Below are 144,179 nucleotides of genomic sequence, written 5' to 3'. Positions count from 1 at the left end.
TCAATTATCAAACAAATTATAAAACCAAATTTTATTATGATTAAAACTTAAAAGTTAAAACTATGAATTCACTCTTGTTAAATAATATGATGTTTATATGTGATCATTAGAATTATTATGTAGAATGATGTTTTAAAACTATGTCACCATATAGGTGTCCATAAATTTGTGGTAGGCTAAAGTTTTTGTTAAAATATTTTCAAAACTTAATTTAATATTTTCAAAATTTTAGTTGCAGACAACGACTTAATACATCATTTGCAAATGAAATAACTCTTCAAAAACAACAACTTATTTTCAAAAATTGTTTTTCATAATTATAATAATTATCGATATGTTAGATACATAAAAAATTATAAACGTGTCGTAATTTAAAATTACCGATAATTATAACAACTAATTAAAATTACCGATATTTATAACAACTAATTAAAATTACAAACGTATTTTAAAAAAATGATCGTCGCATTCAATTTTTTGCTTGCTTATATTACTTTGTGATACTAACTTTATTTTTTATATTGCATGATGATTTTTAATTTTTATTAGAGATGATGTTGCGAAGAATGTTGGTTGCAGGATGTATTTAATTTTTATTGGAGATGCAGTTTGCATTTTTCTAATGGTTTTTCTAATTTGGGTTTTTTATGTACAATGTAATGATGTTATATTGTTATTGTGTATCATTGTAGTGGACTGTTGCATATGACATACATTTGATAATTAATTTTATAGTTTTATTTACGTTTGTCATTTTTATTTTTTTAAGAAAAATTTAATTTTAGTTTATATAGAGATTTATATTTTGTATTTAAGCTTCACGAGCTCGAAAACGAGCTCGAGCCCGAGTCCGAGCCCACTTAACGAGCCAACGAGCTTGAAAACGAGCTCGTTTAACGAGCCAAACTCGAGCCATAATACGAGCTTGCTTAACGAGCCAGTTAAACGAGCCAACGAGCTTGTAAACGAGCTCGTTTAACGAGCCAAACTCGAGCCAGGCTCGTTTCATATGATAAATGAGCCGAGCCCGAGCCCGAGCTTACAAATTCAATAAACGAGCCGAGCCGAGCTTTATTACAAAAGCTCGGCTGGAGCTCGAGCTGAGCCCGAGCCTCCACATATACCAAACGAGCCGAGCCCGAGCCTGATACTGTTCGGCTCGGCTCGGCTCGTTTACATCCCTAATCATAAACATATCATAAAAATTCTTCATGTATGTATGCACTTAAAATATGTCCGTAATATATATTTAATTAAATTTTTATAATAAATATACTTTTACTTAAAATAGACTTCATGCATAAAATTAATTAAATATATATTCCGGACTTAGTTTGTTTTCATGGGTTGGTCCAAACTGCTGATCACTCACTCTAAGCTCATTAAACTTAAATAAAAGCCCAATAGAAATAAATTCTTAATTAAGTGTCATTAATCATAATTGGGCCTAAATAAAACATTTATGCCCATTAACTTAATCTAAGCCCAAAAATCATGTTTTATCCCAAATAACTTAATTAAACTTAATTGAGCCTAAATAAAAATATTAAGCCAACTAACTTAATTAAATCCAATAAAACTCTAGACTGGCCCGAAAATTCTCATGGGCTCCCAAGCCCATAAAAATCATTGGGATAACTTAAATAAATTATTTAAGGTCCAAATAAAATTATTTGGAGGCCCAAATAATTTTCTAACTAATTATTAAAGCCCAAAAACCAATTAAACTCTTAATTAATTAAAAATTAAAATACCCAAGCCCGGCCCACCTAGCCCGGACCCGGACCCTACTGACCTGACCCATGACACCCCAGACCCGACCCGGACCACCCAAACCCAACCCAGCCCCAAAACCCAGCTCGAAACCAACCCGAGCCCTCCCCCCTTCCTTCTCCTCACGGCCTGCGCGTGCAGCAGCATCTCAGCCCTTTAAGGGCTTTAGCTGTCCAGCTCCGACTACTATCAGCCGGAGCCCTGCTGACACAACCTTCCTCAAGGTCTTGGGCTTCTAACCAAGTTGGAACCAGCCCTTAACTCGATTCCTACAGCACGTACAAGCCATTTTCCCGGAACTGCTCAATCTGCTCTCTATATATGGCAGCCCCTATACTCTTGCCTTTTCCAACCAACGCCAGCCACCAATGGCTGGAGCACCAGGACCAAGACCTCTCCAGGATCCAGGAGCATCTCCTAACCCAGCCCTGGCCCGAACCAACCATGCATGGCTCGGCCATGGCTCCTCTTTCCCATGCAAAAATTCTGCTCTCATCTAGCTGCTGAAACAGCTTAGTTCTAGCCTTTGTCCAGCCACTCCAGGATTGAAACAACCTTTAAAACTGACCCTAATGGACCCTAACTCACCTCTGGTTTGAACCCGACCCTCTGGACCGAACCATGCAAGTCAAAAATCCCGAAATAATAATTTAGAGGATTTTTAAAATTTAATAAAGTCATTAAAATGACTAATTTTGGCTAAAAATCAACCCTTAAATAAATATATAATTAAATACAAAAATTTTATTGACAAAATATCTTAAAATATTATTTTTAAGGCTCATAAAATCTCATAAAATATTTTTGGCTCAAAATTTGATATCTCGTCCGTCCACGGTCCCGTCTACACGATCAAATAACTTATTTACTCAAAAATCTAAAAATACAATAATTGCGGGTTAAATGCAAAAATAAATTTAAATCATGCATATAATTCACATAATAACACATAAATGTCATTTAACCCAAATATAAATTTTAAATAATTATTTTCCCTAATTATGCATGCGAATTTACGTATAAAACTTTTTGGGTGTTACAATTCTCCCCCCCTTAAATTGAATTTCGTCCTCGAAATTCGACTGATCAAACTCTAATAACGGAGTCCTTCAAAATCCAATTTACTAAATCCACTATTACATATCTAGTTTCCAAGTTTCAGTATCCTAAACGTCATGCTTCTGATGCGCACTCTGATAAACAAAATATTTTATCCTTCCCAGGTGTCGTCTTTATCTCCATCAAACCTACATTTATAAACTTCCGCTGCTGAAACACCTCGTAAAGAGAATCATTACAATTTACTTACATTTCGCTGTAAACAAAATCTGACATTTTATACAAATCTTAGTACTATAATGAAAGTACACCCACATACTTACCTCAACTTATACGTAATACTCATATATTAACTCTACTATTCATCTTCCTAAACACAACAATCGCACTATGCCAAAATTTGACTGATTTCATATGCTTATACACCCTACTTATCAATCCTTCAACATTCGTGAGCCGAACTTTTGTTCCCAAATTTACTTATTAAAGCATAGGATTGCATTATAAACTCCAATAAAAACACCTATTAGTCGAACATCTGTCATTCGTCGTAATTTTCTTCGACTTATCCATTTACCACTACACTTCCAACTATTGAACACTTGAAAGTCTTAAATATCGAGTTCTATAAATCCATGAAACCCAAAAAGTGAATTTAGTATCAAACGTCATGTACAACATAAATTCTTCTAACGTCAGGAATATGCTTAAAATATATGAATTCTAATTCTGTGGTTGGTTTAGGCTTAAGGCACTTAGATTCTCCTATTGGAGGAGTTAAAGTCCCCGAACAGTATTTAGATGTCATTGTCTCTAAATAGCGTAATCATATAACATTCAGTAGTTAATTCCATATCATTTCCTAGTTGCCTCTACTTATAGTCCATGGAACCTAAACTCCTCAAAATCAAAATACTAAGTCAATTACCTAATAAACTGAATAATCCACTCACAAGTAATACATGTTGGTCCCATGTACAGTCAAAACACAACTAGTACCTTTTTGCTCATGCATCACAAAAATATTGGTGGAGACACTCCTATAACATGACCCCATAATTCAAATTTATACAACCCAAGGGTATTGAAAGAACATCAATACAAATACTTATATACCATTAATCCCAACGTAAAACGAAAGTATCGAGATAACAGTTATAATATCAAGTCATTACGATGACTTGTGATTATTCCAAGTGCTTCAAATACCCATATGTGTGTAGGACCAACAACCCAAATTCTCAAACGACTCAACTCTTAACAAAAGAACTCACTCCAAAAATATATATATATATATTATCAACTCTTAAGACATATCTAAAGCTTATATTATATTTGACATCGAAACCAAAATTTATAACAATTGTGCTATGCCACACCTGACCAATTACACAAGCCTATAAGAATTTACACCTTCATCATTCGGTCATCACAACATCTAAAAGTCAGGCTGACAAGTTCCCAAATCTATTTATTTAAACGTAGTGACTTGAACGTCAAACCCAATACAGTTTACTTGATAACACCAACCATGCGAACCCTTAAGTCTTCTCAAAGATTATCCAATTTTTTTATCAGACTAACTCCATGATTATTCTTATTCTCAAAGATTCAAGAACCTAATACAAAACATACTTATCAACAATTTATACCTCATATAATTAAGAGTACAAACTTAATACCACAACCCTTCACTATAACCTTATGGTATAAGTGTCATCTCCAAGAAAATCATGACTTCTTCGTCAATGAAAAACCTTAATAGTTAAATGAAGGACAACATGATATTTGTGAACCCAACTAGCCTAATTTGACACATGCGGACTTAATTCCCAAAAATATATACTAACCTCTAAAAAATAACATTTAAAATTCACCAAAGAAGAAATGATGCAACCCTCGATTAATCATCCTTGCGAGGAATCCTACTCTCGCCTCAAGCAATAATTGTATTGCTATCACATAAACTTAATACCTCTTATCAGAATTTACCTTTGTTGTTCTATTTTTCGCTATACCTTCATAAAACTTTCCTAGATAGGCCCGCTACCTCTCACCATCATAAACCCAATAATTTACCAATGAAATCATTCTAACTAAAAATCAATAAGTTACTACAAAATTCAAGTGACAACCTATATATCATAAATATCAAACTTAGTTTCCACAAAATAAAACCTAATTCCCAAATTCGAAATTCCTTGTGGTCAACCTGTCGTATAAAATGTCTTGGGGCATACGGCATCACATGACATTCTTCACGTAAATCGCAATGCATAACTAAGTATTTTAAAACTTTGCTAACATGAAATCTTAAATCATTACATATGCTCCTTATAGATCATAAGAAAAATAATTTAAAACTTACAGACCGGTAATAGGATTTCTGAGCTTTACGTGGCAGATAGACCCCTCCAAGGACCGTGCTCTGATACCAATTGTAACGCCCCACTGTATCAAGATGTGTCTTTTCAGCGTGCTTATGTCCTCACTCACACGCACCCTGAAAAACTTCCCAGGGGGTCAACCATCCTATAATTGCCCCAAGTCAAGCACGCTTAACTTTGGAGTTCTTATGTGATGAGCTTCCGAAAAGAAGATGCACCTTCTTGATATGAATAGTACATATGAAATCTTTTAAGCCCTTTTCAACCATATAGTCCCATACCTACACAGTCTCAGAATCCCTCTCATTCCGGCACGGGATCGGTTCATTCATGTCTCCCTTCGCCTAGAAGACTATCAGGAGCCGCTCATTGTCTGTGCAACCTCTTGGCACCGGCGATCACTCCCTGCCTCTTCAGCCCCGGGCATCACAGTGGTACTCTCATTGACAGACTATCGAGTATAGAGCTGAGCGGCTCTATAATCAGATATAACAAGGTATAGGCTCAACGTGTATGTGCACATGATATATGAATATATAAAATGGTAAAACATACACCATGCCACATAATAATGCCAAATAAATGCAACATATAAACATGTATACTCGCTGGCAATCTCAGTCAATCTGTATGTACCTAACACCGAAGTCTGAACTAAGCTGGAAAAAGACAACCCCTAGCTGTCCTAGGTCAACTCCCGACCCGACCTGGTCTCAAGCCCGACCCGACCCGACCTGGCCTCTTGGTCCGACCCCGAGCTCTTCCTTCCCGAGCTATTCCTTCCCGAATTCCCGAGCTCCCGAGCTACTCTTTTTCGGGTAAAGATATGAAGTGAGATCGAAGTGATGTGAAAAATAACTAAATCCCCAGCTCCTATTTATAGACAAATATTTGGGGTGATCGGGATTCTTGAGCTGACGTCGAGACGTCCGAGCTCCTATAAGCATGCCACGTATCAGATGCTTGAGCTGAGTCACTACCATTATTGACATCTCATTCTTAGGTGCCAACTGTCATTCATGCAAGCGTCCACACACCTGCCTGCCTGTCCTGGAGGGTTCGGGCTTCCCTATTAGCAGTTCGGGATTCCCTAGCAGCAGGTCGGGATTCCCTAGCAGCAGGTCGGGATTCCTTAATAGCAGTTCGGGATTCCCTAGCAGCTTTTCAAACTTCCTTAGTAACGAAATTCCCTAACAGGCTAACAGCAGAATTCCCTAGCCGTAGAATCCCTAGCAAGAGAATTTCCTAGCTAAAGAATCCCTAGCTATATAATCCCTAGCAGCAGATTCCCTAGCTGCTCATGTTTTAATCCCTAGCAGCAGATTCTCTAGCTGCTCATGTTTCCCTAGCTGCTCATGTTTCCCTAGCTGCTCAACAGTTCAACAGTTTAGACTGGACCCTTAATCATGATTATCATATTATTATCTTAAAATGGAATCTGGGTTACTACAGTTTCATTGGTAATGGACATAGGATGTCTGAAGCATACAGGTGGTAACACATAGGATGTGTTCATAGAACTACTCTCGTAGGACTTTTGTAAGGCCCGGGATTAATTAATATTAATCCGAATTTATTTAATTTTAATCCGAGTATATTTAATTTGGGAATATTTAGAGTTTTGATTTAAATTCTAATATTCTTAAATTATTTAGGATTGAAATTGAATTAAAATAAGGGCCGAGGACCGAATTGCAAATAGTGAAGATTTGAGGGACTAAAGTGCAATTATGCTTGAAAGTTATCAGATTTGTTTTGTTGATTCAGCATGTACACGTGCATGATATTGAGAATTCAGAAGTTTTTGAAGCAGAGCCCGTCTTTCTTCCTCTTTTCTTTAGAAAGTTTGATTTTCGAATTGCCATAACTTTTGTTCCGGTTGTCCGATTTCGATTTTGAAAAGTGTTCTGGAATCCTTACGACAAGGGCTTCGATCTCGTGTAAGTTTTATGATTTTTTATATGGATTTCAAAATCAGTATAGGGCATAGATCAGTTTTTTTTTGATGTTATGATCTTGTTTTTCGTTCCTATGCGATTCTATATCAAAATCGGATTGATGAGCTTATGTTTCTTATGTTGAAGCATGATTCCAGCATGTATATCTCTTCTTATGTCTGCTGGTATGGTGAATTGAATGATATGTAGCTGGTTTGTTGAGTTTTATGCACGGTTGAAAGATATTGAAGTTAGAAATGGTTTCGGGATTACGTCGGTTAACGATTTTGAATCGTTATGTCATTTAATCAAGTTTTGGAACTGTTTTGATAGCCGATATTGAAGCTGAAGTTGTTATTGAGATGTTGTAAATGTTATAGAATTTTATTCTTCAATTTCAGTTGATTTTGAAGGCTAAACGACACAAGACGCCGACTTAAACCGACGAAGAAAGAGTTGAGGTTTAAAATGAGTTTGATCGATGATCTTATGTTGTTTTCGACTCGATTTTGATATGATGGATTGAAATGAAGTTGATATATGTATTTTGGTTGTATCTTTCAGATTTGAAGAGTTCAGAATCAAAATAAACGAAGGTATAATGACGACATCGGGAAGTAGGGACTTTGAAACTCAAGAACGACTAATCTTGAGTTGGCCCGCAAAAACCACATACTTGTTTATGTTTTTGATTTGATTGTGATGTTGTCGATCCATCACAGGTAGTAGATCTTTATATTCGAGTTGATATGATGCTATATTGAATTGATTCTATGCCAAGGTTGCTGTTAACCTTATTTGCGAGTCGGTTACAAACTCGTTAGATGGATATCCATATAAAGATCAGTTATGAATCTTGATGGCTTTGAAGTTATGTGAATCAATTCGTTTTTAAAGCGTTTACGTACTCTATTTGTTGAGTCGAGTTTAAATAGAGTCAAGATTATTTATTTAACGCTTTCTATATGTTGGTTATACTGAGAATGTTTTCTCACCGGAGTTTATCCGGTTGTTGTCTTGTTTTGTATGTGTGCATGACAACAGAAGGGGCAGGAGCTAGTCATCGACGTCATTGACAGCTGGGAGAGAGTCTAGCACGTGAGGACTCGGGTTGTAGATGATGTATTGAACTTTAGAAGCACTAAACCTTAGTTCTGTTGGTTTTGGAATACATGTATGAAACTTGATGTAGTTTATGTTGTTTATCGATCTTTAGCGACTTGTTCGATGTAATGAAATGCATGTATAAATGCTTATGACTTTGTTTATGAATATATGCATGTTTTGGACTTGATATATCATGTTTTGGATCGAATTTGGTGATTGGAAGTGATAGTGCTCGAGTTTGACAGCAAAATGTGAACTGCAGATTTTTTGGAAATTGAAGCCTGCTCGATCCGCAGAAGTTGACGGATCGAGCGAGCCCTGTATTTTGAAAAACAGAGAATTTAGTTTTTGGCTCGCTCGATCCGCAGAAGATGACGGATCGAGCGAGGCCAAATTATTTCCTGACCGAGAGTTGAGCAATTGTGCTCGCTCGATCGGGTGTTTTTCACCGATCGAGCGTGACATTGAATTTTAAAAAAAAAATATTTTACTGGGCTCTTGGTTTATTTAATTGATGTTTAATGAATGTTAATTGTACATTCATTGCCCTAAGATGAGATTAGCAACCCGAGGTCCCCACAACAGGTGGTATCAGAGCCATAAGTTTCTTGGACTGAGATTAGATGAGCAGGGTAGATCGAGTCTTCTATTCTGATTTATTTATTGCTTTTATAATTGTATGGTATATGATCGATTGAGTACAGATATTAAATTGTCACATGATGCTGTGAAAATTTGCGAAGAATATGCTATACAATGGTTTGAATTACATGCTATCTGGTTATTTGATTGAAGTACTAGCATGTATTATGAGGATGAATCGAAACTCGATCTTTTATGAAGGCAATGTGGACTGTAACAGACTTGTTGTAATTGAGATTGAACTGTACACTAATCTGTTTGATTATCAGATATGCCTCCCCGACCAACACCGAGGGTTAGACAGACATTGGCTATGAATTAGCCTGAACAGACAAATGCTGCACAGGTCCCAGTGACAGTGTCTGAACATGGACAGGGTAGTACGTCTACTGATGAGTTTAGTGATGCGAATCCGATGGAGAAACTTCTGAAACGATTCCAGTCATTCCAACCACCGAAGTTGCAAGGAACTGAGAATGCTATAGAGTGCGAGAACTGGCTGGAAGATATTGAGCAGTTATTTGAGTCTATTGATTATTCAGATGATCGTCGTGTGAGACTGATTATTCATCAACTGCATGGCCTTGCCAAAAGTTGGTGGATAGCGACGAAGAAAGCATTGGAGAACCAAGGTACTGTTATTACCTGGTCTGTATTTCGAACTACTTTCTATCAGCGTTTCTTTCCTGTGTCTTATCGCAAGGACAAAGGAGCAGAGTTTGCAAGTCTGCAACAGGGACAGTTAAATATCGAGGAATATGTAGCAAAGTTCACTAGCCTGTTGAAGTTTGCTCCACATATCGCTGTTAGTGATGAAGCTCAAGCCGATCAATTTATCAATGGCTTGAATCCTGATGTATTTACACTTGTGAATTCAAGAAGACCGAAGACCTTTGCCGATGCTCTGAATCGAGCAAAGGGTGCAGAAGCAGGGATACTGAAACAACGAGGAGCACAGTTTGTGCCACAGCCAGTGAGACAGTCTCAAGAACAGCCACAAATTCCACCGCCACCTCGATTTGAAGCTGGAGGTAGCAGTGGTGGAAAGAAGAACTTCTTCAAGGGCAAGAGTAAACAGTTCAAGAGATCTGGTGGTAGTAGCTCTTCGAGTTCAGGTAGTTCTAGACAGTCTAGAGCTGGACAGAAGTCTGATATGTATTGAACCAAGTGTGGTGGTTGCCATACCAATGAACAATGCCGAGGTGTATTTGGAAGCTGCCACATTTGCAACAAGATGGGAAACTTTGCACGAGTGTGTCTACAACGAGGTTCTGAAGGTGCACAGGTTGCGGGATCATCGAGACCGGTAGGTCAATCTACATCTTCTGTTCACTCTTTTCAACCACAGCCTGCAGCAACGAGTAGAGGAGGAGGTCAGACAGTAAATCAACCTCCCAGGCAACAAGCACGAGTGTTTGCATTGACTGAAGAGCAAGCACAAGCGGCACCAAACGATGTGATTGCAGGTAACTGTTTTCTTTCTGGTTATCCTACCTATGTCTTATTCGATACTGGTGCGTCGCATACCTTTATATCTGAACAATTTGTTACGTTGTATTCATTGCCTATTGAGTTATTAGCTACTGTAGTGTCTATATCTTCACCGTTGGGAAAAGGTATAGTATCAGTGAAGTTTGTTAAAAATTGTGTACTACAGTACGAAGGTAATGAAGTTGAGCTTGACTGTATTGTTCTTGGTTTATCTGATTTTGATTGCATAATCGGTATCGATATGCTAACCAAGTACAGAGCAACAGTTGACTGTTTTCAAAAGATTGTGAAGTTCAGACCTGATATGACTGATGAGTGGAAATTATATGGTAAGGGATCACGAGCCAGAATTCCTTTGATATATGTTCTTTCTATGACTGACTTGTTACAGAAAGGGGCAGAAGGATTCCTTATTTATACAGTTGATATACTGAAGACTAGTCCGACATTGACTGATATACCGGTGGTGAGCGAGTTTGTAGATGTATTCCCTGAAGAGATTCCAGGATTGCCACCGTACAGAGAGGTAGACTTCAGTATTGAATTGATGCCAAGTACACAGCCGATATCGAAAGCACCTTACCGTATGGCACCGATTGAACTGAAAGAACTGAAAGACCAACTTGAATATTTTTTGGCCAAAGGCTATATCAGACCGAGTGTTTCCCCTTGGGGTTCTCCGGTATTATTTGTTCGAAAGAAGGACGGATCGTTGAGATTATGTATTGACTACCGGAAATTGAACAAAGCAATGGTAAAGAATCGCTATCATTTACCTCGTATCGATGATTTATTTGATCAATTGCAGGGATCGCCAGTATATTCGAAGATTGATCTACGATCCGGTTATCATCAGTTGAGAGTGAGAGATGAAGACATCCCAAATACTGCATTTAGAACCAGGTATGGACATTATGAGTTTATTGCCATGCCTTTTGGTTTAACAAATGCACCTGCAGTGTTTATGGGACTGATGAATAGGGTATTTCAAAAATATCTAGATGATTTTGTAATCATATTTATCGATGATATTTTGATATACTCTAAGAATCTGTGTGAACATGCTGATCATCTCCGAACTGTATTGAGAATATTAAGAGAAGAGAAATTGTATGCCAAGTTATCCAAATGTGAGTTTTGGTTGCAGCGAGTTGTTTTTCTTGGTCATGTAATTTCAGGAGATGTCATTTCAGTGGATCCGAGTAAGGTTGAAGCTGTGATCAGTTGGCAGAGACCGACATCTGTGCCAGAAATTCGAAGTTTTATGGGCTTGGCAGGTTATTATCGTCGATTCATTTGAGATTTTTCATCTATAGCGAAGCCTATTACACAGCTTACACAGAATAATGCACCATTTATTTGGTCTGAAGCATGTGAAAGAAGTTTCGTCGAACTTAAGAAGAGATTGACTACAGCGCCTGTTCTAATAATCCCTACAGGTACTGGTGATTTTGTTGTTTATTGTGATGCTTCTCACCAGGGTTTGGGATGTATTTTAATGCAGAAAGGACATGTTGTCGCTTATGCTTCTCGACAACTAAAACCACATGAAGTCAGGTATCCGATTCATGATCTTGAATTGGCTGCAATCGTCTTTGCATTGAAAATCTGGAGATATTACTTATATGGCGAGAAGTTTGAAATCTTTTCTGATCACAAAAGTCTGAAGTATCTGTTTTCACAATCTGAGTTGAATATGAGACAACGAAGATGGCTTGATTTGTTGAAGGATTTCGATTGTGAAATCAAATACTATCCGGGAAAATTTAATGCAGCAGCGGATGCCCTAAGTAGAAAGGTATGTGCTTTATCCTTGTCTACGATAGGTGTATCTAATTTGATTGAAGATTGTTGTATTTTGGGATATGTATTTGAGACAGATAGAAGGCCGATGAGAGTTTATGCAATCAGTGCTGAGCCAGAGTTTGTGATTCGTATCAAAGAAGCACAAAAAGCCGATCAGAATGTGCAGAAATCGATTGAAATGATTCGATCAGGACATCAGTCTGAGTACAACGTTAGTGATGATGATATCTTGTATGTGAATGACCGAATAGTTGTTCCCGATATTGCAGACTTAAAACAGAATATTTTGAAAGAAGCCCATTGTAGTCGCTTTAGTGTTCACCCTGGAGGCAGAAAGATGTACAACGACTTGAAGAGTCAGTTCTGGTGGAAACTAATGAAGTCTGAGGTGACGGAATTTGTGTCAAAATGTTTGAATTGCCAACAAGTGAAAGCTGAAAGAAAGAAACCAGGTGGCTTATTACAGAGTTTATCGATTCCTGAATGGAAATGGGACCACATTTCCATGGACTTTGTAACGAACTTGCCACGATCATCTCGAGGATGCGATGCTGTTTGGGTGATCATCGACAAATTGACGAAATCTGCGTGCTTTATTCCTTACCGAATGATTTATCGTCATGATCAAATGGCGGATCTCTATATTCGAGAAGTGGTAAGACTACACGGTGTGCCAAAGTTGATTGTATCTGACAGAGATCCGAGGTTTACTTCGCACTTTTGGCATAGCCTACAGGAAGCTCTAGGTACGCGTTTACATTTGAGTACCGCTTATCATCCTCAAACTGACGATCAATCTGAACGAAATATTCAGACGCTTGAGGATATTCTTAGAGCTGTAGTACTTGATTTTGGTGTTACATGACAAAATTCTATACCACTCGTGGAATTTTCTTATAACAACAGTTATCAGACGAGTATAGAGATGGCACCATTTGAAGCATTATATGGGAAGAAGTGTCGATCGCCTTTGTATTGGGATGATGTTTCTGAGGTACCTGAGTTAGGGCCAGATATGATCAGACAGATGACTGAGAAAGTGAAATTGATACAGCAGAGAATGAGAACAGCGCAGCATAGACAGACGAGATATGCAAATGTGCGACGACGACCGTTATCTTTTGATCAGGGAGATAGAGTGTTTCTGAAGATTTCACCGTTCAGGGGCACAGTTCGATTTGGCAAACGAGGAAAATTATCTCCGATGTATATTGGGCCGTATGAGATTCTCGAGAAGATAGGCAATCTAGCTTATCGACTCGCTCTTCCTATGTCTTTATCTGGGATACATGATGTCTTTCATGTATCGATGTTGAGGAAGTATATATCTGATGCGTCTCATGTGATTCGATCTGATGAAGCTGAGTTGGATGATACTCTTTGCTATTTCGAATGACCTATTCAGATTCTTGATAGGAAGACGAAACAACTCCGAATGAAGACCATTCCATTGGTGAAGATTCAATGGAGTAGACACGGAGTTGAAGAAGCAACTTGGGAAGTCGAAGAAGATATGAAGCAACGATTTCTTTATCTATTCCACTGATGTGAGTTCTTATTCAGTTTTCAGTTATTCTTTATTCTTATGAGCATGCGGACTGCATATCTATACTGTTTATGAATTCGAGGACGAACTCATGTCTTAGTGGGGGAGAAATGTAAGGCCCGGGATTAATTAATATTAATCCGAATTTATTTAATTTTAATACGAGTATATTTAATTTGGGAATATTTAGAATTTTGATTTAAATTCTAATATTCTTAAATTATTTAGGATTGAAATTGAATTAAAATTAGGGACGAGGACCGAATTGCAAATAGTGAAGATTTGAGGGACTAAAGTGCAATTATGCTTGAAAGTTATCAGATTTGTTTTGTTGATTCAGCATGTACACGTGCATGATATTGAGAATTCAGAAGTTTTTGAAGCAGAGCCCGTCTTTCTTCCTCTTTTCTTTAGAAATTTTGATTTTCGAATTGCCATAACTTTTGTTCCGGTTGTCCGATTTCGATTCCGAAAAGTGTTCTGGAATCCTTACGACGAGGGCTTCGATCTCGTGTAAGTTTTATGATGTTTGATATGGATTTCGAAATCAGTATAGGGCAAAGATCAGTTTTTTTTTTATGTTATGATCTTGTTTTTCGTTCCTATGCGATTCTATATCAAAATCGGATTGATGAGCTTATGTTGCTTATGTTGAAGCATGATTCCAGCATGTATATCTCTTCTTATGTCTGCTGGTATGGTGAATTGAATGATATGTAGCTGGTTTGTTGAGTTTTATGCACGGTTGAATGATATTGAAGTTAGAAATGGTTTCGGGATTACGTCGGTTACCGATTTTGAATCGCTATATCGTTTAATCGAGTTTTGAAACTGTTTTGATAGCCGATATTGAAGCTGAAGTTGTTATTGAGATGTTGTAAATGTTATAGAATTTTATTCTCCAATTTCAGTTGAGTTTGAAGGCTAAACGACACAAGACGCCGACTTAAACCGACGAAGAAAGAGTTGAGGTTTGAAATGAGTTTGATCGATGATCTTATGTTGTTTTCGACTCGATTTTGATATGATGGATTGAAATGAAGTTGATATATGTATTTTGGTTGTATCTTTCAGATTTGAAGAGTTCAAAATCAAAATAAACGAAGGTATAATGACGACATCGCGAAATAGGGACTTTGAAACTCAAGAACGACTAATCTTGAGTTGGCCCGCAAAAACCACATACTTGTTTATGTTTTTGATTTGATTGTGATGTTGTCGATCCATCACAGGTAGTGGATCTTTATATTCGAGTTGATATGATGCTATATTGAATTGATTATATGCCAAGGTTGCTGTTAACCTTATTTGCGAGTCGGTTACGAACTCGTTAGATGGATATCCATGTCAAGATCAGTTATGAATCTTGATGGCTTTGAAGTTATGTGAATCAATTCGTTTGTAAAGCGTTTACGTACTCTATTTGTTGAGTTGAGTTTAAATAGAGTCAAGATGATTTATTTAACGCTTTCTATATGTTGGTTATACTGAGAATGTTTTCTCACCGGAGTTTATCCGGCTGTTGTCTTGTTTTGTATGTGTGCATGACAACAGAAGGGGCAGGAGCTAGTCATCGACGTCATTGACAGCTGGGAGATAGTCTAGCACGTGAGGACTCGGGTTGTAGATGATGTATTGAACTTTAGAAGAACTAAACCTTAGTTATGTTGGTTTTGGAATACATGTATGAAACTTGATGTAGTTTATGTCGTTTATCGATCTTTAGCGACTTGTTCGATGTAATGAAATGCATGTATAAATGCTTATGACCTTGTTTATGAGTATATGCATGTTTTGGACTTGATATATCATGTTTTGGATCGAATTTGGTGATTGGAAGTGATAGTGCTCGAGTTTGACAGCAAAATGTGAACTGCAGATTTTCTGGAAATTGAAGCCCGCTCGATCCGCAGAAGTTGACGGATCGAGCGAGCCCTGTATTTTGAAAAACAGAGAATTTAGTTTTTGGCTCGCTTGATCCGCAGAAGATGACGGATCGAGCGAGGCCAAATTATTTCCTGACCGAGAGTTGAGCAATTGTGCTCGCTCGATCGGGTGTTTTTCACCGATCGAGCGAGACATTGAATTTAAAAAAAAAATATTTTACTTGGCTCTTGGTTTATTTAATTGATGTTTAATGAATGTTAATTGTACATTCATTGCCCTAAGATGAGATTAGCAACCCGAGGTCCCCACAACAGGTGGTATCAGAGCCATAAGTTTCTTGGACTGAGATTAGATGAGAGGGGTAGATCGAGTCTTCTATTCTGATTTATTTATTGCTTTTATAATTGTATGGTATATGATCGATTGAGTACAGATATTAAATTGTCACATGATGCTGTGAAAATTTGCGAAGAATATGCTATACAATGGTTTGAATTACATGCTATCTGGTTATTTGATTGAAGTACTAGCATGTATTATGAGGATGAATCGAAACTCGATCTTTTATGAAGGCAATGTGGACTGTAACAGACTTGTTGTAATTGAGATTGAACTGTACACTAATCTGTTTGATTATCAGATATGCCTCCCCGACCAACACCGAGGGTTAGACAGACATTGGCTATGAATTAGCCTGAACAGACAAATGCTGCACAGGTCCCAGTGACAGTGTCTGAACATGGACAGGGTAGTACGTCTACTGATGAGTTTAGTGATGCGAATCCGATGGAGAAACTTCTGAAACGATTCCAGTCATTCCAACCACCGAAGTTGCAAGGAACTGAGAATGCTATAGAGTGCGAGAACTGGCTGGAAGATATTGAGCAGTTATTTGAGTCTATTGATTATTCAGATGATCGTCGTGTGAGACTGATTATTCATCAACTGCATGGCCTTGCCAAAAGTTGGTGGATAGCGACGAAGAAAGCATTGGAGAACCAAGGTACTGTTATTACCTGGTCTGTATTTCGAACTACTTTCTATCAGCGTTTCTTTCCTGTGTCTTATCGCAAGGACAAAGGAGCAGAGTTGCAAGTCTGCAACAGGGACAGTTAAATATCGAGGAATATGTTGCAAAGTTCACTAGCCTGTTGAAGTTTGCTCCACATATCGCTATTAGTGATGAAGCTCAAGCCGATCAATTTATCAATGGTTTGAATCCTGATGTATTTACACTTGTGAATTCAAGAAGACCGAAAACCTTTGCCGATGCTCTGAATCGAGCAAAGGGTGCAGAAGCAGGGATACTGAAACATCGAGGAGCACAGTTTGTGCCACAGCCAGTGAGACAGTCTCAAGAACAGCCACAAATTCCACCGCCACCTCGATTTGAAGCTGGAGGTAGCAGTGGTGGAAAGAAGAACTTCTTCAAGGGCAAGAGTAAACAGTTCAAGAGATCTGGTGGTAGTAGCTCTTCGAGTTCAGGTAGTTCTAGACAGTCTAGAGCTGGACAGAAGTCTGATATGTATTGAACCAAGTGTGGTGGTTGTCATACCAATGAACAATGCCGAGGTGTATTTGGAAGCTGCCACATTTGCAACAAGATGGGAAACTTTGCACGAGTGTGTCTACAACGAGGTTCTGAAGGTGCACAGGGTGCGGGATCATCGAGACCGGTAGGTCAATCTACATCTTCTGTTCACTCTTTTCAACCACAGCCTGCAGCAACGAGTAGAGGAGGAGGTCAGACAGTAAATCAACCTCCCAGGCAACAATCACGAGTGTTTGCATTGACTGAAGAGCAAGCACAAGCGGCACCAAACGATGTGATTGCAGGTAACTGTTTTCTTTCTGGTTATCCTACCTATGTCTTATTCGATACTGGTGCATCGCATACCTTTATATCTGAACAATTTGTTACGTTGTATTCATTGCCTATTGAGTTATTAGCTACTGTAGTGTCTATATCTTCACCGTTGGGAAAAGGTATAGTATCAGTGAAGTTTGTTAAAAATTGTGTACTACAGTACGAAGGTAATGAAGTTGAGCTTGACTGTATTGTTCTTGGTTTATCTGATTTTGATTGCATAATCGGTATCGATATGCTAACCAAGTACAGAGCAACAGTTGACTGTTTTCAAAAGATTGTGAAGTTCAGACCTGATATGACTGATGAGTGGAAATTATATGGTAAGGGATCACGAGCCAGAATTCCTTTGATATATGTTCTTTCTATGACTGACTTGTTACAGAAAGGGGCAGAAGGATTCCTTATTTATGCAGTTGATATACTGAAGACTAGTCCGACATTGACTGATATACCGGTGGTGAGCGAGTTTGTAGATGTATTCCCTGACGAGATTCCAGGATTGCCACCGTACAGAGAGGTAGACTTCAGTATTGAATTGATGCCAAGTACACAGCCGATATCGAAAGCACCTTACCGTATGGCACCGATTGAACTGAAAGAACTGAAAGACCAACTTGAAGATTTTTTGGCCAAAGGCTATATCAGACCGAGTGTTTCCCCTTGGGGTGCTCCGGTATTATTTGTTCGAAAGAAGGACGGATAGTTGAGATTATGTATTGACTACCGGAAATTGAACAAAGCAATGGTAAAGAATCGTTATCATTTACCTCGTATCGATGATTTATTTGATCAATTGCAGGGAACGCCAGTATATTCGAAGATTGATCTACGATCCGGTTATCATCAGTTGAGAGTGAGAGATGAAGACATCCCAAATACTGCATTTAGAACCAGGTATGGACATTATGAGTTTATTGCCATGCCTTTTGGTTTAACAAATGCACCTGCAGTGTTTATGGGACTAATGAATAGGGTATTTCAAAAATATCTAGATGATTTCGTAATCATATTTATCGATGATATTTTGATATACTCTAAGAATCTGTGTGAACATGCTGATCATCTCCGAACTGTATTGAGAATATTAAGAGAAGAGAAATTGTATGCCAAGTTATCCAAATGTGAGTTTTGGTTGCAGCGAGTTGTTTTTCTTGGTCATGTAATTTCAGGAGATGTCATTTCAGTGGATCCGAGTAAGGTTGAAGCTGTGATCAGTTGGCAGAGACCGACATCTGTGCCAGAAATTCGAAGTTTTATGGGCTTGGCAGGTTATTATCGTCGATTCATTTGAGATTTTTCATCTATAGCGAAGCCTATTACACAGCTTACACAGAATAATGCACCATTTATTTGGTCTGAAGCATGTGAAAGAAGTTTCGTCGAACTTAAGAAGAGATTGACTACAGCGCCTGTTCTAATAATCCCTACAGGTACTGGTGATTTTGTTGTTTATTGTGATGCTTCTCACCAGGGTTTGGGATGTATTTTAATGCAGAAAGGACATGTTGTCGCTTATGCTTCTCGACAACTAAAACCACATGAAGTCAGGTATCCGATTCATGATCTTGAATTGGCTGCAATCGTCTTTGCATTGAAAATCTGGAGATATTACTTATATGGCGAGAAGTTTGAAATCTTTTCTGATCACAAAAGTCTGAAGTATCTGTTTTCACAATCTGAGTTGAATATGAGACAACGAAGATGGCTTGATTTGTTGAAGGATTTCGATTGTGAAATCAAATACTATCCGGGAAAATTTAATGCAGCAGCGGATGCCCTAAGTAGAAAGGTATGTGCTTTATCCTTGTCTACGATAGGTGTATCTAATTTGATTGAAGATTGTTGTATTTTGGGATATGTATTTGAGACAGATAGAAGGCCGATGAGAGTTTATGCAATCAGTGCTGAGCCAGAGTTTGTGATTCGTATCAAAGAAGCACAAAAAGCCGATCAGAATGTGCAGAAATCGATTGAAATGATTCGATCAGGACATCAGTCTGAGTACAACGTTAGTGATGATGATATCTTGTATGTGAATGACCGAATAGTTGTTCCCGATATTGCAGACTTAAAACAGAATATTTTGAAAGAAGCCCATTGTAGTCGCTTTAGTGTTCACCCTGGAGGCAGAAAGATGTACAACGACTTGAAGAGTCAGTTCTGGTGGAAACTAATGAAGTCTGAGGTGACGGAATTTGTGTCAAAATGTTTGAATTTCCAACAAGTGAAAGCTGAAAGAAAGAAACCAGGTGGCTTATTACAGAGTTTATCGATTCCTGAATGGAAATGGGACCACATTTCCATGGACTTTGTAACGAACTTGCCACGATCATCTTGAGGATGCGATGCTGTTTGGGTGATCATCGACAAATTGACGAAATCTGCGTGCTTTATTCCTTACCGAATGATTTATCGTCATGATCAAATGGCGGATCTCTATATTCGAGAAGTGGTAAGACTACACGGTGTGCCAAAGTTGATTGTATCTGACAGAGATCCGAGGTTTACTTCGCACTTTTGGCATAGCCTACAGGAAGCTCTAGGTACGCGTTTACATTTGAGTACCGCTTATCATCCTCAAACTGACGATCAATCTGAACGAAATATTCAGACGCTTGAGGATATTCTTAGAGCTGTAGTACTTGATTTTGGTGTTACATGACAAAATTCTATACCACTCGTGGAATTTTCTTATAACAACAGTTATCAGACGAGTATAGAGATTGCACCATTTGAAGCATTATATGGGAAGAAGTGTCGATCGCCTTTGTATTGGGATGATGTTTCTGAGGTACCTGAGTTAGGGCCAGATATGATCAGACAGATGACTGAGAAAGTGAAATTGATACAGCAGAGAATGAGAACAGCGCAGCATAGACAGACGAGATATGCAAATGTGCGACGACGACCGTTATCTTTTGATCAGGGAGATAGAGTGTTTCTGAAGATTTCACCGTTCAGGGGCACAGTTCGATTTGGCAAACGAGGAAAATTATCTCCGATGTATATTGGGCCGTATGAGATTCTCGAGAAGATAGGCAATCTAGCTTATCGACTCGCTCTTCCTATGTCTTTATCTGGGATACATGATGTCTTTCATGTATCGATGTTGAGGAAGTATATATCTGATGCGTCTCATGTGATTCGATCTGATGAAGCTGAGTTGGATGATACTCTTTGCTATTTCGAATGACCTATTCAGATTCTTGATAGGAAGACGAAACAACTCCGAATGAAGACCATTCCATTGGTGAAGATTCAATGGAGTAGACACGGAGTTGAAGAAGAAACTTGGGAAGTCGAAGAAGATATGAAGCAACGATTTCTTTATCTATTCCACTGATGTGAGTTCTTATTCAGTTTTCAGTTATTCTTTATTCTTATGAGCATGCGGACTGCATATCTATACTGTTTATGAATTCGAGGACGAACTCATGTCTTAGTGGGGAAGAAATGTAAGGCCCGGGATTAATTAATATTAATCCGAATTTATTTAATTTTAATACGAGTATATTTAATTTGGGAATATTTAGAATTTTGATTTAAATTCTAATATTCTTAAATTATTTAGGATTGAAATTGAATTAAAATAAGGGACGAGGACCGAATTGCAAATAGTGAAGATTTGAGGGACTAAAGTGCAATTATGCTTGAAAGTTATCAGATTTGTTTTGTTGATTCAGCATGTACACGTGCATGATATTGAGAATTCAGAAGTTTTTGAAGCAGAGCCCGTCTTTCTTCCTCTTTTCTTTAGAAATTTTGATTTTCGAATTGCCATAACTTTTGTTCCGGTTGTCCGATTTCGATTCCGAAAAGTGTTCTGGAATCCTTACGACGAGGGCTTCGATCTCGTGTAAGTTTTATGATGTTTGATATGGATTTCGAAATCAGTATAGGGCAGAGATCAGTTTTTTTTTTATGTTATGATCTTGTTTTTCGTTCCTATGCGATTCTATATCAAAATCGGATTGATGAGCTTATGTTGCTTATGTTGAAGCATGATTCCAGCATGTATATCTCTTCTTATGTCTGCTGGTATGGTGAATTGAATGATATGTAGCTGGTTTGTTGAGTTTTATGCACGGTTGAATGATATTGAAGTTAGAAATGGTTTCGGGATTACGTCGGTTACCGATTTTGAATCGCTATATCGTTTAATCGAGTTTTGAAACTGTTTTGATAGCCGATATTGAAGCTGAAGTTGTTATTGAGATGTTGTAAATGTTATAGAATTTTATTCTCCAATTTCAGTTGAGTTTGAAGGCTAAACGACACAAGACGCCGACTTAAACCGACGAAGAAAGAGTTGAGGTTTGAAATGAGTTTGATCGATGATCTTATGTTGTTTTCGACTCGATTTTGATATGATGGATTGAAATGAAGTTGATATATGTATTTTGGTTGTATCTTTCAGATTTGAAGAGTTCAAAATCAAAATAAACGAAGGTATAATGACGACATCGCGAAATAGGGACTTTGAAACTCAAGAACGACTAATCTTGAGTTGGCCCGCAAAAACCACATACTTGTTTATGTTTTTGATTTGATTGTGATGTTGTCGATCCATCACAGGTAGTGGATCTTTATATTCGAGTTGATATGATGCTATATTGAATTGATTCTATGCCAAGGTTGCTGTTAACCTTATTTGCGAGTCGGTTACGAACTCGTTAGATGGATATCCATGTCAAGATCAGTTATGAATCTTGATGGCTTTGAAGTTATGTGAATCAATTCGTTTGTAAAGCGTTTACGTACTCTATTTTTTGAGCGAGTTTAAATAGAGTCAAGATGATTTATTTAACGCTTTCTATATGTTGGTTATACTGAGAATGTTTTCTCACCGGAGTTTATCCGGCTGTTGTCTTGTTTTGTATGTGTGCATGACAACAGAAGGGGCAGGAGCTAGTCATCGACGTCATTGACAGCTGGGAGAGAGTCTAGCACGTGAGGACTCGGGTTGTAGATGATGTATTGAACTTTAGAAGCACTAAACCTTAGTTATGTTGGTTTTGGAATACATGTATGAAACTTGATGTAGTTTATGTCGTTTATCGATCTTTAGCGACTTGTTCGATGTAATAAAATGCATGTATAAATGCTTATGACCTTGTTTATGAGTATATGCATGTTTTGGACTTGATATATCATGTTTTGGATTGAATTTGGTGATTGGAAGTGATAGTGCTCGAGTTTGACAGCAAAATGTGAACTGCAGATTTTCTGGAAATTGAAGCCCGCTCGATCCGCAGAAGTTGACGGATCGAGTGAGCCCTGTATTTTGCAAAACAGAGAATTTAGTTTTTGGCTCGCTCGATCCGCAGAAGATGATGGATCGAGCGAGGCCAAATTATTTCCTGACCGAGAGTTGAACAATTGTGCTCGCTCGATCGGGTGTTTTTCACCGATCGAGCGAGACATTGAATTTTAAAAAAAAAAAAAAATTTACTTGGCTCTTGATTTATTTAATTGATGTTTAATTGTACATTCATTGCCCTAAGATGAGATTAGCAACCCGAGGTCCCCACAACTTTCCAAGTGGTTATCAGTTTTCGAGTGGATGAAGTCCTGATTATGGTTGTACACCATTAGTTATTATGACCCGAGACAACACTAGGCTCTGTGTACTAATACTGCACTTTGATCAGTTTACTGGCTCAAGGAGAGCACCACAATAGCATGGTTGGGTGTAGCTATGAAATAAATGGGAGTCAGTGGTTGTAGTTGGAGATTCACCGCACATTTATGAAATGTGAATATCCTATGTGATCTAAGGAAATGATAGTGTATTCAGTCTCTGGCCAGAGCATGATATATGTTTTAGGGAAATGATTTCTCTAGTTGCATATGCGATATCACTATGCATTATCCAAGATGATATAATATAGTTATCGAATCATAGGCAATTTTAGATATACCAATGGTTGCCGATTCGATTGTGATATATGAGATGAAGGGACTGTACTGTACGTTAACCATAATCGACTGGTTATTGCAGAAACTATCAGTGATACCTAGTAAATCATTGGGCGGTTTTACTTAACGCTTTTACCATGATTCGATGGGTCAAATAAAAAATGAGTTCTGACATTCTTATGATCAAAGTATTGATGCATTGAATGGAGCTAATAAGGGTAAGCCCATATATAGGAAAATGTCCTAAATTACAAAGAATTATGAACTCACGACTAGTTGTATCTCTGAACCATTGAGGGTCATACAACTGATTTTCCTTTTCAAGTTGAGATAATAAATTCAAAGTGCTGAATTTATGATAAAAAAATTAGGCTGGATCGATAGATAAGCTTATAAATGAGTTTATAAGAGCTTATAGAAATTTTGAGAGCACTGTAAAGGTGACGTGGAGCATACAGATATATATTGATATAAGAATATATATAATTATTGTAAAAAAAAAAAAGAATATATATAATTATTATATGGCCCATGTATATATATATATATGTATATGCGAATGGATATATAAGAATATATATAATTATTATATGGCCCATGGATATATATATATATATATAACACTTGTTATTATTATTGTTATATTCATATCTATATATATATATTGAAGAATGAGAAGATGGAATTAAAAATTGAGTGTCGGCAAGTAGAGCAATAATTGGAGAAGGCTTTTGAAGCTTGCTCTCTGTGATTTTTCAGAAGAAGTTTTGCTCTCAATCATTCCAAGCTTAGGAGTGTCGGCAACCGAGAAATTGAGAAGCTTAAGAATTGTTCTAGCTTGCTCATCAGTTCCTCTCCTTCATTCTAGCTCTCCTCAATCTAGTCTTATTTTTGTTTTCTCAATGCAAAAATTTCTTCTTCTTAAGTGCGATTTAGAAGAGGAACTTGATTCTTCGTAAGGATATATAACAAGAGCTATCAAAATAGTTGAAGTTCAGTGAATACCGAAGGTATAATTTCATAAACTCTTTACTAATGTTTTTTAATTTTCTGCTGCGATTTTTTGAAATGTTGGAGTACAGTAAATTTGTGAGCCCAATGAATTTGTTCATTGAAAGCCTAATTTCATAAACTCATTAATAATGTTAATATTTTGAATATCAAAATAAATTTTTAAACTTCTGCTGTTTTTTTGGACACGAGAGAACAGAGATCGAATAATATTAGCTAGAGAATCCTGTTTATACTTTAGCCCGTCTACCATCAGTTTACAGGCTCCTTTACAGTTTACTCCATGATGTATTTTCGCTCTCATGGGCAATGAAACCTACCATTTTAAAAAAAAAACTCGAAAGAAATTTTCATTCCTAATTCGGATAAGGATCAATATTTTAAAGTTTGAAATTAACTATTCACAACGCGGAATCTCGGTAAATATGAAATAATTGATCTTTATGGAAACAAGATCGATCTATTTCATAATTTATAATATCCATCCCCATAATATTATGCTATATCCTTAATTTAAAATAAAAGATTTTATATGATTTTTTTAGCGATAATACCATGAACGGATATACAACACAATACCCGAGGGATCTAGATATACATTATCACATATTTATCAAAAGTAGGATTCTATTTAATCTATATTCGTTATTTATTCGAATCCATAATTTCCAAAAGTTTAAAAGATTTAAATCTTGAAAAGATATGCGACTTATTTTATTTTATTTTAAAAGAAAGATATACAACTTACTATATTTAAGGTAATTTGGAAATTTGAGGACACGTAACCCCTTGACGAATAGGAAATTTGAATCTTCAAAAGATAGATTGGAATGGGAGTCTAAATATATGAAACAAAATTGTGTATAAATAGGAGCCCAATACCATTGGTTTTGAACCATAATAAAATAAAATTTTGGAGAATGGGCAGATGAGAGATTGAATCCTTCGTTCCAAAAAGGTGAGTTTTATTTATTTAAAATTTAGACTAATTAATGATGCTGAAAATTTTAAGTTTTGCTGTTGATTACTGTGACAATTTTTTGAATAATTTATAATGGATCCTGGTCTATAGCGATCAACTTAGCGTTTTTATTTATATGTCATATTCCTTTAATTTTTTTTATTTAGGTCTAAGGGGTGGGGTTTATATGTGTATATTATGTATTTAATTTTGATATTCTAGGCATATATTGTTAGGCAGTTAATAGATAATGCATGATGTTTATATGAATATCGATCAAAGATGAGAGGTGCAAATAAAAATTCTTAGATATTATATTTTTTGAAAAACTTTTGGTTCGAATATCATGTCATATTAGTAGCTTGAAACTCGTATCCAATTACTCATTTTTTTATTTTTATTTTTATTTTTTGTTTTGTTTTCAATTTGAAAGATTTGAATTGCTGCATCATCATCTTTTGATTACTTGATTACTTGATTGCTCTATTATTGGAGTAATTAATCTTGACTTGAGATCAGTTATAAAATTGAAGTCTTGTCGTTAATATTAGAAACTATAACTGATGATATGTATATCTAAACTCATTTTCTCGACGAACTTACTATTATAGTATACTTGAATTAAAATCTATATTAGTAATAGCATAAAATGTTTCGTAGTCGTGTGACAATAAACACGAGTTTTACTGATTTGACACTGGATTATCAGGAAGAACTATCAGTCTATGATCCAACACATTCAATTCAATTCAATTCAATTCAAATCATCTTTCAAAGTATCAAAACTTGATAAAGTTCATCTCCCAATATAGTTCCAAAATTCTTTTTCCGGATTTTATTAGGGGTGAGAAAAAATATCGAATTTTCGGTATACATAGGTTATTGTATTAAAAAAATATCGAATTTTCGGTACGGTATCGTTACGGTAACGATATGAAATTTGAAAATTTCGGTATATACAAGTATACCGATATATCGAAATATTATATAAAAATTTAAAAAGATATAATATTTTTAAACAATAAATTTATAAATTATAAAAAATATAAAGTTTTTTTTTCGGTATAAAACGGTATATACCGATACCGTACCGAAATTTCGGTATACCGTAAAATTTCGGTATAATCGGTATGCTAGTTATATGTATCGAAATGTTCGGTACGGTATCGATATAAAAATTTTATACCGTAATTTTCGGTACGATATACGGTATGTATTTTTTGGTACGGTATGATACAATATGCCACCCCGAGTTGAGATTGTATGCATTGTCAAGATCTTTCTTATCCTATGTACCCCTAGAGGTGCAAACGAACCGAATATGTTCGTAAGCTTTATGAGTCCGCTCGATAAATATTTGATTCGTATTCGAGCTTATCGAACTCGAGCCGAATTCGAACATGTTCGAATTTTTTTTCGAGCCGAGCTCGGACCGAAATTACTTTGTTCGATAGTTCGCGAATAGTTCGCGAACTTTAATATTTAATTAATAATTAATATAATAAATATATATACATTTCGAACTTTTTCGAATTTTTCGAGCTTTTCGAACCATAATATCCGAATAGTTCACGAATAGGTTCGAATATTTCGAACCGAACTCGAACTCGAACTTCATTTCGAGCCGAGCTCGAGCCAAAATATTTGAAATTATCGAACTTCGAATCGAGCTCGAACTCGAATATACTCTTATTGATCCGAATTCGAGCCTTAAAATTTTATCATTATTCGGCTCGATTCGGTTCGTTTGCACCCCTATGTACCCCCTTATATATATATAGATATATACATATATATATATATATACAAAAAAAATTTATTATATTTTTGTTTTTGAGTATGGGTGATCAACTAACTGTACGTTATCTCTTACATATATATTTTTTTTTATGTTGCACTTTGGTACAATTATGGCCCGTGCATCCATCATGGCTAGGGGTGCAAACGAAATGAACATGTTCGTGAACTTTACGAGTCCACTCGATAAATATTTGATTTATATTCGAGCTTATCAAACTCGAGCAGAATTCGAACATGTTCGAACTTATTTTCGAGCCGAACTCGAGCCGAAATTACTATGTTCGATAGTTCGCGAATAGTTTGCGAACCTTAATATTTAATTAATATAATATAATTATATAATAAATATATATATTTCGAGTTTTTCAAACCATAATATTCGAATAGTTCATGAATAGGTTCGAATATTTTGAACCGAACTCGAACTCGAACTTCATTCGAGCCGAGCTCGAGCCCAATTATTTGAAATTATCGAACTTCGAATCGAGCTCGAACTCGAATATACTCTTATCGAGCCGAATTCGAGCCTTAAAATTTTATCATTATTCGGCTCGATTCGGTTCGTTTGCACCCCTAATCATGGCAAACAATAGATGCACCGCTTTTAAGGAGGTGTTCAAGTTGGAGTAGATGAACTCTTGGTTATAGGTCAGGAGTTCGATTTCCCTGTCAACACCTTCTTGGACTAGCATGTCACACATGATTTGCCTAGTGTGGTTTATCTGACTGGCGTAGTTTACATGCTATTACGTTAATCCGATGTTTACCTAGAACGCATCGAAAAGTAGCGGCTGCGGGTTCCCACGTTACAAAAAAAAAATAGATGCACAAGACCATTATCATATTAGCCTTTTTTGGTACGTGTATATACTAATATTACTTAAAGCACCAAATTAATTTTTTTTAAAGATGGTTTAAAAAACACAAGAAAATTTAAAGCCAACAAAAATGTAACGGAATTACAAATATTATTTAGGCCAATATACTAATTAATATTATTTAAAAAATTCGGTTATATTGCTTAACCAATTTTTAAAAATAAAAGCAAAATGAAAAGCCGAATTAAAATCAAATTGAAGAGACGACTCATGGTCTTCCGGTAGAGTTCAACCGACCGTTTTACTCTAACCATAAATTCATTGGCTCCTGATTTATCAACAATATTCCATTAATTATGCTTATGTGTAGAGATATTGACCATCAGATACATGATTTGGGGTTAGTCTATGCTACACCAGAGTGTTTCTCTCTCTATTTTCAATATCATTAGATTACCTGAGACCATATTACATTTTTATGAAAATTAAAATGTGTATTGAAAATCCAATAGTTGATATTTAACCACATATTGTAAAGAGAAGTAAATAATCCATTATTTGGTAATACAATATGTCTCATTAACTTGGTCTCCTCCTACTTACATCACTTTGGGTTTTTGTTTAGGAATTTAAAGTTTGCTGGACTGGAGCATAATAATATTATATTATCAATGTCAGTGCAGCAGACTTCTCTTACCAAGAAACGATTACCCGAAAACAGCCATGGTTTCCCTTCAAATTTCAAGCGTCGCTCGAGGCCTTGTGCTCTTCGGGACTTCCCCAGAAACTGTGGCCCCTCTAAGCCTTTTGCTGTTCGGGAGTTCCCCAGAAACTGTGGCCCCTCTAAGCCTTTTGCTGTTCGGGAGTTCCCCAGAAACTGTGGCCCCTTGAAGAAGCCTAATACTGGCATCCATTCGCCACTACAAAGCCCTTGTATGCTAGAGACCGATGAAGGAAGTACTCAAGGGTTCAATAATATGGATAATTCAGCCGAGAAAATGGCCGGCGATGATGAGCATAATCTTGAAGCGGTTTGGGAACTTGCCATAGAAAATGTGGCAGGGGTTATTGCTTTTTGCCGTGGTTTGGTTGCTGTTTTGGATGGTGAGTGTTCTACTTCTGGAAATATTACAGATGTTGCTGTTTTTTCAGGGCAACAGCAATTGATGGAGGCAGAAAATTCTGTAGAAGAAGGGGTGGTTTTGGCCTGGGGACAGAATTTAGATGAAAATGTTTCGGAAAAAGGTGGTGCGGATGTGAATTTGATAAGTGTTCGAGGAGAAAATGATACTGGATTAATGAAGAGGGATGATGGGATTTTGAATTTAGATGAAATAGTTTCAGAAAAATGTGGTGGGGATTTGAATTTGGAAAGGGTTCAAGAAAAGGATGATACTGGACTAGGAATGGAGTGGAGGGATCTTGGAGATGATCTTTACGTTTTAGCTCCTCAAGATTTGATATTGTGGCAACCATGTTTCGACAAGGGATCTCGTGATGGAGAGGGTGTTGATGTGGTAGGATCTCAAGAAACCGAAATTATTGTTTTGGAGGAGGAGGAGGAGGATTTTAACGGAGGCAAGAAGGGGAAAAATCTTTTGGATTCTGGTCGATATGAAGTCGAAAAGGAACAAGATGATAATCTTGCATGTGTTGAGTTTAAGGATACATGTAATGATGAGCCTGACAACTATCAACCACCGGAGGATTTAGTCAATTTGTGTATTGTGAAGCATCATACACCGGAGGGATACAAGGTGGAGGAGGCTTTAATGAAGTTTGAGGAGCTTTATGAGACACTGAATAAACAGAGGAAAGAACGAAAAGCAGAGTTGGGCCAAGGCCACATAGGTAAAATATATGCACATATAGAAGCAGCCGAGCGTCTCAAGGCCGATGGAATGTGCATTTCTCTCCAGAAGCCTTTCGGGCATGTACCAGGCATCGAAATTGGCGATACTTTTCGATTCCGGGCTCAACTTGTAGTTGTTGGCCTACACCACCAGATGATAAGTGGAATAGATTACGTGACCATCGGAGATGAAAAGTTTGCTACCTGTGTCGTGGATTCGGGCCGTTATGATAATGAGGCTAAAACAAATGATTCTTTGATATATACGGGTCAAGGTGGGAATCCGAAGTTTGTTGACAAAACTGCTGATCAGAAGCTCGTAAAGGGAAATCTTGCTATGGTGAATAGCATGGAAATGGGATATCCGATAAGAGTTATTCGTAAAAGAATGAGGATGAAATCTCATGTTTTATGCCATTCTAAAGACCCCAAGTATTTATTTGAATATGATGGACTTTACATTGTAACTAAGCATTGGCAAGAAAGGGATCGATATGGTAGTTTGGTGTTCAAATTTGAACTAATTAGAAAGCCGGACGAACCGAGACCTAGTCGACCTTGCCCAACCGTTGCTAAGTTGGGAAAATTGTTACCTCGAAAGGGAATTTGTGTTATGGATGATATATCTCATGGACTGGAGAATCATGCAATTCGGGTTGTGAATGGAATAGATGATCTTAGGCCCCCTCCTTTCACATACATAAACAAGATTATTTATCCAGATTGGTGCAAGCGCGTGGAACCAATTGGTTGCAACTGCATAAATGGTTGTTCGGATTCCCATCAATGTCCATGTGTTGTAAAGAATGGAGGAGATATTCCATTCACTGAAAAGGGTTCAATTGTTAGACCACAACCCATAGTTTATGAGTGTGGCCCGAATTGCAAATGCCCCCCTTCGTGTATGAATAGAGTCAGCCAACATCGCCCTAGAATCCGGCTGGAAATTTTTAAGACCAGAGAAAGAGGGTGGGGAGTAAGAACACGAGAGTACGTGACATCCGGTAGTTTCATATGTGAATATACAGGAGAGTTGCTACTAGAAAAGGAAGCTGAACAAAGAATTGGCCATGACGAATATCTCTTTGATATTGGTGATGGTCACGATGAAGATGGAGAATTCGAATGCGGTGCTGGTTCAAGTAACCACGATGCATTTGCTATTGATGCTTGTAAGTTCGGAAACGTTGGTAGATTTTTTAACCATAGTTGTTCTCCTAACATGTATGCTCAAGATGTTCTTTATGATCACCATGATGCAAAAATGTCACATATAATGTTTTTTGCAACCAGGAACATCCCTGCTCTACACGAGCTTACATATGATTACAATTATAAGATAGATCGAGTATGTGATGCGAATGGAAATATTAAGAAGAAGCATTGTTTTTGTGGTTCACGCAATTGCTGTGGGAGAATGTATTAGGAAAACGATTTTTGGGGCCATATGTTTTGGTTTTCCTTTTGAGAACTTTTGTCTTTAATCTTGTTAATAGTTCTAGTTACTTGGCTAGTTATGTGATCATTTCTAGTTCTTTTACGCAAGAATATGGTATATTCCCATTTTGCCTTTTTTATGGTAGGGATGGGATACCATGTTTGGATCATTGTATGGAGGAAATTTCATGCTACTTTTAACATAATACCCTAATTGCTTGGTATGAAGGATACTAGCTCTCTTTTTAAAAAAAAGAAAAAAGAAAAAAGGAAAAAAAAAAGAGGATACTAGCTCATGTTTTACAAAAGTTATTGTCTTGCACCATTATCTTATCAAATTATATTGATTTTTGCATCTTTATATTATGCAATGCTTCATCATCACGAGTTAAACGATGTTTAAGAGTACATCTAAACGTGGATATTTTTCTACATATATGGGTCCAGTGAAAAAATATTGACGCCATATATATAATGATAAATATCCACAATTGGGTGCATTTTTAGGGCAATGTGCGTTTTCAAGGCTTGAGTGTTCGAGATTTGAAAATAGAGGGAATTTTTTTTTTGTGGAGAGTTTTCAACAATTTCAAAATTTAACAGGAATACTATATATCGATGTTCTACAAAATGGTGGGTGGGCGGTCACCCACCGCCTAGCCGCTTGGGCGGGATCTAGCCGGTTTTTTTATTTTTTTTAGGCTAAATATCTTATTATTTTAGTCTGATTCATCTTAATATTTCTTCAAAAAATTTTTTTTATCGAATTCACATGTCTAAGCGGTGTTTTTTAGTCTAAATATCTAATTATTTTTGTTCATCTTAATTTATCGAATTCAAACATGAAACACATGATATATTTATCGTCTTCATCCACTACAAGTTGATGGACAAATATGTCAATTAATTTTTTTAACAAAGTAAAATAAAAATAAATAAGTTTTATATATGTTACTCTAGGCGGTCGCCTAGGCGAATTTTAAGACGTCTAGGCGGCGATTAGGCGGCTTAGACGACCATTTAATATAATAACTCTCAGAAGCGCGGCCTAGACGTCCATTTAATGTAGAACTGCCGGAAGCTTCAACTAGGGGCCGGTTTTTAGAACACTGCTATATATATATATATAATATATAACATCGCCCACCTTGTTGTCGGCCGCCATCAGCACTGTCGATCAACGTCATCATCACGCCTCCGGCCGCCCCCCTCATCTACGCCAGTTACTGCCACCAACGCACCTCCGGCAGCCACCATCACCATCGCATCGCAGGACACCACCTTCACCAAAGTCGTCACCTGCTACCATCTTCATTCGATCTGCAACTCCGATCAGTCGTTCTCACATCTGGATTGTCTCGCACTGTTGCTGTCGCTACGTTTCACCAATCTGCACCACCCTATCACCTGTGTGATTCTGTAGCTTCGAACCAACGTGAACCACCACAACCAAAAAGGTCTGGACGAGTTCAGACCCTGCGAACCTTCATCGCGAACAACCGCCACCCGTCGACGTTGTTCACCTTTGATTGTGGTCAACGACAATGGTGATGGTGATTGGAGCACACATCTCGAAAATAATAGATCCCCAATTTTCACAAAAACTCCAATTTAATTTAACTTTTTTTACAAAATAAAAAAATTAGTTGGGGGCGCGTTGGTACCACCTCATCTGGGGTACTTACCATTGGCACCATCGTGAGTGTCGATTGACGTGGTGTACATTCAATAGATGAATGTAAGATTAGTCGATACTGACAAAGGAGCTCACAATAATTTCGCTTCTCTCTTTTTTTTTTTTTTCTTTTACATTCGGTGTGGGCTCCACGTGTTGATTCCCATATTTTTTTTTGTTTTTTAATAGTATTATTTGATGAAATGTGTACATGTTTTTTTATCAATGGATTGATTTTGTATTTTTAGGCTCCGCTTGGTTTGTGTGATGTAATAATTGAATGATAGATAATTAGAATGATAAAACAATGAAAGATGTGGATAATTAATGTGAAGTGATGAAATGTGTGTTTTTTAATAGCATTTTAAATTGAAGGATAAATTGTATATATTTCAATGCAAAAACAAAAATACCCTTTTGTATATTAATTTTTTCATCTTATTTTTTTATATATCCAACGTATATATTTTGAAATTTAATTATATAATACTCAATTAATTATTTACATGAATATCAATTCATGTATATTAATAATATAATTGCATAAAAATTTATTAATTTATTAATTTTTAATGTTTTTTCCATAATATATAAATATTAATGTTTTTGCCAAAATATATAAATATTCATAATTGTTTTATTATTATTAATTTAATTATTCATATTATTTTTAGTTCTATTATTTGAAAAAAAAAATGAAAATAACTTAAAATTATGAAAAGTGATTGACGTTACGTCAACCTAGTTGATATTATATTTAATAATGATAATAACTATTATTATTATTTAAGAGGGTATAACAGTAATGTTGCACCTTTATCATTGGAATGACAAGCAATCAAACAGGTGTAAAAGGGTTAAATTAAGGGTGAATTAGTGTTCAGTCCCCAAAACCAAAGTCAAATTAAGAATCAGTCCCTCGTCAGAAAAAAAGTTGTTTGCACTCCCTGGGCCTACTTTATTTTTTTTTGATAAAATTAAGTACAAAACATTGAAAATATGGTATAAATACATGATATTTGAGCACTAATTGTTCAAGATCGAGTACAAAAAATAAGATTTTGAGTATAAAATCTAAACATTTTTATTAATGTGAACTTGCAACATATGTTTGAGTACTCAAAAATCATATATTTATACCAGATCTAACACATTGAGTACTCAAATATCACATATGAGTACTATATTTTAAATGTTTTGCACCGATTTCCATCAAAATAAGATAAATGTGTTATTAATGTCAATATTTTTTAGTACTCGAAAATCATATATTTATACCAGATCTAACACATTTGATACTCAAAATCTCATATATTAGTACCGTATTTCTAATATTTTGTACCAATGGTCATCTAAAAAAACAAATGTGTCATTATAACAATATTTGATTACATATTTGAGTACTCAAAAATCATAAATTAGTACCAATATTTGAAACAGTCGATACTCAATTACCTTGTACTTGTACCGTATTTTTCATGTTATGTACCGAATTTCATCCAAAATAAAACATGTGGGCCCAGGGAGTTTAAACAAAGTTTTTTCTAATAGGGACTGATCACCAAATTTGATTTAGGTTTGGGGACTGAATGCAAAATTACCGTTAAATTAACTTTCATTTTGTGTGTACAATGCGGGCCGCCTGCCGGCTAATGGGATTCTTTACGAGAGTCAAAAATCGTACCAAACATATGACTAGGCTTGATTGTTAATTAATCAGCCTTTTATCAGGCATACCAAACACACCCTTATTATATATTTAATTGCAATTTAAATTTTTTGAATATTTGAATTAAATAACTCTATTAAAATAATTTTATTATTATTATTTAAATTAATAAATTTAAAAGTAAAAAATTAATATTATTATATTATTTTGAAAATAAATGATAATTTAAATATTTTAAAATATATTTAAAATTTATTTATTTAATATAAAATAATTTTAAATTATTGAGTTGAATGTGAGATCCATAAATAATGAATGTTAATGTTAAAAAAATTATGAAAAAAAAAATATGTATTATTAACATCGGGGTTCATAATTTTTGATAATACATGTTACCTTTATTAGGCTTTTCAATTACTGAAACTAAAGTTGAGTGGATAATGAAGATACATAGCTCTTCTCTCTCTCTAATTTTTTTTTTTTAAGTGTGACAGCGGATGATGATAATTTTTTTAAAAAAAGTTGAAATACATTTGAAAAATTTATATATTTTGATACCAAATTTGTAATGTCATTACAACACGTTATAATGTTAAATTGTTTAAAATCTATATATATGAGTGTTTCTATATACTTAATTATTATCGCTAGTTTAGAAAATACACACGGTGTTTTAAAAAAGGAAGTTTTGAGATTTTAGTTCTATAAATTGTTCTATTTTAGATTTTACTCTTGTAAATTGTTAAAGTTTTTTCATTTAGTAACTTAAATTAAATTTGTTTTGTTTTTTTTTTCGCGAAAAACCAAAAACCCATCAAATATTGATTATTTGACATCGATTATCTCTTATGTAACTTATATTATGCAAATAAAGCCCAAGTTTCACACAACAAAATATGAAGAAATAGAGGAAAAAAAACTAGAACACCCAATATTTTAAAATGAGAGTGGAAAAACATTGAAGTATTATCCGGAATATATCCGTAATATTTTAATATTATATGTTTTAAGTTGCATATCTATGTTTTATTAGAAATATAAGTTTCTAGATAGCATTATTATGAAATAATCACATTTTTTAACGAAATCTCAAATATGGAAAAAAATTTCGGGATTTCCTCTTTCTACCCGACGGGATCCCAAATGTTCAGGATCCTAATATTCGGGTCCCAACATGTGTCGGGTACGAGATCGGAAGATAAAAATTTTCTCGATTCTTTTCAGAACGGGAGTTGGGTAGGAGGGTTACGGGACGAGTCCCGACCCTATTCCACCCCTAATGCCAAATAATCAATATTTACTGGATTTAGTGATTTCGGACAAAGAAAGAATGAGAAAATTAAATGAAATGACCCAAAATACTACTGAATTTTTTTATATACTTTAAAATAATAGTACTATATATTTATATATGCCCATACATATATATATATATATATATATACTCAAAATAATTTTTCATAAAATAATATACAATATATAAACATATATCACATGCAATTAAAAATATTAAATACTTAATCATGATAAAATTCCATGCATGAAAATCTCATAACATAATACTTAAATAATATTCTCACATCAATCCATGCATACTTAAAATATCTCATACTCAAGCAAATCCATAAAACATTATTCATGTGTGAAAATTAAAACTGTCTAAACTCAAAACATCAATATCTTAAACAAGCTATGGTCACGGGTACTAGCTGCTTTCATGAATGCTCATACGCTCTTGCCGCCAGTTGGGACAACATCCTCAATAGACTCTTGCTCACCTGCACTATTTAAGTCTAGTGAGCCTAACAACATGAAACCATACACAATCACATATCTTATAAAAATATCATGAATATAATTATACATGCATGATCTTAAAAACATTACATAATGTTGCATCTTAAACATCTCATCGACATATCTCATCATAAACATCATCATCATAAACTTTATTCTTAATATTTAACATGATATGTCATGTCTTAAATTCTTGAAACATGATAGCTTGTATCCTGATGGTGGTCTTAAACATGAACTATTGATAAATCATAAAAACCAACGTACGTGGCGGTGGGGTCTCCACCTCTATGCTGCCACTTCACCAGGGCTTGCCCTGGATCCATAAGTTCATAATCATAAACATAAGTGGAAAGGGCTCTAGGCTCTAGAATCTCATCCTCAATCCCGTTCTTGCCACACTCACTTCAACTTTCGTAAAATATTTTCTTTACATGTCCTTAACATTAAATTAAAATATTTCTTTCATGATGCATGAACTTAAAATTCATCAACTTTTATTTATTCCATGAAAATTGGCCTATAATCGTAACATAACATAGATTCATGAAACAAGAACTTGAAGATCATATTTTTCTTTATCCTTAAAAATTTTGCCCATAAATATAAATTTAATTATTTTCCACAAAAATCATGCATATATAAAAATAATACACACACACATATATATATATTAAATATATTTATGGACTATTTTACTTGTCATGGGCTCGATCGATTTGACTGCTCATTTACTTAAGCTTGTTAAACTAGACTGACCCATAAACACATAACCCGTCCCATTAATACTTAGCACATCACAACTAAGCCCTATTACTCTCTTGGATCACTAGGCCCAATACAACAAATGAATCAACATAAATTTATAATTTAAGCTCATTAAGCAACTAAAACACTCTAGCCCATCAACATAACTTAATAAAATACTTAGGCCCATAAATAAATTACCCGAGCCCAAACTAAACTAACCCGGACCCAAACCAACATGACTTGACCCACCTAACATCTAACCCGACCCGATCGCTTCCCGAACCAAACCAATCCAACCATAGCCCCATCTCACACATAGGATGAGCAGCCCGTATTCTCACATTCGTGTCTCCTGCTCCGGCTACCCTTGGCCAGAGCCCCGCCGTCCAGACCCTCCCAAGGTCTGGGCGGTCCTAACGAACTTATGCATGGACTGAACCACTCCTCACATGGCCCGAACGAATAGCTCTTCCAGAACCCTCCTGCGCGCGACCTGCACTGCCACAGCCCACAAATCCGATCTGTACTGACCTTCATAGCCACTAGAGATCGAACCTCCCTAGCCACTAGACCCCTAGGGACCCTGGCTTGACCCGTGGACCCTTTGGAGCAGCCCCCCATCGACAGCCATGATCAAAACGTGAGAAAAGTTTGAGCTTCAACCATAAAAACGTGAAAACATGCATGAAGTCATAGATTTTCTTGCTCTAAATCACATACATCATGCAAGATCAGACATATCATGTTAAAATCAGAATAATATTACTTAATTTGTGGCCAAGTAGGAATTCGAATGTGCCTTTGCATTAATTACGCTCGAAACTACGTTACCGTCGCGTAGATCTCCTTGCGGGACGAACGGGGCGTCGAATCTTTGAGATTTCTCAAACTTTATGTGAAAGTGTATGTGTATGGAGGCTGTGTAATTTGATGGAGGCGGCTTTGAGAGAAGAACGTGAGGTTAGGGAAGAATGGAATCAAATCTTGACATATATTTGTATGTAGAGAAAACTACAATTTTGGTCCTGTATATTTGTCACTTTGCGATTTTAGTCTTCTATATTTTTATATTTTAGTTTTAGTCTTGCATGTTCTAATTTTTGGCAATTCCAATCTTTTTTATTCGAAAATGCTTACTTGGCACTATACACGTCATCTCCACATCAGCACTGCATTGGTGCCACATCAGCGCCACATCAGAAAAAGGACTAAAATTGCCAAAAAAATAAAGATAGCGGACTAAAACTGAAATCTGAAAACATAGAGGACCAAAATAGCAAAGTGACAAACATACCGGACCAAAAAAATAATTTTTCCTTTGTATGTATATTGGGTTGGGCTTAATAAATAAATAAAAAATGTTTTAAAACTTTTAAGCCCACTAAATAATCAACTTAAAATGTTACAATTTTCGTAATATAAAATTATAGGGTTTTGAAAATACCTTAAAAGTCCATAAAATGGCCTATTCTTGTGAAAAATAGGTTTCTAAATACATAAATATATTAAAACTCTATTTTCTGAAAATAAAATCTTAAAATAATAATTTATGAACCTTTAAAACTTTAAACATAAATTCCATGAAAAACTTCTATCTCGTTCTTCCACAGTCCCGTCTACGTGATCGCAAAATAACCTTTATCAAAGAAATTCATAAATTTCATAATAGCGGGTTAAATGCTATAATAAAATTTTAAACATTCAAATAAATCACATAACAGCACATAAAATTCATTTAACCCCATTTTTTTATTTTTAAATTATTAAATTTCCTAGTTATGCATGCGGGTTTACGTAACGAATTTTCGAGCGTTATAATGCTCTCCCCCTTATACACAATTTCGTCCTCAAAATTGTAGTGAGTGTTGCATAGAATTAATTACTCGAGCAAATCCTAATTAAACATTCCACTTGCTAAAATTTTAAAGACGTAAATTAAGATTTCCCGTGATGCGAGAAGTATCTGGATCTGCCTTCTCTGCCTACATCACATAGACACGCCCTGTGGCTTTCCTTTTCTTAGGACAGTTTACTGAAATATGTCCTGGCACCTTACAATGATAACACTTTTCGGATCCAGTCATACACCGTCCAGAATGGGGTCTCTGGCACGTCGGGCAAAGAGCTAACACCCCGGTGTTAGGGGCGACTGCCCCATGCTGCTGTCTCTGTTGACCTTGTGGCCACTGCTTCTGCTGCCTTGGTGGATTTTGGCCCTTAGCATGCTCAATAAATGGTGTCTTCGCTGGCTGCTGCGAAGACTGATCGCCAGACTGCTGCTGAAGTTGTCTCTTCCTCTGATTGTCCGCCTGCATTTCCTTCCTTCCTTTCTCCGACCGAAAAGCCCTGTTAACCGATGTCTTGTAGGTCGTCACGTCCACCATATACACGTCATGCTTGATATCAGATCTCAGGCCATCAGTGAAGTATCTCAGCTTCTCCTTGTCATCGTTAGCTATCAAAGGTACGAAGTGGCATCCCCGCTCAAACTGCATCACGAACTCTGCAACATACTTGTCCCCCTGACAGAGACTCATGCAATCATGGACCAGTTGACTACGCACGTCCACAGTAAAGTTGTGAGGACCTCGGTTCTAATCATCTAATTGTAAATAAATCGATCAAACAATCACAAATGTCGAGGCAGAAAAAGTAATGATTTTTTTTAAAGATGCCCGGACCCCGTGCACGCCTCTGTGCTCGGGTCCGTGCATTAGTCTGTAGCCGATACTCAACAGCTGCAAGTACACGAACCCCGTGCACACCTCAGTGTCCAGGTCTGTGCTCAAAATGCACCAAAACTCAACTCTCTGCCTCAACAAACATCACACGAACCCTCACACGTAGGTGGCACGAGGTCCGTGCATGTCAACATAAACTAATATTAAAAAATAGAGGGCACATGGACCCATGCACAAATGTGGCACGGGGTCCGTGCATATCAATTTCCAAACATATTCTCGGACAGAAGGCACACGGACCCTAGCACGGATGTGGCACGGGGTCCGTGCCCTGCTACACCAGCAAAATTTAAAGGCATAACAAATCTGATCCAACCTACAAAAAACTCCATAATCAACTCAAAATAACATCCATACATGCATTAATACTTTAATCTAGCCAAATACAATACATAAGGAGTCTAGAGTTGTTCAGACATTCAAAAAGTAGAACATGCATCGGTTCAAACTAGTTCGACAACATAATACATATCAAGTTCGAATACAAGTCGACTTCTAAAACCAAGTCCCCACTTCTATCAATCACAACCCGATCTAGCCATGCTGCCTTTGACTCGATCCTGCCCCACCTGTTTCCAAGCACACATAAAAAACAAGACAACAGCCGGATAAATCCAGTGAGAATAATATTTCCAGTAAAAGAGACATAACATGTAATATAAAAAACATATCATTATTATGATATATCAAAAACATATTCCAAAGATGAAATAGAATGAAATGCATATCTTTAAAATTAGAGATTATCTTAATCGGATAATCGTAGGAGTATTCGGTTCTTCGGTTGGGATCCCAAGGATAAGATATAACAACAACTCACCGACTCACCCGATCAAGATGGATGAGGTATAACTTACTCCTATGGACTTTGGAGCAACTATTAGGAGTATTCAGACTCTGGGATACGTTAACAAACCATGCACTAAATTATAGTCTCCAAATTGTCTAATTCGAAAGAAAATCAAATAATTCGGCTCAAGATGAATGCATATGAAAATCGTAATACATTCAAGAATAATTCAAGTAATTAAAATAAACATGCAAGTATGTGATTTCAGGGAACTCAAAATTCAGTTTGGATTCGAGTATTCGAACCCTTTTTAGTTCGATGTCGACTTTTAACTTATTCTCGATTCAAGGTTCTCCACACCGGCTTCAACTCTAGATAAAATGACAAAAGATTCAATCAAAAACCATATCCAACTCAAAACAAAACTTCGATGTAAAATCATTACCAATCCTCGACCAACTCTTCAACGATTCGAATTCTCACAATTCCAAGTTCCAACCGTCTTCAAAAAGATCTATACGAAGAAATAAAAGAACTCTACATCAATCATTCAACTCAATTCAACAACAACTCAAGCCATTTCCCCAAAACTCCAAAATTCTCAAACCAGCGGCATGACGACTAATAAACGGACACTTAAAATAAAAAAACTCAGTATATCAATCCAATATACCTCATATCTTCAACAAAAAATCAAAATCAACTCGATATCAACAAAATCCCGAACCCCCATTTTCGAATAAATGCTTCAAAAATCATAACAAATCCAAACGTCGCTCTTTTTTCGATCCGATTTGGAATATACGATCTATGCTAGCTCAAGGAAAACATTCCCAAACAAAAACATAATCCATCGACATTATAAAAATGAAATATAACCGACCGAAGAAAAACTTATGGTACAATGAAGCCTTTGATGCCGTGATCGCAAATATATCTTCAAATCAAATTTCTATCGGACGGATCGTGCAAAATCGGAAATCCAAAAGCTCAAAATCACGTTTGGGAGCAAAAATGGAGGATGAGGCGTGGAGGAGAAGGAGAAAAGAAGAAGAAGACATGCCTACTCATCTATATATTTATAAATACAAAGTCAAAATGAGGAAATTACACTTTAGTCCTTGAACTTCACAAAATTTGCAATTCAGTCCCTGCTCAAATTTCAATTCAACCCTCAAACTTCTCATCCCAAAAATTCAATAATAATTTCAAATAAGATAATTTCGGGGCGTTACAATTCTCCCCCTCTAAGAACTGGTTTCGTCCTCGAAATCGCATACGAATTGATCACATAAGATAAGAGATAGAACAAAGACTGCAATAAGAATTCACATAACAGAAATAAATCTGGAAAACACTATCTCATATCGGACTCTGACTCCCAAGTCTCTTATTCTACTCCGTGTTGGCTCCACTGCACTTTCACAACTGAATCGACTTGTTTCTGAGCTGCTTCTCTTTTCGATCAAGAATCTGAATCTGTCGTTCGAAGTAGCTCAACGTCTTGTCAAGTTTGGCTTCGTCTGTCTGAAGAACATAAGAAGGATCTGGGTGATATTTTCGCAACATAGAGACGTGAAATATGTCGTGAATATCAGAAATAGATGGAGGAAGTTCAAGTCTGTAGGAAAGATCGTCTACCTTCTCCAGAATCTCATACGGACCGATGAATCTTGGAGACAACTTCCCTATCTTTCCAAATCTGACTGTGCCTCTGAAAGGAAAATCTTAAGAAATACTCGATCTCCCTGATCAAAGAACAGAGGTCCACGTGTGATAGCTGCTTTTGTATGAAAACTCAACAAGAGGTAAATAATCTTGCCAACTAGTGCCAAAGTCAAGCACTACTGCTCGTATCATATCCTCCAAAGTTTGAATCGTCCTCTCTAACTTTCCGTCGGTCTGAGGGTGATATGTTGTACTCATATGAAAATCGAGTATCAAGTGCCTCTTGAAGACTGTGCCAAAAGTGAGAAGTAAACCGAAGATCTCGTTTTGAAACAATAGATCTCGGCACACCATGCAATCTAAAAAAATCTCTGACATATATCTCGACCATCTGATCGTGTCGATATGTCATCTTGAACGGGATAAACAAGAAGATTTTGTCAATCTGTCAATCACTACCCAGATAGCATCTCAACTTCGGAGTCATCGTGGTAATTTTGTGACGAAATCCATAGAAATGTGATCCCATTTCCATTCAGGAACAGATAGACTGTGCAAGAGACCACCGGGTCGCTTTCTCTCTGTAAGGTCCAAATCCACTAAACTCACTTACGATGATTTTAAAATAATTTTTATGATTTTATGCCATAAATTGTTTAAGTTATGATTTAATGATTATGGTTTCATGATATAATTATTTTATGTTTAACGCTTTCGATTAAGTTAATGGTTTTAGGTCAAGTTTGATTTTGGAATCATGGGACGAGGCTAACCTACAAACGAGATGATAGAGCGTATTTTTACGAACGTTTTAAGTATAATATTGATATGTTTTTGATGCATGAGTCGGGGGATGGTATTTTTATTAGAAGAGTCGGGACGGGTGACTGACTGCATTTTAGAGATGAACACACATTATGTATTGAATGATCATTATCCTATCTATCTACCCGATTCCCCACCCCATTACTTCCCATGTCCCACTGTTCCCTTGACTCTCTCTTCTTCCCTATCCTCTACACGATTCTTTCCCCTTCTCTCCATTCTATCATCTTCTCCTTCTTGTTTCTTTATTGAACCTTCACGGTTCTTCAAGAAAGTCACAAGCCAAAGTTCCAAATCTCGTTCTTGGTGTGGTTAGCTCGTTGCCAAGAATCCGAATCAACTTCGTCTTCATTTCAAGGCAAGTACAAATTTAAAAGATTTTGAAACCCATTCAAGCTATTATGTATTTTGATATGAATTGTTGTGTGTTGAGATATTTATGCATGATTTTCATGAATTTCAAGAGCATGAAGTTATGATTTTACGAGATCGTGAAGCGTAGGTTGTTCTTGTCAAGTACTTGAGTTGATTCAAGAGGTTCATGTTCTTTTAAGATTTTAATGTTTTGAAGTTAGTTAAACCATGTTCAATTACAAGAAAATGAGCTTTGATGATTTATGTAGTTAGGATTTTGATTAAAAGAAGTTTATGTTTGAAGTTTGAAGTGTTGAAATTGTGTTTGGTGGCACCGGATTACCTATACTTGTTATGATTTTGAGGATAAAAATTAGGGTAGTAATCCGAATGATATGAGGCCAATTTTATTTGAAAGCTAGCTTATTTATCTACAACTTTCATGTTTTGAGTTTTGTCAAAATAATTTTGGAAGATTGGTCAAAATCACTCCAAAGTGTGTAGAGTGTTTTGATTTCCCGGCAGTGACACATTTGGGGAGAATGAGCATATCATTTTACTGAAAACTCAAATTGAGGTGCGGTTTTCGGCATTAGAAAGCCAAGATCCAGAGCTACAACTTTTAGGTTTACCACTTTTTCAAATTCTAAATTAAAAATAGAGTTTCGGAGCGAGCAAGATGAACCATTTGCGCAAGTCAGGCGCGCCCGCGCCTAGAAGTTGAGCGGCCGCGCCTTTCACTCGAAATTCATGATTTGTTTATGTTATTTTAGGGTCCTAAATTCATTATTATGATCTTAAAAGGCTTATAAAATATATTTAAGAGTTTCTATGCAAAAAGTTTCAAGTTTTAAGTCAAGAACGACAAGAACGACTTACGTGGATCGATTACGCTATGTGATGCATGTAAATGTCTAAGTTTCATTCATGAAACCTATGTTCAATATGAAAGTATGATTTTTATCATCTATGATATGCATGAAGTAATGGAGTAAAGTTTTATGTTCATTAAATGAAAGTTATGACGGAATTTACGATGAAACAATGATGTTTCATAATGAATGAAATGATATGATGAATGATGTTAAGATGAATCATGATATGATATGTTGATGCATGAAAAGATTTTGATGTCTTATGTGTCTTTGTGGTGGAAAACACGGGATTGGTGCTCCGGTTTGGGCTCCGGAGAGGCCCTTTCCAAACATGGCTCATGAGACAGATAAGTACACGGGACTGGTGCTCCGGGATGAGCTCCGGAGAGGGCCTTTCCAAAGAACGAATGTTATGAGGCTTAGTGCCATATGCTTGTTGATCAACAAGAAAAGGATGAATGTGCCCATTATGACGGTTGCCACATTTTCGCATAATTCGTCACCAAATGATGAGTTTATGTTATGTTATGTTACGTTTAAATGATATTTGAAATCTCACGATTTTTACTGCATATACTTGCTGAGTCTTTAGACTCACTATACTTGAATGGTGCAGGTAATGAGGGTGACATTTATGCATATGTCGACGAGTTTAATGTCGGACATGAAGAAGAGCAAGGAGTCGGACCGGCAGGCGATGCATGAGTGTGTTATGTGTTGAGTGTGATATGCTATGTGTTGGGATCGGTTCAGAGGGTAGAGGGGGGGGGGGGTGAATACACTCTGAAACTTTTCTTCTTTCTTTTCAAAATGATCAAGTGAAGTTTAGTTCACTTAATCTGTTTTCTCAACTTCTAAAACGGTTTGAACAACTTAAATAGTGCGGAAATAGTTCAGAGGTTTTAGTGATGCAAAGTTTAGAACACAATGTATGAGCAATATGTAAGATAAATAGCAGTAAAGACTAAGGCACGATTTTTGGAAGTTCGAAGGCTTAATCCTTCTACGTCTCCCCTTCTTCCACTTAGGAAGGAATTCACTAGAAGACTTTGGTTATTACAACGCCTTGCAATACACCCACTTCAGACTTAGGACTTATCCAATGCCTAATCCGAAACTCATAGATTTACACAGATAAGATTCTCAGTTCTTATCAGACTGGTGGAAGCTTTCAGAGTAGCTTCAAGTCTCTTCAATAATGAGTATAGTTCGGTTGAGCTTCTCAAACTGCAGAGCGGTCGAGAGGCTTGGAAACCCTAGGATGATCCTTGAAGATCAGATATGTAAACTTTAGGCGAGGGTTTATTTGAGCAGCAAGTGAATGATCTTGTAAGTGTGCTCAAGTATTGCTTCAGTATATCAGATGAGGACTTCTGATAGTATTCAAGTGATTGAGTTGATTGAGATTTTTCGTGTTGCTTGTCTTCTTGTCACTTCTTGAGCAATCTTCCCTTTATATAGGTCAATCATCAACGTCTTTATTTTGAACGTTCTGATGCTGCATTGAATGCACATTTAATGCTTCATAAATGCATTGATGATTCTGCATGAAGATCGTACACTTCTTTAAATGCAGACAACTTCCAGGGTCCAAAACTGGTATAAACGGTCGAATGCTTTATCTGTAGCCATTCTGCGTTTTTGCCATTTTAGTGCAACCTGTTGTCTCGATGCAAGAGTCAACAGATCTTCTGATACGCCGGTTCTGCTTTTGATAAAGATTTTGCAATGAACGTCTTGTCACAAGTACTTGTCTTGAGATATCTTGATAAGCAGTTGGCACTCTACCGGTAGATAGATTTATCCTCTACTGGTTTGAATAACCAGTTGATAGGCTTGTGACTGCAACCGGTCGAGAGATAAAGGCGGTTGACAAGCTTCTGGTAGATAACTTGAAGGGTTTAGACGGTTGCGGTAGGAGTTGTAGTAGATTCCTGAAATACAAAATATTGGTAGCACATTCCTATACAATGAGTTATTGTTTGTTATCACCAAAATGTCGGATTCAACAATTTCCCCCTTTTTGGTGATGACAAAACTTAAGTGCTCCAAGAACAATATGAAAGCATTAAAATGAACTTCATTGAGAGAATGAATTTCATTAATTACAATAAGCATTCTTATTACACCTACTGAAGAAAAACAAAATGAGATACAACTGCGATAAGTAAAGAAGAGACAAGTTGTTCATCTTTTGAACCAACTGGCTCCTCCTGACCTATCGCCTTCTCTTCTTCTTCTTCTGTCGGCTTCTTCCTCACGTCTTCTTGCCTCTGCTGCTCTTCGTTGCTCTTCTTCCCCCTTTTTGGCATCACCTTGGTTGAGTCGAAGGATGATCTCGGTGAGTTGAGTGCCAAGGCAGGCTTGCATAGTATCAATTTTTGCATCTAGTTGAGCAAGTAGAGTAACTTGCATAGTGTCCATCCGATCATTCAACTGCCTATGAAGGCGGTTTTCGGATCTGACAACTTGTTCGGAGACGGTAGAGAGCGTTTTGATTTGAGTGCGATGATGGGCAGTGATCTCTTTGGATAGATGAGCAAGGTCTCGAGACACGGTCTCAAAATGCCGAATCATCGTCTGGCGTGAATTGTCAACCGATAAGGATGAGTTTGTGATGTCTTGTGAGAAGGATCGAACTGTTTGCATAAGCTCATGAAGCCTATTTATCAAAGTGTGATCCAGAGCTGCGGCCATGGCTTCAATTAATGAGTCATCAGTCTGAAGCATTTGACTCTGTGGGTCATTCCTTGGTGAAACCGGGCCAGACTCAAGATGATGTGGTGCTGGTGATCTGGCTGGAGAGCTAGCTGATGGACCTTCCAATAGTGGTACAGTTGGAGATGTAGGAGTCTCGACTGCAGCCAAGATGGTTGGTGGAGTAGCAGGATCAGCACTCGGTTCATCCATTAGGAGATCTTCCACAAACTTTTCAGGAGATGGAGACGGTTGAGGTGCTGGGTTAGCTTCAGTCACTGGCTGTTCTGGAGGTGCAAGTGATACAATAGTGCTTGGTATCTCTGTTGGGGGCACTACTGCTTCACTGCTGCAAGGAGCCTCTGTCACAGAGGTGACAGGAATCTCTTTTTCAATCACTTCGAAAAAATCTTGTGAACGACTGGGAGAGGTGTGAACGGTCGTCGCTGGAGATAAGTGAGCAGTCACAGCTGCTTCCGGTTGAATTACTGCTTGGACTGCGGTTGAGGCGGGGTCGACCGATGAAGATGCGCCCACAATCGATCCTAGAGCGGATGACTGAAACAGGTCAGCAGTGATGAGACCGGTCAGAATCCCATCTGAAAGAGTAAGAGCAAAAACGTCTTCTTCACCCTGATCTTGGGTAAGAAAAGTCTTCATCATCACCTGTGCTTCCAGTCCATAAGCCTGTAAACAAGCTGCTGAAGCTGTCGTTTTTACGTTGTTAAGAGCTTGGAAGTGCTGAAGTAGTTGAGTGATTTGACGTAGACTATTCTGTAGTCCAGTCAAAATTACAAAGTCATCGGCGGCGGTAGGACTCTTGGATTTGAAGTTCTTGACACGCTCATTAATCAACAGAGATAACAGGCTTCCTCGAAGCTTCAAGTCGATGAGCTGTCTTCTTCCTAGAGCCTCCACGATGTCTTCAGTGTCAGCAAAAAGAAGCATCTTTTGCTCAATAACATTCAGAGCTTTCCACTTAGGAAATATTTGAGCAAGCGTCAGGTGAGTATGGGAATGATGCCATCTGTCAAAGCGCTGTAGGTGACGCTTGACAGTGCGGAGAAAATGAGAGATGATCAAGTTGAGCTCCATAGTAGCTGCTGGTTGAGCCTTAGGTGAGTAGATCATCACACCTTTCCCTTTGTCCTTAGGATCAGCGAGAGTGACCTTTGGAGTTGATGAGACACCTTCCCTGATTATCACACCCTTGGTAGGACGTGGAGCAGTAGTAGCAGCAGTGGTAGTAGTCTCAACCGTTGGCAGAATTGGTGTTGGAACGGTAGGAGCAAGTCCAAAAAGGGACTTTGACTTCTTGTGCTGCCTCTTCTTCTCGCCTGCAGGCGTGGATGACACGGCTGCTTTGGAGACAGAAGGAGATGACTTGCTGAAGGCTTGAATCAGTGGAACGTTCTCACGTGATTCGTCTTCAGAGTCAGACTCTATGATAAGTTGACGCTTGGCAGATTTCTTGGTATGGGCTGGTTTGGCCGCTACCGGAACTGTTGAAAGCGGTTGAGTGACAGCAACAACACTTGCGGTTGAAGGCAGAGTGTCGACCGCAACCTCTTTCTTGTTCAGAAATTTGAAGATTGTAGACTTGTTGAGCCATTTGGTGGGATGCAGAGGCTCAGTCTTGGAGAAGTCTACTCCAAGGACGCTCAAGATGTGGCAAATTTGCAGAGCAAATCCCTCGGATTGCCCTTTTTCCCTGATCATTTCACATAAGGTAGTGAACAATATGTCTGACCAGTTGATGTTGATTTTGGAGGCGATACAAGCCATGTATTGGAATTTCTCCATCGTCACCTTGTCGTATGATCCAGCCTTGGCAAGAAGATTTTTGGCCACGATGTTGGTCAATAGCCTGAATGGAGCTTTAAGAGATGTCTTCTGAGCCGGCAGTTTGATCGGAGCATCAGTGGTTGAGAACTCCTTCAACCAGTATGAGCAGTTACCATCGGGAAGATCCGCGCATTTTGTCAAACCCCTGGAGGGCAGATCAAATGTGCTGGCGAAGAACTTTTGATTGAAGGAGTAAGACTCTGTCCGGATCAAGCATTTGACAGTCCCATGCTCGATTTGAGCGGTTGCAAAGAACTCCTTCAATACAGGCAGATCGCAGATGGCGCTGCTTCCCAGAAACTTCTTTAGTCCAGAGGCTTCAAGCATGGTGAAGACCTCAGTGATTCCTGCATTGTTTGCCTCAATAACGGAATCAAAGTTGATTGCAAGGCAAGTCTTCTGGATCGACATGATAGCTGTAGATAAGAACTCGAGCAGAGAGTAAGCAAAAGCTTGATAGTAATACGATAGAACTTTTAATGCAATATGAAAGCTTTAGCAACGGTGAAAGGTTGATATACGAGTGTAAAAAAGTATATATAGGAACCTATGAGCCATAGGGTGATGTCATGAAAAGTATTTTTGAAATTCAAAAAGTTTTGAAGAGTATAATCACCGCGCCCAATTAATGTCATTTGGTTCAAAGCACAAAGCTGCTAGTACGGAGCCTGTCAGAGACTAGCTAAAGGCGGATGATATGCCAACATTTATGGCAATGTAACAGCTAAGCTATTAACATCATACTGGCAATCATTCCCCCTAAAAACATGCATACTAACTTAGATCTACTAAGCCAAGAATATTTCGAAAATATGAAAACTTAGCGTCCGGTAAAGGCTTGGTGAATATGTCTGCTGCTTGCTGATCGGTAGAGATGTATTCCAGCCTGATTTCCTTCTTTAAGACATGATCTCGGATAAAGTGATGCCTGACATCAATGTGCTTTGTCCTAGAGTGCATCACTGGATTGTGAGTGATGGCTATGGCACTTGTATTGTCACAGTAGATTGGAGCTTCACTCGACCGGATTCCATAATCATTAAGCTGCTGTTGAATCCAGAGTATTTGAGCACAACAGCTGCCAGCAGCAAGGTATTCTGCTTCAGCGGTCGAGGTAGCAATTGATGTCTGCTTCTTACTTGACCACGAAATTAGTCTATCTCCAAGGAATTGACATGTGCCACTTGTACTTTTGCGATCAATTCTACAACCTGCATAATCTGCATCTGAATAGCCAATAAGATTAAGATTTGAATCTTTGGGATACCAAAGACCCACATTAGTAGTTCCTTTAATATATTTAATTATTCGTTTGGCGGCAACGAAATGAGATTGCTTAGGTGCTGCTTGAAATCTAGCACATAAACAAACTGAATACATGATATCCGGTCGACTGGCAGTCAAATAAAGCAATGAGCCAATAAGGCCTCGATACATTGTTACCTCGACCGGGATTCTCCCTTCATCTTTATCAAGCTTGATTGATGTACTCATGGGGGTAGATACAGTTGAGCACTGTTCCATTCCAAACTTCTTTACCAATTCCTTGGCATACTTGGATTGATTGATAAATATTCCAGTTTCAAGTTGCTTTACTTGCAATCCAAGAAAGAAGTTTAGCTCGCCCATCATGCTCATTTCAAATTTCTCCTGCATCATCTTAGAGAACTTTGAGCACAACTTGGGGTTAGTTGACCCAAATATAATGTCATCAACATAAATTTGTACTAGTAACACATGATTACCTTTTACAAATTTAAACAAGGTCTTATCGACCGTTCCAATTTGGAAATCATGTTCCAGTAAAAATTTTAGTAATGTATCATACCATGCACGCGGTGCTTGTTTTAATCCATATAGGGCTTTGTCAAGTTTATAGATATATTGAGGATGAGTAGGATTGACAAAACCTGGTGGTTGTTCAACGTACACCTCTTCTTGAAGTAGACCATTGAGGAATGCAGACTTGACATCCATTTGATAAACTTTAAAGTCCTTGAAAGCTGCATAGGCAAGAAAGATGCGGATTGCTTCTAGTCTTGCAACTGGCGCGAAGGATTCCTCAAAGTCTATGCCTTCTTCTTGTCTGAATCCTTGGGCAACAAGTCGAGCTTTGTTACGCACAACAGTGCCATGTTCATCGAGCTTGTTACGAAACACCCATCTAGTTCCAATCACATTTTGATTTTCCGGTCGAGGAACTAGATGCCAAACATTGTTGCGGGTGAATTGATTCAACTCTTCTTGCATAGCTTCAATCCAGCTGGCATCTGATAGAGCTTCATCTATCTTCTTGGGCTCTACCTGAGATATGAAAGCTGCATGCAAGAATTCATTAATCATTTGACCACGTGTTTTTCGAGGAGCAGAAGGGTCACCTATGACCAACCCAGGTGGATGATCTTTGTTCCACCTAAAATAATTCCCTAAAGGGTTGTCATCAATTGGTTGATGAATGTCCTCGTTTACTGGATCATTATTGGCAGGAGGATCGTTATCAACTGATGGATCCTCTTCTGGCCTTGTTTGATCACACACGGTAGAGGGAACTGGATCATCCTTCTTTGGAGGATATGGATCACTGTCACTCTCTTCCTGTAGATTTGTGTTTTCCAGTCTATGACTCAGATCATTTATGCTCCCTTGAGTTTGTTATGTACAAAGAGTAGATTCATCAAAAACAACATGAATGGTTTCCTCGACCGTTAGTGATCTTTGATTGAACACTCGATAAGCTCTGCTAACAAGCTGTGTTAACTGCTTCTGCCCAAAGCCTTTGAGAAACATTTGAATCAGCAATCATAGTTCTGGCTGCTTCTTTTAAAGTACGGTTCCTTCTTTCAGCCACCCCATTTTGCTGTGGGGATCTAGCAGCTGACAGCTCATGCTTGATTCCCTGATCATCTAGATAAGTCATAAGAGTGGTGTTTAAAAACTCAGTCTCTCTATCACTCCTGATTCTATCTATCACAGTAGATTGTTCATTTTGCAAGCGTTTAAAAAGCTTAATCAGGTGAGGTGCAGTTTGATCTTTTGAAGAGAGAAAGATGACCCAGGTAAATCGAGAAAAGTCATCTAAAACAACAAGAGCATATCTCATTCCCCCTATGCTTCTTACTGGTATAGGACCAAATAGGTCCATGTGAAGTAAATCTAAACATTTGGAAGAAGACATACACCCTTTATTTTTAAAGGTTGCTCTCACCTGCTTTCCTAGTTGACAAGCAGGACAAACTTTGTCTTTTATAAAATCTCCTTCAGGCAGACCAGAAACCAAATCATGCTTCCTCAAGTTAGAAATGGACTTAAAATTTAGATGATTTAACCGCTTATGCCACAACCAATGTTTATCATGATGAGCAGTAAGACAAGTAGGTGAAGAAATATGTGAGTAAGACCAGTTTATCTTGTAGGTGTTTAGGTCTCTTACACCGGTCATAAGAGTCTCACCTTTGTCATTTTTGATGATGCAAGTGTGTTTGTGAAACTCGACCGAATGATCATTGTCACATAGTTGACTAATACTTATCAAATTATAGCACAGTTTGTCAACAAGCAACACATCTTTAATAATGATGTTACCATGGATAATCTTACCCTTACCCACGGTTTTACCTTTGGAGTTGTCTCCAAAGCTGATCTTTGGTCCTTTGCACAACACCACTTCTGTTAGAAGTTCTGGATTCCCTGTCATGTGCCGTGAGCAACCACTATCTAAGTACCAGGTAGTGTCCTTGATAGAAGTGGTCTTCTCGCCCGTTTGGACTTTTAGTACCTGCAAAAAGTGAAGAACTTTTGGTACCCATATCTAGTAGGGTCCAGGTCTGATTAGCCCTTTCGGGACCCACACCTGAAACACCCTTACAGGTTTGCCCGTGTGTGTGTCCAGAAATCTGTGCGGTCGATAAGCAGTAAATGTGTGTGCTTGTGAGGTTGCTGTGTGCTGCTTGCCTTTTTGATCTTTATCAGTTAGCCTGTACCTCTTTTGAACTGGCCTGCAATTAAAGTACTGGTAAGGCTTCTCCTTTGACCATCTTCTCTTAGAGTAGTTAGACTCATTCCATGGCCTTTTGAAATTAGATTGGTTTCCCTTTCTTCTTTCATTAGGTTTTGGTTTGACCCAAGTTCCTCTTTGATTGGAGATCTGGGGATCCACATATCCCAGCCCTCTATGCTTAGAGCTTCGTTCGTTAGATACTTTCTGATTTTTGTCAAAGCTGCACTCATCATGTTCATATATCGTGCTGGACCTGACAAATCTTATTTTGTTAAGATTGCCTTTGTCCAGGCTTGACTGAATACAAGATTCCATAGACTGTTCATTTGTTCCAAACCCTAGACCGGTTTTGTCATGTGCCGGTCTTTGGATTTCCTGAATCTTGTCAATGGTTACAGAAGATTTATTCCAAGCCTTAATTATTTCAAGTAGTTTTTTGTTCTCAGTCAAGGTTGCTTGGAACACTCTTTTCAAGGTATCATTCTCAGTAGCCAGCAGACTTAGCTTGACCTTAAGACCATCAAGCTCTTTTCGCTGCATGCAGCTTGATTCGCTTGACTTATCTTTTAGGTCAGCTCTTTCTGCCTTTACCTCCTCGAATTCCTTGGATAATGCTTTGTATTCATTAGCCATTTCGTGTAAAGCAGTAACTAGATCACTGTGAGTAAATTCAGGTGAACCAAAGTCAAATACCTCCTCAGCTTCTTCTTCGATGTCAGCCATGAGGCATTCCACCTTTTCATCTTTGCTGTCATCTGAAGAGCTTCCGGTATCGGGGTTGTCAGAGTCAGATTCAGCCCACTTACTTTTGCTTTCGTCTGCTACTAGAACCCTTTGGTCTCTACCTTTTCTAAACGTCCTCTTGTCCTCCTTGCCCCTTCTTCTTTCGAAGACTTGCTTCTGATCATTGCTCTTAGGCTTGGTGCAATCTGCAATGAAATGGCCTGGCTTGCCACAGTTAAAACAAGTGGGACCATCGTCTGTATGGTCCGATTTATGATAATTTTTAAATTTAGAATTGTTTTTACGCATAAATCTACCAAATTTCTTGACAAAGAGTGTCATGACTTCGTTGCTGATTTGCTCAGCTGATCTCTTTGGAGCTTCCTCGACCGGTGGACGCATCACCGTTGAGGTTAAGGCCTTGGTTGGTTGAGAGTTAGAAGGTTCATCTTCTGTCCTCATGTTGAGCTCGAACTCGTAGGCTTTGAGATCTGCAAAGAGATCATGCAGTTCAACCTTGCTTAAGTCTTTTGACTCCCTCATGGCCACTGTCTTGATTTCCCATTCTTTGGGCAAAGCTCTCATAACCTTCACAGCAATTTCACGGTTAGTATAAGTTTTTCCTAAAGCAATAAGGTCACAAATGATACTACTAAACCGTTCATCAAATTCAGCCATGGTTTTCCCTGGCTTCATTTTGGCATTGTCATATTTTTGAATGGCCATGGTGAGCTTGTTTTCCTTGGTCTGGTCATTTCCTTCACATAGCTGAGTGAGCTTCTCCCAAATCTCCTTTGCTGTGGAGCATGACTTGATTTTGCTGAACATGTTCTTGTCCAGTGTTTTGTATAGGATGTCCCGGGCCACATTGTCAAGATTGACCTTCTTTTTGTTCTCAGTAGTCCACTCAGCTCTTGGTTTCTCAATCATTTGTCCTGCACCATCAGTTAGAGCTGGGTTGACCTTCATGATTTTGATGGGACCGTCTGTTATGACATATAGCATGTCATCGTCCTGTGCTGCAAGATGTGCCTGCATGCGAATTTTCCAGTCATCATAATCTTCTTTAGAAAACATAGGAATTTTGTTGAAAGAAGTCATGATTTTAAAACTTTAGATCAGCAGTTGAGAAAGGAACCCGCTCTGATACCACTTGTTGGGATCGGTTCAGAGGGTAGAGGGGGGGGGGGTGAATACACTCTGAAACTTTTCTTCTTTCTTTTCAAAATGATCAAGTGAAGTTTAGTTCACTTAATCTGTTTTCTCAACTTCTAAAATGGTTTGAACAACTTAAATAGTGCGGAAATAGTTCAGAGGTTTTAGTGATGCAAAGTTTAGAACACAATGTATGAGCAATATGTAAGATAAATAGCAGTAAAGACTAAGGCACGATTTTTGGAAGTTCGAAGGCTTAATCCTTCTACGTCTCCCCTTCTTCCACTTAGGAAGGAATTCACTAGAAGACTTTGGTTATTACAACGTCTTGCAATACACCCACTTCAGACTTAGGACTTATCCAATGCCTAATCCGAAACTCCTAGATTTACACAGATAAGATTCTCAGTTCTTATCAGACTGGTGGAAGCTTTCAGAGTAGCTTCAAGTCTCTTCAATAATGAGTATAGTTCGGTTGAGCTTCTCAAACTGCAGAGCGGTCGAGAGGCTTGGAAACCCTAGGATGATCCTTGAAGATCAGATATGTAAACTGTAGGCGAGGGTTTATTTGAGCAGCAAGTGAATGATCTTGTAAGTGTGCTCAAGTATTGCTTCAGTATATCAGATGAGGACTTCTGATAGTATTCAAGTGATTGAGTTGATTGAGATTTTTCGTGTTGCTTGTCTTCTTGTCACTTCTTGAGCAATCTTCCCTTTATATAGGTCAATCATCAACGTCTTTATTTTGAACGTTCTGATGCTGCATTGAATGCACATTTAATGCTTCATAAATGCATTGATGATTCTGCATGAAGATCGTACACTTCTTTAAATGCAGACAACTTCCAGGGTCCAAAACTGGTATAAACGGTCGAATGCTTTATCTGTAGCCATTCTGCGTTTTTGCCATTTTAGTGCAACCTGTTGTCTCGATGCAAGAGTCAACAGATCTTCTGATACGCCGGTTCTGCTTTTGATAAAGATTTTGCAATGAACGTCTTGTCACAAGTACTTGTCTTGAGATATCTTGATAAGCAGTTGGCACTCTACCGGTAGATAGATTTATCCTCTGCTGGTTTGAATAACCAGTTGATAGGCTTGTGACTGCAACCGGTCGAGAGACAAAGGTGGTTGACAAGCTTCCGGTAGATAACTTGAAGGGTTTAGACGGTTGCGGTAGGAGTTGTAGTAGATTCCTGAAATACAAAAGATTGGTAGCACATTCCTATACAATGAGTTGTTGTTTGTTATCACCAAAATGTCGGATTCAACACTATGTCTTGAGCTATTTGCAACTTTATGATGTATTTTAAGGTTGTAATAAATTTTAAGGTTTGGATTTGGTTTGTAAACTATTCTGAAATGTTTTAAGTAAGGTTTGATGTATGCATACATCTTTCAAAAAAAATAAAAATTTCTTTTCCGCGTTATTGTAAGGTTATGTTAGTTTTGTAACATCTTCATCGGTTGAGGGCATTACAGTTTGGTATCAGAGCAGTTCGCTCTGGGTTTTCTTGCAACATTCATGCATACTCGCCACGACTCCAACGCTCATTATTCATGTCTGTAAGTTATGATGTTTATTCGATTATGTGTATGATAATGCGATGAGATATTGTATGCATGTTACATGTTAATGTATATTTACGTATTGAATCGTGACTGAGCGGTGTGGATAATATTGGACTTTAGGACTATGGCATCACGTAGGGGAAATAACACCAACGCCAACGCCAATGCCGCTAACAACAACCATAATGATTGCGGGACAGATAGTGAGAACAATCAAAACAACCAGTTTTTGGCGGGATTAACTGCTCTACTTCAAGAGCAAAGCCGTGCTCAGGGAGCTCAAATCCAACAGTTGCTTCTTGCCCAGACAGCTAATGCCGGAAATAACCATCCTGCGGCTAATCAAAACCCTATCTACAAAAGGTTCTTAGAGTTGGGACCACCTGAGTTCAAAGGAGAGACTGATCCTTTGATTGCGGAACAATGGTTCCAAGCTATGGAGACTGCTTTTGAATTCATGCAGATCACGGATGCGGATAGATTGAGATGTGCTACCTATATGTTCCGTGATGACGCTCGTGTTTGGTGGAATGGAGCCAAAGCAGCGTTGAACCTAACCACCCTTACTTGGAATGGATTCAAGGATGTGTTCTACGGCAAATATTTCACGGTGAGCACCCGAAACAGGTTGGCTAGAGAGTTTTTGGAGATCCGTCAAGGAAACATGTCAATTGCGGAGTATGTAAAGAAGTTTGAAAGGGGAAGATACTTTGTACCGATGATTTCTGGTGATCCTGCTGAAGAGTTGAAACACTTTACAGAAGGGTTGAATGCCTTCATCAGAAAGGATGTTAGACTAAGTGGAGCGAAAAATTACAAAGAAGCGGTAGATCAGGCCATGCTGTCCGAAAAGGACAGAAACGATATTATCAAAGAGTCACAGGCAAAGAGATCTAACTATCAGAGTCGAGACCAACAAGGAAATTCTAACAGAAAGAGGCCGTACCAAGCCCCTCCCCAACACCGACCGTACCAACAACAACAGCCTCGACCTCAAGGGCAGAAACAATTGGCTCTGCCAGCACCAAAACCGGCAAATGCACCAACAGCTTGTCAAAAATGTGGAAAACTTCATTCAGGCCAATGTATGATGGGAACTGGTGTATGTTACTTGTGCAAACAACCAGGACATTTTGCAAAGGAATGTCCCCAACAAAGAGGACCGGCCAAAGGCCGAGTGTTTGCCATGACTCATGAGCAAGTGGACACAAACTCAGCCATCGTCACAGGTATGATTAATGTTTCCAGTATTCCTGCTCATATCTTAATTGATACTGGAGCTACACATTCATTCATATCTGTTGAATTTGTTAATAAATCGGGTTTGGTACCGGATAAGTCAATTTCGGGGTTTAGTATATCTTTGCCTTCAGGGGAAGAATTGAGTAGTGATTTGATTATCAGAGGATGCAGTATACAGATGCAAGGTCATGAGTTGTATGCTGATCTTATTATCCTCAAAATGTCGGACTTTGACGTGATATTTGGTATGGATTGGTTGTCTTGTTACGAGGCTACCATAGACTGTAAACGGAGGACGGTTTCCTTGAAAACTAAGGATGGAGAAACGTTTCTATTCCATGCCACACCGAAAAATAATTCATCTCTTTTAATTTCAGTAGGTAAGGCATGGCAACTGTTGAATAAAGGATGTGGAGGTTTCCTTGCAAGTGTCACTTGCGACCAAGAATTACCTCGACCGAGACTTGAAGACGTCGAGGTAGTGAGAGATTTCCCAGAAGTATTTCCTGATGATATTGCAGGATTACTTCCAGCTAAGGAGGTAGAATTTGGGATTGAATTAATGCCCGGAACCCAACCAGCTTCCAAAGCACCATACAGATTAGCACCGACTGAAATGAAAGAATTGAAGGAGCAACTACAAGAGCTACTCAATAAAGGCTTTATTAGACCGAGTATATCGCCTTGGGGTGCACCGGTATTGTTTGTCAAGAAGAAAGATGGGTCTATGAGACTGTGCATCGATTATAGAGAGCTGAATTGAGTAACAGTGAAGAACAAATATCCACTGCCAAGGATTGATGATTTGTTTGATCAGTTACAAGGGGCAGTAGTATTCTTCAAGATCGATTTGAGATCAGGTTATCACCAATTGAAGGTGAAAGATGAAGATATTCATAAGACGGCTTTCAGGACTCATTATGGCCACTACGAGTTTTTAGTCATGCCATTTGGAGTTACCAATGCACCGGCAGTATTCATGGATCTTATGAACAGAGTGTTTCAGCCTTTCTTAGATCAGTTTATCATAGTATTCATAGATGACATACTGATATACTCTCGTAGTCCAGATGAGCATCGTCAGCATCTAACTACAGTCTTGCAGATTCTGAAAGAAAAACAATTGTTTGCTAAGTTCAGTAAGTGTGAATTTTGGCTGGAACAGATTGCATTTTTGGGTCACATAGTTTCGGCTAAGGGAATAGAGGTTGATCCAGCAAAGATAGAAGCAATTAAAAATTGGGTTACTCCAAAGAATGCTACAGAGATACGGAGTTTCTTGGGATTAGCGGGTTACTATAGGAGATTCATTCAGGATTTCTCCAAGATAGCGCTGCCACTAACGTCATTAACTCGCAAAAGTGTGAAGTTTGAATGGTCTAATCAGTGTGAGAAAAGCTTTTTAGTGTTAAAGAAAAAGTTGATGACAGCACCAGTACTAGCCATACCAGAAGGAACAGGTCGATTCGTAATTTATACAGATGCTTCCAAGAGTGGATTAGGGGCTGTCTTGATGCAAGATGGAAAGGTGATAGCATATGCTTCACGACAGTTGAAGATTCATGAAAAGAATTACCCTACCCATGACCTTGAATTGGCAGCAGTTGTCTTCGCACTCAAACTGTGGAGACATTACCTTTATGGTGAGAAGTGTCAGATTTTCACTGATCATAAGAGTTTGAAGTACTTCTTCACCCAGAAGGAGTTGAACATGAGGCAGAGAAGATGTCTCGAATTGGTGAAAGATTATGACTGTAATATTAGCTACCATCCGGGTAAAGCTAATGTAGTAGCAGATGCTTTGAGTCGTAAATCTGCAATCTTGAACAGAATGACAACTCAACAAGAGTTGATTGCAGATTTTGAACGACTCAGATTGGAAGTAGTTGAGCCGATGGAAGTTTGTGCCCTATCAGCCTTAACAATGGTTCCAAGTTTGCTCGACAAGATTCGAACAGGTCAGGCTTCAGACCAGCAATTATTAACTTGGAAACTTAAAGATGAAGCTAAAGGGGGTGCATTGTATACAGTGAAGGATGGGATCGTGCATCACAAAAGGCGAAAGTGGGTACCAGCAGTAGATTTACTGAGGGAAGATGTGATGACTGAGGCTCACACTGTACCATATTCTATTCATCCAGGGAGTACAAAGATGTTCAAGGATTTACAGATGCTATACTGGTGGCCAGGTATGAAGAAATACATCGTTAAGTTTGTTAGCGAATGTTTGACATGTCAACAGGTCAAAGTTGAACATCAAAGGCCAGCAGGACTTCTGAAACCATTACACATTCCCACTTGGAAATGGGAAGATGTCACCATGGACTTTGTGATTGGACTGCCAATTACACAACGAAGAATGAATTCAATATGGATAATAGTTGATAGGTTGACGAAGTCAGCTCACTTTTTACCAGTTAGAAACAACTTCTCGATGAATCAATATGCAGAGTTGTATATTCAAGAGGTAGTTAGATTGCATGGAGTTCCAGCAAGGATAGTCTCTGACAGGGATCCCAGGTTCACATCAAACTTTTGGAAGAGTCTACATCATGGATTGGGGACAAAGTTAGCCTTCAGTACAGCTTTTCATCCACAAACAGATGGACAATCTGAGCGAGTGATTCAGATACTGGAGGATTTACTTAGGGCTTGCATGATTGACTTCGGAGGAAATTGGGAATCGAAATTGCCTTTAGTGGAGTTCACATATAACAATAGTTATCAAGCTACTATTGGAATGACTCCTTATGAGGCTTTGTATGGGAGAAAGTGTAGGACTCCATTGCATTGGGATGAAGTGGGAGAAAGAGCTGTATTGGGACCAGAAATAGTGCAACAAACAATCGACATGATAGAAAAAGTCAAGGACAGAATGTTGACAGCACAGAGTCGACAGAAAAGCTACGCCGATAAGAGGCGTAGAGACTTGGAGTTTCAGGTAGGTGATCATGTGTTCTTGAAAGTGTCACCTTGGAAAGGAGTTTTGAGATTTGGGAAGAAAGGAAAGCTGAGTCCGAGATATATAGGGCCTTTCGAGATCCTAGACAAGATTGGAGAAAGAGCCTATCGATTAGCATTGCCTCCAAATCTAGAAGGGGTACACGACATCTTCCATGTCTCGATGTTGAGGAAGTATATCTCAAATCCTTCTCATGTCATTCGTCATGAACCAGTTCAGTGGACGCCAGACTTGTCATATGAAGAGGTACCTATCCAAATTTTGGATACACAAGTCCGGAAGTTGAGAAACAAAGAGATCAAGATGGTAAAGGTCTTATGACACAATCAATTAGTGGAAGAGGCTACTTGGGAGACTGAACAAGATATGCGTAGCCGATACCCAGAATTATTTGGTGAGTCGAATTTTGAGGACAAAATTCTTTTAAGGAGGGTAGAGTTGTAAGGTCCAAATCCGCTAAACTCACTTACGATGATTTTAAAATAATTTTTATGATTTTATGCCATAAATTGTTTAAGTTATGATTTAATGATTATGGTTTCATGATATAATTATTTTATGTTTAACGCTTTCGATTAAGTTAATGGTTTCAGGTCAAGTTTGATTTTGGAATCATGGGACGAGGCTAACCTACGAACGAGATGATAGAGCGTATTTTTACGAACGTTTTAAGTATAATATTGATATGTTTTTGATGCATGAGTCGGGGGATGGTATTTTTATCAGAAGAGTCGGGACGGGTGACTGACTGCATTTTAGAGATGAACACACATTATGTATTGAATGATCATTATCCTATCTATCTACCCGATTCCCCACCCCATTACTTCCCATGTCCCCTTGTTCCCTTGACTCTCTCTTCTTCCCTATCCTCTACACGATTCTTTCCCCTTCTCTCCATTCTATCATCTTCTCCTTCTTGTTTCTTTATTGAACCTTCACGGTTCTTCAAGAAAGTCACAAGCCAAAGTTCCAAATCTCGTTCTTGGTGTGGTTAGCTCGTTGCCAAGAATCCGAATCAACTTCGTCTTCATTTCAAGGCAAGTACAAATTTAAAATATTTTGAAACCCATTCAAGATATTATGTATTTTGATATGAATTGTTGTGTGTTGAGATATTTATGCATGATTTTCATGAATTTCAAGAGCATGAAGTTATGATTTTACGAGATCGTGAAGCGTAGGTTGTTCTTGTCAAGTACTTGAGTTGATTCAAGAGGTTCATCTTCTTTTAAGATTTTAATGTTTTGAAGTTAGTTAAACCATTTTCAATTACAAGAAAATGAGCTTTGATGATTTATGTAGTTAAGATTTTGATTAAAAGAAGTTTATGTTTGAAGTTTGAAGTGTTGAAATTGTGTTTGGTGGCACCGGATTACCTATACTTATTATGATTTTGAGGATAACAATTAGGGTAGTAATCCAAATGATATGAGGCCAATTTTATTTGAAAGCTAGCTTATTTATCTACAACTTTCATTTTTTGAGTTTTGTCAAAATAATTCTGGAAGATTGGTCAAAATCACCCCAAAGTGTGTAGAGTGTTTTGATTTCCCGGCAGTGACACATTTGGGGAGAATGAGCATAACTTTTTACTGAAAACTCAAATTGAGGTGCGGTTTTCGGCATTAGAAAGCCAAGATCCAGAATACAACTTTCATGTTTACCACTTTTTCAAATTCTAACTTAAAAATAGAGTTTCGGAGCGAGCAAGATGAACCATTTGCGCAGGTCAGGCGCGCCCGCGCCTAGAAGTTGAGCGGCCGCGCCTTTCACTCGAAATTCATGATTTGTTTATGTTATTTTAGGGTCCTAAATTCATGATTATGATCTTCAAAGGCTTATAAAATATATTTAAGAGTTTCTATGCAAAAAGTTTCAAGTTTTAAGTCAAGAACGACAAGAACGACTTACGTGGATCGATTACGCTATGTGATGCATGTAAATGTCTAAGTTTCATTCATGAAACCTATGTTCAATATGAAAGTATGATTTTTATCATCTATGATATGCATGAAGTAATGAAGTAAAGTTTTATGTTCATTAAATGAAAGTTATGACGGAATTTACGATGAAACAATGATGTTTCATAATGAATGAAATGATATGATGAATGATGTTAAGATGAATCATGATATGATATGTTGATGCATGAAAAGATTTTGATGTCTTATGTGTCTTTGTGGTGGCAAACACGGGATTGGTGCTCCGGTTTGGGCTCCGGAGAGGGCCTTTCCAAACATGGCTCATGAGAGAGATAAGTACACGGGACTGGTGCTCCGGGATGAGCTCTGGAGAGGGCCTTTCCAAAGAACGAATGTTATGAGGCTTAGTGCCATATGCTTGTTGATCAACAAGAAAAGGATGAATGTGCCCATTATGAAGGTTGCCACAATTTCGCATAATTCGTCACCAAATGATGAGTTTATGTTATGTTATGTTACGTTTAAATGATATTTGAAATCTCACGATTTTTACTGCATATACTTGCTGAGTCTTTAGACTCACTATACTTGAATGGTGTAGGTAATGAGGGTGACATTTATGCATATGTCGACGAGTTTAATGTCGGACATGAAGAAGAGCAAGGAGTCGGACCGGCGGGCGATGCATGAGTGTGTTATGTGTTGAGTGTGATATGCTATGTTTTGAGCTATTTGCAACTTTATGATGTATTTTAAGGTTGTAAACAAGTTTTATAAATTTTAAGGTTTGGATTTGGTTTGTAAACTATTCTGAAATGTTTTAAGTAAGGTTTGATGTATGCATACATCTTTCAAAAAAAAAAAAATTTCTTTTCCGCGTTATTGTAAGGTTATGTTAGTTTTGTAACATCTTCATCGGTTGATGGCGTTACACTCTCTGTTTCACCTGTTGACAGTTCAAACATCGGGACACAAACCTTGTAACATCTCTCTTCATCTTCTTCCACCAAAACTTATTTCTCAAATCGTTGTGCATCTTTCGACCACCTGGATGAATACTGAATCAACTGCAATGTTCCTCTCGCAATATTAGCTGTCTCAACTCAGAAACATCGGACACAACAATATGATTATTCTCAAATAAAGCATCATCTCTAACCTAAAATTCAGACTGATGTCCAGATCTGAATTTCTCTATCGAAATCTGAATACTCGGATCAGATTTCTGTTCCTCTTCGATCTTCACAAACAACTCTAGTTTGCCTTGAATAGCAAAAACTTTGATAGATATCCTATCTGCTTCAAACTTTAAACCAGAAGTACAACAATCATCGATCACATGAGAGACACCAACAGTAGATAAAGATAAAGAACAGATCTTTCGACTCAAAACATCAGCAGTTGCATTCAAATTCTCTGGATAATACTTGATTTCACAGTCAAAGTTCTTCAGCAAATCTAACCATCTTCTTTGTCTCATATACAGTTCGGACTGAAGGAATAGATAAAACTGGAGCATTGGTCAACCACTTCTTCAAGTCAACAAAACTGTCCTCACAAGCTTTGGTCCAGAAAAAAGGCACATTCTTTTGAGTTAGCTGAGTAATTGGCTTCACAATAGAGAAGAATCCCTCGATGAATTTGCAATAGTAACCCGCTAAACTCATAAAACTTCGAATCTCAGGCACAGATATCGGTCGAGGTCAATTCATAACCGCTTCAATCTTGCTGGGATTGACAGAAATCCCATCTCTGGAGATAATGTGACCGAGAAAGTCAACTCGATCCAACCAAAACTCGCACTTCGACAGTTTAGCAAACACCTGTTTGGCCCGCAAAATCTACAAAACGGTCCTCAAGTGCTCTGCATGACCAGTACGACTCTTAGAATAGATAAGAATATCATCAATAAAAATAATCACAAACTCATCCAAATAATTTTGAAAGATTCGGTTCATAAGACCTATAAACACTGCTGGAGCAATAGTCAAACCGAACGGCATAACTATAAATTCAAAGTGGCCATACCTCGTTCTGAAGGAAGTCTTAGGAAAATCTTCCTCTCGAACTCTCAGCTCATGATAACCTGATCTCAGATCAATCTTCAAATATACCGATGAACCCTTGGCAATCAAATCTTCGAGTTATTCTATCAATTCTTTCAATTCAAGAGGTGCCATTCGATACGGAGCTTTTGATATAGGTCGAGTACGTAGCATCAATTCAATGCTGAATTCGATTTCACAAATTTGAGGTGTGGGGACCTCGGGTGCTAATCTAAATTCTTAATCACATTCAATATCAATCTGATAAATAAGAAACATGATTACAATAATCAATCTAATCAAGTAAAAATATAATCTGTTTAATAAAAACAAAAATTAAACAAGGGCATTTGGCGACGTGAAACCATACATTCGGCGACGCAAAAAACCCGTCACTGAACAAATTTTTTTTTAATAGTTGCTCGCTCGAGCAAGCCTAAGGTGCACTCGAGCGAGCACCACTTGGGTCTAGGGCCCCCTTGGCTCGCTCGAGCGAGCCCAGGTTGCTCTCGAGCGAGCTGAGTTCTGCCCGACTTCAGAATTTCTGCTCTTTTGCTGTCTTATTCCAAGTACTGATGCATAACATGTATAATTACTCCTAAATGCATGAAAAGGTATTGAACATCATCAAATACAATCTATACATGCATTTCAACATCTTTATACAATTTGAGTGCATTCCAAAGTGTGACAATATAAACACTTCTTATGCTTACCTTCTTCAAAATACAAGTTTGATAACACATTTCTACTTCTTAAACCCGAGTCACCATGTGCTAAATCTCTCAATCTCGAGCTATCCCTGCCAAGTTTGACCAGCTCCTGCCCAATCTGATGCAATGTACACATACAAACAAAGCAACAGTCGGATAACTCCGGTGAGAAATACATGTCAGTATGAACAACATGCATATAAATCATTTAAGAATATTAAATCTATATATGCCATAATAATCTTAAGTCACAAAACATATAGTAACATGTAAATCATATAAGCATAATCAATTCTTAAATTCTTAAAGCATAGCTGTTCATCTATGGCAATATCATACCAAGCATATAAACACATTCATATCTTGAATAACATATAATAACATTCTAGCATTTGTAAACGCATATTCTAAACCATAGAAATCTCTAGGTTAATGCATAAATGAAAGAGTAGGTGCCCGGTGAGCCAACTTGTGGCTAAGTGCTTTGATGACTCTTTGTATAAACAATATTTTGTTTAATATAATTTACACTTTTATTAATGGCAATGACTTTATCTTTCTTCATATTGTTATATTGTGATATACTATTGTTGTTTTGATAAAGACCTTGAATATACTATAGTGTATGTAAGATGTGGTGGTACATGGGTATGTCTATCATGAAACACATCTTATAGTCACTGTATATTCAAAATGGTTCCTAGTCGATTGAGCCGTCCGTTAATAAGGATAAGGATCGCTCGAGATTGAGACTAGCATTTGCGATGCCGAGTACCACTTTTCATTGGTATGGAACATGGAGATGTTCAAAGCATGCAAATGGATATTCATACGATGAATGATCGAACTACCCTATCCGGACTTTCCAAGTGGTTATCACTTATCAAGTGGATAAAGTCCGCGGTTTTGGTTGTACACCATTAGTCCTTACTACTTGAAACATCATTGAGACTCTATATGCTAGTACTGTGCTTTGACTCGTTTACCGACTCTATTGGGGTCATCAGGTGTCGGGATTGGGTATAGTTACGACACATATAGGAGTCGATGCTTTGTTGTCAAGGATTCACCACATACTTGCGAGTGTGGATATCCTATGCAATCTGAGGAGATATTAGTGTGACGAATCTCTGGCCAGAGTACATGATGTGTTTTAAGAAATGGTTTCTTAGTAGCACATGCGATGTCACTATTTGATCTTCAAGATGTATTGCATAGTTATCGAATCTCGAACGACTCTCGATTTACCAATGGTTGTTGATTCGATCGGGATATATGGATGAAGGGACATTACTGTACGCTAACCAAAATCTATTGGTTCTTGCAGGCACTATCAGTGATACCTAGGGAATCATGGGGCGATGTTGCTAGGCGCTCTTACCATGATTCGATGGGCAAGTCAGAAATTGTTGTTCCGAGTCACAAGGAGTTGTGAGCCCATGGCTAGCTGTATCCCTGAACCATTGATGGTCACACAGAGTAATGGATTTTTAATCCCCGTTGAGATAGTTAAATTTAAGGAGTTAAATTTAATGAACAAAGAAGTGGGACTTCTTATTTAAGAGTAGAGGAGTAAGATTTCCTAAAATGACATAGGGATGGGCATTTTTGGAAACCAATGAATTCGGATTCAGAAAAATTTATCTTGACTTTAAAAGATACAGAAATGGTTTCTGTGCACATTGGTGAAATTGATTTATCAATCTGAGTCACGATGAATTTTATATTAATTTCTGAACATGCGGGCTTTGCTTGTCAGGCTTGAACTTATGACTAATGGGCCCTAAGCTGTTAGCAGCCCACATTATAAATAAGTTATTTCAATATAGAAATTACACAACAGAGGTCACAATTTTCGAAAACCCTAGTTGTTTTTCTCTCTAAAGTGGCCGCCCCCTCCCTCTCTGCTCGGGAAAATCCAGCCTGTGAATTTTGAATTTGCAGTCTGGTTTAACGGATCAAATTCGTTAATTCTCTTCATAGAAACTTCTGATAGATTTTTTAGTGCAATCTATCAGAGGGATTAAATTTCCGTTCATGGACCTGATTGAAGAACAGTTCGTCCATCAGTTCCTGGGATATACAACAAGAGCAGAGTAATCTGTTGGTGTCCATAATCTCGATTCAAGATTGGAGGTAAAATTTAATTGTTATTTAATTTTTACACGCACAATTTAATCGTAAAGTTTTGATACCTATTATGGAATCGTTCCATATAAAATTTTTAAACTTCCGCTGTACCGGGTATCAATCCTGATTGATCTGATCACCATTCTCCAACAATAAATGCAATTCATGTTTCAAGGAATAGGCTATCAAGTCTGATAACAATCAAATCTCGGTTCTTGGGATTTCGGGGAATAAAATCTTTAATTAACCACCGACTCTCCCAATCGAGGTGGTGTAAAATATCTTAATTCTCCTAACTTTAGTGCAACTATAGTGAGTCATCTAGCTCTGAAAGCGAATCTACAATCCATGTCACTCAACTATAGTTCTCTAAATGTCATTTCGCAATCTAGGCCAATCAGCCTTCTATGTTTTTCAAGGTAGGGTTCAAGATGAATGCAACATAATCTTGATGCATTAAATCATACAAATACTGATAAACATCTTGAACACACAATTCAATAGTCATTCAAGGAAACAATAATAAGTAAATCACATAAGAGCACTTAAACAAATAAGTATGTGATTTTAGAAAACTCGATATTCAAAACGATCTCGAGTTGTTCTTACCATCTTATTTAATGTTTATTCATACCTTTTCAATCTTAGTGTTGACATATTCAAGCTTGCTAACTTCAAATCTGATGGAGTATCTAATCTTCTATTCATTACACGCTTGCTCATCGACGTTGATAGTTGATCGAATTCTTGATTCAATTTTGATTGTTCAAACGGCTCGAACTCGTCGATTCGACTTCGATAAATTCAATTCCCAACTGAAATGAAGTGTACAATATGCTTAATATTATTCTCAAATCTGATATTCATTGCTACGTTCAATCTATAGCTGAAATCATCTTAAATTGCAAACCGGCGGCGTAACAGTTCGAAGTCGGTCTTTCCAAAAGGTTAAACATCATCTAATAAATCAATTAAACTCATCATCATCACCACTTCAGCAGAAATACACGTTCAACACAGCCCCCAAAAATTCATAATTACAAATAATCTTCAAAAATTCTTAAACATGCTTAAATGACGATCTTTTCTCAATCCGTCTTAGATATGCTATCGTCGTATATACTAAAACATGTTTATACAATCAAATCTTAATTATAACAACATATTAAAATTAAAACATGGTAAAACTTCTTAAAACTTACGTCAAAACGTAGCACTCGGAGCTTTGATCGCAAATATACGATCAATCAAAAATTCTACCGGGCGGATCAAAAGATATGGAAACTTGAAAGGTTAAAAATGGCTTGGAACCCCTTTCTCCCTCTTCTCTCGGGTTGTTTCTGCTATGGACTGAAAAATTCTGATTCATTTCATACCAAGGACACGTTTTTATTGCTACTTGCAAGGAAATTGCACTTTGGCCCCCTGAACTTTGGCATATTTGCAAACTAGTCCTCGAACAAGCGATTTAATTAAATTTCAATCCTAAATAATTTAAGAATAGTAGATTTTAATTCTAAACTCTAAATATTCTCAAATGATATTTTTTCGGATTAAAATTAAATAATTTTGGACCTTATCGCATTTTGGTCCTTGAACTTCTCAATATTTGCAAATTGGTCCTTGCTCGGATTTCATCCTCAAATTAAATTCTTCTTAATATCAAACTCATAATTGAAATTTTAAATCTTTAATATTTTTGGGTCTTACAATTCCTCCCCTCTAAGGAATGATTTCGTCCTCGAAATTGCATTCGATCTTATTACTGAATCTCGTGAGCTGTATAGCTAACTGAAGTAATACTTACTTCAATTCTAGTTCTTTATATATCTGTTCTTATATCTTATCTTATTCTTTTTTCTGATTTCTTCTGCAATCATATCTATTCTCTTTGTTCTGTAATCACTGAGTCAAATTATATCTGAGCTACTATTCCTTGAGATCAAAATCTTTATCGGCTATTCTGCTTAACTCATAATATTATCGGCTTCTGCTTTATCTGATTGAATTCCCATAACATAGTCTAGCTTATGTTCTTCAGCTTATGTGTATGGATCACATTTTGTATATCTGACAATTCTGGATTGAGTAATAATCAATAAGCTAGATTGAATACTCACAAAAATACATGATTAGATCATTCCTTAAATCTCTTTCTGCATTGGATAATGCTCGGAAAAGAAATTTTCTTGCTGATAACTCTATTCAAGTTCCAAAATCTATATCTGTTATTTTTTTGCTAACTCTGTTGATTCTGCTTTGGTCTTGTTCTGTTCGGATAAATCTTCGCATTCTCTATATTTTCTTGAATCATATCTGATCTGATAACTGATACTTCTAAAATTCTATCTCAATATAAAGTCAATTATGCTTTTCTTATCATCTGATAAACAAAACACTGTTTTTATATCTTTCAGATATGTGTCACAGGAATTATAGTAATCAAGTGGTAGAAAGTCAATCAGCGAGTACCGAATCTAGTACTATAGTTCTGAGCATATCCTCGGAAATCTGGATAATCACATCTGATAGTTTAATAATCGGAGGATGATATAATGAAATCTCATACAATCAAAGACTCAAAACATCTGACAAGCAGTGCCACAATCGCGAAAATAAATCTAAAGTCTCTCTCTCGACAATAGATTTCAATAATTTCTGTAATCTTATCATCTTGTTAACTTTTTAACAACTATCTCTTATGTCTATATCATATCTAATCCAACATATTCTTGAATCTATCGAAATCTACTACAATCTAAATCGCAAAATCACGACGGTTTGTGTAATTTCGAACTAAAATCTTTCGGATAGTTGATCTTCTTGTAACTCTTAAGTAACTAAACTGTTACATGAACTACTTGATTTCTTTTTTTCTGCTTCTTTTACTCAACAATTAGTATTGGTAATGTCAATTCTGTCGTATCTGCTTTCATTTTCTTTCACCAATACTGATTCCAAGTAGTTCATACATGTACTTTATACATTTTTCAAACAATTGGATGGATATTACATCTGTTGTAGTATACCTTGTTCAAAATCTAATGTCCCAGTTCTAGAACATATGATATACTCAAATGATTATTCACTGCAAAATTCATCTGTTCTGATCTGCTGTCTTGTCTCATATCTGAATCTAGCATCCTCAATCGACCTATAATTGCTTGATCTTATATCAATGTTGCTTTAATCTTTCTAAACCAATCTGGCTTAGCTGGGATTGCAGCAATTCTGATTATTTGAGTATCTAATTAGAAACTCAAATATAAAAAGTACAGATCTGTAATTAATCGATCAAGCAGTCATATAATTTTCTTCTTTATATTTCCCAATTACTAGCAAGCCATGCAAACAACCTATAAATCTTGCTGATATTTTGAATCTGAGTTTCTATCAGTTACGAGCCAAATACTTCAAGATACACTGAATATACACATCAAATAATCAATGACTCTCAAATTTCAAATCAAAGGAACTCGCTCAAGTAAAGATCATTCAAAATCAAATATTCTGAATGACAGCGAGTGAATCAAATCAGACTATAACAAAGAAATAAGAGTCAATCAAGATCGATCGAGGTCAAATAACAAAAACATCAGAATCGATATCAAGAGATTTAAGAATCATGATTTTTATGATGTAATAACTTCAGCAAAATTGAAGAAAAAGCCAACTGTAACTGATTTTTTTTATCCTCTATTGATATGTGTTTCTCTATTAATTCTCAATTGATAATAGTCGATTATAATCTTATCGACTTAACTTATTGTCATAGAATTAATAACCATTTCGGTACTAGGATACTTCTTTTCAAATGCATATGCTAGCTGTTTTTGGAGTTCTTCAGTTGAAGTAGTGTTCTTATATACAAGTTGTCATAAGACTTTCGTACTAGACACCACTTTATAGAAAACTCCTTTCATTTAGTAAAAAAGTCGGGATATTTTATCTGAATATTTTATGTATAGTCTAACCACTGACATATCTGTCAAGTCTAGGTTAGTTCTATACTAATTCAGTACATCAACTAGAATTCTTCCGACACTCTTCTACATTAATTTTGATATAACCAGTACCGAATAAAATGAATCTTATTTTCTGAAACTCATACCATAAATCTCTACTCATTTTTATTTCTTAATCATGGAACGAATTCAATCAGCTGTTGACTGGTACCCAGTTATTGCATTAATATCTATAATGCATTCTAGCTTAGTACCCCAAATCTTATATTATCAAATTCAATCTTATTTCCTCAAATCTGTAATTTATCTTTTCTATTTCATCTTTCAAATGCTTTCCATCTATGTAAAGGCAAAATCTCAGCAATTACAATTTATAAAGACTCAACAGATAAAGATTGTAGCATAACAAATATGGATCTATGAATGTATGCAAAGAAATCTAAATTACTTCAATTACCTACAGTCTTATTATCTGGTGCAATTTGAGCTAAATAATCTGTAATTGCTTCTTGCCGATGAGATTGTTCTATATTCGAATTTCCTCTTAATCTATTTCAGCTAAGGATGCTATTCTCATCTTTCTTGAAATACTGCCTCTTAAGCTTAAGAAATCTTTGCTGCTGTTTTCATTATCTCTTGCTTCATAGCTATACTGCTATGGAATCTGTAATGAAGATGATGATTATAGTTTTTCTCAGTTACAGAGACGTGAATAAAATTTCATTCTGCCTCATACAACTAGTTCGTGGTTTCTTTATTCTGTCACTGGCTTTAAATCAATTTATTCAAGTTGCTATGCTTCTTTTTGGCAAATTCTGCTTTTCTATCTTCTCTATTACATACATAAAGAAACAATTCTGTTTACTTACCTGCCAAACCATTTCAGTACGCCTTCTCTTCAACAAGTTCTTCTATACAATTCACCAACTTCTTGCTAAGCTATGAAGTTGATATAAAATCAGGCTGGTTCTATGTTCATCTGAATATTCTTCACTTGAACAATTGATCCAGCTTTTCAACTCAACCCTTGTCTAGACATAACGTATTCTGTATCTTTCTGAGTTGGTGATTAATAGCTCTGGAGTTGTTCAACTAACATACTCCTCGGTGCAATCATCATATCTATCGGCTCAAAAACTTACCTAGACACTGTTCTGTTCTGTCTGAGGTTCTCATACTGTCTGCAAAATTTTTCTTACTCTAGAACAGAAGCAATATAAAATGCAGAGATTATAAAATACAATTCAGTATACCATACATATAATCTCATTCTTCTGAATATAACACATGCTTGCTAATTCTTATGCTTTTCAAATAATACATGCTTACAACGAATTCACTTACCCTTATAGATTCAATAAATCATGCATGCATCTCAGCATATAAGCATGTAAGTCTCATATCAGTAGAGCAAGCAGTGTTTAATCAATAAATCATGTCGCATAAAATATTCAATTCAAGTAAAGCATAATCATGCTGTAACGTCCCGTTTTTATCTTAAATGAGTTTATTTGAGTTAATCAGAGATTACAAAGTTCACGAGCCGACTTGATTTTGATCAGGGTCCTTTTTGCAAAAATTGGATTTTTCAGGGACTAAAACGCAAATAATGAATTTAATATATTATCTACTCAACTTTTGAATTTTCTCTTTAATCCTTCTCCTTCCTTAGCCGGCTCCTCCTCCATTGAAACGCCCCATCACCTTTTCAAGCTTCTAGATTTCAGTCCGAGCTCGATCCGTCCGTTAGAAATTATTTCTGAAGGCAGATTATCGATCACTGCAGTGAGAGCTCTGTTATATCGTAAGTTTTTCTACGATCAGATACATTCTAGTTTTTGGATGTTGTTAGAATCGTTCTAGATTCGAGTATGTTGTTCTCTACAGAGTTCTTATCGTCTATTATCTGTCGGTTTTGAATTTGAGCGACGTTCGGAATTGTTATGATTTTTGGAAGCCATTTTTGAAAATTGTGATTTGAGATTTGTTGGGATTGCCTTGTTTTGGTTGTCTTAGAATTTTTATGAGGTTATATCGCTATTGAACTGCTGTCTGCGTTGTCGGTTTGTTCAGTTATAGCCGTTATGCCGTCGGTTTGAGTTTTGGGGATTTCGAACCGTTTTTGAGTTGTGATCTTGGCTTGTAATTTGATTGTGGTTATTGATCATTAAATTGTATCTGAACAGATTCGTTTGGAGTTGTCAAGCCCTGTGTTAGCAGCATTTGGTCATCGAGAATTGGACGAATAACGGTAAAGAGATTACCTTGAACCGTTGCCTTTGTTGTTGGATTGTTTAGTTGTTGATTAAACCTTTTGTTGTAGCTTATCCAGAGTTGGAACTACTGCATTGAAAGGTAAAGGCAGACATCGATAGTGGGATAGCATACTCGGGACAGTTGGTTCTCGAGTTTCCCTTAAAATCACATACTTTCATCTACACTCGTTCTAGCATGAGGAACTTGTGTTTTGTTGTTTTGATTGAGCGTTTGTTATATGGCTATGTTTAATGTTTCTGTTATGCATTCATCTTGAGCCAATCTTGTTTTCAGCGGGCAGAATCGCCCTTTTTGTTTTGACGTTTGGGAACTATGATTGAGTGGCCTAGGTCGTAGTCGTTTCACCTAGTGCTAGCATACTCATTATAGTTGCTCAAAGCCTAGAGGAGTGGGATACGTGGCACCACCTCGATTTGGTGAGTCGGTGAGTCGTTACGTAATCTCACCCTTGGGATCCCAAAAGCACAGCAGCAATCCCTCGTTATCAGATTTGATATCACGGTTTAAAGATATGCATTTCATTACATCGTTATTGATTTCGTTGTTGTCTTGAAAGAATGTTTATTGTTGTATTACTTGATATGTTGTTTTTACTAGGATTATCATTCTAACCGGTTATCCGGCTGTTGCTTTGTTTTGTATGTGTACTTGGCAACAGGTGGGGCAGAAACAAGTCAGAAGAGGCATGGTTAGCTCCGAGAAAAAGTTGTAGAAGTGAGACTCGGTTGAGAAGTCGTGTCAATATGTTTATCTAGTTATATTAGAACATGTTTAGATATTGAACTTCGTTGTTTATGTTGTATCGATTATGCGAGTCTTATGTTGCATGTTATAGACTGGTTCGTAGTTGATCAACGTTAGCATTTCATGTAATAACTGGAGAAGTTATGTTTTTAATGCATGAATTTGAGTTTGATGTATGGAATAACCTTTAGTTTGAGATGCCAAGCTTTTCTGCTCTGTTCTGTTTCTGCTGCCGGGGGGGGGGGGGTGCCCGAGCTGCAGTTTATAGCAGCCCGAGCGCACCCCAGTTCGAGTAATCCAGCAGCGCTGGAGTTTAGGGCGCGCTCGAGCGGCAGTTTTTGCCCGCCCGAGCGCACCCCCCCTTAAAATTTTTTTTTTCTTTCTCACTTTGGTCTTGGATCTTGTATGCTTAATTATTATTTATGCCGAGATTAGTTGTTTAGAACCGAGATCTCACATTAAGTGGTATCAGAGAATTAAGATTCTTGGTCGAACTAGAGTGAGCGGGTAGATCGAGTCTGCATGTATTGGCTCCTCACATGTGTTTGAATTATTTTAACTGTGTACTTAATTCCATGCGAGCATGCTTTGTTATTGAGAATTATTGATTTACATGGTTATGTGATTTAATTTATAAAGTATGATCTACTTGAGATATAACTGTTTCTGTTATCGACTTGTATCCGGTATTCCAAGCGGTTGTAAGGGCACTGATTGTAGCGATTGAGATATCTCGTGTCCTAACCTTTGATTATCAGATGGGTCCTCGTCGAGTGATAAACAGAAACACACCGTCAGTTATCCCTGCGACTGAGCAAGCTAGCACTGAAGTTGATCAGTTGGATGCTTCAGCAACGCCTATGGAAACCTTGCTGAAGAGGTTTCAGTCGTTCAATCCGCCGTTATTGATGGGTTCAGAAAATCCAGTTGACTGTGAGAGTTGGTTGGATGATATGGATCAGTTGTTTGATTCCATTGATTACACAGATGACCGCAGAATCAGGTTAGTCATTCATCAGCTACGTGGGGTTGCTAAGAGCTGGTGGATCATGACAAAGAAAGCAATGGAGAGTAGAGGTACAGAATTTACTTGGACTCTTTTTAAATCTGAATTTTATAAGCGGTTTTTCCCTATCTCGTATCGCAAGGATAAGGCAGCAGAGTTTGCCAATATGAGGCAAGGGAATCTGAACATTGAAGAGTACGTGGCTAAGTTCGATAGTCTGTTGCGTTTTGCACCACTAATTGCCGGAGATGAAGAAGCTAAGGCAGATCAGTTCATCAATGGTTTGAACCCCGACGTCTTCACGTTGGTAAATACCAACAGGCCTAACAACTTTGCGGATGCCATGAATCACGCAAAGGGAGCAGAAGTAGGCTTGTGGAGGCAAAGAGGTAACCAAGTAGCACCTCAACAACATAGGCAGTATTAGAACCCACCATCTCTGTATCAGAATCAGCCACCGCAGCATCAGAACCAGCAGCAAAGGTATGAAGGTGGAAACAGTGGGGGAAACAGAAAAGATCAGTACAAAGCAAGAGGTAAATAGTTCAAGAGGTAGGGGAACAGTTCTTCTAGTTCCAGTGGTTCGAAGCAATTCGGTTCAGGACAGAGTTTTGGATCTTCAGCCATGTACTGCAGGAAGTGTGGAGGAAGACACTCACCGGATCAGTGTGTGGGAGTCTTTGGCAATTGTAACACCTGTCAGCAACCGGGACACTTCTCTAAGGTGTGCCCTCAGCGTAACAGAGATAGGGCTCAGAGTGGGAGTTCATCTAGACCTGTAGCTCAGCCTGAGAGGCAGTCTTCTGCAGTGCACTCTTTCCAGCCTCAGCAGCAGAACAGATAGGGAGGTAACTCTAGTGCGAACCAGCCTCCGAGACAGCAGGCACGAGTCTTTGCTTTGATAGAGGATCAGGCTCAGGCAGCACCTGATGATGTTATAGCAGGCAACTGTTCGATTTTTGGTTATTCTGCTCATGTCTTGATAGATACAGGTGCTTCCCATTCCTTTATCTCTGAGAAATTTTTGTTATTGCATGCTTTGCCAACTGAATTTTTTCCTACAGTAGTAGCTGTTACTTCACCTTTGGGTGGAGGAATTGTTTCTGTCAGACTAGTCAGGAACTGTGAACTTTGTTTTGAGGGGAATTTGTTAGAATTCGACTGTATTGTGCTTGGGTTGTCAGATTTTGATTGTATTGTCGGTATAGATGCTTTGACCAAGTACAGGGCAACAGTTGATTGTTTTCTCAAGGTTTTCAGGTTCAGACCTGAAATGGCAGACGAGTGAAAATTCTTTGGTAAGGGTTCTCGATCTAGAATTCCTTTGATTTCAGTGTTATCTATGACTCGTTTGTTACAGAGAGGTGCAGAAGGATTTTTTGTTTATGCGGTTGATGTACTGAAATCTAGCCCAGCTTTGGTTGACTTACCAGTGGTTAGAGATTTTGCTGATGTGTTTCCGGAAGATGTTCCTGGATTGCCACCTATAGATCGAATTCAGCATCGATTTGGTGCCAGGTACTCAACCTATTTCAAAATCTCCTTATCGTATGACACTTATTGAATTGAGAGAGTTGAAGGAGCAGCGTGAGAATTTGATTGCTAAGGGATATATCAGACCTATTGTATCGCCTTGGGGTGCTCCTGTGCTTTTTGTTCGGAAGAAGGATGGTTCTATGCGGCTCTGTATCGACTACCGCCAATTGAATCAGGCTACAGTTAAGAACAGGTATCCTTTACCCCGAACAGATGACCTTTTTGATCAACTGCAGGGTTCTTCTGTCTACTCTAAGATTGATCTGAGGTCAGGTTATCACCAGTTGAGAGTGCAAGAGGAAGACGTTCCTAAGACCGCATTCAGAACGAGGTATGGTCATTTTGAGTTAACTGTATCTTTAAGCGCTATTTAGATGAGTTCGTCATTATCTTTATCGATGATATTCTTATCTACTCGAAGAACCGTACTGACCATGCAGAGCACTTGAGGACCGTACTGAAGATTTTGCGAGTTGAGCAGTTGTTTGCCAAGCTGTCTAAGTGTGAATTCTGGTTAGATCGAGTTGTCTTTCTCGGTCATATTATTTCTGAAGATGGGATTTCTGTCGATCCCAGCAAGATTGAAGCGGTTATGAATTGGCCTAGACCTACTTCAGTGCCGGAGATCCGAAGCTTCATGGGTTTAGCTGGTTATTACCATCGTTTCATCGAGGGTTTCTCGTCTATTGCCAAGCCGATTACCCAGCTGACTCAGAAGAATGCGCCTTTTGTTTGGACTCCAGATTGTGAGGCTAGCTTTGTTGATCTGAAGAGGAGACTGACCAGTGCTCCAATTCTTTCTATTCCGAAGGGTACTGGAGGTTTCACAGTCTATTGTGATGCTTCTAACCGAGGCTTGGGTTGTGTTCTTATGCAGCATAAGCATGTGGTGGCGTATGCATCGAGGCAGCTAAAACCGCACGAGATTTGTTATCCGGTTCATGATCTTGAACTAGCTGCGATCGTCTTTTCTTTGAAGATCTGGAATCACTATCTTTATGGTGAGTCCTTTGAGATCTTTTCTGATCATAAGAGTCTTAAGTACTTGTTTTCTCAGGTAGAGCTGAATATGAGACAAAGAATATGGTTAGATCTGTTGAAGGATTTCGACTGTGAAATCAAGTATTATCCGGGAAAGTCGAATGCAGTTGCAGATGCCTTGAGCCGAAAGCTTTGTTCTTTATCTCTTTCTACTATTGGTGTTTCTCAGTTGATCGATGATTGTTGCACTTTTGGTTTAGAGTTTGAAACAGATAGGGAGACTATCAGAGTGTTTGCTATTCAATCCGAATCGGAGTTGTTTGTTGCAATCAGAGAAGCACAGAAGTCTGAGCCGAGCATTCATGTTTAAGTAGAGAAAGTCAGATCGGGGCATCAGTCTGAATTCCAGGTTAGAGATGATGTTTTGTTTGTGAATAACCGTATTGTTGTGCCTGATATTTCGGAGTTCAGACAGCGTATTCTTCGAGAGGATCATTGCAGTCGGTCTAGTATTCATCCTGGAGGTCGTAAGATGTACAACAACCTGAAGAACTAGTTCTGGTGGAAGAGAATGAAGGGCGATGTTGCGAGGTTTGTATCTCGGTGTTTGAACTGTCAGCAAGTAAAAGCAGAACAAAAGCGACCAGGAGGTCTGTTGCACAGTCTATCTGTTCCTGAATGGAAGTGGGATCACATTTCCATGGATTTCGTCACGAAGCTACCACGATCCGTTCGAGGATGCGATGCCATTTGGGTAGTGATCGACCGATTGACGAAGTCTGCGTGTTTATTCCGTACAGGATGACGTATCGTCATGATCAGATGACTGAGTTGTACGTTAGCAATGTTGTGAGATTGCATGGTGTGCCGAAGTCGATCGTTTCAGACAGAGATCCTAGATTCACTTCTCACTTTTGGCACAGTCTTCAGGGGGCACTTGGTACTCGATTGCATCTGAGTACAGCTTATCATCCTCAGACCGATGGACAGTCAGAGCGGACTATCCAGACGTTAGAGGATATGCTGCGAGCGGTAGTGCTAGATTTTGGCACTAGTTGGCAGGATTATTTGCCTCTTGTCTAGTTTTCTTACAACAACAGCTTCCAAGCGAGTATCGGTATGGTGCCTTTTGAGGCTTTGTATGGTAAGAAGTGCCGATCTCCATTGTTTTGGGATGAATTGTCCGAGTCACCAGATTTGGGACCGGAGATGCTTAGAGATATGGCAGAGCAGGTTAAGATCATTCAGACCAGAATGAAGTCAGCTCAAGATAGACAGGCGAAGTATGCGAATGTCAGGCATAGACCTCTGAGTTTTGATCAGGGAGACCGAATCTTTCTGAAGATTTCTCCATTCAGAGGCACTGTTAGATTCGGTAAGAGAGGAAAGTTATCTCCGAGATTCATCGGGCCGTACGAGATTCTCGAGAAGATAGGCGATCTTGCCTACAGACTTGCACTTCCTCCGTCTTTATCTGGTATTCACGACGTTTTTCACGTCTCTATGCTGCGAAAGTATCATCCAGATATTTCTCATATCCTTCAGTCTGACGAAGCCAAGTTAGACGAGACTCTGAGCTATTTTGAACGACCGATTCAGATCCTTGATCGGAAAAAAAAGCAACTCAGAACCAAGTTGATTCCATTAGTGAAAGTGTAGTGGAGCCATCACGGAGTCGAGGAAGCAACTTGGGAGACAGAATCTGACATGAGACAGCGTTTTCCAGAGTTATTCGGATGACGTGAGTTCTTCTTACTGTTTTTAGTTCTTTATTTTATTTATGAGTTGTGGTTCTCGTTGATTTCGAGGACGAAATCTCTTCTTAGTGGGGGAGAATTGTAACGCCCCGTTTTTATCTTAAATCAGTTTATTTGAGTTAATCGGAGATTACAGAGTTCACGAGCCGACTTGATTTTGATCAGGGTCCTTTTTGCAAAAATTGGATTTTTTAGGGACTAAAACGCAAATAGTGGATTTAATATATTATCTACTCAACTTTTGACTTTTCTCTTTAATCCTTCTCCTTCCTTAGCCGGCTCCTCCTCCATTGAAACGCCCCATCACCTTTTCAAGCTTCTAGATTTCAGTCCGAGCTCGATTCGTCCGTTAGAAATTATTTCTGAAGGCATATTATCGATCACTGCAGTGAGAGCTCTATTATATCGTAAGTTTTTCTACGATCAGATACATTCTAGTTTTTGGATGTTGTTAGAATCGTTCTAGATTCGAGTATGTTGTTCTCTACAGTGTTCTGATCGTCTATTATCTGTCGGTTTTGAATTTGAGCGACGTTCGGAATTGTTATGATTTTTGGAAGCTATTTTCGAAAATTGTGATTTGAGATTTGTTGGGATTGCCTTGTTTTGGTTGTCTTAGAATTTTTATGAGGTTATATCGCTATTGAACTGCTGTTTGCGTTGTTGATTTGTTCAGTTATAGCCGTTATGCCGTCGGTTTGAGTTTTGGGGATTTCGAACCATTTTTGAGTTGTGATCTTGGCTTGTAAGTTGATCGTGGTTATTGATCATTAAATTTTATCTGAACAGATTTGTTTGGAGTTGTCAACCCCTGTGTTAGCAGCATTTGGTCGTCGAGAATTGGACGAAGAACGGTAAAAAGATTACCTTGAACCATTGCCTTTTTTGTTGGATTGTTTAGTTGTTGATTAAACCTTTTGTTGTAGCTTATCCAGAATTGGAACTACTGCATTGAAAGGTAAAGGCAGACATCGATAGCGGGATAGCATACTCGGGACAGTTGGTTCTCGAGTTTCTCTTAAAATCACATACTTGCATCTACACTCGTTCTATCATGAGGAACTTGTGTTTTGTTGTTTTGATTGAGCGTTTGTTTTATGGCTATGTTTTATGTTTCTGTTATGCATTCATCTTGAGCCAATCTTGTTTTCAGTGGGCAGAACCGCCCTTTTTGTTTAGACGTTTGGGAACTATGATTGAGTGGCCTAGGTCGTAGTCATTTCACCTAGTGCTAGCATACTCATTATAGTTGCTCAAAGTCTAGAGGAGTGGGATACGTGGCACCACCTCGATTGGGTGAGTCGGTGAGTCGTTACGTAATCTCACCCTCGGGATCCCAAAAGCACAGCAGCAATCCCTCGTTATCAGATTTGATATCCCGGTTTAAAGACATGCATTTCATTACATCGTTATTGATTTCGTTGTTGTCTTGAAAACATGTTTATTGTTGTATTACTTGATATGTTGTTTTTACTGGGATTATCATTCTCACCGGTTATCCGGCTGTTGCTTTGTTTTGTATGTGTACTTGGCAACAGGTGGGGCAGGAACAAGTCAAAAGAGGCATGGTTAGCTCCGAGAAAAAGTTGTAGAAGTGAGACTCGGTTTAGAAGTCATGTCAATATGTTTATCTAGTTATATTAGAACATGTTTAGATCTCGAACTTTGTTGTTTATGTTGTATCGATTATGCGAGTCTTATGTTGCATGTTATAGACTGGTTCGTAGTTGATCAACGTTAGCATTTCATGTAATAACTGGAGAAGTTATGTTTTTAATGCATGAATTTGAGTTTGATGTATGGAATAACCTTTAGTTTGAGATGGCAAGCTTTTTTGCTCTGTTCTGTTTTTGCTGTGGGGGGGGGGGGGGGGGGCCCCCCAGTTCGAGTAATCCAGCAGTGCTGGAGTTTAGGGAGCGCTCGAGTGGCAGTTTTTGCCCGCCCGAGCGCACCCCCCCTTTAAATTTTTTTTTTCTTTCTAACTTTGGTCTTGGATCTTGTATGCTTAATTGTTGTTTAAGCCGAGATTAGTTGTTTAGAACCGAGGTCTCACACATGCAATATTATAAATGCATGCGACTCAATCTATGAAAGAGTGGGTGCCCGGTAAGCCAACTTGTGGCTAAGGGCTTTTATGACTCTATGTATAAACAATCTTTTGTTTAATATAATTTACACTTTTATAATGACATTTACTTTATCTTTTATCATATTATTATGTTGTGACATACTATAAGATGTTTAGATGAAGACCTTGAATATACTATAGTGTATGTAAGATGTGGTGGCACATGGGGATGGCTATCATGAAACACATCTTATAGTCACTGTATATTCTAAAAAGTTCCTAGTCGATTGAGCCGTCCGTTAATAAGGATAAGGATCGCTCAAGATTGAGACTAGCATTTGCGATGCCGAGTACCACGTTTCATTGGTATGGAACATAGAGATGTTCAAAGCATGCAAATGGATATTCATACGATGAATGATCGAACTACCCTATCCGGACTTTCCAAGTGGTTATCACTTATCAAGGAGTTGTGAGCCCACGGCTAGCTGTATCCCTGAACCATTGAGGGTCACACAGAGTAATGGATTTTTAATCCCCGTTGAGATAGTTAAATTTAAAGAGTTAAATTTAATGAACAAAGAAGTGGAACTTCTTATTTAAGAGTAGAGGAGTAAGATTTCCTAAAATGACATAGGAATGGGCATTTTTGGAAATCACTGAATTCGGATTCAAAAAATTTATCTTGACTCTAAAAGATGCAGAAATGGTTTCTGTGAACATTGGTGAAATTGGTTTATCAATCTGAGTCACGATGAATTTTATATTAATTTCTGAACATGCGGGCTTTGCTTGTCAGGCTTGAACTTATGACTAATGGGCCCTAAGCTGTTAGCAGCCCACATTATAAATAAGTTATTACAGTACAGAAATTACACAACAGAGGTCACAAAATTTTCGAAAACCCTAGCTGTTCTCTCTAGGTGTGGCCACCCCTCTCCTCTCTCTGTTCGAAAATTCCAGCCTGTGAATTTCGAATTTGCAGTCTGGTTTAACGGATCAAATTCGTTAATTCTCTTTGTAGAAACTTCTGATAGATTTTCTAGTGCAATCTATCAGAGGGATTAAACTTCTGTTCGTGGACCTGATTGAAGAATTGTTCGTCCTTCAGTTCCTGGGATATACAACAAGAGCAGAGTTATCTGTTGGTGTCCATAATCTCGTTTCGAGATTTCAAGGTAAAAATTTAATTGTTATTTAATTTTTACACGCATAATTTAATCGTAAAGTTTTGATACCCATGATATGGAATCGTTCCATATAAATTTTAAAACTTTCGCTGCACCGGGTATCAATTCTGATTGATCTGAACACTGTTATCCAACAATGGTATCAGAGCCAGGTTGCTCAGATCAAGCGATTAAATTAATCGATTGTACAAAAATTTTTGGCCTCGGGTTTTTGAAACAAAACATATTTTTAAAAAAATCAAAAATTTTATTTTTTTGACGGGCAAGAAAAAAGGGCAGCGATTGGATCGCTGCCCAGCGCAGCGCTGGGCGCTGCGCAGGGCAGCGATGTGATCGCTGCCCAGCCCGCGCCCGGTCAGGGCACGGGCTGCCCGGGATTGTCCCGGGCAGCCCGGAAAAATTATAAAAAAAAAATTGATTTTTGAAAATTTTGAATTTTTGAAATTCTAGTGTTTGATCCGATCGAAAAATGTTTTTGATAAGATCACGAGGCATCGGATTGAATTGTTCGAGTCCGAAATTTTTAAAATTGATTTTTGGATAAATTTGAATTTTTGGAAAATTTAAATATTTTATCCGTTAAATTGAATTTTGAAAATTGATTATTTTGGTACAATTGATGATAAGATATGATCTTATGAAAATATTGAATAAACTATGATTTTATGTATAAAATTGGATTTTATATATAAAATATGATTTTATTTGATAAAAAGGTAAAATATGATTTTGTATGTAAAATAAGATTTTATATATGGAATATGATTTTATCCTTTTTAATTTAATTGTCATTGCATGTTATCCAATAAATTAATTTTGAATTAAATATTATTGGATAAGGATGATCGATTACCATGACCAATTTTGTAGGTGTATGTTAGGGAATTTACATTTGTTTTTATTGTTGTTGGATTTATTAATGGGCCTGGTTTATGGCCCAATATGAATTGTCATATGTAATAAATGTGGGCCTGGTTTATGGCCCGTTCCCACCCCTTAAAATGTATCCTCTACTTGTCATAGTTATTTATTGTAAATACATTATACTTAGTGGGAGATGAAGATTTGAAGACGAAGGTGGGCCCAGCAGACAATAAAAACTGAAGAAATGTAAATTGGAAGCTCAATGTAATAGGATTGCATTGCATACTTGCATATTACCTAGGATTGGACTTAGACTCGTGATTGGCAACCACGGGTCGATTAGTAATGGAATCGATCATCCTAAAATATAATATATGATATTATCGTTGTATGCATGTTTAGACTAAATTGTATGAATCCCGCAAGCATACAAATTTTAAATGATGAGACAAATTTTCAAAATTAAAATCCCTCATTTTAAATATGATTTAAAATTGATATCAAGATAAATAAAGAAAATTTAAATATTGTTTAAATGTTCCTACCTTCCATCAACGATCAATGTATGAGATTCTACCCACGGATACAGTCCGGCTCATATTATTGGGGGGGCCCGTTCATCGGAAAGCTGTACATTGGATCGACACATGTTGTAAGTTGGATGGAACTCCCATGGGATTGGCTCATATTATTGGGGATCCACATGGCGACCGTCCATCACAACTTGATATTGATGGGTCATCTTGACATGTCACAATAAACGGCGTCATATTATTGGGCCCTTATTGGACATGAGGTAAAAACATGGAGGTTGCTTTGGAAGCAATTGGGCTCTACCTTTTGAAAATTATGGTTGGCTGATATTATTCGGGACCATAGTTTGTCAATTGGACTCCATGTTTCCACTAAGGAAAACAGTTTCCCGTTTTCACTAGAGGGTAGTGAAATCGTTAAAATAGTGGGAGTGAAATTCATAAAATGAAATCTCGCCATATTTTATGTCTTAGTAAATTAATTAAACAATCATCGATAATTGTCTGTTTCATCTCAGTATATCATTATGATGAATCTTCGTAATCCACATGTTTCAATTCTCGAACAAAATAAACTGACTGGCGCAAACAATACAGAATGATTCCATAAGTTAAGATTGTCCTAAGTTCGGAAAAGATTTTCTAAGTGTTAGAAAATGCTTCTCCGAAAACAGCCCCGGCTGATGTAACTGCCGAAAGGTTGGCCGAACTAGAGAAATGGTTGGACCATGATCTCAAGGCCAAATGTTACTGTTGGAAAACTGGGCGGTCAGATCAATCACGATTGATACCCGGTGCAGCGGAAGTTTAAAAATTTTATTATGGAACAATTCCATAGTGTGGGTATCAACCGTTCAACGATTAAATTATTAGTGTGTGTAAAATTAAATAACAATTATTAAATTTTACCTTCAATCTCGAAGCGAGATTATTGGACACCACACAGATTTCTCTGCGCTTCTTGTATCTCCCAGGAACTGATGAACTCCTTCAATCAGGTCCACGAATGGGGTTTAAATCCCTCTGACAGATTGCACTAGAAAATCTATCAGAAGTTTTTCTGCGAAGAGATTAAACGAATCTGATTCGTTATTCCTGACTGCGATTCAAAATCACAGACCGAAATTTTCTCTGACAGAGGGGGAGGGTTCGGCCGATTTCTTTTGAGAGGAGGCTAGGGTTTCGAAAATCCTGTCTCAAAAATTATGACCTGTTGTGTTTAATTTCTGTACTGCAATAACTTATTTATAATGCAGGCCACTAACACCTTAGGGCCCATTAGTCATAAGCTAGGGCCCGACAAGCAAAGCCCGCACGTTCAGAAATTAATATAAAATTCATCGTGACTCCGATCGATGAACCAATTTCACCAATGTGCACAGAAACCATTTCTGCACATTTTAAAGTCAAAATAAATTTTCCTGAATCCGAATTCAGTGGTTTCCAAAAATGTCCATCCCTATGTCATTTTAGGAAATCCTACTCCCTTACTCTTATTTAAGAAGTCCAACTCCTTAGTTCATTAAATTTAACTCTTTAAATTTAACTATCTCAACGGGGATTAAAACTCCATTACACTGTGTGACCCTCAATGGTTCAGGGATACAGCTAGCCGTGGGCTCACAACTCCTTGTGACTCGGAACAACACTTTTCGACTTGCCCAACAAATCAAGGTAAAGCGCCTAGCAACATCGCCCCATGATTCCCTAGGTATCACTGATAGTGCCTACAAGAACCAGTAGATTTTGGTTAGCGTACAGTATGGTCCCTTCATCCATATATCCCGATCGAATCAGCAACCATTGGTATATCGAGAGTCGCTCAAGATTCGATAACTATGCAATACATCTTGAAGATCAAATTAGTGACATCGCATGTGCTACTAAGAAACCATTTCTTAAATCACATCAAGTACTCTGGCCAGAGATTTGTCACACTAATATCTCCTCAGATCGCATAGGATATCCACACTCGCAAGTATGTGGTGAATCCTTGACAACAATGCATCGACTCCTATATGTGTTGTAACTGTACCCAATCTCGACACCTGATGACCCCCTCAGAGTCGGTAAACGAGTCAAAGCACAGTACTAGCATATAGAGTCTCCATGATGTTTTAAGTCGTAAGGACTAATGGTGTACAACCAAAACCGCGGACTTCATCCACTCGATAAGTGATAACCACTTGGAAAGTCCGGATAGGGTAGTTCGATTATTCATCCTATGAATATCCATTTGCATGCTTCGAACATCTCCATGTTCCCTACCAATGAAACGTGGTACTCCGCATCGCAAATGCTAGTCTCAAACTCGAGCGATCCTTATCCTTATTATCGGACGGCTCAATCGACTAGGAACGGTTTTAGAATATACAGTGACTATAAGATGTATTTCATGATAGACATCCCCATGTTCTACCACATCTTATATACACTATGGTATATTCAAGGTCTTTATCAAAACAACAATAGTATATCACAATATAACAATATGAAGTAATATAAAGTCATTGCCATTAATAAAAGTGTAAATAATATTAAACAAAAGATTGTTTATACAAAGAGTCATCAAAGCCCATAGCCACACAGTTGGCTCACTGGGCACCTACTCTTACAATCTCCCACTTGCCCTATAGCCAACTAGTCATACTACGTAGACCCATTGCTTCGCGATGTTTGTCAAACAATGGTCCTGGCAAGGGCTTAGTAAGCGGATCAGCGATATTGTCTGCAGAGGCCACTCGTTCGACAATGATGTCTCCTCTTTCCACAATCTCCCGGATTATGTGGTATTTCCTCAGTACGTGTTTGGATCTTTGATGAGACCTTGGTTCCTTTGCTTGAGCAATGGCACCCGTGTTGTCACAGTACACCGGGACTGGACCAACAAATTCAGGAATGACGCCCAACTCTTGGACGAACTTTCTCATCCAAACGGCCTCTTTAGCAGCAGCTGATGCTGCAATGTATTCAGCCTCAGTGGTGGAATCCGCTGTGGTGTCCTGCTTGGAACTCTTCCAAGAGACAGCACCGCCATTGAGCATGAACACAAATCCAGAGGTTGACTTCGAGTCATCCACATCACTTTGGAAGCTAGAGTCGGTATAGCCTTCCAATGTGAGATCTCGTCCTCCATACACCATGAACATATTCTTAGTCCTTCGCAAGTACTTAAGAATGTCCTTCACGGCTTTCCAATGCATTTGACCAGGATTAGACTGATATCTGCTCGTGACACTCAGAGCAAATGCTACATCCGGTCTGGTAGATATCATCCCATACATGATACTACCTATAGCTGACGCATATGGTACATGTGTCATATTCTCTATCTCTTCATCAGTCTTGGGACACATAGACTTGGATAGAGAAACTCCATGACACATGGGTAGATGTCCTCTCTTGGACCCATCCATTGAAAACCGTTTCAATATGGTATCGATGTAGGTTGATTGAGTGAGTCCTATCATTCTCTTAGATCTATCTCTATAGATCTGTATCCCAAGAATGTAGGATGCCTCACCCAAATCCTTCATCGAGAATCTACCTGATAACCATATCTTTGTTGACTGCAACATCCCTACGTCATTCCCAATGAGTAGGATGTCATCAACATAAAGTACTAAGAATGTCACCGCATCCTTAACTACTTTCTTGTACACGCATGGTTCCTCCGGGTTCTTGATGAAACCAAAATCTTTTATTGTTTCATCAAATTTCTGGTTCCAACTTCTTGATGCTTGTTTTAGACCATAAATTGATCTCTGAAGCTTGCATACCTTATGCTCGCTTCCCATGGATGTGAACCCTTCAGGCTGCTTCATATAGATTTCCTCCTTAATGTCTCCATTAAGAAAAGCAGTTTTCACATCCATTTGCCATATCTCATAGTCATACCATGCAGCTATGGCAATTAGGATTCTTATGGACTTGAACATTGCAACTGGTGAAAAGGTTTCATCATAGTCAACTCCTTGCCTTTGAGTATAACCTTTAGCCACCAATCGCGCCTTGTAGGTCAATACCTTACCATCAGGCCCAAGCTTTCTCTTGTAGATCCATTTACACCCTATTGGAACAATTCCGTCGGGAGGATCTACCAAAGACCAGACTTGGTTTGTATGCATCGAATCCAATTCAGACTGCATAGCTTCAAGCCATAAATTTGAATCCGCATCAGAAATTGCTTCCTTGAAGTTTCTTGGATCACATCCAATGTCGGGTTCATCTTGATCCCCTTCAAGAAGAAGACCATATCGAACAGGAGGTCTAGAAGTCCTCTTGGATCTTCTAGGTTCAGGCGTGTCAGTAATGGTTCCTGAGGCGTAGGATCGTTATTTTGTATTTCGGGTTCTTCTCGAACTTCTTCGAGTTCCATCATCTCGCCTTTCTTATCCAATAAGAACTCCTTCTCCAAGAAGGTGGCATTCCTAGAAACAAACACCTTTGTTTCAGCAGGATAATAGAAATAATATCCGATTGAATTCTTCGGATACCCTACAAAATAACATAAGCTGGATCGACTATCCAACTTATCTCCCACTGTCCGCTTCACGTAAGCAGGACATCCCCAAATCCTCAAGTACAAATACTTAGGAGCTTTGCCATTCCATAACTCGTATGGTGTTTTGTCCACTGCTTTAGTGTGGACGTTGTTCAACAACAATACCGCCGTTTCAAGCGCATAGCCCCAAAACGAAGGTGGAAGCTCAGTGAAGCTCATCATGGATCGAACCATGTCCAACAAAGTTCGATTACGACGCTCCGATACACCATTCAGCTGTGGTGTCATAGGAGGAGTCCACTGAGAGAGAATCCCATTCTCTTTTAGATAGTCTAAAAACTCGGTACTTAAGTATTCTCCACCTCGATCCAATCGAAGTGCTTTAATACTTTTACCTAGCTTGTTTTCTACTTCAGCCTTGAATTCTTTGAACTTTTCAAATGCTTCATACTTATATTTCATTAAATATAAATACCCATACCTTGAATAATCATCAGTAAAGGTAATGAAGTAGGTGTGGCCATGTTGAGTCCCAACTCTAAATGGACCACAAACATCTGTATGGATCAAATCCAACAGATTTTGACTACGCTCAGGTTTCCCCTTAAAAGGAGATTTAGTCATTTTCCCTTTTAGGCAGGATTCACAAGTAGGTAGAGAGTTAATATCAGACATATCAAACATGTCCTCTCCCACTAGCTTGTTCATCCTCCTTGAGGAAATATGACCTAGTCTAGCGTGCCAAAGGTTTGCCGGGTTTTGACTATCGATTTTCCTTTTGTTTGTTGTCGCCGGTTTATCAACATAATTTATTGGAACGTCTTTTAGTTTTAAGTTGTATAGATCGTTTTCAAGTTGTCCATTTCCAATCAAACATTCATTCTTGTAAATATTGCAAATCCCATTCACAAAATTGCAAGAATAACCATCTCTATCTAGCATAGAAACAGAAATAATGTTTTTAATTAAATCCGGAACAAATAAAACATCTCTTAAAAATAACTTAAAACCGTTCTGCAAAAATGTCTCCTATAGCTTTGGATTTATCTCTGGAACCATTCCCGAGCCTTGACTGGGTCTCACCCATCCTTAGCCTATTACTTCTTGTCATCATTTGCAACTCATTGCAAATATGAGATCTACATCTGGTATCCAATACCCAAGAAGTAGTATTAAGAAAACATTTTAATGTAAAACATACCCTTTGCAGTTCGCAACTGCTTGAGGTATTCCTTGCAGTTACGTTTCCAATGACCGGGTTTCTTGCAATGATGGCAAACTTGTTTAGACTTGTCCAATTTTGCATGTAACATTTGGCCTTGAGATCATGGTCCAACCATTTCTCTAGTTCGGCCAACCTTTCGGCAGTTACATCAGCCGGGGCTGTTTTCGGAGAAGCCTTTTCTAACACTTTAGAAAATCTTTTCCGAACTTAGGACAATCTTAACTTATGGAATCATTCTGTATTGTTTGCGCCAATAAGTTTGTTTTGTTGGAGAATAGAAACATGTGGATTACTGAGATGAAACAGACAATTATCGATGATTGTTTAAGAAATTTACTAAGACATAAAATAGGCGAATTTAATTTTATGAATCTCACTCCCACTATTTTAACGATTTCACTACCCTCTAGTGAAAACGGGAAACTTTTCCTTAGTGAGAACATGGAGTCCAATTGACAAACTTATGGTCCCGAATAATATCAGCCAACCATAATTCTCAAAAGGTAGAGCCCAATTGCTTCCAAAGCAACCCCCATGTATTTACCTCATGTCCAATAAGGGCCCAATAATATGACGCCGTTTATAGTGACATGTCAAGATGAACCATCAATATTAAGTTGTGATGGACGGTCGCCATGTGGATCCCCCAATAATATGAGCCGATCCCATGGGAGTTCCACCCAACTTACAACATTTGTCGATCCAATGTACAGCTTTCCGACGAACGGGCCCCCCCAATAATATGAGCCGGACCGTATCCGGGTAGCATCACATACATTGACCGTTGATGGAAGGTGGGAACATTTAAAACAAATTTAAATTTCCTTTATTTATCTTGATATAAATTTTAAATCATATTTAAAATGAGGGATTTTTTAATTATAAAAATATTTGTCTCATCATTCATTTTATTGCATGCTTGCCGGATTCACGCAATTTATGTCTAAACATGCATACAATCATAATATCAAATATTATATAGGATGATCGATTCCATTTCTAATTGACCCGTGGTTGCCAATCACGGGTCTTAGTCCAATCCTAGGTAATATGCAGTATGCAATGCAATCCTATTACATGTGCTTCCAATTTACATTTCTTCAGTCTTTATTGTCTGCTGGGCCCACCATCTTCAAATCTTGATCTCCCACTAAATCTAATGCATTTACAATAAATAACAATGACAAGTAGGGGATACATTTTTAGGGGTGGGAACGGGCTATAAACCAAGCCCACTTTTATTACATATGACATTCATATCGGGCCATAAACCAGGCCCATTAATAAAACCAACAACATAAAAACAAAATGTAAATTCCTAACATACACCTACAAAATTGGTCATGGCAATCGATCATCCTTATCCAATAACATTTAATTCAAAATTAATTTATTGGATAACATGCAGTGGCAATTCAAATTTAAACAAGATAAAATCATATTTTATATATAAAATCTCATTTCACATATAAAATCATATTTTATCTCTATATCAAATAAAATCATATTTTATCTATAAAATCCAATTTTACAAATAAAATCATATTTTACTCAATATATCATAAGATCATATCTTATCATCAATTGTACCAAAATAATTGATTTCAAAATTCAATTTACGGATAAAACATTAAAATTTTCCAAAAATTCAAATTTATCCAAAATCAATTTTAAAATTTATGAACTCGAACAATTCGATCCGAAATCTCGTGAACCAATCAAAAACAATTTTTGACCGGACCAAAAATAAAATTTTATCACATTAAAATTAATTTTAAATAAAAATTTAATTTTTCCCGCGGGCCGCCTGGGACACTCCCGGGCCGGCCCGCACCCGGGGCGCGGGCCGGGGGCAGCCCGGCTGCCCCCTTAGGGCAGCGACTCTCGCTGCCCTGGCGGCGCCGAACGCCGCCCCTGGGCAGCGCCGAGCGCTGCCTTGCGCAGCGCCCAGCGCTGCCCTGGGCGGCGCCGTGCGCCCCTTTTGGGCGGCGCCGTGCGCCGCCCGGGGCAGCAACAATTGCTGCCCCACCGGGCAGCGATCCAATCGCTGCCCGGGTTTTGCCCCGAAAAATTTTATTTTTATTTAAAAATATTTATTTTGTTTTCCAAAAACCGAGATTCAAAAATTTTGTACAATTGATTAATTTAATCGTTTGATCTGAGCAACCTGGCTCTGATACCACTGTTGGAAAACTGGGCGGTCAGATCAATCACGATTGATACCCGGTGCAGCGGAAGTTTAAAAATTTTATTATGGAACAATTCCATAGTGTGGGTATCAACCATTCAACGATTAAATTATTAGTGTGTGTAAAATTAAATAACAATTATTAAATTTTACCTTCAATCTCGAAGCGAGATTATTGGACACCACACAGATTTCTCTGCGCTTCTTGTATCTCCCAGGAACTGATGAACTCCTTCAATCAGGTCCACGAATGGGGTTTAAATCCCTCTGACAGATTGCACTAGAAAATCTATCAGAAGTTTTTCTGCGAAGAGATTAAACGAATCTGATTCGTTATTCCTGACTGCGATTCAAAATCACAGACCGAAATTTTCTCTGACAGAGGGGGAGGGTTCGGCCGATTTCTTTTGAGAGGAGGCTAGGGTTTCGAAAATCCTGTCTCAAAATTATGACCTGTTGTGTTTAATTTCTGTACTGCAATAACTTATTTATAATGCAGGCCACTAACACCTTAGGGCCCATTAGTCATAAGCTAGGGCCCGACAAGCAAAGCCCGCACGTTCAGAAATTAATATAAAATTCATCGTGACTCCGATCGATGAACCAATTTCACCAATGTGCACAGAAACCATTTCTGCACATTTTAAAGTCAAAATAAATTTTCCTGAATCCGAATTCAGTGGTTTCCAAAAATGTCCATCCCTATGTCATTTTAGGAAATCCTACTCCCTTACTCTTATTTAAGAAGTCCAACTCCTTAGTTCATTAAATTTAACTCTTTAAATTTAACTATCTCAACGGGGATTAAAACTCCATTACACTGTGTGACCCTCAATGGTTCAGGGATACAGCTAGCCGTGGGCTCACAACTCCTTGTGACTCGGAACAACACTTTCCGACTTGCCCAACGAATCAAGGTAAAGCGCCTAGCAACATCGCCCCATGATTCCCTAGGTATCACTGATAGTGCCTACAAGAACCAGTAGATTTTGGTTAGCGTACAGTATGGTCCCTTCATCCATATATCCCGATCGAATCAACAACCATTGGTATATCGAGAGTCGCTCAAGATTCGATAACTATGCAATACATCTTGAAGATCAAATTAGTGACATCGCATGTGCTACTAAGAAACCATTTCTTAAATCACATCAAGTACTCTGGCCAGAGATTTGTCACACTAATATCTCCTCAGATCGCATAGGATATCCACACTCGCAAGTATGTGGTGAATCCTTGACAACAATGCATCGACTCCTATATGTGTTGTAACTGTACCCAATCTCGACACCTGATGACCCCCTCAGAGTCGGTAAACGAGTCAAAGCACAGTACTAGCATATAGAGTCTCCATGATGTTTCAAGTCGTAAGGACTAATGGTGTACAACCAAAACCGCGGACTTCATCCACTCGATAAGTGATAACCACTTGGAAAGTCCGGATAGGGTAGTTCGATTATTCATCCTATGAATATCCATTTGCATGCTTCGAACATCTCCATGTTCCCTACCAATGAAACGTGGTACTCCGCATCGCAAATGCTAGTCTCAAACTCGAGCGATCCTTATCCTTATTATCGGACGGCTCAATCGACTAGGAACGGTTTTAGAATATACAGTGACTATAAGATGTATTTCATGATAGACATCCCCATGTTCTACCACATCTTACATACACTATGGTATATTCAAGGTCTTTATCAAAACAACAATAGTATATCACAATATAACAATATGAAGTAATATAAAGTCATTGCCATTAATAAAAGTGTAAATAATATTAAACAAAATATTGTTTATACAAAGAGTCATCAAAGCCCATAGCCACACAGTTGGCTCACTGGGCACCTACTCTTACAGTTACATGCAAAATTGGACAAGTCTAAACAAGTTTGCCTTCACTGCGAGAAACCCGGTCATTGGAAACGTAACTGCAAGGAATACCTCGAGCAGTTGCGAACTGCAAAGGGTATGTTTTACATTGAAATAAATGTTTTTCTTAATACTACTTCTTGGGTATTGGATACCAGATGTAGATCTCACATTTGCAATGAGTTACAAATGATGACAAGAAGTAATAGGCTAAGGATGGGTGAGACCCAGTCAAGGCTCGGGAATGGTTCCAGAGTTAAATCCATAGCTATGGGAAATATTTGTTTAATTTTGCAAACCAATTTTAAGTTGTATTATGAGAAAGATATTTTTATTTGTGCCAAAGATTTCATTAAAACATTATTTCTATTTCTATGCTTGATAGAGATGGGTTTTCTTGTAATTTTGTGAATGGGATTTGCAATATTTACAAGAATGAATTTTTGATTTGAAGTGGACAATTTATAAACGATCTATATAACTTAAAATTAAAAGACGTTCCAATTAATTATGTTGATAAACCGGTAACAACGAACAAAAGAAAAATCGATAGTCAAAACCCGGCAAACCTTTGGCATGCTAGGCTAGGTCATATTTCCTCAAGGAGGATGAACAAGCTAGTGGGAGAGGGCATGTTTGATATGTCTGATATTAACTCTCTACCTACTTTTGAGTCCTGCCTGAAAGGAAAAATGACTAAATCTCCTTTCAAAGGAAAACCTGAGCGTAGTCAAAATCAATTGGATTTGATCCATACGGATGTTTGCGGACCATTTAGTATTGGTACAAAATTTGGTCACACCTACTTCATTACCTTTACTGATGATTATTCTAGATATGGGTATTTATATTTAATGAAATATAAGTCTGAAGCATTTGAAAAGTTCAAAGAATTCAAGGCTGAAGTAGAAAACAAGCTAGGTAAAAGTATTAAAGCACTTCGATTGGATCGAGGTGGAGAATACTTAAGTACCGAGTTTTTGGACTATCTGAAAGAGAATGGGATTCTCTCTCAGTGGACTCCTCCTATGACACCTCAGCTGAATGGTGTATCGGAGCGTCGTAATCGAACTTTGTTGGACATGGTTCGATCCATGATGAGCTTCACTGAGCTTCCACCTTCGTTTTGGGGCTACGCGCTTGAAACGGCGGTGTTGTTGTTGAACAACGTCCACACCAAAGCAGTGAACAAAACACCATACGAGTTATGGAATGGCAAAGCTCCTAAGTATTCATACTTGAGGATTTGGGGATGTCCTGCTTACGTGAAGCAGACAGTGGGAGATAAGTTGGATAGTTGATCCACCTTATGTTATTTTGTTGGGTATCCGAAGAATTCAATCGGATATTATTTCTATTATCCTACTGAAACAAAAGTGTTTGTTTCAAGGAATACCACCTTCTTGGAGAAGGAGTTCTTATTGGATAAGAAAGGCGAGATGATGGAACTCGAAGAAATTCGAGAAGAACCCGAAATACAAAATAATGATCCCATACCTCAAGAATCTTCAAAGGACACGTCTATACCTAAAAGATCCGAGAGGACTTCTAGACCTCCTATTCGATATGGTCTTCTTCTTGAAGGGGATCAAGATGAACCCGACTTTGGATGTGATCCAAGAAACTTCAAAGAAGCAATTTCTGATGCGGATTCAAATTTATGGCTTGAAGCTATGCAGTCGGAAATAGATTCGATGCATACAAACCAAGTTTGGACTTTAGTAGATCCTCCCGATGGAATTGTTCCAATAGGGTGTAAATGGATCTATAAGAGAAAACTTGGGCCTGATGGAAAGGTACTGACCTACAAGGCACGATTGGTGGCAAAAGGTTATACTCAAAGACAAGGAGTTGACTATGATGAAACCTTTTCACCAGTTGCAATGTTCAAGTCCATAAGAATCCTTATTGCCATAGCTGCTTGGTATGACTATGAGATATGGCAAATGGATGTGAAGACTGCATTTCTTAATGGAAATATTAAGGAAGAAATCTATATGATGCAGCCCGAGGGATTCACATCAATGGGAAGCGAGCATAAGGTATGCAAGCTTCAGAGATCGATCTATGGTCTCAAACAAGCATCAAGAAGTTGGAACCAGAAATTTGATGAAACAATAAAGGATTTTGGTTTCATCAAGAACCCGGAGGAACCGTGCGTGTACAAGAAAGTAGTTAAGGATGCTGTGACATTCTTAGTACTTTATGTTGATGACATCCTACTCATTGGGAATGACGTAGGGATGTTGCAGTCAACAAAGATACGGTTATCAGGTAGATTCTCGATGAAGGATTTGGGTGAGGCATCCTATATTCTAGGGATACAGATCTATAGAGATAGATCTAAGAGAATGATAGGACTCACTCAAGAAACCTACATCGACACAATATTGAAAAGGTTTTCAATGGATGGGTCCAAGAGAGGACATCTACCTATGTGTCATGGAGTTTCTCTATCCAAGTCCATGTGTCCCAAGACTGATGAAGAGATAGAGAAAATGACACATGTACCATATGCGTCAGCCATAGGTAGTATCATGTATGGGATGATATCTACCACACCGGATGTAGCATTTGCTCTGAGTGTCACGAGCAGATATCAAGCCTATCCCGGTCAAATGCATTGGAAAGCCGTGAAGGACATTCTTAAGTACTTACGAAGGACTAAGAATATGTTCATGGCATATGGAGGAAGAGAATTGAGATTGGAAGGCTACACCGACTCTAGCTTCCAAAGTGACGTGGATGACTCGAAGTCAACCTTTGGATTTGTGTTCATGCTCAATGGCGGTGCTGTCTCTTGGAAGAGTTCTAAGCAGGACACCACAGCGGATTCCACAACTGAGGCATAATACATTGCGGCATCAGCTGCTAAAGAGGCCGTTTGGATGAGGAATTTCGTCCAAGAGTTGGGCGTCATTCCTGAAGCTGTTGGTCCAGTCCCGGTGTACTGTGACAACACGGGTGCCGTTGCTCAGGCAAATCAACCAAGGTCTCATCAAAGATCCAAACACGTACTGAGGAAATACCATATCATCCGGGAGATCGTGGAAAGAGGAGACATCAATGTCGAGAGAGTGGCCTCTGCAGACAATATCGCTGATCCACTTACTAAGCCCTTGCCAGGACCATTATTTGACAAACATCGCGAAGCAATGGGACTACGTAGTATGACTAGTTGGCTTTAGGGCAAGTGGGAGATTGAAAGAGTGGGTGCCCGGTGAGCCAACTTTTGGCTAAGGGCTTTTATGACTCTATGTATAAACAATCTTTTGTTTAATATAATTTACACTTTTATAATGGCATTTACTTTATCTTTTATCATATTATTATGTTGTGACATACTATAAGATGTTTAGATGAAGACCTTGAATATACTATAGTGTATGTAAGATGTGGTGGTACATGGGGATGACTATCATGAAACACATCTTATAGTCACTGTATATTCTAAACAGTTCCTAGTCGATTGAGCCGTCCGTTAATAAGGATAAGGATCGCTCAAGATTGTGACTAGCATTTGCGATGCCGAGTACCACATTTCATTGGTATGGAACATAGAGATGTTCAAAGCATGCAAATGGATATTCATACGATGAATGATCGAACTACCCTATCCGAACTTTCCAAGTGGTTATCACTTATCGAGTGGATAAAGTCCGCGGTTTTGGTTGTACACCATTAGTCCTTACTACTTGAAACATCATTGAGACTCTATATGCTAGTACTATACTTTGACTCGTTTACCGACTCTATTGGGGTCATCAGGTGTTGGGATTGGGTACAGTTACGACACATATAGGAGTCGATGCTTTGTTGTCAAGTATTCACCACATACTTGCTAGTGTGGATATCCTATGCAATCTGAGGAGATATTAGTGTGACGAATCTCTGGCCAGAGTACATGATGTGTTTTAAGAAATGGTTTCTTAGTAGCACATGCGATGTCACTATTTGATCTTCAAGATGCATTGCATAGTTATCGAATCTCGAACGACTCTCGATTTACCAATGGTTGTTGATTCGATCGGGATATATGGATGAAGGGACCGTACTGTACGCTAACCAAAATCTATTGATTCTTGCAGGCACTATCAGTGATACCTAGGGAATCATGGGGCGATGTTGCTAGGCGCTCTTACCATGATTCGATGGGCAAGTCGGAAATTGTTGTTCCGAGTCACAAGGAGTTGTGAGCCCATGGCTAGCTGTATCCCTGAACCATTGAGGGTCACACAAGTAATGGATTTTTAATCCCCGTTGAGATAATTAAATTTAAAGAGTTAAATTTAGTGAATAAAGAAGTGGGACTTCTTATTTAAGAGTAGAAGGAGTAAGATTTCCTAAAATGACATAGTGATGGACATTTTTGGAAACCACTGAATTCGGATTCAGAAAATTTATCTTGACTCTAAAAGATGCAGAAATGGTTTCTGTGCACATTGGTGAAATTGGTTTATCAATCTGAGTCACGATGAATTTTATATTAATTTCTGAACATGCGGGCTTTGCTTGTCAGGCTTGAACTTATGACTAATGGGCCCTAAGCTGTTAGCAGCCCATATTATAAATAAGTTATTGCAGTACAGAAATTACACAGCAGAGGTCACAAAATTTTCGAAAACCCTAGCTGTTCTCTCTAGGTGTGGCCGCCCCCTCTCCTCTCTCTGTTCGAAAATTCCAGCCTGTGAATTTCGAATTTGCAGTCTGTTTTAACGGATCAAATTCGTTAATTCTCTTCGTAGAAACTTCTGATAGATTTTCTAGTGAAATCTATCAGAGGGATTAAACTTCTGTTCGTGGACCTGATTGAAGAATTGTTCGTCCATCAGTTCCTGGGATATACAACAAGAGCAGAGTTATCTGTTGGTGTCCATAATCTCGTTTCGAGATTTCAAGGTAAAAATTTAATTGTTATTTAATTTTTACACGCACAATTTAATCGTAAAGTTTTGATACCCATGATATGGAATCGTTCCATATAAAATTTTAAAACTTCCGCTGCATCGGGTATTAATTCTGTTTGATCTGAACACCGTTATCCAACAATCTACCCCGCTCAACTTCTATCTTAGTCCAAGAATTTTACGCTCTGATACCACCTATTGTGGTACCTCGGGTGCTAATCTCAATTCTTAATCACATTCAATATCAATATGATAAATAAGCAACATGATTACAATAATAAATCTGATCAAGTAAAAATATAATCTGTTTAATAAAAACAAAAATTAAACCAGGAAATTTGGCGACGCAAAACCATACATTTGGAGACGCAAAAAACCCGTCGCTGAACAAATTTTTTTTAATAGAGTGGCTCGCTCAAGCAAGCCTAAGGTGCGCTCGAGCGAGCACCACTCGGGTCTAGGACCCCCTTGGCTTGCTTGAGCGAGCCCAGGTTGCGCTCGAGCGAGCTGAGTTCTGCCCGACTTCAGAATTTCTGCTCTTTTGCTGTCTTATTCCAAGTACTGATGCATAACATGTATAATTACTCCTAAATGCATGAAAAGGTATTGAACATCATCAAATAAAATCTATACATGCATTTCAACATCTTTATACAATTTGAGTTCATTCCAAAGTGTGACAATATAAACACTTTTTATTCTTAACTTCTTAAAAATACAAGTTTGGCAGCACATTTCTACTTCTTAAACCTGAGTCACCATGTGCTAAATCTCTCAATCTCGAGCTATCCCTGTCAGGTCTGACCAGCTCCTGCCCAATCTGATGCAATGTACACATACAAACAAAGCAACAGTTGGATAACTCCGGTGAGAAATACATTTCAGTATGAACAACATGCATATACATCATTTAAGCATATTAAATCTATATATGCCATAATAATCTTAAGTCAAAAAACATATAGTAACATGTAAATCATAGAAGCATAATCAATTCTTAAATTCTTAAAGCATAGCTGTTCATCTATGACAATATCATACCAAACATATAAACATATTCATATCTAGAATAGCATATAATAACATGCTAGCATTTATAAACGCATATTTTGAACCATAGAAATCTCTATGTTAATGCATAAATGCAATGCATGTTTCAAGGAATAGGCTATCAAGTCTGATAACAATCAAATCTCTGTTCTTGGGATCCTGGGGAATAAAATATTTAACTAACCACCGACTCTCCCAATCAAGGTGGTGTCAAATATCTTAATTCCCCTAACTTTGGTGCAACTATAGTGAGTCATCTAGCTCTGGAAGAGAATCTACAATCCATGTCACTCAACTATAGCGTTCTCCAAATGTCATTTCGCAATTTAGGCCAATCAGCCCTCTATGCTTTTCAAGGTAGGGTAAGCATGAGTTCAAGATGAATGCAACATAATCTTGATGCGTTAAATCATACAAATACTGATAAACATCTTGAAAATTCAATTCAATAGTCATTCAAGGCAAAAATAATAAGTAAATCACATAAGAGCACTTAAACAAATAAGTATGTGATTTTAGAAAACTCGATAATCAAAACAATCTCGAGTTGTTCTTCCCATCTTATTTAATGTTTATTCATACCTTTTCAATCTTATTGTTGACATATTCAAGCTTGCTAGCTTCAACTCTGATGGCATATCTAAACTTTTATTCATTACACGCTTGCTCATCGATGTTGATAGTTGATCGAATTTTTTATTCAACTTTGATTGTTCAAACGCCTCAAACTCGTCGATTCGACTTCGATAACTTCAATTCCCAACTAAAATGACGTGTACAATATGCTTAACATCATTCTCAAATCTGATATTCATTTCTACGTTCAACCTATAGCTGAAATCGGCTTAAATTGATAACCGGCGGCGTAACAGTTCGAAGTCGGTCTTTCCAAAAGGTTAAAAATAATCTAATAAATCAATTAAACTCATCATCATCACCACTTCAGCAGAAATACACGTTCAACACAGCCCCCAAAAATTCATAATTACAAATAATCTTCAAAAATTCATAAACATGCTCAAACGACGATCTTTTCTCAATCCGTATTAGATATGCTATCGTCGTATATACTAAAACATGTTTATACAATAAAATTTTAATTTTAAAAACATTTTAAAATTAAAACATGGTAGAACTTCTTAAAACTTACGTCAAAACATAGCACTCGGAGTTGTGATCGCAAATATACGATCAATCGGAAATTCTACCGGGCGGATCAAAAGATATGGAAACTTGAAAGGTCAAAAATGGCTTGGAACCCCTTTCTCCCTCTTCTCTCGGTTTGTTTCTGCTATGGGCCGAACAATTCTGATTCATTTCATACCAAGGACACGTTTTTATGGCCAATTGCAAGGAAATTTCACTTTGGCCCCTGAACTTTGGCATATTTGCAAGCTAGTCCCCGAACAAGCGATTTAATTCAATTTCAATCCTAATTAATTTAAGAATAGTAGAATTTAATTCTAAACTCTAAATATTCTCAAATTATATATTTTTGGATTAAAATTAAATAATTTTGAACCTTATCGCATTTTAGTCCTTGAACTTCTCAATATTTGCAAATTGGTCCTTGCTCGGATTTCATCCTCAAATTAAATTCTTCTTAATATCAAACTCATAATTGAAATCTTAAATCCTATAAATATTCAATTCAAATATTCAAATATTTTAATTTAAGAATTTCTGATATTAAAATCTTAAAATTCGAAAATCCTCAAATTAAAGATTTTTGACCCGAAATTTAAATATCTAATTCCGTAATTTCTCAAATTAATATTTTCTCAATTCTGAAATTGAAATCTTAAATTTTGTAATAAATTCTTTAATATTTTCGGGCCTTACATGAGGCAATCCAGGAATCTCATACGGAAAGACATTAGTTTTGTAAATCTCTAACCACTGATATATCAACCAATTCGAGGCTAGATTTCAGATCATCAACTGCATATAATAAGAATCCTTCTGCATCTTTCTGTAACAAACGGGTCATCGAAAAAACAAATATCAAGGAATCTTGGATCGAGAACCCTTACCAAAAAATTTTCACTCGACTACCATTTCGGGTCTGAAACTAACCACTTCTTGGAAACAACCCACGGTTGCCCTGTACTAGGGTAAAGGATCTAAACCGAAAAAACAGTCAAAATTTGATAACACAGGTACAAAAATAGTTCAGTTCAATCATATTCCCATCAAATCGAAGTTCACAATTTCAGACTAATCTCACAGAACAATTTCTCTACCCAAAGGTGAAGTAATAGAAATAACAGCAGGCAAAGGCTCAGAAGGCAAAGAATGCATCGGACAAATTTTTCGGAGGAAAAGGAATGAGATGCACCAATATCTATCAATACATGAGCAAAAAAACTCAAGAGAAATCAATTACCTACTATGTCATCATCATGTGCATCTTGAGCCTGATCCTCGATAAGAGCAAAGGCTAGTGCCTGTTGCATCAGAGGTTGATTCACGTTCTGATTTCCTCCTTGTCGATTCTGCTGTGGTGGCAGAAAAGAGTGAACTACAGAAGCTTGACTTTCAGGCTGAGCTGATGGTCTAGAAAAAATCCCACTCCGAGATCATTCAGAACCACGCTGAGGACACACTCGGGCAAAGTGTCCAGTTTGATAACAAATATGACAGCTTCCAGAAATTCCACGACAATTCTCACTGAGGTGTTGACCTCCACAATTGCTGCAAGACATACCTGAAGATACTGAACTCTGTCCTGAACCAAACTGTTTCGAATCACTAGAACTAGAAAAACTGCTCCCTGGCTTCTTGAATTTCTTTCCCTTCGTTTGTAAATGATCTCTTATGCTACTACCTCTATATCCGGACAATTGCTGGAAAGGAATCTTCTGACGAAATTCAGATTTAAACAAACTCCAAGAAATATTCGTACCTTGATTCTCTAAATATTTCTTCTTAGAAATCCACCAACTTTTCGCAATACCTTGTAGTTGATGAACAACTAACCGGATTCGATGGTCATCTGGGTAGTCAAGAGATTCAAACAATTGATCGATCTCATCTAAACAATTTTCACACCCAATAGCATTTTTGGTACTCTTCAGATTCGGTGGTTTGAAAGACTGAAACCACATCAACAAATTTTCCATCGGTGTCGGAGTGACATCCATAGGATCACTCATAGTACTGTCTTGTTCGTTCAAAGAGTTACTGCTGGTTGATGCCTGATTACAACTCTTCGAGGAGACAATTCATATTCTCAAGAGGATTAGGACTCAATTATCTCAACTTCAACGATTCGGTGTCCATCAATCTCTGTTCGACAAAATTATTCAATCTCAAGAGTATTCGGATTAAAATCAGGAATCAAATACAATTCGTATCTCAAATAATTCATGCTTTACAATTTAAATCAAATAAATCATGCTTCATAATTTAAATCACAAAATGTAGTTCAAATAATTCCCGAAGTAATAAAGCATGCTCGCGTGGAATTCAAATAATCAATAAAAAATTCAATCACATGCGAGAAATTAAACTCAAGCGGACTTGATCTACCCCGCTTACTTCTAAATTAGTCCAAGAACTTAACTCTCTGATACCACTTAATGTGAGGACCTCGGTTTTAATCATCTAATTGAAAATAAATCGATCAAACAATCACAAATGTCAAGGCAGAAAAAGTAATGAATTTTTTTAAAAGATGTCCGGAACCCCTGCACGCCTCCGTGCTCGGGTTCGTGCATTAGTCTGAATCCGATACTCAACAGCTGCAGGTACACGAACCCCGTGCTCACCTCCGTGTCCGGGTTCGTGCTCAAAATGCACCAAAACTCAACTCTCTACCTCAAAAAACATCACACGGACCCTCACACAGAGCTGGCACGGGGTCCGTGCATGTCAACATAAACTAATATTCAAAAACAGAGGGCACACGGACCCATATATGGATGTGGCACGGGGTCCGTGCATATAAATTTCCAAACATATTTTCGGACAAAAGGTACACGGACCCTAGCACGGATGTGGCACGGTGTCCGTGCCCTGCTACACCAGCAAAATTTAAAGGCATAACAAATCTGATCCAACCTACAAACAACTCCATAATCAACTCAAAATAACATCCATACATGCATTAATACATCAATCTAGCAAAATACAATACATAAGGAGTTTAGATTTGTTCAGACATTCAAAAAGTAGAACATGCATCGGTTCTAACTAGTTTGACAACATAATACATATCAAGTTCGAATACAAAGTCGACTTTTAAAACCAAGTCCTCACTTCTATCAATCACAAACCGATCTAGCCATGCTGCCTCTGATTCGATCCTGCCCCTCCTGTTGCCAAGCACACATACAAATGTGACAACAGCCGGATAAATCCAGTGAGAATAATATTTCCAGTAAAAGAGACATAACATGCAATATCAAAAACATATCATTATCATGATATATCAACAATATATTCCAAATATGAAATAGAATGAAATGCATGTCTTTAAAATTCGGGATTATCTTAATCGGATAATCGTAGGAGTATTCGGTTCTTCGGCTGGGATCCCGATGATAAGATATAACAACAACTCACCGACTCACGCGATCGAGGTGGATGAGGTATAACTTACTCCTCTAGACTTTGGAGCAAAAAGAAGTATTCAAACTCTGGGAGACGCAACAACCCATGCACTCAATTATAGTCTCCAAATAATCTAATTTGAAAGGAAATCAAATAATTCGGCTCAAGATGAAATGCATATGAAAATTGTATTACATTCAAGAATAATTCAAATAATTCAAATAAACATGCAATTATGTGATTTTAGGGAACTCGAAATTCAGTTTGGATTCGAGTATTCGACCCCTTTTTAGTTCGATGTCGACTTTTACCTTATTCTCGATTCAAGGTGCTCCACACCGACGTCAAATCTAAATAAAATGTCAAAATATTAAATCAAAAACCATATCTACCTCAAAACAAAACTTCGATGTAGAATCATTTCCAATCCTCGACCAACTCTTCAACGATTCGAATTCTTACAATTCCAAGTTCCAACTGTCTTCAAACAGATCTGTACGGAGAAATAAAAGAACTCAACATCAATCATTCAACTCAATTCAACAACAATTCAAGCCATTTCCACAAAACTCCAAAATTCTCAAACCAGCGGCATAACGGCTAATAAACGGCCACCGAAAATCAACAAACTCAGCATATCAATCCAATATACCTCATATCTTCAACAAAAAATCAAAATCAACTTGATATCAACAAAATCCCAAACCCCAATTTTCGAATAAATGCTTTAAAAATCATAACAAATCCAAACGTCGCTCTTTTTCCGATCCGACTTGGAATATATGATCTATGCTAGCTCAAGGACAACATACCCAAACAAAAACATAATCCATCGACATCAGCAAAATGAAGTATAACCGATCGAAGAAAAACTTATGGTACAACAAAGCCTTTGAAGCCGTGATCGCGAATATACCTTCAGATCGAATTTCTATCGAACGGATCGTGCAAAATAGGAAATCCAAAAGCTCAAAATCAAGTTTGGGAGCAAAAATGGAGGATGAGGCGTGGAGGAGAAGGAGAGAAGAAGAAGACACGCCTACTCATATATATATATATATATATATATATATATATATATATATATATATATATAAAGATCAAGTCAAAATGAGGAAATTGCACTTTAGTCCCTGAAATTCACAAAATTTACAATTCAGTCCCTGCTCAAATTTCAATTCAACCCTAAAACTTCTCATCCCGGAAAATCAATAAATATTTAAAATAAAATAATTTTCGGGTGTTAAAAAAGTATTTCTCGAAGAAAGTATTCTTGAAGTTCTTCCATGACAATGTGGTCAAATCCAAGCCAATAACTGCGCCCTCCCACCAGAGAGCCGCATAATCTTTCAGCATAAATTGATGATATTCTTGTCTATTCTCATGACAGGAATGAGCATGCACATCATTTAAGAATTGTATTGCAGACGTTACAAGAAAAGAAGTTGTATGCAAAGTTGAACAAGTGCGAGTTTTGGCTTGATCGGGTAGTGTTTCTCGGTCATGTGATATCAAGTGAAGGAATATCTGCATATCCAAGCAAGGTTGAGGCAGTGTTTGTAACGCCTAGAATTTTATTAGGTGATTTTGCATGCATAACTAGGAAAATATTTAAATAAAATTTTTTAAATGGGTTAAATGGCTTTATGTGAATTATGTGATTTTATTTGCATGATTAAAATATTATTTTTAGCATTTAACCCGTATTTATGATATTTATGAGATTTTTAGAAATAATGTTTTTCGATCGCGTAGACGGGACCGTGGATGGACGAGGTATAGAAATTATATTCCAAACATTTTTATGATAATTTATTAGCCTTAAAATATTTAATTTAAGGTATTATTTTCAGAAAAATAATAGTTATATATATATATATATATATATATATATATATATATATATATATGAGATCAATTTTCACTAAAATAAGCTATTTAAAATGCTTTAACGGGGCATTTAAAATTATATAAATTAATATTCCGAAAATTTTCAGTAATATATTACTTTTTAAGAGTCATATTTTTATATTAAATATGATAAATATTTTCCTAAATTCTAACTTAATAATTTAATAATTAGATACAATGTATCCTTCCTATTCTCACATTGAATAATCTAGCCGCCATGTACCTCATCTCTCTCGCGTTTTCAGCATAAAACTCACGTTTCGCATTCCCTCAGCCGCCACCCTCACATCTGAAAAACTTCAAAACATAAAAACACACCATTACATACGAATTCTTGAAGATCTTGGTTAGAGTTTTCAAGCCCGTTCATCTCGAAAAACTGTATGCGCGTCAATATTCATTGTTTGATCGAAATATTCAAGAAAGACACGTTTGAACTCTCTTTGTTGTCCACCATCTAAGTCATAATATTCTGATTGAGCATGAAATTATTGTTTTAGCATATGACGATTTAATGGCATGAGGATGTTTACTTTTCACCTAAACTGTACACGGTTCCCTTATTTTTCATGTTGAAACTCATGTTTATTTATCTGGTACGGCTAGGGATTGCTGCTCATGAGTTGAGGTCGTGCTAGGGTCCCTAGGAGTCTAGTGTTCAAGGTGGCTCAGTCGTTAGGGGCAGGGATGGTCAAAGCCAATGGGTTTTATTGGATGGGGTTGCTACAAATCGGTAAATTTTGGGATTTCCGAAACATGGTTTGCCAGGGCTGTGTATGGATTGGTTCAAAGCGAGGCACGGCTCGTTGGAACCGCCCAGACGTGGGATACATCTAGGCGGTGGAGCTCTGGCCGGTCGGTGGCCGGAGCTGCCCGGCAGCAGGCCACAAAGTCTGCTGCTGCACGACCGAGAGAATGAGGGAGGGGGTGATGTCGGGTTTGAGGGGTAACGGGCTGGGTTTGGTTATTTTGGGTCCGGGTCAGGTCAAAAACATGTCGGGTAAAGTTAAATGGGTCCGCGTCCGGGTTAGGTTAGTTGGGCTCGGGTAATTTATTTTTAATTTAATTAGTAGTTTAAGATTATTTATGAGTCTAATTTGGGTTAGTTAAAATAATTGAGATTCATGGGTTTAAGTTATTGGGCTTAAATAATTATTTTAGTAAGTTCAATAATTTTTATGGGCCTAGAGCCAATAAAATTTATTGGGTCAGTTTTGGGATATTGGGCCCATTGGGCCAGTCTAGGTAATTAATTGTTCTGGGCTTGGTTTTTGGGCCAGATATGTCTTTTTGAGCTTGAATATATTATTTGGGCTTAAATATAAATTAATGGGCTTAAGTTGAGTTATTGGGCCAGTCTAAAAATTAATGGGTCTAAGTCTAAGGAGTCACCAGCCTGAACCAATCATGAAAAATATGCATGGTCCGTAAATATATATTTAATTATTGCATGAATGAATATTTTAAGTATAAAAAAGTATTATTTTTACATTTATTATTAATTATTAAATAATTAAATATATTTTTACGAGCAATATTTTTATGAAAATAAGTCATGAATAATTTTTATGTATGCGCATGATGAAATATGTATATACATGTGTGATGCTGGGCAATGAAAAATATTTTAAGGAAGTTGAAGTGAGTGTGTGACAACCTACGGGATTGGAGATGAGATGCCTAGGTCCGGAGACCTTTCCATATGACACGGGACTGTGAGTCGGGATAATGGGGCCCGATTGCCTTTCCATAAGATTATGATTATGTTTGCCTACGGATCCGGGTCATCCTGGTGAAGGGGCCAAGAGGTGGAGATCCCACCGTCACGTACGTTGGTTTTAAATTGATCAATCCACATGACACGTCACACAACATGGATATAACCTTCAGATTTTTAAATGATGATATGCCCTTATTATGATGCATGATGGTTATGTATGAGTATGAATGTTAAGTTATGTGATGATCATAATTTATGTATTATAAGAATATGCATGAATATATATTATTTATTATGTATCTTGCATGTATTATATGTTGCATCATTTTTAATCATGTTGCTATTATGAGATAAAGCATGCTGAGCCCCTAGGCTCACTAGACTTAAATGGTGCAGGTGAGCAAGAATATGATTTAGAGAATGTAACCCCGACTGGCGATGAAGACGTATGAGCCTCCCAGTAGTCGGGTAGCCCGTGACCATCGCTCTAGTCATGTTTTCAATGTTTTGAATATTACTACGTTTTTCGCACATGTTTTATGATTTATTTATGAGTTAATGGATTTTGTGTGAGGATTTTTGGAGAGTTGGATGATGATATTTGATGCATGAAATTATACTTATTTTATATGCATGTAAATTCTTATTATGGTTTTTAGTTGGAATATTTTTATGGGAAATTGTTTATGTTTATAAGTATTTTAGAAATTAATTATTTAATATATATATATACACGTTTTAAGTATATATATATTATATTATATTAAGTATTAGTTATTTATTTATTCATTTATGGATGCATGATTTTAAATATATTTTATATTAAATATTTAGATATTTACTTATTTATTTTTTTTAAAAAAAATTTAGTAGTATTAGGATCTGGTCGTGTCAGTTGGTATCAGAGCAAGGTTCTTGGAGGGTACTAGCCTACTACGTGGAGCTCAGAAGTCGTACTACCAGTCTGTAAGTTTTAATGTTTTAATTATATTTATTTATGGGGCTTAGGATTTATGATTTAATGATTTATGTTATGAAAGATTTTAAATATACTAGTTATGCATTGCGATCACGTTAGAGATTTATGAAAATTGCAGTATGACCCCCGAAGGAATTCTCAGGAATCGAACACCATCAATGGCGACCAAGGTTATGAAAATCGTCAGAATCCACCTCCACCACCTCAGCTTACTCCGTTTGAGAGAGCCATTGTGGATATGTTGGCTGGGATTACAAGGTTGCTTGAGCACCAGACTTCACAGCGAGATTCAAGAAGCAGGGGCCCAAAGAGTTCAGTGGCACTACCGATCCACTTGTTGCTGAGGAGTGGATCCGGTCTTTGGAGACCATCTTTGCCTATATGGGTGTAACGCCCGGAATTATTTAATTTTAATTCCGAGAATAATTAATTTGGGAATATTTGGAGTTTTGATTTAAATTCTAATATTCTTAAATTGATTAGGATTGAAAATTGAATCAATGAGAAGCTGAGGACCAAATTGCAATTTTTGAATAGTTGAGGGGCTAAAGTGCAAATTCCATTACATTTATCAGAATTTGGTTGAAGATTCAGCATGTACACGTGTGGTTCACCACTTCTTCATCAAATTATTCAGAAAACAAGAAAGGAAACCGAGAGAAAAGATTTTCATATTTCAATCTTCATTTTCAAATTCACATATCTTGAGCTACGGACATCCGATTTCGATTCCGAAAGATGTTTTGGAATCCTCTCGACAAGACCTTCGATTTGATGTAAGTTTATTCTTTGTTCATCAAGGTTTGAGAAGTCGAATTTGACAGATATCAGATGTGGATATGAAGTGTTGTTGTTAAGCTTCGATCTTTTGTGTTCTTGAGATTGGATTGAAGATTGATTGTTATATCTTGTTCTTATGATCTCCAGCTATGATTCGATTGTTTTATCTGCTGTTATCTTGAAGATTATGTTGGTTTTGAATCGTATATAGCTGTTATTGTTATTGATATGTTCGGAATCGCCGAAGTAATTCCGATATGCCGTCGAACCCTTGATTTGAAGTGATTTGCTATTGTTTTTGGATTCCGAAGTTGCTGAACTATTGACTGATGATTCCTTGATTGTTATGCTATTGTTTCAGTGCATAAATAGAGTATATAAACTCAAGAAGTCGACGCCAAAACCGATAGAAGATAGAACAAGGTTGGTAAAGTTTGCCTTGAAGTTCTTGTTGAAGTTTGGGTTGATAGTGAGCAGACTTTGAGATGAGTTTTTGGTGATTGATCTTGTACAGATTTTGACAAGTTCGAAGACATCCTAAACACCATATTTGAAAGGTAATAGTGGACTATTATTTGATTGGGAATACAACTCGAGATGGTTTGTATCGAGTTCCCTTAAATCACATACTTATTTGTTTATTTGCTCTTATGTGCTTTATTTTGAGTTGTTGAATAAGTTCTTGATATAATGAATGCTTTGATGATGATATATGTTGCATTCATCTTGAAGACTTATTCCTTGATTTTGAAATGAACGGAAACTTTCGAATAGACGATTTGAGGAATTGTATATGTATGGCCTGGGTGGTTGTTTTAGCCTAGCGTCTGATTTTCATATATGATTGCTTCGAAGTATAGAGAAGAAAGATAAGTAACCCCACCTCGATCGGGAGAGTCGGTGGATTAGTTATGATATCTACTTCTCGGGATCCCAACCGACGAATGATGAAATGAACCTTGTTTTGAAAACATGCATTGTATTTACCTTTATATCATGATCTTGATATATGTTTGTTATGCATGTTTAGTCGCTTTTACTGGGAAATCTATTTCTCACCGGAGTTATCCGGCTATTTGTTGTGTTGTATGTGTCATGACGATAGGCGGAAGTGGATCCGGGCAAAAGCGGAATTGAAGAACAAGAGAGGAGAGATTAGCGTGATGATCCGGTATAGAAAAGAAGTTGCTGTCTTATATGTTGAGAATAGGAGTTGAGGTTTTGAATTAGTAGACTTGAACTTTAGTTAAAGTGTTGATAGTTGATCTTGTAAACAAACACTTGAAATGGATGCTCTACTCTTGCATTGAGTTGTTAATGTATATACATGTTGTTGACTTGATATGATTTATATACCATGATGATGCTTTTGGGAGTTGATACAAGATGTTTAGAACTTGATTTTTACTTTGTGCATGTTTTAGTAGATCAAAGGATCAAGTTTGACAGCAAGTTTTAGAGCTGGTTTTGAACTACGTTTTGTGGGCAGGAAACTGCCCAGGGACGCGCCCGAGCTGCAGAAAACAGCAGCCCGAGCGCAGCCAGGGCAGTTGGCTACTGTTTTGACACCAACAGGGTGCGCCCGAGCGGCCCATTTCAGCCGCTCGAGCGCAGCCCATTAAAAAAAAAAATTCCATCTTTGAATGTTTGGTGTTTGCTTATCTTTAATTCATGATCTTGGATTAATTTTGTGAATTTGAGAGATTAAGAACCGGTTCGTCACAACAGGTGGCATCAGAGCAAGAAATTCTGGACATAGATAGACAGTGAGTGGGGTAGATCGAGTCTTCTGCCTTACTTATTTATTTTTTTTTATCATGCTATCATTTAATTACGTGATTGAATTACATGTTTTAACTTCTAGCATGATTTACTTTCAAGTATTTTATTACAAGATGTTGTATTTATTTTATTTGAAATTATGATTACGATGATTAAAGATGCATGCCTACTGGAATATCTGAACTGATTAGAGGCATGGATTCTGATGATTTATGATATGCTATCTGATTATCTGAATTGATTGGAAGCATGTCTTGTTGAGTACTTCAATTATTTATTTAAAGATTGAATCAGAACCGTGTCTTGATTAGAGGTAAGATGATCAGAGGAGGACTGAGATAATTTGATGATTTGGTATCCTAAACATTTTGATAATTAGATGTGTCTCGAAGACCAGGACGACCTCCTCTGAGACCCCATGTTCCTATTTCTCTACCAGAACAGACAGTTCATACTCCACCGACAGTTGTCACACCGATAGTGCCTGCAACTGCAGTCCCAAGTAATGAACAGGGCAGTACATCACGAGATATGACAGATATGACTGCAACTCCCATGGAAACACTACTGAAACCTTTTCAATCCTACAAGCCGCCAACTCTGAAAGGTACTGAAAATGCAGTTGAATGTGAAGGATGGCTAGATGACATGGAGATGTTGTTTGATTCACTTGACTACGGTGTTGAGCGAAGAGTTAGGCTTGTTGGTCATCAGTTGCATGAAGTTGCTAAAAGGTTGTGGTTCACAACAAAGAAATCTCTGGAGCGTCGAGGAACTGTTCTGACTTGGAATGCCTTCAAGACTGAATTCTATCAACGTTTCTTTCCGGTATCTTATCGAAAATACAAGGGTGCCGAATTTTCTAATCTGAAGCAGGGAAACTTGAATATTGAAGACTACGTTGCAAAATTCACTACATTGCTAAGATTTGCTCCACATGTTGCAGACAGTGACGAGGCTATGGCTGATCAGTTCATTAATGGACTGAATCCTGATGTTTTTACACTGGTGAATACAAGGCGACCGAATAATTTTGCTGATGCCTTGAACAGTGCCAAAGGAGCAGAATGAAAGAGTGGGTGCCCGGTGAGCCAACTTGTGGCTAAGGGCTTTGATGACTCTTTGTATAAACAATCTTTTGTTTAATATTATTTACACTTTTATTAATGGCAATGACTTTATCTTTCTTCATATTGTTATATTTTGATATACTATTGTTGTTTTGATAAAGACCTTGAATATACTATAGTGTATGTAAGATGTGGTAGAACATGGAGATGTCTATCATGAAACACATCTTATAGTCACTGTATATTCTAAACTGTTCCTAGTCGATTGAGCCGTCCGATAATAAGGATAAGGATCGCTCGAGTTTGAGACTAGCATTTGCGATGCGGAGTACCACGTTTCATTGGTAAGGAACATAGAGATGTTCGAAGCATGCAAATGGATATTCATATGATGAATGATCGAACTACCCTATCCGGACTTTCCAAGTGGTTATCACTTATCGAGTGGATATAGTCCGCGGTTTTGGTTGTACACCATTAGTCCTTACTACTTGAAACATCATTGAGACTCTATATGCTAGTACTGTGCTTTGACTCGTTTACCGACTCTATTGGGGTCATCAGGTGTCGGGATTGGGTACAGTTACAACACGTATAGGAGTCGATGCTTTGTTGTCAAGGATTCACCACATACTTGCGAGTGTGGATATCCTATGCGATCTGAGGAGATATTAGTGTGACGAATCTCTGGCCAGAGTACATGATGTGGTTTAAGAAATGGTTTCTTAGTAGCACATGCGATGTCACTATTTGATCTTCAAGATGTATTGCATAGTTATCGAATCTCGAACGACTCTCGATATACCAATGGTTGATTCGATCGGGATATATGGATGAAGGGACCGTACTGTACGCTAACCAAAATCTATTGGTTCTTGTAGGCACTATCAGTGATACCTAGGGAATCATGGGGCGATGTTGCTAGGCGCTCTTACCATGATTCGATGGGCAAGTCGGAAATTGTTGTTCCGAGTCACAAGGAGTTGTGAGCCCACGGCTAGCTGTATCCCTGAACCATTGAGGGTCACACAGAGTAATGGATTTTTAATCCCCGTTGAGATAGTTAAATTTAAAGAGTTAAATTTAATGAACAAAGAAGTTGGACTTCTTAATTATGAGTAGAGGAGTAAGATTTCCTAAAATGACATAGGGATGGACATTTTTGGAAACCACTGAATTCAGATTCAGAAAAATTTATCTTGACTTTAAAATGTGCAGAAATGGTTTCTGTGCACATTGGTGAAATCGGTTTATCAATCGGAGTCACGATGAATTTTATATTAATTTCTGAACATGCGGGCTTTGCTTGTTGGGCTTGAACTTATGACTAATGGGCCCTAAGCTGTTAGTGGCCTACATTATAAATAAGTTATTGCAGTACAGAAATTACACACAACAAGTCACAAAATATTTTTCAAACCCTAGCTGCGTTTTTAATAAGTGGCCGCCCCCTCCCTCCCTCTGCTCGAAAAATCCAGCCTGTGAATTTTGAATTACAGTCTGGTTTAACGGATCAAATTCGTTAATCTCTTCGTAGAAACTTCTGATAGATTTTCTAGTGCAATCTATCAGAGGGATTAATTATCCGTTCGTGGACCTGATTGAAGAACAGTTCGTCCATCAGTTCCAGGGATATACAACAAGAGCAGAGCAATCTGTTGGTGTCCATAATCTCGATTCGAGATTGGAGGTAAAAATTTATAATTGTTATTTAATTTTTACACACACAATTTAATCGTAAGGTTGATACCCATTATGGAATCTTTCCATATAAAAATTTTAAACTTCCGCTGCACCGGGTATCAATTCTGATTGATCTGATCGCCGCGTTCTCCAACACAGAAGCTGGCTTGATACAGCAGCGAGGAGCTTCGTATATTGCACAGCCTCCGAGACAGTCACAACCTTTAGCTTCAACTCAGCAACAGTCATCTCGATTTGACAGTGGTGGCAGTAGCAGTGGCAAGAAGGGATATTTGCAAGCTAGAGGGAAACAATTTAAGAAATCTGGAAGCATTTCTTCATGTTCCAGTGGTACGAAACAGAAGTCTGGGGTATTCTGTAACACTTGTGGTGGAGGACATCCAACTGATCAGTGTCGAGGTGTATCTGGGAGATTCCATATATGCCATCAGACCGGCCATTTTGCGAGAATATGTCCTCAGAGTGGTGCTGGACAGGCACGAGGTGCAGAGTCATCACGATCAGTGGCTCAACCCGTGAGGCAAGCCTCCTCTGTCCATTCCTTTCAACCATCACCACCTCAGCAATAGTTGAGGCCAGGAGGAAGTCAGGTAGGCAGTCAGCCACAGAGACAATAGGCTCATGTTTATGCATTGACGGAGGAGCAGGCACAGGGAGCACCAGATGATGTGATTGCATGTAACTGTTCTTTTTATGGTTATCCCGCATATGTCTTGATAGATACAGGTGCATCCCATACGTTTATATCTGCCAAATTTGTTGCATTGCATGCTTTGCCTGTTGAAACATTACCTGTTGTAGTATCTGTTTCTTCTCCTTTGGGGAGGGGTCTTATATTGATTCAGATAGTTAAGAATTGTATACTACAGTATGATGGTAATGAAATTGAGATAGATTGCTTCGTACTTGGTATGTCTGATTTTGACTGTATTATTGGGATTGATATGCTGAACAAGTACAGAGCTACCGTAGACTGTTTCCAGAAGATAGTGAGATTCAGACCTGAAATGGCTGGAGAATGGAAATTCTATGGTAAGGGTTCACGTGCCAAGATTCCTCTTATTTCTGTATTATCTATGACCCGACTTTTGCAGAAAGGAGCAGAGGAATTTCTTGTTTATGTAGTTGATGTGTTGAAAACTAGCCCGAACCTGGATGATTTGCCAGTGGTTAGTGAATTTGCGGACGTTTTCCCTGATGAGATTCCAGGATTACCTCCGTATCGAGAGATTGATTTCAACATCGAACTGATGCCAGGAACTGCACCGATTTCGAAAGCACCTTATCGAATGGCACCAGTTAAACTGAAAGAATTGAAGGAACAGTTAGAAGATTTACTGGCCAAGGGATACATTCGACCCAGTGTTTCTCCTTGGGGAGCTCCAGTACTGTTTGTTAGAAATAAAGACGGTTCAATGAGATTATGTATTGACTACCGGCAACTGAACAAGGCTACGGTAAAGAAAAAATACCCTTTGCCTCGTATTGATGATTTATTTGATCAGTTGCAGGGTTCTTCTGTGTATTCCAAGATCGATCTGAGATCTGGATACCATCAGCTGAGAGTTAGGGATTCTGATATTCCTAAGACTGCGTTCAAAACCAGGTATGGCCATTATGAGTTTATAGTTATGCCATTTGGTTTGACAAATGCTTCAGCTGTGTTTATGGCTTTGATGAACCGTGTATTTCAGAAGTATCTCGATGACTTTGTGATTATTTTTATTGATGATATTCTGATATATTCAAATAATTTGATTGATCATTATGAACATCTGAGAACAGCATTGAAGACTTTAAGAGCCGAGAAACTGTATGCTAAACTGTCGAAATGCGAGTTTTGGCTGAAACATGTTGTCTTTCTTGGACAAATTATATCTAGAAATGGTATTTCTGTGGATCCAAGTAAAGTCGAAGCAGTGATCAGTTGGTCGAGACCATCATCTGTTCCTGAGATCCGGAGTTTTATGGGATTGGCTGGGTATTATCATCGATTTATTAAAGATTTTTCCAGTATTGCGAAGCCGATTACTCAGTTGACTCAGAAGAATACTCCATTTGTCTGGTCTGATGCTTGTGAATCAAGTTTTCTGGAGTTGAAGAAACGATTGACCAGTGCACCAGTCTTGATGATTCCTTCAGGTACTGGTGGTTTCACTGTTTATTGTGATGCATCTCACCGAGGTTTAGGTTGTGTTTTAATGCAGCGAGGTCATGTGATTGCTTATGCCTCGAGACAATTGAAGCCTCACAAAACCAGATATCCGATTCATGATCTTGAATTTGCCGCCATTGTATTTGCTTTAAAGATTTGGCGACATTATCTGTACGGGGAACAGTTTGAAATCTATTCTGATCACAAGAGTCTGAAATATCTATTTTCTCAGTCAGAATTAAATATGAGACAGCGGAGATGGCTTGATTTGCTGAAAGATTTTGACTGTGAGATTAAATATTATCCAGGAAAATCGAATGCAGCAGCTGATGCATTGAGTTGAAAGGTATGTTCTTTATCCTTATGGACGATTGGTGTATCGAATTTGATTGAAAATTGCTGTTTATCTGGATTAGTATTTGACACAAATTATCAGCCATTACGATTCTATCAAATGCAAGTTGAACCAGCTTTATTGGTAAGAATTCGAAATGCTCAAAAACTTGATCAGAATGTGCAGAATTCGATTGAGAAAGTTCGATCAGGACATGTATCTGAATATCGGGTTCAAGATGATCTTCTATACGTTCACAATCGCCTTGTAGTGCCTGATATTTCTGATGTACGTCAACAACTACTGAAAGAGGCGCATTGTAGTCGTTACAGTATTCATCCTGGTGGTAGGAAGATCTATAACGATCTTAAAGCTCATTATTGGTGGAAGCAAATGAAGACTGATATCACTGATTTTGTAGCTCTATGTTTGAATTGCCAACAGGTGAAGGCTGAGAGGAAGAGACCGCCTGGTTTGTTACAGAGTTTGTCTGTACCTGAATGGAAATGGGATCATATTTCCATGGATTTTGTGACTAGATTACCTCGATCTTCTAGAGGTTATGATGCTATCTGGGTGATTATTGACAGATTGACGAAATCAGCGTGTTTTATTCCATATCGTATGACGTATAGACACGATCAGATGGCAGAGATTTATGTCCGTGAAGTTGTCAGATTGCACGGAGTGCCGAAATCTATTGTATCAGATCGTGATCCTCGATTCACATCACATTTCTGGCATAGTTTGCAGAACGCTTTGAAAGAGTGGGTGCCCAGTGAGCCAACTTGTGGCTATGGGCTTTGATGACTCTTTGTACAAACGATCTTTTGTTTAATGTAATTTACACTTTTATTAATGGCAATGACTTTATCTTTCTTCATATTGTTATATTATGATATACTATTGTTGTTTTGATAAAGACCTTGAATATACTATAGTGTATGTAAGATGTGGTAGAACATGGGGATGTCTATCATGAAATACATCTTATAGTCACTGTATATTCTAAACTGTTCCTAGTCGATTGAGCCGTCCGATAATAAGGATAAGGATCGCTCGAGTTTGGGACTAGCATTTGCGATGCGGAGTACCACGTTTCATTGGTAGGGAACATGGAGATGTTCGAAGCATGCAAATGGATATTCATAGGATGAATAATCGAACTACCCTATCCGGACTTTCCAAGTGGTTATCACTTATCGAGTGGATAAAGTCCGCGGTTTTGGTTGTACACCATTAGTCCTTACTACTTGAAACATCATGGAGACTCTATATGCTAGTACTGTGCTTTGACTCGTTTACCGACTCTATGGGGGTCATCAGGTGTCGGGATTGGGTACAGTTACAACACATATAGGAGTCGATGCATTGTTGTCAAGGATTCACCACATACTTGCGAGTGTGGATATCCTATGCGATCTGAGGAGATATTAGTGTGACGAATCTCTGGCCAGAGTACTTGATGTGATTTAAGAAATGGTTTCTTAGTAGCACATGCGATGTCACTAATTTGATCTTCAAGATGTATTGCATAGTTATCGAATCTTGAGCGACTCTCGATATACCAATGGTTGTTGATTCGATCGGGATATTTGGATGAAGGGACCGTACTGTACGCTAACCAAAATCTACTGGTTCTTGTAGGCACTATCAGTGATACCTAGGGAATCATGGGGCGATGTTGCTAGGCGCTTTACCATGATTCGTTGGGCAAGTCGGAAATCATTGTTCCAAGTCACAAGGAGTTGTGAGCCCACGGCTAGCTGTATCCCTGAACCATTGAGGGTCACACAGTGTAATGGAGTTTTAATCCCCGTTGAGATAGTTAAATTTAAAGAGTTAAATTTAATGAATAAAGAAGTTGGACTTCTTAAATAAGAGTAAGGGAGTAGGATTTCCTAAAATGACATAGGGATGTACATTTTTGGAAACCACTGAATTCGGATTCAGGAAAATTTATCTTGACTTTAAAATGTGCAGAAATGGTTTCTGTGCACATTGGTAAAATCGGTTTATCAATCGGAGTCACGATGAATTTTATATTAATTTCTGAACATGCGGGCTTTGCTTGTCGGGCCTCAACTTATGACTAATGGGCCCTAAGGTGTTAGTGGCCTGCATTATAAATAAGTTATTGCAGTACAGAAATTACAGATAGTTGGTCATAATTTTGAGAGACAGTTTTCGAAAAAAACCCTAGCTCTCTCTAGAAATTCGGCCGCCCCTCCCTCTCTCTGTCAGAGATTTTCCGGTCTGTGATTTTGAATTGCAGACAGGATTAGCGAATCAAATTCGTTATTCTCTTCGCAGAAAACTTCTGATAGATTTTCTAGTGCAATCTATCAGAGGGATTAAACCTCCATTCGTGGACCTGATTGAAGGAAAGCTTGTTCATCAGTTCCAGGGAGATACAAGAAGCGCAGAGAAATCTGTGTGGTGTCCAATAATCTCGCTTCGAGATTGAAGGTAAAATTTAATAATAGTTATTTAATTTTACACACACTTATAATTTAATCGTTAAACGGTTGATACCCACACTATGGAATTGTTCCATAATAAAATTTTAAACTTCCGCTGCACCGGGTATCAATCGTGATTGATCTGAACGCCAGTTTTTCAACAGTGGTATCAGAGCCAGGTTGCTCAGATCAAACGATTAAATTAATCGATTGTACAAAAATTTTTGAGTCTTGTTTTTTTTTTTAAAAAACAAAATAAATATTTTAAATAAAAAAAAAAAAAAAAATTTTTCGGGCAAAACCCGGGCAGCGATTGGATCGCTGCCCGGTGGGGCAGCGACGGTCGCTGCCCCGGGCGGCGCACGGCGCCGCCCAAAGGGGGCGCACAGCGCCGCCCACGGCGGCGCACGTCGCCGCCCAGAGGCGGCGCTCAGCACCGCCAGGGCAGCGCTCGGCGCTGCCCAGGGGCGGCGCCAGGCGCCGCCAGGGCAGCGATTGTCGCTGCCCTAAAGGGGCAGCCGGGTTGCCCCGGCCCGCGCCCACGGGTGCGGGCCGGCCCGGGAGTGTCATGGGCGGCCCGCGGGAAAAATTATTTTTTTATTTAAATTAATTTTAATGTGTTAAAATTTTATTTTTGGTCCGGTCAAAAATTGTTTTTGATTGGTTCACGAGGCATCGGATCGAATTGTTCGAGTCCGAAAATTTTAAAATTGATTTTTGGATAAATTTGAATTTTTGGAAAATTTTAATATTTTATCCTTAAATTGAATTTTGAAATCAATTATTTTTGGTACATTTGATGATAAGATTTGATCTTATGTATATATTAAGTAAAATATGATTTTATTTATAAAATTAGATTCTGTAGATAAAATATGATTTTATTTAATAAAAGGTAAAATATGATTTTATATGTAAAATATGATTTTATATATAAAATATGATTTTATCCTGTTTAAATTTAAATTGTCATATGCATGATATCCAATAAATTAATTTTGAATTAAATGTTATTGGATAAGGATGATCGATTGCCATGACCAATTTTGTAGGTGTATGTTAGGAATTTACATTTGTTTTATTGTTGTTGGTTTTATTAATGGGCCTGGTTTATGGCCCAATATGAATGTCATATGTAATAAAAGTGGGCTTGGTTTATGGCCCGTTCCCACCCCTAAAATGTATCCCCTACTTGTCATTGCTATTTATTGTAAATACATTAGATTTAGTGGGAGATCAAGATTTGAAAATGGTGGGCCCAGCAGACAATAAAGACGAAGAAATGTAAATTGGAAGCTAATGTAATAGGATTGCATTGCATACTGCATATTACCTAGGATTGGACTAAGACTCGTGATTGGCAACCACGAGTCAATTAGAAATGGAATCGATCATCCTATATATAATATATGATATTAAGATTGTATGCATGTGTTGGAAAACTGGCGTTCAGATCAATCACGATTGATACCCGGTGCAGCGGAAGTTTAAAAATTTTATTATGGAACAATTCCATAGTGTAGGTATCAACCGTTTAACGATTAAATTATAAGTGTGTGTAAAATTAAATAACTATTATTAAATTTTACCTTCAATCTCGAAGCGAGATTATTGGACACCACACAGATTTCTCTGCGCTTCTTGTATCTCCCTGGAACTGATGAACAAGCTTTCCTTCAATCAGGTCCACGAATAGAGGTTTAATCCCTCTGATAGATTGCACTAGAAAATCTATCAGAAGTTTTCTACGAAGAGAATAAACGAATTTGATTCGCTATTCCAGACTGCAATTCAAAATCACAGACCGGAATTTCTCACGCAGAGAAGGGAGGGGGGCGGCCGAATTGAGAGGGGAGGCTAGGGTTTTTCGAAAAAATCCTGTCTCAATTATGACCAGTTGTGTTGTGATTTCTGTACTGCAATAACTTATTTATAATGCAGGCCACTAACACCTTAGGGCCCATTAGTCATAAGTTGAGGCCCGACAAGCAAAGCCCGCATGTTCAGAAATTAATATAAAATTCATGGTGACTCCAATTGATGAACCTATTTCACCAATGTGCACAGAAACCATTTCTGCACATTTTAAAGTCAAGATAAATTTTCCTGAATCCGAATTCAGTGATTTCCAAAAAAATGTCCATCCCTATGTCATTTTAGGAAATCCTACTCCCTTACTCTTATTTAAGAAGTCCAACTTCTTTATTCATTAAATTTAACTCTTTAAATTTAACTATCTCAACGGGGATTAAAACTCCATTACACTGTGTGACCCTCAATGGTTCAGGGATACAGCTAGCCGTGGGCTCACAACTCCTTGTGACTCGGAACAACGATTTCCGACTTGCCCAACGAATCATGGTAAAGCGCCTAGCAACATCGCCCCATGATTCCCTAGGTATCACTGATAGTGCCTACAAGAACCAGTAGATTTTGGTTAGCGTACAGTACGGTCCCTTCATCCATATATCCCGATCGAATCAACAACCATTGGTATATCGAGAGTCGCTCAAGATTCGATAACTATGCAATACATCTTGAAGATCAAATTAGTGACATCGCATGTGTTACTAAGAAACCATTTCTTAAATCACATCAAGTACTCTGGCCAGAGATTTGTCACACTAATATCTCTTTAGATCGCATAGGATATCCACACTCGCAAGTATGTGGTGAATCCTTGACAACAATGCATCGAATCCTATATGTATTGTAACTGTACCCAATCCCGACACCTGATGACCCCCATAGAGTCGGTAAACGAGTCAAAGCACAATACTAGCATATAGAGTCTCCATGATGTTTCAAGTAGTAAGGACTAATGGTGTACAACCAAAACCGCGGACTTTATCCACTCGATAAGTGATAACCACTTGGAAAGTCCGGATAGGGTAGTTCGATTATTCATCCTATGAATATCCATTTGCATGCTTCGAACATCTCCATGTTCCCTACCAATGAAACGTGGTACTCCGCATCGCAAATGCTAGTCTCAAACTCGAGCGATCCTTATCCTTATTCTCGGACGGCTCAATCGACTAGGAACAGTTTAGAATATACAGTGACTATAAGATGTATTTCATGATAGACATCCCCATGTTCTACCACATCTTACATACACTATAGTATATTCAAGGTCTTTATCAAAACAACAATAGTATATCACAATATAACAATATGAAGAAAGATAAAGTCATTGCCATTAATAAAAGTGTAAATTACATTAAACAAAAGATCGTTTGTACAAAGAGTCATCAAAGCCCATAGCCACAAGTTGGCTCACTGGGCACCCACTCTTTCAGCATGTTTTAGACATAATTGTATGAATCTGGCAAGCATACAATAAATTGAAAAATGATGAGACAAATTTTCATAATTAAAAATCCCTCATTTTAAATATGATTTAAAATTGATATCAAGATAAATAAAGGAAATTTGAATTTGTTTAAATGTTCCTACCTTCCATCAACGGTCAATGTATGTGATGCTACTCGCGGATACGGTCCGGCTCATATTATTGGGGGGGCCCGTCCGTCGAAAAGCTGTACATTGGATCGACACATGTTGTAAGTTGGGTGGAACTCCCATGGGATCGGCTCATATTATTGGGGGATCCACATGGCGACCGTCCATCACAACTTGATATTGATGGGTCATCTTGACATGTCACTATAAACGGCGTCATATTATTGGGCCCTTATTGGACATGAGGTAAATACATGGGGGTTGCTTTGGAAGCAATTGGGCTCTACCTTTTGAGAATTATGGTTGGCTGATATTATTCGGGACCATAAGTTTGTCAATTGGACTCCATGTTCTCACTAAGGAAAACAATTTCCCGTTTTCACTAGAGGGTAGTGAAATCGTTAAAATAGTGGGAGTGAGATTCATAGAATAAATTTCGCCTATTTTATGTCTTAGTAAATTGCTTAAACAATCATCGATAATTGTCTGTTTCATCTCAGTAATCCACATGTTTCTATTCTCCAACAAAACAAACTTATTGGCGCAAACAATACAGAATGATTCCATAAGTTAAGATTGTCCTAAGTTCGGAAAAGATTTTCTAAAGTGTTAGAAAAGGCTTCTCCGAAAACAGCCCCGGCTGATGTAACTGCCGAAAGGTTGGCCGAACTAGAGAAATGATTGGACCATGATCTCAAGGCCAAATGTTACATGCAAAATTGGACAAGTCTAAACAAGTTTGCCATCACTGCAAGAAACCCGGTCATTGGAAACGTAACTGCAAGGAATACCTCAAGCAGTTGCGAACTGCAAAGGGTATGTTTTACATTAAAATGTTTTTCTTAATACTACTTCTTGGGTATTGGATACCAGATGTAGATCTCATATTTGCAATGAGTTGCAAATGATGACAAGAAGTAATAGGCTAAGGATGGGTGAGACCCAGTCATGGCTCGGGAATGGTTCCAGAGATAAATCCAAAGCTATAGGAGACATTTTTGCAGAACAATTTTAAGTTTTTGAGAGATGTTTTATTTGTTCCAGATTTGATTAAAAACATTATTTCTGTTTCTATGCTTGATAGAGATAGTTATTCTTGCAATTTTGTGAATGGGATTTGCAATATTTACAAGAATGAATGTTTGATTGGAAATGGACAACTTGAAAATGATCTATACAACTTAAAACTAAAAGACGTTCCAATAAATTATGCTGATAAACCGGCAACAACAAACAAAAGGAAAATCGATAGCAAAAACCCGGCAAACCTTTGGCACGCTAGGCTAGGTCATATTTCCTCAAGGAGGATGAACAAGCTAGTGGGAGAGGGCATGTTTGATATGTCTGATATTAACTCTCTACCTACTTGTGAATCCTGCCTAAAAGGAAAAATGACTAAATCTCCTTTTAAGGGAAACCTGAGCGTAGTCAAAATCTGTTGGATTTGATCCATACAGATGTTTGTGGTCCATTTAGAGTTGGGACTCAATATGGCCACACCTACTTCATTACCTTTACTGATGATTATTCAAGGTATGGGTATTTATATTTAATGAAATATAAGTCTGAAGCATTTGAAAAGTTCAAAGAATTCAAGGCTGAAGTAGAAAACAAGATAGGTAAAAGTATTAAAGCACTTCGATCGGATCGAGGTGGAGAATACTTGAGTACCGAGTTTTTGGACTATCTAAAAGAGAATGGGATTCTCTCTCAGTGGACTCCTCCTATGACACCACAGCTTAATGGTGTATCGGAGTGTCATAATCGAACTTTGTTGGACATGGTTCGATCCATGATGAGCTTCACTGAGCTTCCACCTTCGTTTTGGGGCTATGCGCTTGAAACGGCGGTATTGTTGTTGAACAACGTCCACACTAAAGCAGTGGACAAAACACCATACGAGTTATGGAATGGCAAAGCTCCTAAGTATTCGTACTTGAGGATTTGGGGATGTCCTGCTTACGTGAAGCGGACAGTGGGAGATAAGTTGGATAGTCGATCCAGCTTATGTTATTTTGTAGGGTATCCGAAGAATTCAATCGGATATTATTTCTATTATCCTGCTGAAACAAAGGTGTTTGTTTCTAGGAATGCCACCTTCTTGGAGAAGGAGTTCTTATTGGATAAGAAAGGCGAGATGATGGAACTCGAAGAAGTTCGAGAAGAACCCGAAATACAAAATAACGATCATACGCCTCAGGAACCATTACTGGACACGCCTGAACCTAGAAGATCCGAGAGGACTTCTAGACCTCCTGTTCGATATGGTCTTCTTCTTGAAGGGGATCAAGATGAACCCGACATTGGATGTGATCCAAGAAACTTCAAGGAAGCAATTTCTGATGCGGATTCAAATTTATGGCTTGAAGCTATGCAGTCTGAATTGGATTCAATGCATAAAAACCAAGTTTGGTCTTTAGTAGATCCTCCTGATGGAATTGTTCCAATAGGGTGTAAATGGATCTACAAGAGAAAGCTTGGGCCTGATGGTAAGGTATTGACCTACAAGGCGCGATTGGTGGCGAAAGGTTACACTCAAAGACAAGGAGTTGACTATGATGAAACCTTTTCACCAGTTGCAATGTTCAAGTCCATAAGAATCCTTATTGCCATAGCTGCATGGTATGACTATGAGATATGGCAAATGGATGTGAAGACTGCTTTTCTTAATGGAGACATTAAGGAAGAAATCTATATGAAGCAGCCCGAGAGGTTCACATCCATGGGAAGCGAGCATAAGGTATGCAAGCTTCAGAGATCAATTTATGGTCTAAAACAAGCATCAAGAAGTTGGAACCAGAAATTTGATGAAACAATAAAAGATTTTGGTTTCATCGAGAACCCGGAGGAACCGTGCGTGTACAAGAAAGTAGTTAAGGATGCTGTGACATTCTTAGTACTTTATGTTGATGACATCCTACTCATTGGGAATGATGTAGGGATGTTGCAGTCAACAAAGATATGGTTATCAGGTAGATTCTCGATGAAGGATTTGGGTGAGGCATCCTACATTCTTGGGATACAGATCTATAGAGATAGATCTAAGAGAATGATAGGACTCAATCAACCTACATCGACACCATATTGAAACGGTTTTCAATGGATGGGTCCAAGAGAGGACATCTACCCATGTGTCATGGAGTTTCTTTATCCAAGTCTATGTGTCCCAAGACTGATGCAGAGATAGAGAATATGACACATGTACCATATGCGTCAGCTATAGGTAGTATCATGTATGGGATGATATCTACCAGACCGGATGTAGCATTTGCTCTGAGTGTCACGAGCAGATATCAGGCTAATCCTGGTCAAATGCATTGGAAAGCCGTGAAGGACATTCTTAAGTACTTACGAAGGACTAAGAATATGTTCATGGTATATGGAGGACGAGATCTGAAATTGGAAGGCTATACCGACTCTAGCTTCCAAAGTGACGTGGATGACTCGAAGTCAACCTCTGGATTTGTGTTCATGCTCAATGGCGGTGCTGTCTCTTGGAAGAGTTCCAAGCAGGACACCACAGCGGATTCCACCACTGAGGCTGAATACATTGCAGCATCAGCTGCTGCTAAAGAGTCCGTTTGGATGAGAAAGTTCGTCCAAGAGTTGGGCGTCATTCCTGAATTTGTTGGTCCAGTCCCGGTGTACTGTGACAACACGGGTGCCGTTGCTCAAGCAAAGGAACCAAGGTCTCATCAAAGATCCAAACACGTACTGAGGAAATACCACATCATCCGGGAGATTGTGGAAAGAGGAGACATCACTGAAGAACGAGTGGCCTCTACAGACAATATCGCTGATCCGCTTACTAAGCCCTTGCCAGGACCATTGTTTGACAAACATCGCGAAGCAATGGGTCTACGTAGTATGACTAGTTGGCTATAGGGCAAGTGGGAGATTGAAAGAGTGGGTGCCCAGTGAGCCAACTTGTGGCTATGGGCTTTGATGACTCTTTGTACAAACGATCTTTTGTTTAATGTAATTTACACTTTTATTAATGGCAATGACTTTATCTTTCTTCATATTGTTATATTGTGATATACTATTGTTGTTTTGATAAAGACCTTGAATATACTATAGTGTATGTAAGATGTGGTAGAACATGGGGATGTCTATCATGAAATACATCTTATAGTCACTGTATATTCTAAACTGTTCCTAGTCGATTGAGCCGTCCGAGAATAAGGATAAGGATCGCTCGAGTTTGAGACTAGCATTTGCGATGCGGAGTACCACGTTTCATTGGTAGGGAACATGGAGATGTTCGAAGCATGCAAATGGATATTCATAGGATGAATAATCGAACTACCCTATCCGGACTTTCCAAGTGGTTATCACTTATCGAGTGGATAAAGTCCGCGGTTTTGGTTGTACACCATTAGTCCTTACTACTTGAAACATCATGGAGACTCTATATGCTAGTACTGTGCTTTGACTCGTTTACCGACTCTATGGGGGTCATCAGGTGTCGGGATTGGGTACAGTTACAACACATATAGGAGTCGATGCATTGTTGTCAAGGATTCACCACATACTTGCGAGTGTGGATATCCTATGCGATCTGAGGAGATATTAGTGTGACGAATCTCTGGCCAGAGTACTTGATGTGATTTAAGAAATGGTTTCTTAGTAGCACATGCGATGTCACTAATTTGATCTTCAAGATGTATTGCATAGTTATCGAATCTTGAGCGACTCTCGATATACCAATGGTTGTTGATTCGATCGGGATATTTGGATGAAGGGACCGTACTGTACGCTAACCAAAATCTACTGGTTCTTGTAGGCACTATCAGTGATACCTAGGGAATCATGGGGCGATGTTGCTAGGCGCTTTACCATGATTCGTTGGGCAAGTCGGAAATCGTTGTTCCGAGTCACAAGGAGTTGTGAGCCCACGGCTAGCTGTATCCCTGAACCATTGAGGGTCACACAGTGTAATGGAGTTTTAATCCCCGTTGAGATAGTTAAATTTAAAGAGTTAAATTTAATGAATAAAGAAGTTGGACTTCTTAAATAAGAGTAAGGGAGTAGGATTTCCTAAAATGACATAGGGATGTACATTTTTGGAAACCACTGAATTCGGATTCAGAAAAATTTATCTTGACTTTAAAATGTGCAGAAATGGTTTCTGTGCACATTGGTAAAATCGGTTTATCAATCGGAGTCACGATGAATTTTATATTAATTTCTGAACATGCGGGCTTTGCTTGTCGGGCCTCAACTTATGACTAATGGGCCCTAAGGTGTTAGTGGCCTGCATTATAAATAAGTTATTGCAGTACAGAAATTACAGACAGTTGGTCATAATTTTGAGAGACAGTTTTCGAAAAAAACCCTAGCTCTCTCTAGAAATTCGGCCGCCCCTCCCTCTCTCTGTCAGAGATTTTCCGGTCTGTGATTTTGAATTGCAGACAGGATTAGCGAATCAAATTCGTTATTCTCTTCGCAGAAAACTTCTGATAGATTTTCTAGTGCAATCTATCAGAGGGATTAAACCTCCATTCGTGGACCTGATTGAAGGAAAGCTTGTTCATCAGTTCCAGGAAGATACAAGAAGCGCAGAGAAATCTGTGTGGTGTCCAATAATCTCGCTTCGAGATTGAAGGTAAAATTTAATAATAGTTATTTAATTTTACACACACTTATAATTTAATCGTTAAACGGTTGATACCCACACTATGGAATTGTTCCATAATAAAATTTTAAACTTCCGCTGCACCGGGTATCAATCGTGATTGATCTGAACGCCAGTTTTTCAACAGGCTTTGGGTACTCAGTTACACTTGAGCATAGCTTATCATCCACAGACTGACGGACAGTCTGAGCGTACTATTCAGACATTGGAGGACATGTTGAGAGCTGTAGTGCTTGATTTTGACACTAGTTGGAAAGAATCACTACCTCTTTGTGAATTCTCGTACAACAACAGCTATCAATCGAGTATAGGAATGACTCCTTTTGAAGCTTTATACGGAAGAAAATGTCGATCTCCTTTGTATTGGGATGATATTTCTGAAGTACCTGATACTGGTCCTGATATGATACGTGATATGAATGACCAGGTGAAGCTTATTCAGAAATGAATGAAGACAACTCAAGATAGACAGACGAAATATGCCAACATTCGACGTTGACCATTGTCTTTCGAACAGGGGGATCATGTATTTTTGAAGATTTCTCCGTTCAGAGGCACTGTCAGATTTGGCAAACGAGGAAAGTTGTCTCCATGCTACATTGGTCCTTATGAAATTCTGGAGAAAATAGGCAATCTCGCCTATCGATTAGCTCTTCCTCCATCGTTATCTGAAATACATGATGTCTTTCATGTATCGATGCTTCGAAAATATCTTGCTGATGAATCTCATGTGCTTCAATCTGATGAGGCTGAACTCGATGAAACTTTGAGTTATTTTGAAAAGCCAATTCAGATTCTTGATCGAAAAGAGAAGCAACTACGAACGAAGACTATTCCACTTGTGAAATTCCAGTGGAGTCGTCATGGTATTGAAGAAGCGACTTGGGAGACTGAATCAGATATGAGGCAAAGATTTCCAGAGATGTTCCAATGATGTGAATCTCCTTTAGTTTTTTGTTATCTGATATCTGTTATTTGATCTGTTGATATTACCTTCAGATTTCGAGGACGAAATCATGTCTTAGTGGGGGAGAATTGTAACGTCCGGAATTATTTAATTTTAATCCGAGAATAATTAATTTGGGAATATTTGGAGTTTTGATTTAAATTCTAATATTCTTAAATTGATTAGGATTGAAAATTGAATCAATGAGAAGCTGAGGACCAAATTGCAATTTTTGAATAGTTGAGGGGCTAAAGTGCAAATTCCATTACATTTATCAGAATTTGGTTGAAGATTCAGCATGTACACGTGTGGTTCACCACTTCTTCATCAAATTATTCAGAAAACAAGAAAGGAAACCGAGAGCAAAGATTTTCATATTTCAATCTTCATCTTCAAATTCACATATCTTGAGCTACGGACATTCGATTTCGATTCCGAAAGATGTTTTGGAATCCTCTTGACAAGACCTTCGATTTGATGTAAGTTTCTTCTTTGTTAATCAAGGTTGGAAAATTCGAATTTGACAGATATCAGATGTTGATATGAAGTGTTGTTGTTAAGCTTCGATCTTTTGTGTTCTTGAGATTGGATTGAAGATTGATTGTTATATCTTGTTCTTATGATCTCCAGCTATGATTCGATTGGTTTATCTGCTATTATCTTGAAGATTATGTTGGTTTTGAATCGTATATAGCTTTTATTGTTATTGATATGTTCGGAATTGCCGAAGTAATTCTGATATGCCGTCGAACTCTTGATTTGAAGTGATTTGCTATTGTTTTTGGATTCCGAAGTTGCTGAACTATTGACTGATGATTCCTTGATTGTTATGCTATTTTTTCAGTGCATAAATATATTATATAAACTCAAGAATTCGACGCCGAAACCGATAGGAGATAGAACAAGGTTGGTAAAGTTTGCCTTGAAGTTCTTGTTGAAGTTTGGGTTGATAGTGAGCAGACTTTGAGATGAGTTTTTGGTGATTGATCTTGTACAGATTTTGACAAGTTTGAAGACATCCTAAACACCATATTTGAAAGGTAATAGTGGACTATTATTTGATTGGGAATACAACTCGAGATGGTTTGTATCGAGTTCCCTTAAATCACATACTTGTTTGTTTATTTGCTCTTATGTGCTTTATTTTAAGTTGTTGAATAAGTTCTTGATATAATGAATGCTTTGATGATGATATATGTTGCATTAATTTTGAAGACTTATTCCTTGATTTTGAAATGAACGGAAACGTTCGAATAGACGATTTGAGGAATTGTATATGTATGGCCTGGGTGGTTGTTTTAGCCTAGCGTCTGATTTGCATATATGATTGCTTCGAAGTCTAGAGAAGAAAGATAAGTAACCCCACTCGATCAGGAGAGTCGGTGGATTAGATATGATATCTACTTCTCGGGATCCCAACCGACGAATGATGAAATGAACCTTGTTTTGAAAACATGCATTGTATTTACCTTTATATCATGATCTTGATATATGTTTGTTATGCATGTTTATTCGCTTTTACTGGGAAATATATTTCTCACCGGAGTTATCCGGCTATTTGTTGTGTTGTATGTGTCATGATGATAGGCGGAAGTGGATCCGGGCAAAAGCGGAATTGAAGAACAAGAGAGGAGAGATTAGCGTGATGATGCGGTATAGAAATGAAGTTGCTGTCTTATATGTTGAGAATAGGAGTTGAGGTTTTGAATTAGTAGACTTGAACTTTAGTTAAAGTGTTGATAGTTGATCTTGTAAACAAACACTTGAAATGGATGTTCTACTCTTGCATTGAGTTGTTAATGTATATACATGTTGTTGACTTGATATGATTTATATACCATGATGATGCTTTTGGGAGTTGATACAACATGTTTAGAACTTGATTCTTACTTTGTGCATGTTTTAGTAGATCAAAGGATCAAGTTTGACAGCAAGTTTTAGAGCTGGTTTTGAGCTGCGTTTTGTGGGCAGGAAACTGCCCAGGGCCGCGCCCGAGCTGCAGAAAACAGCAGCCCGAGCGCAGCCAGGGCAGTTGGCTACTGTTTTGAAACCAACAGGGTGCGCCCGAGCGGCGCATTTCAGCCGCTCGAGCGCAGCCCATTAAAAAAAAAAATTTCCCGCTTTGAATGTTTGGTGTTTGCTTATCTTTAATTCATGATCTTGGATTAATTTTTTGAATTTGAGAGATTAAGAACCGGGTCATCACAATGGGAGTCACTGATGCTGACATGGTGCGATGTGCTATCTTCATTTTGAAGGAGGATGCGTCACTTTGGTGGGAAGGAGAAATGATAGGGGTGAACTTGGAGACCCAGACTTGGGGCAAATTTCAGGACAATGTTCTTTGAGAAATACTTCACTGCAGAGGCTCGGGGTAGATTGATCCGGGAATTTATGAGTCTCCGTCAGGGAGACAAGTCTGTGGCTGAATATGTGAAGCAGTTCAAGAGAGGATGTCATTTCGTGCCCTTGATTGCAAATGACGAGCAGGAGAGGCTGAGGCACTTTACTGATGGGCTGCGACCGGACATCAAGCACGATGTGTTCATGGAGGATGTGGCAAACTATAGCGCGGCAGTGAACCGGGCCTTGAGATTTGAGCAGGGGAGGAAAGATATGCAAGCAGCTTATCAGCTTAAGAGACAGTTTCAGCAGCCCTTCAAAGGTCAGTCTTCGCAACCGGCGAAGAAACAATATACCGGGATGGCTAAGGGCCCAAATCCTCCCAGAACACAGCAGAGGCATCAGGGCCAGCAGAGGCCGCAGCAGATAGGGGCAGCTGCCCCAAATCTCGGAGGTATTCCCTTATGCAAGACTTGTCAGAAGCCTCATTCGGGGCAGTGCATGGCTGGTTCAGGAGTCTATTATAAGTGTAAGCTACCAGGGCATGTTGCGATGAATTTCCCTACTGTGAGGAACATCCCAGGGCGTGTTTATGTCATGCAGGCAGAGGAGGCTGGCCCAGACACATCTTTGATCATGGGTAATCCTAACATTTGTATTTAAGATTAAATAGTTTGCATGATTATTAGGATTGCATGGTAATTTCGTATTTATGTGGTATTGTTTGGGCTATTTGTTCTTGCATGTATAGTATAAGGGAAATGACTAGGAATTTGGGTAATAGTATACATAAGGGAATTGTTTTGAATTATGGGTTCAATTAAATTATTTTTAAGTTGTATGTGCGTTGGGACATTTTCTGAGTGCAGGGAAGATCCTCGTTAGAGGTAATGCTACATATGTTTTGCTAGACTCAAGAGCTACGCATTCGTTTATCTCTCAAGAATTTGTTAGGCGGGTAGGCATCATACCTGAGGATGCTGTTACGGGCTATGATGTTAGCTTGCCATCTAGAGAGATTCTTACTACCTCTAGTGTACTTAATGGTATTGAGTTGAAGCTTTAGGGGAATCTGATTAGAGCCGATCTAGTGGTTCTACCGATGTCAGGATTTGATCTCATTCTTGGCATGGATTGGTTATCAGTTAATGGAGCTTTGATAGATTTTCGGAGGCGATCAGTTTTAGTGAATCCGTCAGGCGGAGATTCTTTCATATTCCTTGCAGCTCAGAGCAGTGGTGCTTCGCATATCATATCTTATGTGCATGCGAAGAAGTTATTGCACAAGGGTTGCCACGATTTTCTTGCAAGTTTTGTAGTTGCAGTGGATGAGCCATCTTCTAGATCTATCACAGATGTGGAGATTGTTCGTGACTTTTTGGATGTCTTCCCAGATGATGTAGTAGGAATTCCACCAGTCAGAGAGGTGGAGTTCAACATTAAGCTATTGCTGGGTACTGTGCCTATCTCTATGGCACCGTATAGTCTTTCCCCCACTGAGATGAAAGAGTTGAGGGATCAGATACAGGAGCTTCTAGAGAAGGGATTTATTCTCCCCAGTGTGTCACCTTAGAGTGCACCGGTCTTATTTGTGAAGAAGGAAGATGGCAGAATGAGGCTTTGTATTGATTATCGAGAGTTGAACAGAGTCACAGTAAAGAATAAGTGTCCACTGTCAAGGATAGAAGATTTGTTTGATCAGTTGCAGGGAGCTTCAGTGTTTTCTAAGATCGATCTGCGATCAGAATATCATCAGTTACGAGTAAGAGAGGAGGATGCATCTAAGACTGCGTTTCGGACACGTTATGGGCATTACGAGTTTATGGTAATGCCGTTTGACCTGATTAATGCTCCAGTGGTTTTCATGGACCTCATGAACCGAGTCTTTAGGCCGTATCTTGATCAGTTCATCATTGTCTTCATTGACGATATCCTGATATATTAGAGGAGCATGGAGGAGCATAGACATCATTTGCAGACAGCTTTGCAGACATTGAGAGAGAACAAATTGTATGCAAAATTCAGAAAGTGCGAGTTTTGGCTCGATCAAGTGGCATTTTTAGGCTACATTGCTTCTAAGGAGGGCATAACAGTGGATCCATCGAAAGTTGAGGTGATCCAGAGTTGGGATAGTCCAAAGAATGCTTCTGAGATACAGAGTTTCTTGGGTTTAGCCGGTTACTATCGGAAGTTTATCAAGGGTTTCTCTTCCATAGCAGTAACCTTGACATCACTGACCAAGAAGAACACCAAGTATGTTTTTGGGTCCCGAGTGTCATAGGAGCATGATCAGCTTAAGGAGGAACTTAATTCTGCACCATTTTTGGCGATGCCAGTGGATCATGAGGAGTTTGTGGTATACACAGATGCATCTAAGATGGGCTTAGGCGTTGTTCTTATGCAGAGTGGTAAGGTGATTGCTTATGCGTCGAGACAATTGAAGACTCATGAGCAGAACTATCCAACGCATGACTTAGAACTTGCAACTGTTGTGTTTGCGCTCAAGATATGGAGACATTACTTGTACGGTGAGAAGTGCCATATTTTCACTGATCACAAGAGTTTCAAGTATTTCTTCACCAAGAAGGAGTTGAATATGAGACAGCGCCGGTGGTTGTAGTTAGTTAAGAATTATGAAAGTGACATTAGCTACCACCCGGGTAAAGCTAATGTAGTGGCCGATGCTTTGAGTTGGAAGACTTCAGTACTGTCTTTTGTTTCAGTTCAGCAACCTCTACAGGCTAAGATTCAGAGGTTTGACTTAGAGATATACTTTAGTGGTCATGCACCGAGTTTATCCGCTCTTGTAGTACAGCCGACTCTTAAAGATCGAATTCGAGAGGGACAGACCACTGATGAGCAGTTGCAGCGCATGAGGTGCAAGGATGAGTCGAAGGGTAGTCTTCTTTATACAGTGGATGATGGCATTGTTCAATACATAGGACGTATGTGGGTGCCGAGTACTGATAAGTTGAGATCAGATATCATGACAGAGGCACACGCATCTCCGTATTCCATCCATCCTAGGAGCACGAAGATGTACCGCGATTTGAGGACCTTATATTGGTGGCCGGCTATGAAGAGAGATATTGTTCGGTTTGTTTCCGAGTGCTTGACTTGTCAGCAAGTCAAGGTAGAGCATCAGCGACCAGCGGGATTGCTACGATCACTTCCTATTCCGGAGTGGAAATGAGAGAATATCTCTATGGATTTTGTAATGGGACTATCGAGGAGTGCTAGAGGATCGACAACGATTTGGGTGATTGTCGATCGACTCACCAAATCTGCGCATTTTTTGCCAGTGAGAACTACTTTTACTATGACTTAGTTTGCAAAGCTTTACATCAAGGAGATAGTCAAACTTCAAGGTATTCCAGTTTCTATCGTGTCAGACCGAGATTCGAGATTTACTTCCGTATTTTGGAAGAGTCTGCATATAGCTTTGTGGAATAAGTTACTATTTAGCACTGCTTTTCATCCTCAGACAGATGGTCAGACGGAGAGGGTGATCCAGGCACTTGAGGATCTGTTCGAGAGCATGTGTGATCGACTTCCAGGGCTCATGGGAGTCGAGATTATTTTTAGTGGAATTTACCTATAACAACAGCTTTCAGGCATCCATAGGTATGGCTCCGTTCAAGGCTCTCTACGGGAGACGATGTAGATCTCCTGTTCATTGGGACGAGGTTGGAGAGAGGGTTCTTCTTGGACCCGAGTTAGTACAACAGACAACGGATATTGTGTGTAGCACCCGGAATTTTTAATACGTAAATTCGCATGCATAATTAGGAATCTTAATTATTTAAATTTAGAAATATGGGTTAAATGATATTTATGTGTATCATGTGCATGATTTAAGTTATTTTTTGCATTTAACCCATAATTATGAAAAGTTTAGATTTTTAAAAAATTTATGATTTTGATTGCGTAGACGGGACCGTGGACGGATGAGATACTTATTTTTCACCCAAATTATTTTAGGAGATTTTTAGTAGCCATAAATTATTATTTTGAAGTTTTTATTCCCAAAATTTATGATATTTTATTTATGTATTTTAGAAAGCTCGTTTTTAGCCAAAATAAGCCATTTTAATGACTTTTAAAAATCCTTTAAATTTTAATTTCGAGATTTAAGTTATTTTATCAACATGATAATTTTATTATGATTTTTATTAAGTATTATATATATAAATTATGTAATTATCTCCTAATTAACATATTATCAACCTAAAAATCTATTTTCACTAAACCTAAACTCAAAAATCACGTAAAATCTCTCATGCCGCCACCTTCATGTTCAACCTTCCCTTCCATGACCAGCAGTAGTAGAACCTTCCATAGGCGATTTCTTCAAGTTTTCTTAGAGATTTTATCCGATCCGAAGTTCCGGAGCTCCGTACACGCGATATTCTTCAATAAAAATTAACAAGTCAAGTTTAATTCTTTAATTTTCTCACCATATAAGCTACATAATTGTTCATGCATCAGAAACTTTTGATCTAGCATGTTACATCACGAAATTTTATGAAGTTTTTGCATAGGTTCCTTAGATGCTCACGGTTTTGCATGTTTACTTGCATGAAATTCACGTTTTCTGTCATGGTGAGGAAATAGGCTGCTAGATCCAAGTTGATAGAGTGTATCAGGTCCTTAGGATCAAGCTAGATCAGATTTTTAAGGTGTAATAGGCTCTTTGTGGGTTTGGGGGCTGGTTCGGGTCTTTTCTGTGGTCCGGGTCGGGTTTTTGGGTCATGTCGGGTCAATTCAGTAGGGTCTGGGTCCGGGTTAGGTGAGTCGAGCTCGGGTATTTTATTTTTTTTAGTATTTATTAGTTTAAGTGGTTTTTGGGCCAAGTTTGTTAAATAGAAAATTATTTGGCCTTTCAAATAATTTTATTTGGGTCTTAAATAATTTATTTAATTTAGCCCAATGATTTTTATGGGCTTGGGGGCCATGAAAATTTTTGGGCCAGTCTGTGAATTTTGGGCCAGTCTAAGAGTTTATTGAGCTTAATTAAGTTAATGGGCTTAAATATTTTTATTTAGTCACAGTTAAGTTTATGTAATTTATTTGGGCTAAAATATGGTTTTTGAGCTTAGTTTAAGTTAATGGGCTTAAATGCTTTATTTAGGCCCAATTTTTTAATTAAGGGCTTTTTATTTAAGAATTAAGTTAGAAATTGGGCTTTTATTTAGTAATGGGCCACATTAAGATTTTATGGGCTTAGAGTGAGTGATCAGCAGCCTGAACCAACCCATGAAAATTTACTAAGTCCGAAATATATATTTAATTTATTTTATGCATGAAAGTTATTTTTAAGTATAAGTATTTTTATTATAAAAATTAATTAAATATATATTACGGACACCTTTTCAGTGCATGCATACATGAAATATTCAATTATATATGATCATGAATAAGAGTTGAACAATAAAATATTTTTATGATGAGAGTTGAAGTGGTGTGACAACACAGTTCAGAGGTGGTTTACCACCAGCACAGTTCAGGAGGTAGTTTACTACCGACATAGAGGTGACTTGTCATCGCCACGTACATTGGTTTAGGAGACTGATCAGTCGGCACAGATTTAGTCACACTCACGGATATATACATAGACCGTTTAGAAAATAATATGCTCAACTATGTTCAGTAAGCTCAGTATGTTCAGTAATGATTATGTTCAGTCAGATACCCACGATATTTTTATCATGCATGCATGTTCATGTACGTATATGTATCAGTATGCTTATGTGATGCATTATTTTAATCCTTGTTATGATAAAGGTTTAGACAAGTTGAGCCTCTAGGCTCACTACGCTTATATGGTTCAGGTGAGCATTATGATTTCCTATATAGCTTCTACTGGTGGTAAGGACGTATGAGCAAGCTGGCAGTGGACCCCGTGATCGGCGCCTTCGCAGTGTTTTCATGTCGTGTTTAGATACAATTTATCAGGGTTTTAAACAAAGTTTCGTGTTTATTTTAGTGCATAATTTATGAATTTTCAGTACAAATATTATTTTATTATTGCATGACATTTACTTTATTCATGCATGATTTAAGATTTTTATTAAATAATTGATCATGTTTATTTAAGTCATTTATGAGAGTCTTAAATTGGTAGTATTATTTTTAATGTTTATACATATATGTATGGGCATATATGTATAGCAATATTTTTCATATAAAAAAAAATTTCCGCATTTTAATAGCATCAGTCGTTTCATTGTGACTCAGATCAGAGAGCGGATGAAAACCACACAGATGTTAGAGTAGGTGCCCGTCGAGCCAATGTGTTGGCCGATGGTCCTTGAGAGAACTCTTGTATGACAATCTTTATTTTAATAATATTTTACATTATTTAATTTGGCACTTCTTTATCTTTATACCCATGCTAGCTGCATAGATAAAGCCCTTGAATATACAAATAGTAGAAAAAATATGAGATGGTCATGTGATGACTATCATAAAACTCATATTTGGAATACTGTATATTCTAAACTGTTCCTAGTCGATTCAGCCAGCATAAAGAAAGATAAAGGCCGCTCGAGCTTGAGACTAGTATTTGCGATGTGAGTACCATGTTTCATTGGTAGGAGACATGAAGATATCCAAGCATGCAAATAGGTGCTCCTTGTAGAGTGCACTGAACAACCCTCCCTAAAGGACTTTCCAAGTGGTTCTCACTTATCGAGTAGAGAAGTCCTAGTTTTTGGTTGTACACCATTAGTCCTTATGACTTGGGACAACATGGAGACTCTATATGCTAGTTTTTCACTTTGACTTGTTTACCGATTCATCTGGGGTCATCAGGTTGCAATGTTGGGTGTTGTGATGAAACATATAGGAGTCAATGCATTGTAGTCGGGGATTCACCGCTTACCTACGAGTATGGATATCCTATGTGTTCTCATGCATGCGTAGCTTGAAATCTCTGATCAGAGTAGGTGGTAATTAAGAAAGGGGTTTCTTGAATTACACCTTCGATGCAACTACGGCATGACACATAGTTATCGATTCAATGACAACTCTCGATAAACCAATGGTTGTCGAATCGGTCGGGATATATGAGTTGAAGGGACCGTACTGTATGCTAATCATAATTGATTGGTTCTTGCAGGCACTATCATTTGATACCTAGGGAGTCATGTAAGCAATGCTGCTAGACTTTTTACATGACTGGTTGGGTACTACTAGACTTGAGTTTTCTGACGTTCTTATTATCAAGGAGTTGATCAATAAGAATGGAGCTATATATGGTATGCTCATATAAGGGACTTGTTGATCTCGAATCACATGGAGATGTGAACCCACTGCTAGTTGTATCAATGAACCATTGAGGGTCACACAAGTACTAGCTTTCTAGATCCCGTTGAGATTAAAATTAGTTCAATGTGTTGAACTACTTATAAAGGAGTTTATAAGTAAAATAAATTAGAAGTTTGACTTCTAAATTGGAGAATAAATGGAATAAGTATCTTTTAATTTGTGAATGTGTTCCAAGATTAAAAGTTGACTTAAAATAATTAGCTTATGAAAATGGTGATTTTCTAAACTATTATTTTGAACTTAGTTAATTAATTCAAGTGTTGAATTAATTTAACACTAGTAGACTTTGTAATGTAAAAATAATTAAATTAATTCAAGTGTTGAATTAATTAAACACTATTGAGTCTAGTAGAGCTCAAATTAATATATTGTTGAATAATTATATACTAGTGGACTTGAATGAGTTCAAGTTAGATTTAATTAATTATTTAAACTTAATTGGGATTAAGTTTAATGTTTAATTAAATAAGTTCATAAAACATATATATATATATATATTCAAAATATATATATATATGCATATATAATATGTGTGTGATGGAATTTGAAGGGTTGGAAGATTGGATGCAATTTTCCATGCAAGTCTTGCACTTTTCTATGCATGGTTTTAATTGTATCTATTTAATCCTTCTCCATTAATATATTATACACACATTCATATATTCCATTCCATTCAAGGAAGTGGCCGAACACTCCATTAGTTTTTCTCCAAATTTTCTTTCAACTTTTTGTGGAAGAAAGAAAATAAAATCTCATTGCAAAATTCTTTGAATATTCTATTTCATATTTAGAGCGGATCTAGATCGTCTAGTCGTGGACCTAATTCGAAGGCTTGAAGTGTTGAATTCATTTTGAGCAAGGAGTGCTCTTGGAAGCTTGTAGATAGTGTCTACCATTTCAAGAGCCTAGTTGTTTATCAACTTGGTTGGAGCCATAAATCAATTTTGAGATTGATAGGTAAAATTCTAAACACCCTATGGTTGTTTAATTTTTTAATGCTACACAAGTGCTCGGATCTCTTTTTGTTAAATTTTTAAAAAAAATCCGCTGCATTTTCGGGCACGAGTTAACCGATCTCCTACAGTGGTATCAGAGCCTAGGTTACTCTTTTGTGTAGCATTTGATGGATATTATATTGAGGTCAATTTCTAACCGCATGAAAAAAATCAAGATCTATCAATTTTGGGGATGTTTTTATAAAAAAAATTTTGATTTCGGGCAGCCTATGGGCTGCCCCATATTTTAATAAAAAAAAATCTTTTTTAGGTTGGCCGAAATCCGGCGACGGTGCTCCGGCAACGACTATGACGACATTGGTATTCCAAAAGGTGTTTTGTGATATCCAAGTGTCATAAGCCCTAAGTTGTTGAGATTGTAGAAGTTGATATTTTTGTGAAAAATTGAAATTTTAAATTGTGTATTTTCTCATAAAATAAATAATTAAAGTGGGACTTTGATTATTTATAGTAAATGGTGATTTACAAGAAATTCGATTATAAATAAATTAATTAGAAAGTAAACAAAGGTGTTTGTTTATTTTGTTAATTTAATTTATAATTGTGGTGGTTAGTGATTGTACCAAGATATATAATATTTGATCAATTGATTATTGAGATAATTAATTGATGATGTATGACATGTGATATTATGCATGAAGGATGATCAAAAGCTCAAGACCAATTTGCTAGGTGTATGCTAGGATATTTTGTGTTGAATGGTTGTAATAATTATCAAATTATAAAGTGGGCTTGGTTTATGGCCCGTTCCCACCCCATGAGATGTATCCCTATTTGCCATGAATATTTTAATATAAAATATTTGATAGTGGAAGTTCAAGATTGGAAGATGGTGGGCCATGATGAATTATGAAGATCCAAGACATGTAAATATTGGAAGCTTATGTAATTGTTGCATTTGCATCCCATGCATTCCATAGGAATTGGACCTAGGCCCGTGTTTGGCTCACACGGGCCGAATAGTTTTGGGGCAATTGATCATCTTTGTTAATTTACTGTTTATAATATATGCATGATATATTATAAATAATGAGTATGTGTGTTATTATTTTATAATAACAAAGTTGCATGAATCCGGCAAACATACGATCAAACATGACGAGTTTTTAAAATTAACGATGAGACTATTTCAAAATTAAAAACCCTCATTTTGAATTTGATTCAAAATTTATATCAAGCCCGAAAAGGGGAATTATAAATTTTTTATAATTTCCATGTCTTCCATCGACAATGGATGCATGACGAATGCTACCCGTATTCAATGCTTGGCTCATATTATTGGGGGGCTTGGATGCTGGAAAGCTGTGACATCCATTGACATGGTGATGTGATCTACGTGGAACTCCCATGACTTCGGCTCATATTATTGGGGAACTCATGGAGACCGTCCATTAAGGTTCGATATCGATGGGTAAGGCTTGACACGTAAAGATGAACGACGTCATTTTATTGGGTCCTAATCAAGCGTGAGACAAAAGTTTACGTAAGGGTTGCATGGAGATGCAATTGGAAACTACTTTTTAGGAATTGTGATTGGCTGATATTATTCGAGATCATGATTGGATAATTTGACCTTATGTACCTACTGAGGAAAGGAGTTTTCCGTTTTCATTAGAGGGTAGTGAAAATGTCAAAACAGTGGGAGCGAATATTTATAAAGTAAAAGTCATACTTTATATCTTACTAAATATTTTAAAATAGTCATTAACATTTATCTGTTATTATTTTTCAGTACTAGTTTTTTTGACAATGTCATCAATTCACAATCCGTTATCTACAATACTCGACAAACATATACTGACTGGTCCGAATTACCTTGATTGGCTAAGAAATCTGAAAATTGTCTTAAACTCAAAAAAGATTGCATATGCACTTGAAAAGTCGCCCCCTGCTGAGGCTCTGACTGGATGTAGCCCTGCTGAGCTACAAATTTACAAGGATTGGTGTGACCATGACTTGAAAGCTAAGTGTTATATGCTGGGTTCAATGTCCGATAAACTGCAGAGGCGTTTTGAGGATGCTATGAATGCTGCTGACATTCATTTGCATCTCAAAGAGCTCTTTGATAAGAAAGCACGCCTGCTTCGGCATGGACATTATATGCGTAGCTGCAAGAAATATCTTGACCAGAATTGTTCTGGAAATGATACGTTCTACATTGAAGTGAACATTTCACTTAACTCTTCTTCTTGGGTATTGGATACCGGCTGTGGCTCACATCTCTGTAATGATTTACAGTTGATGGCAAGAAGTAGGAGACTCGGGGATGGTGAGACCTTCTTGAGGATGGGCAATGGGGCAAGAGTTGCTGCCAAAGCTATTGGAGATGTTTACTTATTGTTGGACAATGATTTTAAGTTATGTTTGAGAGATGTTTTGTTTGTACCAGATTTGGTGAAAAACATTGTTTCCATTTCTATGCTTGATAAAGATGGATATTCTTGTTTATTTGGCAAAGGTGTTTGCAATATTTACAAGAATGAATATTTAATTGGTACAGGACGATTGGAAAACGATCTCTATAATTTAAAATTGAAAGATATTCCTATGTATAATGTCCAAGAGATAGCAACAACATCCAAAAGAAAACAAGATACTCTAAATCCAGCACACTTATGGCATGCTCGATTAGGTCATATATCTTTAAGAAGGATGAACAAGCTAGTGGGAGAAGACATGTTTGATATGTCTGATATTAATTCTCTTACTACTTGTGAACCCTGTCTAAAAGGAAAGATGACCAAAATTCCTTTCAAGGGCCATGTGGAGCGAGCCAAGGGACTGTTGGATTTGATCCATATAGATGTGTGTGGTCCACTTAGCATCACCACTAAGCACGAACATTCTTACTTCATTACCTTTACCGATGACTTCTCTAGGTATGGGTATGTGTATTTGATGAAATACAAATCTAAAGCTTTTGAAAGGTTCAAAGAATTCATAAATGAAGTGGAGAAACAATTGGGACGAAGCATCAAGGCACTTCGATCGGATCGAGGTGGTGATTTCTTGAGTGCTGAATTCCAAGAGTATCTTAGGGAGAATGGGATTCTCTCGCAGTGGACTCCTCCTGGTACACCTCAGTTGAATGGTGTTTCGGAACGTCGTAACCGGAATTTGATGGACATGGTTCGGTCTATGATGGGGTTCACGGAGTTGCCGCCATCCTTTTGGGGATATGCACTTGATACAGTGGCACTGTTGTTGAACAATGTCCATTCAAAGGCAGTTGATAAAACACCATATGAGATATGGATGGGAAAGCCTCCTAAGTGTTCTTATCTTAGAATATGGGGGTGCCCTGCTTATATGAAACAGACAGTGGGAGATAAATTGGATGCTCGATCCATTTTATGCTACTTCGTGGGATATCCAATGAATTCGGTTGGATATTATTTCTATCATCCCAAAGAAACAAAGGTGTTTGTTTCTAGGAATGCGACCTTCTTGGAGAAAGAATTTGTATTGGATAGAAAATGGGAGATGATAGAATTCGAGGAAGTTCGAGAAACACCCACGATTGTAGAGCCCACACCCGAACAGACAAGAGAAGAGATACAAGTTCCTAGAAGATCCGAGAGGATCGCAAGACCACCTATGAGGTATGGTCTACTTCTTGAAGAGGGCCAAGATGAGCCTGATCATGGATGTGATCCAAGAACCTTCAAGGAAGCGTTATCTTATGCCGATTCATCCAAGTGGCTTGAAGCTATGGAATCTGAGATGAATTCCATGTATTCGAATCAATTGAGGAATCTTGTGTATCCACCTAAAGGAATTGTTCCTATAGGGTGTAAATGGATTTACAAGAGGAAACTTGGGACGGATGGGAAGGTGGTGACCTTCAAGGCTCGATTGGTAGCAAAAGGTT

General features: G+C 37.9%; 4 protein-coding genes across 8 annotated transcripts; all 4 read left to right on the top strand.

The window, feature by feature from the left end:
- Nucleotides 1-24,128: 24,128 nt before the first annotated feature.
- LOC140891096 (histone-lysine N-methyltransferase, H3 lysine-9 specific SUVH5-like) lies at nt 24,129-31,512 on the top strand. Of its 5 annotated transcripts, XM_073299379.1 has the most exons (3): nt 24,129-24,434; nt 28,640-31,038; nt 31,160-31,248. In XM_073299379.1, coding segments are annotated over exons 2-3 (2,355 nt in total). In that variant the 5' UTR covers nt 24,129-24,434; nt 28,640-28,685; the 3' UTR covers nt 31,162-31,248. The 5 variants fall into 5 exon arrangements, with proteins under 5 accessions (XP_073155480.1, XP_073155479.1, XP_073155477.1 ...); XM_073299378.1 differs by having other exon boundaries at nt 28,650-31,512; XM_073299376.1 differs by having other exon boundaries at nt 28,640-31,512.
- A 25,048-nt stretch (nt 31,513-56,560) lies between these two features.
- LOC140889377 (uncharacterized) lies at nt 56,561-109,675 on the top strand. The gene is made up of 6 exons (XM_073297092.1): nt 56,561-57,665; nt 57,810-58,219; nt 59,066-59,321; nt 59,538-59,797; nt 59,921-60,619; nt 109,403-109,675. Exons 1-6 carry the CDS (start codon nt 56,561-56,563, stop codon nt 109,673-109,675), a joined length of 3,003 nt encoding a protein of 1,000 aa, XP_073153193.1.
- Nucleotides 109,676-131,957: 22,282 nt separating this feature from the next.
- Nucleotides 131,958-133,536, top strand: LOC140889376 (uncharacterized). The gene is made up of 2 exons (XM_073297091.1): nt 131,958-132,603; nt 133,073-133,536. Exons 1-2 carry the CDS (start codon nt 131,958-131,960, stop codon nt 133,534-133,536), a joined length of 1,110 nt encoding a protein of 369 aa, XP_073153192.1.
- A 378-nt stretch (nt 133,537-133,914) lies between these two features.
- LOC140889375 (uncharacterized) lies at nt 133,915-135,156 on the top strand. The gene is made up of 3 exons (XM_073297090.1): nt 133,915-134,181; nt 134,245-134,376; nt 134,704-135,156. The coding sequence occupies exons 1-3, from the start codon at nt 133,915-133,917 to the stop codon at nt 135,154-135,156; spliced, it is 852 nt and encodes a 283-aa protein (XP_073153191.1).
- Nucleotides 135,157-144,179: the final 9,023 nt, after the last annotated feature.

Source organism: Henckelia pumila, chromosome 3 (genome assembly GCF_033568475.1).
Source record: "Henckelia pumila isolate YLH828 chromosome 3, ASM3356847v2, whole genome shotgun sequence".
NCBI lineage: Eukaryota > Viridiplantae > Streptophyta > Magnoliopsida > Lamiales > Gesneriaceae > Henckelia > Henckelia pumila.
Note: the sequence above shows the minus strand (reverse complement) of the source record. Positions and strands in the feature narration are given on the sequence as shown.

Bases quoted from the DNA above. Each gene is read 5' to 3' on its own strand.
- LOC140889376 (XM_073297091.1), top strand. From the start codon at position 131,958: ATGTTCTTTGAGAAATACTTCACTGCAGAGGCTCGGGGTAGATTGATC. The intron at 132,604-133,072 runs GTAATCCTAACA...TACCGATGTCAG, and splicing joins AGACACATCTTTGATCATGG to GATTTGATCTCATTCTTGGC.
- LOC140891096 (XM_073299378.1), top strand. From the start codon at position 28,686: ATGTCAGTGCAGCAGACTTCTCTTACCAAGAAACGATTACCCGAAAAC.
- LOC140889377 (XM_073297092.1), top strand. From the start codon at position 56,561: ATGGCATCACGTAGGGGAAATAACACCAACGCCAACGCCAATGCCGCT. The intron at 57,666-57,809 runs GTATGATTAATG...CTTTGCCTTCAG, and splicing joins AAACTCAGCCATCGTCACAG to GGGAAGAATTGAGTAGTGAT. The intron at 59,322-59,537 runs GTGAGAAGTGTC...AGTTGATTGCAG, and splicing joins GTGGAGACATTACCTTTATG to ATTTTGAACGACTCAGATTG.
- LOC140889375 (XM_073297090.1), top strand. From the start codon at position 133,915: ATGGAGGAGCATAGACATCATTTGCAGACAGCTTTGCAGACATTGAGA. The intron at 134,182-134,244 runs GTAACCTTGACA...CGAGTGTCATAG, and splicing joins AGGGTTTCTCTTCCATAGCA to GAGCATGATCAGCTTAAGGA. The intron at 134,377-134,703 runs GTGATTGCTTAT...CAACCTCTACAG, and splicing joins TTCTTATGCAGAGTGGTAAG to GCTAAGATTCAGAGGTTTGA.